Source organism: Callithrix jacchus, chromosome 5, assembly GCF_049354715.1.
Source record: "Callithrix jacchus isolate 240 chromosome 5, calJac240_pri, whole genome shotgun sequence".
In the NCBI taxonomy this organism is placed as follows: domain Eukaryota; kingdom Metazoa; phylum Chordata; class Mammalia; order Primates; family Cebidae; genus Callithrix; species Callithrix jacchus.
In genome coordinates, this window is record NC_133506.1 from 98,277,243 (window position 1) to 98,415,935 (window position 138,693).

At 44.7% G+C, this 138,693-nt stretch overlaps 7 protein-coding genes, 3 long non-coding RNA genes and 2 pseudogenes across 37 annotated transcripts; 10 read left to right on the forward strand and 2 right to left on the reverse strand.

The window, feature by feature from the left end:
• The first annotated feature begins 7,921 nt into the window (after positions 1-7,921).
• Positions 7,922-13,165, forward strand: LOC103793165 (C-C motif chemokine 15). The gene is made up of 5 exons (XM_035300791.3): positions 7,922-8,057; positions 11,562-11,621; positions 11,824-11,874; positions 12,348-12,459; positions 12,876-13,165. The coding sequence occupies exons 1-5, from the start codon at positions 7,982-7,984 to the stop codon at positions 12,988-12,990; spliced, it is 414 nt and encodes a 137-aa protein (XP_035156682.1). The 5' UTR covers positions 7,922-7,981; the 3' UTR covers positions 12,991-13,165.
• Positions 13,166-20,501: 7,336 nt separating this feature from the next.
• CCL14 (C-C motif chemokine ligand 14) lies at positions 20,502-23,539 on the forward strand. The gene is made up of 3 exons (XM_035300792.2): positions 20,502-20,661; positions 22,765-22,879; positions 23,325-23,539. The coding sequence occupies exons 1-3, from the start codon at positions 20,583-20,585 to the stop codon at positions 23,410-23,412; spliced, it is 282 nt and encodes a 93-aa protein (XP_035156683.1). The 5' UTR covers positions 20,502-20,582; the 3' UTR covers positions 23,413-23,539.
• On the reverse strand, positions 20,504-58,099 carry LOC144582638 (uncharacterized). Of its 5 annotated transcripts, none has more exons than XR_013535752.1 (6): positions 57,384-57,513; positions 49,201-49,331; positions 48,925-49,045; positions 38,056-38,193; positions 34,627-37,171; positions 20,504-30,266 (listed from the first exon to the last, which is right to left on the reverse strand). It is a non-coding gene; the product is annotated as an uncharacterized LOC144582638 (long non-coding RNA). The 5 variants fall into 5 exon arrangements; XR_013535749.1 differs by lacking the exon at positions 20,504-30,266 and adding an exon at positions 41,775-41,866 and having other exon boundaries at positions 34,470-37,171; XR_013535750.1 differs by lacking the exons at positions 20,504-30,266; positions 57,384-57,513 and adding an exon at positions 57,968-58,099 and having other exon boundaries at positions 34,470-37,171.
• Positions 25,654-29,341, forward strand: CCL16 (C-C motif chemokine ligand 16). The gene is given in 4 exon segments (XM_003732955.6): positions 25,654-25,808; positions 28,541-28,661; positions 29,042-29,160; positions 29,163-29,341. Coding segments are annotated over 4 exon segments (363 nt in total). The 5' UTR covers positions 25,654-25,732; the 3' UTR covers positions 29,210-29,341.
• On the forward strand, positions 39,927-49,603 carry LYZL6 (lysozyme like 6). Of its 3 annotated transcripts, XM_035300800.3 has the most exons (6): positions 39,927-40,216; positions 44,331-44,435; positions 45,221-45,447; positions 46,382-46,540; positions 47,438-47,516; positions 49,271-49,603. In XM_035300800.3, exons 3-6 carry the CDS (start codon positions 45,309-45,311, stop codon positions 49,338-49,340), a joined length of 447 nt encoding a protein of 148 aa, XP_035156691.3. In that variant the 5' UTR covers positions 39,927-40,216; positions 44,331-44,435; positions 45,221-45,308; the 3' UTR covers positions 49,341-49,603. The 3 variants fall into 3 exon arrangements, with proteins under 3 accessions (XP_035156691.3, XP_035156689.3, XP_035156690.3); XM_035300798.3 differs by lacking the exon at positions 44,331-44,435; XM_035300799.3 differs by lacking the exon at positions 44,331-44,435 and having other exon boundaries at positions 39,927-40,072.
• LOC144582639 (uncharacterized) lies at positions 51,744-55,726 on the forward strand. The gene is made up of 2 exons (XR_013535753.1): positions 51,744-51,996; positions 54,338-55,726. It is a non-coding gene; the product is annotated as an uncharacterized LOC144582639 (long non-coding RNA).
• On the forward strand, positions 57,333-98,034 carry RDM1 (RAD52 motif containing 1). Of its 22 annotated transcripts, none has more exons than XR_013535740.1 (11): positions 57,333-57,493; positions 58,139-58,318; positions 61,714-61,836; positions 62,241-62,409; positions 64,902-65,000; positions 66,978-67,063; positions 84,105-85,548; positions 85,953-90,382; positions 91,281-91,402; positions 92,369-92,539; positions 97,767-98,034. XR_013535740.1 is itself a non-coding variant. In XM_078373813.1 (8 exons), exons 1-7 carry the CDS (start codon positions 57,347-57,349, stop codon positions 68,882-68,884), a joined length of 885 nt encoding a protein of 294 aa, XP_078229939.1. In that variant the 5' UTR covers positions 57,333-57,346; the 3' UTR covers positions 68,885-68,927; positions 69,541-80,155. The 22 variants fall into 22 exon arrangements, 8 of the variants coding, with proteins under 8 accessions (XP_078229939.1, XP_078229937.1, XP_035156686.3 ...); XR_013535741.1 differs by having other exon boundaries at positions 97,778-98,034; XR_013535738.1 differs by having other exon boundaries at positions 85,953-86,060; positions 90,137-90,382; positions 92,369-98,034.
• On the forward strand, positions 71,825-80,155 carry LOC103793229 (leucine-rich repeat-containing protein 37A3-like; annotated as a pseudogene).
• A 2,551-nt stretch (positions 98,035-100,585) lies between the features above and the next one.
• Positions 100,586-102,366, forward strand: LOC103793168 (UPF0669 protein C6orf120 homolog; annotated as a pseudogene).
• A 1,055-nt stretch (positions 102,367-103,421) lies between these two features.
• LOC118153796 (uncharacterized) lies at positions 103,422-112,931 on the reverse strand. Its single transcript, XR_008481589.2, has 7 exons — positions 112,468-112,931; positions 108,473-108,592; positions 107,686-107,776; positions 104,626-104,704; positions 104,329-104,401; positions 103,838-103,909; positions 103,422-103,526 (listed from the first exon to the last, which is right to left on the reverse strand). It is a non-coding gene; the product is annotated as an uncharacterized LOC118153796 (long non-coding RNA).
• On the forward strand, positions 108,182-115,314 carry CCL5 (C-C motif chemokine ligand 5). Its single transcript, XM_002748336.6, has 3 exons — positions 108,182-108,315; positions 109,863-109,974; positions 114,544-115,314. The coding sequence occupies exons 1-3, from the start codon at positions 108,240-108,242 to the stop codon at positions 114,629-114,631; spliced, it is 276 nt and encodes a 91-aa protein (XP_002748382.1). The 5' UTR covers positions 108,182-108,239; the 3' UTR covers positions 114,632-115,314.
• A 2,950-nt stretch (positions 115,315-118,264) lies between these two features.
• On the forward strand, positions 118,265-133,358 carry HEATR9 (HEAT repeat containing 9). The gene is made up of 15 exons (XM_054256115.2): positions 118,265-118,862; positions 121,192-121,241; positions 122,555-122,736; positions 123,055-123,181; positions 123,385-123,441; positions 123,637-123,693; positions 124,376-124,433; positions 124,805-124,935; positions 128,202-128,384; positions 128,740-128,832; positions 128,938-129,057; positions 130,083-130,156; positions 131,230-131,281; positions 131,722-131,808; positions 132,056-133,358. Exons 1-15 carry the CDS (start codon positions 118,775-118,777, stop codon positions 132,407-132,409), a joined length of 1,713 nt encoding a protein of 570 aa, XP_054112090.1. The 5' UTR covers positions 118,265-118,774; the 3' UTR covers positions 132,410-133,358.
• Positions 133,359-138,693: the final 5,335 nt, after the last annotated feature.

Here is a 138,693-nt window from a genome sequence, read left to right on the forward strand (position 1 = left end):
ACCAGCACAAGACAAGGATGCACTCTCTCACCACTCCTATTCAACATAATATTAGAAGTTATGACCAGAGCAATCAGGCAAGAGAAAGAAAGCATATTCAATTAGGAAGAGAGGAAGTCAAATTGTCCCTGTTTGCAGATGACATGATTGCATATTTAGAAAACCCCATAGTCTCAACCCAAAAACTCAAGCTGATAAGCAACTTCAGCAAAGTCTCAGGATACAAAATCAATGTGCAAAAATCACAAGCATTCCTATACTCCAATAAATGGACAGAGAGGCAAATCATGAGTGAACTCCCACTTGCAATTGCTACAAAGACAATAAAATACCTAGGAATACAACTTACAGGGGATATGAAGGACCTCTTCAAGGAGAACTACAAACCCCTGCTCAAGGAAATAAGAGAGAACACAAACAAATGGAAAGACATTTCATGCTCATGGATAGAAAGAATAAATACCATGAAAATGGCCATACTGCCCAAAGTAATTTATAGATTCAATGCTATTCCCATCAAGCTACCATTGATTTTCTTTATAGAATTAGAAAAAACTAAATTTCTTATGGAACCAAAAGAGTCCATATAGCCAAGATAATCCTAAGCAAAAAGAACAAAACTGGAGGCATCACACTACCTGACTTCAAACTAAACTACAAGGCTACAGTAACCAAAATAGCATGGTACTGGTACCAAAACAGATATGTAGAATGGAACAAAACAGAAGCCTCAGAAATAACACCACACATCTACAATCGTGTGATCTTTGACAAATCTGACAAAAACAAGCAACGGGAAAAGAATTCCCTATTTAATAAATAGTGTTGGGAAAACTGACTACCCATATGCAGAAAACGGAAACTGGACCCCTTCCTTACTCCTTATACGAAAATAAACTCAAGATGGATTAAAGACTTAAATGTAAGAGCTAAAACCATAAAAACCCTAGGAGAAAACCTAGGCAATATCATTCAGGACATAGGCATAGGCAAAGGCTTCATGACAAAAACACCAAAAGCAATTGCAATAAAAGCCAAAATTGACAAATGAGATCTAGTTAAACTAAAGAGTTTCTGCAAAGCAAAAGAAACTATCATTAGAGTGAACAGGCTATCTACAGAATGGGAGAAAAATTTTGCAATCTACCCATCTGACAAAGTGCTAATATCCAGATTCTACAAAAAACTTAAACAAATTTTCAAGGAAAAAACAACCCCATCAAAAAGTGGGTGACAGATATGAACAGACACTTTTCAAAAGAAGACATTTATGTGGCCAATAAACATTTGAAAAAAAAGCTCATCATCACTATTCATTAGAGAAATGCAAATGAAAACCACAATGAGATACCATCTAGTTAGAATGGCGATCATTAAAAAGTCAGGAAACAATAGATACTGGAGAAATAGGAACGATTTTACACCGTTGGTGGGAGTGTAAATTAGCTAAACCATTCTGGAAGACAGTGTGGCAATTTCTCAAGGATCTAGAACCAGAAATACCATTTGACCCAGCAATCCAATTACTGGGTATATACCCAAAGGATTATAAATCATTCTATCATAAAGACACATGCACACGTATGTTTATTGCAACACTATTCATAATAGCAAAGACTTGGAACCAACCCAAATGTCCATTAATGATAGACTGAACAAAGAAAATGTGGCACATATACACCATGGAATACTATGCAGCCATAAAAAGAATGAGTTCATGTCCTTTGCAGGGACATGGAGAAACCATTATTCTCAGCAAACTAACACAAGAACAGAAAATCAAACACCACATATTCTCACTCACAAGTGGGAGTTGAACAATGAGAACATATGGGCACAGGGAGAGGAACATCACACACCAGGGCCTGTCAGGGGTTGGGGGGCAAGGGGAGGGATAGCATTAGGAGAAATACCTAATGTAGATGACAGGTTGATGGGTGCAGCAAACCACCATCGCATATGTATACCTATGTAACAAACCTACATGTTCTGCACATGTATCCCAGAACTTAAAGTGTAATAAAAAATCAAAATAAACAAAAATTTTAAAACTTAAAAAAAGATCACACACAAGGAAGAGGCACATGTGATTATTTCCAATCACAAGTATTTATGGTAAGGACGTATGGGAGGTGGTGTGACCCAGCGACTCTTTACCAGCCACTGACAGGGTTATGGTCAGGCCTGCCCTTAATATTTACAGGGTCCAGGTCAAGAATCCAAAAGGAGGTTCCCATGTCAGGTGTGTCAATATTTTAAACTTATAAATGAAGTTAACGAACAAATTTAAGAGTAAAATGAATTGCTCAATATTGCATCCTTGTGCAACTATTGCATATAGAATAGTCCCCCTTATTCACAGGCACCCTCCAGTGGATGCCTGCAGCTACAGATAATACTGAACCCCATTTGAGCACAAATTTCTTTTTCTTCCTTCACCATGTCATGGAATAAGATGCATTCTTTGCGTAGATCATACCAACCTCAGCATACAATTTTTAAATTTCCTTATTAAGTCAAGAACTTTTACCTTTTCACTTAAAGGAAGCACTTTCCATCTTCTCTTTGGCATATCCAAATTACCAACATCACTACTATTGCACTTTGGGGCTATTAAGAAAAATGAGAGTTACTTGAACATAAGCACTGCAATACCATGATAGTTGATTCAATAACCAAGATGGCTACTGAGTGATTAATGGGTCAGTAATGCATACAACATGGATATGCTCGATGAAGGGATGCTTCACATCCCAGGTGGGTCAGAATGGGATGGCTTGAGATTTTATCATGCTACTCTGATTAAATTGTGTGAAATTTAAAACATGAATTGTTTATTTCTGGAATTTTTCATTTATCATTTTTGGGCTGCAGTTGACCATGGCTAACCAAAATCATGGAAAGAGAAATTGCAGATAAAAGGGGAACTATTGTATTGCATCTGTGCTATCTGGGAGGAAAGATTTGAACAAGTTAATTGACTTACCTTCCCAAGCTTCTAAACACTTCTGCTACTCAGCTGCACCTCCCTGAAGCCCAGAGGAGTGTCGGTCTCCAGTGTAAAGTAAAGGGTGCCACTACCCATAAACCTTCACAGCATTTGGACTCAGATGTGTTTTATTTAAAATATATGGCAGGGGAGGTGGAGAAGCGTTTTTCCTTTAGTCACAAAGAGCATTCATCACAACGGTGGATTTTCATAGTTATGAGCCATGCTGGGCCAGCCTCAAACACCATATCCCAAGAGATACAGGTGCTTTATGCTGCCTAATAAATGTGTTTTGTGTGTGTTTGTGATATGAATAGTCCTCTAAGGCATGGGTCCTTGGACAGGATCACCTCTTGCCCGGGCCTTAAAATAGTTCCAGTCCCATGTGCTTTGCAAATTAGGATGCATCAAGAGACAACTGTTATCTACTAGTGAGAGCAGCAGTCCCAGGATGTTAACACACTGCATGGTCTGCAGGTGTCAGGGTCACCAAGAAAGACAGGACTTACACAGGCACTGGATGGAAGACAGGGCAGGAGCAGCTTGAATAGTGAGTTCCAGTACCCCAGAGCCAGCTAACCCCACGCCACAGCAATAGTTTGTATGCATCACTCTTGCGCTGCAGGTGAAGGATCCCATTCCCTCCCCAGTTGTAAGGGTTGTAGTAGTGGGGGTGGCCAGGTGCCATAGGACACATGTTTAAGCAGAACAAAGGAGCACACACTGAGTCGGGAACAGAGAAAACTATTCCCATACAAGGTGATAAGCCTAGCCTAGTCTCTGAGGGCACTTTATCTCTTGATAAGGAAGTATTCCAGCTCCAAAGCCACTCTCTCTCTCTCTCTTTTTTTTTTTTTTTTTTTTGAGACAGAGTCTCGCTCTGTCACCCAGGCTGGAGTGCAGTGGTGCAACCTCAGCTCACTGCAACTTATACCTCCTGGGTTCAAGTAATTCTCCTACTTCATCCTCCAGAGTAGCAGAGACTACAGGCACCCACCACCATGCCTGGCTAATTTTTTTGTATTTTTAGTAGAGATGGAGTTTTACCAGATTGGCCAGGCTTGTTTCAAACTCCTGAGCTCAGGTGAACTGTCTGCCTCGGCCTCCCAAAAGTGTTGGGATTACAGGCGTGAGGCACCATGCCTGGTTTTTCGGTTTCGTTTGTTTGTTTGTTGGGACAGAGTCTTGATCTCCCACCCAGGCTGGAGTGCAGTGGCACAATCACAGCTCACCGTAGCCTCAGCTCCCCAGCTGGAGTGATCTTCCTGCTTCAGCCCTCCTAGTAGCTGGGATAACAGGCACACACTACCATGTTATTGAGTGTTCATGTGCAATGAGTGGCTAATTTTTTTTTTTTTTTTTTTTTTTTGTGGAGACAGTGTCTTTCTATGCTGCCAAGGCTGGTCTCAAACTCCTGGCCTCATGCAATCCTCCTGCCTCAACCTCCCAAAGCACTGGGACTACAGACATGAGCCACCACACCCAGCTCACTCTTTTCGAATTGACATATAATAATTGTGGATATTTGTGGGGTGCATAATGATGTTTCAGTACATATAATGTATTGTGATCAGATCAGGGTAGTTGGCATATCCATTATATCCAACATTTACCATCTCTTTGTGTTAGGAACATTCATTGTCCTTCCAGCTATTTGAAAGCATGTATTGTGGTTAACTAGAGTCATTCTACAGTGGTAGAGAAAGCTAGAGCTTCCTCTTCCTATCTAGCTGTATGGTTATATGCTTTAACAAGGCCACTGTTATGCAGCTATGCAGGGGTGGAAAGACTGCATGCCTGTGACTGCCTTTTCCAACAGGATGTGCAGCTGTTTCTCCTACTTCATCCTCCAGAGTAGCAGAGACTACAGGCACCCACCACCATGCCTGGAAGAGAGAACCAGAACACTCACTTCCTTTTGCTTGGGACAACAATCTGAGCTCTTGGGACTTGCTTTGCTCACTGGGCACTTTTACCTCACAGCTAAAACCATTTTATTAGACTGCTTTACCACTATTTAACATGGCTAATGGTTAATGGGAAGAGTTCCTGGTGAGTCAACTCAGAGATAGCTGGCTTGGTTCATGCCCTGCCCCTCCCTACACAGGTAACTGGCTTCTATACAACTCTAGTCTATCAGTGAGGTCAGGTGCCTGGGGTGGTTTTACTTGGAAATCCAAGGAAAGCAACCTGCAAAGCGGAGAGACAACATCAGGCCCCTTTCCTCCGAAGGGAGCTGGACTTGGGACAGACATTCTAAGGTTTCATGACCAGTTAGAGACATGGACACACAATACATGAACCAATGAGAAAGGAGTGAGGGGTGACATTGAAAGTAACAGCAGAGGCCAGGTGCAGTGGCTCATGCCTATAATTCCAGCACGTTGGGAGGCCAAGGTGGGCGGATCATGAGGTCAAGAGATCGAGACCATCCTGGCCAACATGGTGAAACCCCAACTCTACTAAAAATACAGAAATTAGCTAGCTGTAGTCTCAGCTACTCGGGAGGCTGAGACAAGAGAATTGCTTGAACCTGGGAGGCGGAGGTTGCAATGAGCTGAGATTGCACCACTGCACTTCAGCCTGGTGTCAGAGCAAGACTCCATCTCAAAAAATAAAAATAAGAAATGTAACAGCAGAAAAATTCAATTGACTAACTGCAGGGCTGAGAAAGAAGACAGGCTGCTCCAATGACAGTATATTTTTGATCAAATGTACTGACCCTTGTCCTACATGGCCCTGTATTATTACAGAGTAGCTTAGCTTACACTAGACAAATGTGCTGTGCAAGCATATATCTTTGGCTGTCCATCATGGGATGTGGTAAGACCTATGTCTACAGGCAGAAGATATTTGGTGCTTCTGTAAGAGACTAAGTTGTGGGGTATGCTAGGCAATATTGTGAAACTATTTCAGCAAACACCTCATAGGTCAGTTGTGAGCTAATGCCAACAAGGCCCATAACACTGTTTCTGGAACATGAAATACTCAGTAAGCACTGACGGTTGTTTTTGTAGATTTCTAAGACCTCCGAGGCTGGAGCAGCCCTGTGGAGTAGTGCAGCCTGCTCCTTTGGAGATGCCAGGCTGATTAACACACAGAGATTATCTGATTATTAAATGTCACCAAGGATGCTTGGTGGTAGGAGGAAGTGGGGGTAATAAAAGACTCAGGAAACACACAAAAACCACTCATAAATGTGTTCTATATTGATGAGCTCAAGAAATGGCAATATGTTGAGTAATCAACATATTGATTGGTGAATATTGTGAAATCTATTCCTTATTTTCTTTCACTAAACAAATATGCATTTAATACTGTGTCAGACACTTCTGTACACCACTTCCATTCTATCAGCTTCATCTCTTACTCTAGCCACCACTACATCAACCGGTTGCACACAGGCTCTGCCCAGCTCAAGATGGTATAATCTGACAGCACCTCACCTTGTCCATCACGCACACCCCTCTTTCCCTGCACCAGGGATTCTCTGATGCTGAGGTGTAAGAAGAATGTAAGACTCTGCTCAGTACTCAGGCATGTGCAACCTGGAAGTCTGGACAAGCACTTCCAACCACACCCGAGTTTATGTGAATGAAGTGACTTTTGAAAAGCCTTAAGGATGAGAGCTGGTTGCCAGGAAAGCCAACCATCAGAGGATTGGAACCTCCAGCCTCTATCCCCAAACTCCAGGGAGGGGAGATAGGCTGAGAGGCTGGAGATTGATCTGATCACCAACGGTTAATTCTTTAATCAATCATGTTTATGTAATAAAGCCTCCATAAAAATCTAAAAGGATAGGGTTCCAAGAGTTTCCAGGTTGGTGAACTTGGAACAATGCTCAGTGGAGGTACTGAGAGGGTGGCACACCTGGAGAGGACACAGAAGCTCCAAACTTCCTTCCCATGCCTTGCCCTATGCAGTGACCTGGCTGTTCCTGAGTTGTATGCTTTATAATGTAACCTTGTAAGTAAACTGTTCTTCTGAGTTCTGAGAACTGTTTTAGCAATGATGGAATCTTAGAAGGGGATCATGGGAAATTCTGATGTGCAGCCAAGTCAAACAGAAGTTGTGGTAGCCTGGGGACCCACTATTTGAAATTGGCATCTGAAGTGTTGCCAGTCTCACAGGACTGAGCCCTTAACCTGTGTGGTCTGTGCCAACACCAGGTAGTCTGAGAAGTAAAGCATTGAGAATAGTAGTAGAGAACAAATGGGAGTTCTTTTTTCAAGGAATAATAAGATTTTGGCTATATTTTTGAAAGTAGGGCCAAAATTACTTATTATTGAGTTATATATGTGGTATGAGACAAACAGAGGAGTCAAAGATATCTCCAGACAATGGACAAGGAATATTCCTTTCCAGAGACTAAGTGCAGGGCTAAGAAAGAAGCCGAGGTAACCCCACAAGGGGACATTTAACTCCCATGTGCTCACTCTTGCTCTATACTCTCCCCATTATACTCCAGGGTAGCTCAGCTTATACTAGACAATTGTGCTGCACAAGCACACATCATGGGTTGCCCACCATGGGCTGTCCTGCTAGCTGTGTTTACCGGCAGATATCACAGCTCTACAAGTTGAAGTGGAACTCTGGTGGTCCCCATGTGTACAGGCTATTTGAGCATCTGAAGGTGCTTAGCTCCCGAAGAAAAGAAAAACTCCTGTTTGGAGAATGAATGACTCTCCCAGAGGGAAGGACCCATCAGAAGGTATTTGCTCTCTCTGCCTGTACTTAATGGGACAATTAGGGAAGTCCACAGGGACAGTCCAAGTCATCTTTGTCCTCTACTTCCTGTTGCATTCTCAGCATTGTTCCCTTTTTAGAAAGAGCCTGTTAACTATCATAAGTCAAAAAACAGCATTCTGACCTCTGCCCTGTAACTTCCTGATCCTCCTCTTCTTATAAATATGAGGCAGAGCTGGGGTCCCGGGAAGCCAGGAAGCAGTGAGCCCAGGAGTCCTTGGCCAGCTCTACCTGCCCACCAGAAGGATGAAAGTCTCCGTGGCTGCCCTCTCATGCCTCATGCTTGTTGCTGCCCTTGGATCCCAGGCCCGGGTCATAGATGGTGAGTCCAGTAACCCTTCTTCCAGGTGACCAAGTCCATGGTAAATCAGGATCTGGGGCAGAGACACATTGCCCTTCTGTGGCTACTCTCCATCCCAGACGTGGTTATGGTACTCATTTAAAAGCACCAGCAGAGTATAGACCTGGCTCTATCTGCAGGCTTTGGACGCTGAGATGGAAATATACACTATGGCTGGTCCACTGTGGGGCCAATTAATCTCCTTTCCACAGCAAAAATTATTTGATACTTTCCCTTAGCTGACATAGGACTATTAAGTGCTAGATTAAAAGAAGTGTATTAAAATTACAAATTTGTAGAAAGAAGCATAGAATTGTATGACGCTAAAACCGTTACATACCATTTATAATATCATTTTGGAGAATAAATGGAACCAGCCACACAAATGACTCAACCAAGGTCACCTAACCACCCTATATTTTTGTTTAACAAATGCACATCTAGTACTTTCTGTGTACAGGGCAGGCACTGTTCTAATTGTCTTATAGATATTAACACATCAATTCCACCTAACAACTCTGTGGGGTACATATTAGGTTAAAAAAAAAGCAAATTTGCTACTTTCATAGGGACAAAACAAAACATCAATTTTATATAGTTTTTTATATTATTATTGTTGACATTTTACAAATGAGAAAACTGAGGCACAGAACCTTAGATAACTTGGTAGATCATACAGCTAGCAAGTGGTGGAATTAAGATATGAGCTAATTAGGAAGTAGTTATGGAAAGACAAGGCCATTTAAGATCTTTTTTTACCTTACCCAAAACCTTTTACCTTACCCATATTAAAATATACCCACATGCCTCATTACATATAATTCATTTAATGTAGCCATATAAAAAATAAGTTGAAAACACTGGAAAGTAATTAGGGGACTAAGTTGGTAGCTGAATTGTTATTGTCAAGTCTTTATGTTTCAATATGTAAATTAAATATCAATTTTATTTTATTTATTTAATTTTTATAGAGATGGAGTTTCACCTTGTTGGTGAGGGTGGTTTTGAACTCCTGACCTCAGGTGATCCACCCACCTCAGCCTCCCAAAGTGCTGGGATTATAGGCATGAGCCACCATGCCTGGCATACATTTCAATTTTAAAGCTAGCTTTTAAATTGTTAAAAGTATAATTGATATAATTGTTAAAATATATTAAATGCATATTTAAGTAGTTAGTAAATTATATTTAAAGTATATTTAATATAATTATTAAAGTATATTTAATATAATTATTAAAGTATATTTAATGTATATTTTTAAAGTATATTAAAAGTGTATTTATATATTATATTAAAAGACACATGCACACATATGTTTATTGCAGCACTATTCACAATAGCAAAGACTTGGAACCAACTCAAATGCCCATCAATGATAGCCTGGATTAAAAAAATGTGGCACATTATACCATTGAATATTATGCAGCCATAAAAAGAATGAGTTCATGTCCTTTGCAGGGACATGGATAAAGCTGGAAACCATCATCTCCGCAAACTAACACAAGAACAGAAAACCAAACACTGCATGCTCTCACTCATAAGTGGGAGTTGAACACTGAGAATACATGGGCACAAGGAGGGGAACATCACACACTGGGGCCTGTCGACGGGTGGAGGGAAAGGGGAGGGAGAGCATTAGGACAAATACCTGGTGCATTCTGGGGTTAAAACCTAGACGATGGGTTGATAGATGCAGCAAATCACCATGGCACAAACCTGCACATTAAGCATATGTATCCCAGAACTTAAAGTAAAATAAAGTTAAAATTTTAAAGTATATTAAATACTTATTAAAGTATATTTAATATAGTTATTAAATTATATCAAATGTAAATATTTATTGTATTTTATTTTATTTTGGGATGGAGTCCCATTCTGTGGCCCAGGCTGAAGTACAGTGGCAAAATCTTGGCTCACTCCAACTTCCACCTCTCGGGTTCAAGCGATTCTTCCTCTCAGCTTCCCTAATAGCTGGGATTACATGTACATGCCACCACGCCCAGCTAATTTTTGTATGTTTCACCATGTTGGCGAGGCTGGTCTTGAACTCCTGACCTCAAGTGATCCGCGCACCTCAGCCTACCAAAGTGCTGGGATTATAGGCGTGAGCCACCGCACCCGGGCAAATTTTAAAGCTAGCTTTATTCTGTGATACAGTCAATTGCGGAAATAAACTAACTTTGAGGATTAAAATTAGAAAGAAAGGAAAAAAGTTAAAAGCTTAGTTTCATTTGCCTAATAAGCATAAGGCAGCTCCACAATCCCATTTCCAAAGCATCTGGTGCTAGATGAATTTTGGAATGCAGAATTTCTCAGGTTTTAAAAAGTTAATATGATATGATACAGCAATTCTATTTCTGGGCATATGCCCAAAAGAATTCAAAGCAGGTACATGAAGAGCTTTTTATATACCCATGTTCATAGCAGCATTATCAATGACAATAGCCAAAAAATGGACACAAACTTAGTGCCCATCAAAAGATTAGTAGATAAAAAGTATGGTTCATATATAAGATGAAATATATTCGGCCTCAGAAAGTAAGGAGATTCCCTTGAAGGTTGAAGTAAGAAAAAAATAAAAATTTTTAAAGTAAGGAGATTCTGACACATGCTACAGCATGGAAACATCAAGGACATTATGCTAAGTGAAATAAACCAGTCACAAAAGGACAAATAGTGTATGATTCCACTCACATGAGGTACTTAGAGTAGTCAGATTCTCAGAGACAGGATATAGACAGTGGTTGTCAGGGACTGAGGGGAAGAAGAATGGGGAGTTATTGTTTAATGAATACAGAGCTTCCGATTCACAAAATGAACAAGTTCTCTGAATGAATGGTCATGAAAATTGCATAGTTATTTGAATGTATTTGACGCTACTGAACTGTATACTTAAAATAGTTCCAATGGTAAATTTTATGTTACATATATTTTATCACAATTTTAATGTAAAAAACTTAAACATATATTGATGGTACTTATCCCTGATGAGGTCTGGGAACAATATTTTAATCAAACATAGCAATCTCCTGTAGCAAACACATGAATATTTCTACTAACTGGGATGAATAAAGACCATAAGAGCCTCACTTCACTTAAGGGGATACTGTGACACCATATGCATTGATGAAAATCTCTGTTTACAGAGCCCTGTGGATTCCAGGAATGTGTAGAAAGACTTGTAGACTGCGCCACATCATGCAGACATTCCATTAACTGAACCATGTTAGATTTTGCAGGTTGCTTTTGGAATTTCAGAGTCAACACAACGTTTTCATGTCCACGTTTTCAAAAGGTCCCTGAAAAAACTCAAGGCCCTAATGGAATAAATGGGCCGGGAGGCAAGACTAGAACCCAGACAGGTGGTAGCGGGTCCAGTGTCAGAGCCTCTGCCTCAGGAAGGGGATGAGCAATGGGGTGGGTGGAGATGCTGAAGCACTGCTATCACCCAGTGATTTCCTTCCTTGTCCTGTTTGTTTCTTCCAGTTGCAGAGACAGAGTCTGTGATGTCAAAGCTTCCATTGGAATATCCATTAGTTCAGAATGGTAAGTGACCAGATATAGCATACATTAGTTCAGAAGAGTAAGTGATCAGATATGGCATACATTTAAACAGTAAGTGAACAGATACGGTCCAGCGTCAGAGCCTCTCTGCCTCAGGAGGGGGATGAGTAATGGGGTGGGTGGAGATGATACAACACTACTGCCGCTCAGTGATTTTCTTCCCTGTCCTGTCTGTTTCTTCCAGATGCAGGGACAGAGTTCGTGATATCAGAGGTTTCATTGGAACAGCCAGCAGGTCAGAACAAGTATGGCATACATTCAAAAGCAGCGGGCAGGTGGAGGTCTCCACTATGAGATCCATTGTCCCTGTTTACAGAATGGAAGGAGAATGAGAGGGTCCTGAGGGTGGTGAACATCTACAAGGAAGATCAGGATGGGCCACAGAGACCTCCTTCATAGATGCCTTCTCTATTCCCCTCTGGCTATCCGAACAGTCTGCTCCTTTGGGGCAGAAGGTGCTTTCTGATGCCTGCAGTTGTCTGCAGATGCCTTCCCCTTCTGGGGGAAATGTTCCTGGTCCTGCTGTGGCCCACCCTGGGTGCCCTCAGATACATAGCTCAACTCTGGGCAGGGTCTGAAGCAGAGAGATGCCAGGAAGTGCTGGCTGAGGAGGAGGAAATATCTCTTCCAAGGCATGTGCCTTCTTACCCTCCACAGTGCTCTCCAGGAGAAAGACTGGCCCTCAGACAACACTTTTTCTTTCAACAGGTTTAACCCTTCCTGCTGACTGCTGCTTTTCCTTCACTCAACAACCCATCCGGTGTTCTCTCATGAATTATTATTTTGAAACGGGCAACAAGTGCCCCAAGCAAGGTGTCATGTAAGTGTTAAGCTCACTAACCATGTGTTGGGGAAGAAGAAGCCCACAGCGTCTTGCAGGGAGGACCTGATGGATGGGCATCCATCGGGTCCCACCCTCTGGAGCCTGCCAGGTCTGGGGCAGCTGTGTCCTTATGAGGATCCTGCAGGGCATCAGGGATGAGACACTCCCAGTGGAGAGGAGGTAGGGAAGGAAGAATAAAGCAGGCACAAGTTTGCCCAAGGACACTTCCATGGGTCATTAAGGAGCCCCACAGGCTGAGAGGGTCTCAAGAGGACACTGAGCTGCCATCAACAGAGAAAGGAAAAAATAGGCTGTGTTGAGTGGGAGATCTGAGAGGCAGGGAGGATGGGGCCCCCTGTCTCCACCTGCTAAACACACCTCACTTTGTAACCTTTCTCTTGGTTTTTCCCCAGCTTTCTATCCAAGAGGGGGCGACAGGTCTGTACCAAAGTCAATGATCCAGGAGTTCAGGATTGCATGAGAAGGCTGACGCCCTATCCAATATCCCAAATCCGGGAACCAAAATAAACAGACAAAAGAGGCCAGCCATCCACGTTCAACACCTCTTCTGTGTCTCTTGGCCTGAGTTTTTTTAAAAAAATTATTGTTGTGTCTGGTAATGCAAGCAATGCATCTAATAAAGAGTGTTCAATTTTTAACTTTGCTTGAGTTTTAAGAGGAAATAAACTGATATAAAACTGAAGGAACTGCTGAGCACCAATATGATTAAATACAAATTCACCTTATATCTCATCTTCTCCTCTCTACTGAAACAGTTCATCTTCAAAGGCGTGGCTACAATTTCAAGAAAGTTTTTTAAACTCCATCATTTGCCCAATTCACACCATTTTCTAGTTTACTTAACATTTGATCCATTATAATCCCATAACAATTTTTATTTTTCCCACAATTTCCTTTCGATATTTTGCTATTCACCAAAAGAGAAATACTATTTGTTTCCTTATCAGTCCATATTTGCACTTGCATATGTACACCATTTGTTTCATGATAACTACTTCATTCTTTGAGACAGTCTTCAAGGACCTTCTAACTTCCTATTCCAATTTGCAGAAATGCTTTCCGGACGTGCCAAAATAATAATGATAATAATAAGTTACACTGGGATTTCTTCTCATCACACACTTGAGTTCTGAAATCACCATGACAGGCAGCCCACAGCTTCATCTTCCTTTGGTTTATTTTTTAATTTGCTAGAAGATCCTTGAACTGCCTTGTGCTTTAAAGGATGACAAAGGCAAACACTCTCCTTTGCTCCATAGGTGCTGGGGCAGGCACAACTCACGCTTGGCCAATCTATGCTCCCTTCCAGAGATCTGAGCCTGAAACAAGTGTTGCAGAGAAGCAGAAAAAGAGAGGACTCCTTCCAGGTGATAGTGGTGGTGGCAACAGCTTCCAGGTTTTGGAGGCAGCAATGCCAGCACATGTGCCCCATGACCAGTGCTAGAGGTCAGCACCACTAGCTGCAGTGCCCAACAGCAGTGGTAGCATTCACACCAGTTGACTCTTGTAGCATGATTTTTGGATGTGGTTTTGGAGCTGGTCTCTCTAGGTTTCTACCTCCGCCTACCAGGTTCAAGCAATTCTTCTGCCTCAACCTCCCTAGTAGCTGGGATTACAGGCACCCACTACCACGCCTGGCTAATTTATGTATTTTCAGTAAAGACAGGGTTTTACCATGTTGGCCAGGCTGGTCTTGAACTCCTGACCTCAGATGATCCACCCACCTTGGCAGCCTTTTTGAGATGGAGTCACCCAGGCTGGAGTGCAGTGGTGTGATCTTGGTGCATTACAACGTCTGCCGCCTGGGTTCAAGCAATTCTCCTGCCTCAGCCACCCGAGTAGCTGGAATTACAGGTACCCACCACAACGCCCAGAAAATTTTTGTTTTTTTAGTAGAGACAAGTTTTCTCCATGTTGGCCAGGCTGGTCTTGAACTCCTGACCTCAAATGATCTGCTTGCCTCAGCCTCCCAAAGTACTGGGATTGTAAGCATAAATTACCCACCAGACCTGACCCAAGATTTTTCATTCTAACCAAGTATCTAGCCACTCACAGAAGGTCTTGGAGGGGACAAAAACATGTTATGTACAGGTTAATTGCATAATAAATACTCCGTTCTCACAGTTCCTCAGAAACAGCATGTTCTTTTTTGTTTCCTTGCTTTGTGTGGTGCCCTCTACCAGGCATGCCCTCCTCTCAACTCTGCCCAGCAAAACTCAACCCAACCTCAAGAGCTCAGAGTAGATGCTCCCATAAAACCTTTCCCCTTCATCCCAGCCAGAAGGGCCTACCTCCCTTTCTCTGGAATCTTGAAACATATATTTATTGTCACACAAAAAGATTATTATTGAGTGGCTACTTCAGGTTATGCCAGGCCTTAGGAAAACTATGAAAGCCAAACAAAGTAGAATATTGCCCTTCAAGAATATATCAGTCGAGGGCCAGGTGGGGTGGCTCACATCTGTAATCCTAGTACTTTGGGAGGTCGAGGTGAACAGATCACCTGAGGTCAGGAGTTCAAGATCAGCCTGCCAACATGGTGAAACCTTGTTTCTACTGAAAACACAAAAATTAGCCAGGCATGGAGATGGGCACCCTGAATCCCAGCTACTCAGGAGACTGAGGCAGGAGAATCGCTTGAACCCAGAAGGCAGAGGTTGAAGTGAACCAAGATCATGCCACTGCACTCCAACCTGGGTGACAGATCAAGACTCTGTCTCAAAAAAAAAAAAAAAAGAAGATGTCAGTTCATAGAGAAGACTGAAAATAAGAATAAGAATGATGCTTGGGCGCAAAAAAATCGTATCTAATTCATTGCTAAGTCCCCAAATTTTTATGCAACATTGGAGCAAAAACAGGAAGATATTTATTCTAGAGGCAACCAACCGAGGACTTAAATCTCCCCAGGCCCTAGTTGGACTGGCCAATGGCTGAAGAGACCACATGATATTGAAGCATTGCATTTAGAAAGCTGTGTGATAGATAGGGCTTTTGAAACTTCAGCATGCATAAGACTCACCAGAAAGGCTTGTGGAAACACAGATTGTGGGTTCCCACTCCCAGAAATCTGGTTCATTTCTAACGAGTTTCCAGGTAATGCTGATGCTGCAGAGTGCAGTGGAAATTTGAAGAGGAATTCACTCCTGACTTTGTAACTTCACCATTGTTTGCAGTATTCTAAACAGCACATATTTCTTTAGTAATCAAAAAATTAAAAAGTTGAAAAGTGCATATTCATTGTCTTTTCAAGGATGTGTAACAAAATGGGCCAACTTTTCACTTGTGTTGATATTAGATTTATTTTGTGATGAAACTCATCAAACCTGTTTAATTATAAAATAGACATAAAATTGGAAAAGTTTTAAACATGGCTAAAGAGTCTGACCATCAATTTGGAATATTTAAAAGTAAAAATCTTGAGCTGGGTGCAGTGGTTCATGCCTGTAATCCCAGCATTTTGGAAGGCCAAAGTGAGCGGATCCCTTAAGGTCAAGAGTTTGAGACCAACCTGGCAAAGATGATGAAAACCTCCTCTCTACTAAAAATATAAAAATAAGCCAGGTGTGGTGGTGTGCACGTGTAGTCTGAGTTACTTGGGAGGCTGAGATGGGAGGATCACTTGAGCCCAGAAGGTCAAGGCTGCAGTGAGCTGAGATCACATCACTGTACTCCAGCCTGGGTGACAAAGTGAGACCCTGTCTCAAAAAAAAGAAAAAAGAAAAAGAAAAAATATTGAAAATTAAACAAAATAGCTAGAAAAAAGATGCTTAAAAGTCATTTAAACAATCTAAAAAAATTAAATCTAAAAAAAATCTGGGTGTGGTGCCTCACACTTGTAATCCCAGCACTTTGGGAAGCCAGGAGTTCAAGACCAGCCTGGCCAACATGGTGAAACCCCACCCCTACTAAATACAAATTTTAGCTGGGTCTGATAGCAGGTGCCTGTAATCCCAGCTACTTGGGAGGCTGAGGCAGGAGAATTGGTTGAACCCAAAAGGCAGATGTTTCAGTGAGCTGAGATCATACCACTGCACTCCAGTCTGGGCAACAGAGAGAAATTCCATCTAAAACAAACAAACAAACAAACAAAAATCTAAATAGAGCTTCATGGAGATCATGAAACATCCATATTTTTAATCTTTTAATTTTAGAACCAGAGACAAAATTTAAAAGTAATATAACTCATCCCCTCAACTGAAGGCTCAACCAGGGCCAGGGCAGAGAAGATGATGCACATGTTTGAGGCCAGTGGGGCCAGAGTCCAGAATACAGTGAGACTGGTTACATACAGTGAACTCAGCAAGTAAGTACATACATTGAGGTTAATGGGAGCACAAGTCCCTATTGTTAGAGGAGGGAGGGAAACACATAGAAAGGGGAAAGACTGAAATAACTCTGTGGTACTGACTTGGAATTGGACATAGTGGTGTAAACTTTTGTTTTTTCATATAGCTAGAAAGAGGATATAGAAATTGCTAATAATAGGCTGGGCATGGTGGCTTACATCTGTAATCCCAGTACTCTGGGAGGCTGAGGCGAGTAAATCACCTGAGGTCAGGAGTTCGAGACCAGCTTGGTCAACATGCAAAAACCCATTTCTAAAAATACAAAAATTAGCCGGGCATGGTGACCTGTACCTGCATCTGCACTTCTGGGATTCAAGTAATTCTCCTGCCTCAACCTCCCAAATAGCCCTGCCTCAACCTCCCAAGTAGGAGGCTGAGGCAGGAGAATCACTTGAACCCGAGAGGCAGAGATTGCAGTGAGTTGAGATTGCACCACTTCATTCCTGGGCAACAGAGTGAGACTCCATGTCAAAAAAAAAAAAAAAAAAGAAAGAAAGAAAGAAAGAAAGAAATTGCTAATAGACATAAATTTAAATACATACTTATACACATATGCTTACATATATTTCCTAGTTCTATCCACTGAAAGCTCAGACCTAAAAGTGATGCCATTTCCATAGCAATGAACACACCCAGCACTCAGATTTTGGTTTCTCAAAATCATTTTTGAGTAAAAGAAACAGACTCATGGAAGAAATGGCTAATTCCAGAGCTGGGCCAAGGAAAGAACAAGATAGGTCTGGAACATCTATTTGTGCCAAAAAGTAAAAAAATAGATTAAAGAATAAACCCTAAAACTTTCTAGAGTGGGAAAACACCAGATCACCACAAATGAAAGTTTCAGAAGAAACCTATTATTTTTTTTTTTTTTTTTTTTTTTGAGACGGAGTTTCGCTCTTGTTACCCAGGCTGGAGTGCAATGGCGCGATCTCATTGGCTCACCGCAACCTCCGCCTCCTGGGTTCAGGCAATTCTCCTGCCTCAGCCTCCTGAGTAGCTGGGATTACAGGCACGCGCCACCGTGCCCAGCTAATTTTTGTATTTTTAGTCGAGACGGGGTTTCACCTCGTTGACCAGGATGGTCTCGATCTCTTGACCTTGTGATCCACCCGCGTCAGCCTCCCAAAGTGCTGGGATTACAGGCTTGAGCCACCGCGCCCAGCCCTAGAAGAAACCTATTCTTATATTCCATTGTAGAATTCTATATGGAACAAAAATATCAATCAAGTATGAGAGCTGAATAATGACTTCTTCAGACAAGCATGAACTCAGAAAGTTTATGTCCTACAAATCCTTCCTGCACTATTCAATTTTTTAAACCAATATATCTGTATTGCTTTGAAAAACATTTGAAATATTTTTTAAATAGGCTCTTCATACTCAACAGGGGGCAACGGGAGGACATTTAAGGTCTCTAATAATGTTGCTACCAAATCTCATTCATCCAGCTGTAATTGTAATTCTCCTTTACTGTTTTTAGTCTCTCTTTGAGTTCTGAGTCTTCTGGGATCAGGGACATCTTCGTTCCCTCCCTCCAAGCCTAGCCCAGGACTTAGCATATAATACTGTGTCAAAGAAGTGATGTGGTCACCAAACCTATTCCTTTTTGTTCCTGGGTATACAGATGAGGTATATTTTCCAACCCTTTGGCATTACGTTGGAGCCAGGTTACTTGCTGCTGGCCATGGAATGTGGGTGAAAGTAATTTGTACCATTTTCAGAATTGGTCCATAAAAAATCTCCCAATCCTCCTCTGCATCTCTTTGGTATCAAGCTTGGAAGCCTCGTGCCGAAAATGGTGGCATCCAAGATAGAAGAAGCCCCGGTTCCCAAATGAGTACATGGAGGATCCCAATACACACACCATCATCCCACTACTGACCCACACTGGACTGTGACATGAGCAAGAAATAAACTTTTATTAAATTAATCTTCTGGATTGTTTATTATAGCAGTTAGCATATTCAGACTAATGTAGGTAGGAACTCAGTACTTGCTGGAAACGTACAGGAATTTCCTGTAAGCCTCCTAGTAACAACTTGGCAGGTTGACTAGTCTCCACAAAAACAAAAAGCATTATTTCTTTCCAACTCACTCTTCCCATAAGCACCTTGTTTCCTGAGATTGTTCCTAATAACAGTTATCATTTAACTTGAAGCATTTACATAATGTTCTTATTGATGATAAGAAATACAGAAAATGTCTAATCAACAACTGTCTCCACACCTACCTATGAGATTTCAGCCATTTCCTGTAAGATGCACATATGTAGACCTGGCTCAATTTTTTTTCATCCTTCTTCTAAAATGTATATTCACAAATCACCTGGCATATATTAGGTTCTGTGTGAACAGGCGAAGATAAATAATAGATGTTCTCTTCCCTGATGATTCAGATGAGGAGAGGAAATTAAATAGCCATCTAACCACACCAGCAAGCAGAATGGGGATAGTGCTCAAACAAACAGAGCCCCCATGCTCTCAGGCACTAGGCTGAGAGTCTGCACAGGTGAGATCTGTCCTGCATCCAAATCACTTTGTCAACATGAGCAGGTCACTGGCCCTTTCTGATTCCCAGCTTCCATTCAGTAAATGAACAGTTTAGATGAATCAAATGGCAAATCTCCCCAGTGTGCCTAGGCATGGCCTCAGAATCATTTCTAACACAGAGCTCCAGTCCACCACTAATCTACAAAACCTACTAGCCATCCCTGAATTAGACATTTTCTAAGGTTCTCACCAAGCTTCTCCATAGCAAAAGTCAGAGAAACCAGAAGATCCCAGAGAGATATGCTGTCTGAGCTCAGAAAGGGCTAAGACTAAAGGCTTTATAGAGAACTCAAGCCAGCCCAGGACATTTTTACAGAGCTCCATGGGAGTCCCATGTTTCTTTATAGTTTAGTGGGTAAGAACACAGACCTGGAAGCCAGGCCACTTGAGTTTGAACCCTAGTTCCATTTACCAACTGTCAAAAGTTTAGGCTTTGTCTCTAAGCCTGTTTCCTCAACTGCTCTTCTAAAGATTAAATAGGCTAGTGTTCATAAAGCCTCTGGGACAGTGGCTTGTGTGTATAGCAACCATTATATAAATGAATTAACCACTGCGCATCACAGCACTTCTTCACCCCATGGTGTGGTGACCAGGGTGGAGATGAGACTGAGAACTGTAGGTTCTGCTTACCAGTTTAAGTTAGGATTTCCCAGCCTTGACCAATGAGACCTTACTTGGAGGACCCCAGACCTCATTCCACTACCTCAAACACCCAAAATGAGACCTGACTTTGGGGGCTCCAGGCCTCATTCCACTACCCCAAGTGCCCTCTAGTCTCCAGATGAACAGATCCTGAATCTCCAGGTCCCACATGGCCTGTTCTAAGGCCTGAGATGGAAGTGGACACAAGACACATCCAGGCTTGAGATCTTTTGCTAAATCTGACACCGTGCCCCAACCCTGTGCTCATGTTCATGCCTAGGGAAAGGCTTATATCAAAAGAGCTGAACTTCTTCCCACTGGGGATGGGAGACCATTTCCTCCCTTAAACCTAGGTTCTCCCTGCTTTGTTCATGCCATCGTCAACAAACATGCAGGATATGAAATTGCTGAGGCATCACTGCTTTTCTACTTCCCTTTCAAATCTGTTTCCTCAAGTTAAAAAATATTTGGCCTCAACGATCATTTCTCAACAATTCCCCACTGCAGGAGCCTCAGAAGCCTCTACCAGGCCAGCTCTCCTCCTGCAACAGCTCCCCACAGCATGAAGGTCTCCGTGGCTGGCATTACCTTCTTCCTCCTCATCACCATCACCCTAGGGACCAAGACTGAATTCTCCTCAGGTGAGTGCAATGCCTTGTCTTTCTTCCAATCTAGTCCCTGCAGGGAAATTAGCAGGAGTAAAGTTGCGGCTCATGGGGAGACCAGGAACGGGGACTCGAAAAGGAAGGCTGGCATCTTCTTGAAATTGTATGTATAGCAACCATTATATCTACTGAGCACCACAGCACTTCTTCACCCCATGGTGTGGTGAGCAGGATGGAGATGAGACTGAGGACCATAAGTTCTGCTTGAGAGTTTGTTAGGATTTCCCAGCCCTGACCAGTGAGACCTGACTTGGGGGACTCCAGGCTTCATTCCACTACTACAAATGCCCTCTAGTCTCCAGATAAACAGATCCTGAACCACCAGGCCTCACTCAAGTGGCCTTGGTCTCTTATCACTGCCCCCCAGGACCAGTCCCCCTTTCCCTGAAGGCCATGGAATGAGGCCAGCCTGCCCCTCTACTCCCTCAACTTCTCTCTCTTTGCCACCAAGCAAAAGAGTGGCCACCCCATTTGGGGGACATTTCCTCAGGGAGATTAGGAGCAGTGTCTTGAGCCTCTCAAGGGCGTTTTTCTATTAGCCTCCTAAGGTTTAGGCCCAGCCTGCTTCCAGCGTCACCTGTGCCCAGTGAGTGCAGCATTACTTGGGTATGGGCTGGGGGTAACACAACAGTGTGGGGTCCCTCCTAGGCCCACTTTTCTCAGCTGATTTCTTAGAATAAGCTGCCTTTAAAGACAACTAAAACTATTTCTCTCTCTTCCATTTTACCTAGTCTCCTTTTCAGAAACTGGGGGGAAACAGAAGGTTGTTAAAATATAGTGGTCTAAAGTCAGTGGGTATGTGCACGGTTTGACTTGCCTCTGCAATGTCATTTGGCAGCTCAGAGGAACAAGGGGGGAGAGTATAGGAGCTCTGATTGGGTCCCAGGAACCAGGGTACCCCTATGCCGCTCTTTGGATAGTGAGGATGCTGCCTGGAATGGAGCTGGCAAACAGGACCAAACTTTCCCCTTTCCACCCAGGCATCAGGCCACCCTCCGTGACCTCTAAGGCCATTGTGATGCACACCCACATTTCCATCCAGTATGGTCACATAACAGGCACACACCTGATTTCTCTACTCCATAACCACATGCGTCTGTTTATACAGGGCTCTTGGTCTGCAATGTCCTTCCTGCTACCTCTATAATTCAAGCTTGGGGTGACTGCTGTCACCTCCTTGCTTCTCCTTTAAGAACCATGAAACTTCTCAATCAGAAAATAGATGTAAAAACAAATCACCTAATCCGCTGATTTTTAAACTTTTTAGACCACAAAACTTTTCTTCAAGCAAGATCTTCCACGGAGGCCCAATAGTAAAACAGAAAAAAAAAAAAAGACTGAGTAGGGTACAAGACACCACTCTCAAATGCAGCAGAGCCTCCAAAACAGTCCCCAAGGCCCCCAGAGCTCCAGAGATCTCAGTGTGAAACCACTGATCCAGTCCAAGGGTCTCATTTACAGAGGAGGGAATGGGAGAAAGTTAAAAGGTCACAGTATAAAGGAAGCACAGGCAAGGTTGGATTAGGATTTGGGTGTCCTGACTCTGTGACCATTGTCCTTAGGGATGGGTGTGGGCATCAGGCAGACTGTCGGTTCGATGGCGACATGGGCAGGATGGAGCACTAGGAGGGGCTGGGTTTGTATTCCCAAATGGCATGTTTCCAAATCCCTGGGGGATTTCTTCTAAATACTCCTCCTATTTGGAGTACCTTTCCGAGTAAGGCACGAAGGCTGCATGATGTTGGCCAAGTCCCTAGCCTTCTCTGTTAGTCGGCCCCCAGAGATGGTGTGAGAACATCTGAGTGTGCTGCTCTTCAACCCTGGAGTTGAAAGACATCTGCCAGTTTTTCCAGGAGGAAGGGTGATTGCTGATGAGGGAGGAGGAGAAGAGGAGCTCGGTACTACTATGGAGAAGGTGAAGAGAAGATGAGGAAAGTCTACTCTCCCCTCCAAGTTCTGTGGGGCTGCCTCCTCCTTTCTTCCCTCCTCCATGCCCTCAGCTTGCAGAAGGAGCCAGTGGTATGGCCCTTAAGCAGCCAGTGGTATACCCTCCTCAGCATCCCAATGCTCTCTCCTCAGGGGGACCTTACCAACCCTCGGAGTGCTGTTTCGCCTACACTACTCACAGGATCCCCCGTCAGCGGATTGTGGCTTATTATGGGACCAACAGCCAGTGCTCCAAGCCTGGAATTGTGTAGGTTCACACACACACATTACACTGGGGAGAGAGGGAGCCAGAAGGGCCTCATTGGGGAGGCAGGGAGTGACCCGGAAATGGGGACACCAGCGTACCTCCCAAGTATGACTACACAGGGAGAGGCAGTTGAGTGGCAACCTGGGCACTTTCTGGCTGGAGCCTGCAGGAGCCATGGGGAAGCTGACTCCACAGATGGGGAAGTGACAGGAAGGGAGAAGAAGGCAACAGGGCACTTTCTCGGGGGGACACAGAGACTGATGGGTCTAGGGGTCCTAGGGGCTGAAGAGCATGTCTCAGAGAGGAGACTGGCTCTGAGCTGCTTCTATCAAAGAAAGGAGAAGCAGTCTAGGTTAGGTGGGGAATTTAGGAGGGAGGGAGGAAGGCTCTCTCTTCTGGCCACGGGGCCCCTTGCTTTGTGATCCTTCTCCCTCTTGCTCCACAGCTTCATCACCAAAAGGGGCAAATCCATCTGCACCAACCCCAGTGACAAGTGGGTCCAGGACTATATCAAGGACATGGAGGAGAACTGAGTGACCCAGAGTGGGTAGAGAAGGCAGAGCTAAAGAGAAGATGCCTCCTCCACCCATCCCTAACTCTCAGCCCCAGCCACCCTCTGGGAGCTTCCCTGCCTTGAATTAAAGACCACTCATGCCCTTCCCTGGCCTCATTCCTTTATACTGGATTTACTCATTGGCCGTGCACTGAGGACACCAGGGTGTCCAGCCTGGGTGTGACACCCTCAGCTTCAAGTCTTGCTCTGCAGAAGTTTCAATAGAGCCTGATACAAAAAAAAAAAAAGGTCAGGCCTGCAATGGGGGTAGTGAGAAAGAGAAAGTGGGAAAGAAAAGCAGTATGAAGACCATCTCCTCCTCAACAATAGCAGACCCTGTTTCCTTAGTGCTCTCTACACTCCAAGCACTCTGCTAGGCAGTCTGTGTGCATTATCTTACTTAAGCTTCATGACAAGTGTAAAAGATAAAAATCATTTGATTGTATAGGTAAAACTTCATAAAGACCTCTCTATAGCAGTCAAACTCCATAGTCCTTTTTCTGTGCTGTTTCCAAGGCCTTTCTTAGCTGCTGTCCAAGAAATGGACAGGAATGATTTATGAAGATGTTTTACCCAATCCCTCCCTTTTACTTACATACACCAGGTTATATTATATGACGACATTGTTTTACTAATTTCTTTTATCCACTACAAGGCTTAGCAGGTGTTCAGGAAATGGCTGGCTCGCTGGATAGATGAATGGATGGATAGATGGATGAAGGAAGGGAGGGATGGGTGATGGAAGGATGAAGGGAGGAAGGAATGAATGGAGGGATGGAGAGAGGGATGGACAGATGGATCGATGGATGGATTGATTAATGGATGGATGGAATAAGGCAGGAATCAAGAAAAGGCCTATGTTCCAAGAATAAGCTCTCAAACCTATCTTCAGGGCTCAAAGAGGAGCTCTGTGTACTTGGAATAAGAGCTTGCCTAGAGTAGGGATTATAACCACCCTTTCCTGGCCTCCAGCCTTCCACAGACAAGGGCTTGTGGGCCACAGTAAGGGCCATGTGGGGCCTGCATCCAAAGTTACAACCAGGCTTCTCAGACTTTGTCACCTCCATGAACAGAGATCAAGAGGATGCCCCACATATGTACCCTCGCTCCCCTCACAAAAAGCTGCAGCTTCACCACCAGGTGAAGCCTTGAACTCACCAGGACTAACTGCATCATATGGTTTACCTATCTATAAGCAGTCATGCCAAGCAGAAAGCATTTGCAGAGTTCCTTTTCTTCCCCTTTCTCCCACTGCCCTCACTTCCTAAAACACATCACCTATGCCTCTAAAGCCCACCATCCATCAACAGCAAAATCCCCTATATCTTTGATCTCTTCTCTAAATGCTACCTTCAAGGCGGAAAAGGGTCCTGAGGCACCCTGAATACAGATGAGTCTGTGGAGCAGGTACAGCCAGAGCCCAGGCCAGAGGCGCCGAAGCTGGAGTCCTGGAGCACACATGCAGATTGTCAGGTACACAGAGTTGGAGCGTCCCCTGCTGGTCATGGTTGGCCATGGGGACAGGGTTGGATAAACCTGTACTCTGGGCACCCAGGAGGGATCAGCAGGCTGGCTACACCTAAAAATTCGTCCAAAGTCCAAGGTCCAAAGAGATAAATAAAAACATTAACAAATCAGTCAAACGGTCCAGCAACAAATGGGGATCCAAAGACCAGGCACATTGGTTTTTTTGGAGCATTATTAGCATAAGCTGTGACATGAAAGAGTGTGAGTTCAATCATGTGGCCTTGGACTGAGGAAGGGGCATATCCTTTTCAGAGGCAACTAAGCCCTACCCTTGCCTCAGTCTGGGCTCTGTAATCCTGCTTTCTGCTCATTCTCCCCAAGACTGGCCAACTAGGGGAAGCTGGGGTGGTTCCCCAACATGGAGGTGGTGGCAGGTAACATGGTGAAATTAAACAGATCTGGTTTTTCATCCTGCCTATCCACCCAGGTGACCCTGGGCAATTTATTTAGCCTCTAAGCCTCAGTAGTCCCAGGGAAGTAATAATGACTACTTCACTATTTTAAGCATGATGTAAGATAGGGCATTTAAGATAGCTGACACACAATCGCCCATTCCTTCATATGAATTCAAATTCTACTGAATTCAGCTCTGCACCAGGCCCCATCCTCTGCTGCCCTCTGTTTCAGCAAACACTGGGATCTGTTGTTTCTCCCCATCTACCCGCTCTGATGCGGTCAAGGTCCAGAGAACTGAGTAGTTGGCAAGCGGACGACCAACAGCAGACAACACGTTCACTCGGCTCTCTCTGGAGCTGTACTGCCCCACTGAGAGGATGAAGGTCTCCAAGGCTGCCCTGTCTCTCCTCGTCCTCATCCTCATCATTACTTCTGCTTCTTGCAGCCAGCCAAGTGAGTTCACTTGTCTCTGAAGCGCAGGAACGAGAAAGGAGGATGGAGCAGCTGACAGGGAGGTGGTGCCTGGGGCACTGTTGAGTCTCTGGCCTCATAAGCCCCCGTGGGCTCTCCCCACCTTCATGCATAGCTCCTGACCTCCAATTCTACCCTTTGTAAGTAGATATGGGGTTCGTCTGGATCCTTTTGGGGTAAGCAATTCCAGGAAACTGGGTCACCTTTTCCTCAGGAGTCCCAAGCGTGGCGAGCGGGAATGATCATTCAAGGGGAGAGGCCAAGAAAGTCGCAGAAAATGCAACAAGAAGTGCATGCAATGAAAGGGAGGGGGAGGCACATGGATGAGAAAGAAAAGCAGCAGGTACCCTGGAAGAGAAAGGAAGGTTGAAAAAATCATGTGAGTCTAAGCCCAGGAACTGGGAGGCTGAACCGAGACACCCCTTCCTCAAAGTGGCTGGCACAGGTTCCTGGGACTATCACACAACCAAAATGAGTCCCAGTGGGATGGCCAAGTGTGCTGTTCGGGAATCTATGGTCCCCTTCTCCATCCCCCAGCCTATGATACATAAAATCTGCAGAAAAGAGGAAAGGGGTTGAAAGGTTTAGGAGCTGGGGGAGAGGGAGAACTGGGGACTATGGAGGATGGGGTATGTTTTGCCCAACCATATCTTCTCTCGCTATCATTGTTTATGAGGACCTGGTGACAGGGACAGACAAAGATGAGTGATGGGGATGGACAAAATGCCCCAGCCATTCTCTTCTCTCTTAATGTCACCCTGACACATAGTCTGGCCTGACTCTGACTAGGCAAACACAAAGGAGCAAGGGTCAAGTGCACCATGTTCTCTACCCACATACTCTGAGATGACCCTGGTCTTTGTAAACTTTGCTTTGAGAACCAGTGACATGAACATCACTTATGGAGGGACTGTGTGGGAGGAGAAACAGCGCTCTTTGGGAGAGTCAATCAGGCCAATGCAGTGAGTTCAGGCTTCAAGGAGGAGAAAATGGCCCACTCAAAGCATGAATCAGCAAGATGGCACTCTCAGGAGGTCCCAAGCTTTGCCACTCACTGGAGGCGAACAGGTCAAGCTACAAAAAGATTTGTGCTCTGCAGGTGTGGCGACTGTGGGAGATCTCTGGACTGACCTCTTGTGTAGTGTCCCCAATTGATGGGTAGTCAGGACAGCTCAAAGGAAATGCAGCCACAATAACCAATCAATTCCAGTATCCTACACACATCAAGGCAGGGGGTAGCCATTTCCAAGGCAAGAAGAGCAATCATTACTACCACTGGCTCTTAATTATCATAAGCACTGGTTGAGCCTTTCTGTGTGCCAGGCTCTGAGTTAAGGGCTTTCCAAGCATTTTCTCACTGAATTCTAACCATGATCCTAGGATATAAGTATCATTTACCCCCACTTAATGGATGAGGAAGCTGAAACCTAGAAGATTAGGAAATTTACCCATGATTCAAGTCAAATCAAGTTACAATTCCAACCTAAGCTGTCTGACCCCAAAGCCTAAATCATATACTTTTTCCTCCGGCCTAACTGCTGTCTCCAACAGCTCTACTCTGTCACCCTTCCCCACAACCTCAGCCTCTCCAGTGCCTCTAAGATAGAGTCCAAATTCCTCAGTAGCTCAGCAGGTGTATGACCAGACCCTCCTATCTCTTCAGTTTCATCTCTGCCCATTCCTTCCTTCTCACCTTGCATGCCAGCCATCCCAAACTGCCCAGCACTCCCAATCCACACTGAGCTTCCCCTACCTCAGGCTTTCCTGCATTTCCTTCTTCCAGATTTACAAGTCCTTCATGTTTCTAAATCCTTTTTTTTTCTTTTTCTTCTTTTTTTTTTTTTGAGACGGAGTTTCGCTCTTGTTACCCAGACTGGAGTGCAATGGCGCGATTTCAGCTCACCACAACCTCCGCCTCCTGGGTTCAGGCAACTCTCCTGCCTCAGCCTCCTGATGAGTAGCTGGGATTACAGGCACGTGCCACCCTGCCCAGCTAATTTTTCATATTTTTAGTAGAGACCGGGTTTCACCATGTTAGCCAGGCTGGTCTCGAACTTCTGACCTCAGGTGATTTGCCCACCTCAGCCTCCCAAAGTGCTGTGATTACAGGTGTAAGCCACCACACCCAGCCGTGTGTCTAAATTCTACTCAACCTTTACAAATCAATGCAGGCATCACTTGCTCTGGGACTTCCTCAACCACCAAGGCTGGGTTAGGGGCCCCTCATTCTGTTCCCACAGCACCTTATGCCAAAGTCTGTTCTATCCTGGACAACATTCTCTGGTAGTGTTTGTTTAACTTTTCACTTTCCCTTTTAACCCTGACTAGTTCTGTAAGTTACTTAAGGGTAGTGACTGTGTCTTCCTCATGTTTTTACCCCCATAGACCCCAGCATATAACACAAGCTCAACATACATTTGCCAGATCAAGTCACCAATAAACAAAAGAGTGAGGCAGCTTCCTCCCAGTTCCTTGGCAAGTGTGAATAACCAAGTCATTTGTAGTTGACACTCATCTCATAGGCTGAGGGTTCTAAATGTATGTCCCTGAGAGGGACTCATCTTTCTCCATTACCCGTCAAGCTATCATTGGTCTCCTCTAACAGACGGTTCTGCTATCAGAGGAGTGAAACACAAATGGTGGAATATACAGGCGGGCAGCTGTGGTCTCCCCTCCCTACTTCCCTGGCTCAGTTTGCAATGTGATTCCTTCAGAAGTTCCTGAGGGGGTGAACATCCCACCCACCTGCTGCCTGAAGTATAATGAGAAAGTGTTGCCAAGGAGACTGGTGATTGCTTACAGAAAAGCCCTCAACTGTTACCTGCCAGCAATCATGTAAGCACTTCCTTGTAGATATTTCTGTGGAGAGGGACAGAGAGCCAGGGGCAGAAATGGGATACATGGGAACAAGAGGTTTCCATGCTAGAAGCAGTGGGATAGTGGCTAAGGCCTCCATGCTAGAAGCAGTAGGATAGTGGCTAAGGCCTCCGTGCTAGAAGCAGTGGGATAATGGCTAAGGCCTCCATGCTAGAAGCAGTGGGATAGTGGCTAAGGTCTAGTGGGATAGAGGGAGGTTCCCCTCTCTGGCTGGAAGCTTTAAAGAAATAGGGAAGCTTTAAAGAACATAAGGTGAGCTCCATGTGAGCCAGAGGTGGGTGTGCACTGGACTGCTGCTTATGTCTACAGCCCATGACAGCCTAATTCTGTCTCTGCAGCTTCGTCACCAAAAAGAACCGAGAAGTCTGCAGCAACCCCAATGATGACTGGGTCCAAGAGTACATCAAGGATCCCAACCTGCCTTTGCTGCCCTCCAGGAACTTGGCCACGGCTAAAATAATACAGCAAAGAACAGCCAGCCCAAGCTCCTCAACTCCCAGGGATGAGCAGGCCTTAGTGGAAGCCCTTGTTTACGGAAGAGAGGGGTAAACCTATGAAAACAGGGGCAGCCTTATTAGGCTGAAACTAGCCAGTCACACTGAGAGAAACAGAATAATCATCAAAATAAAGAAGTATCTTGAATATTTTCTCAATCTCAGGAGGAAATACCAAAGTTAAGGGACGTGGGCAGAGGTTATGCTCATATATATATATATATATATATATACAGAGAGAGAGAGAGAGAGGTCTCACTCTGTCACCCAGGCTGGAGTGCAGTGATGTGATCTTGGCTCACTTGATCTTGGCTAACTGTCCTAGGCTCAAGTGATCCTCCCACTTCAGCCTCCTGAATAGCTGGGACTACAGGCTTGCAGCACCACACCTGGCTAATTTTTATAATTTTGGTAGAGATGGGATTCTACCATGGTGACCAGGCTGGTCTCAAAACTCCTGTGCTCAAGCAATCTACCTGCCTCGGCCTCCCAAAAGTGTTGGGATTATAGGCATGAGCCACCATGTCCAACCCGTACACTCTTAATACATAGGAAAATATCTTTCACATCTTTCTCCTGCTCTTCTTTCAATTCCTCACTTCACACCAGTACACCCAGCCATTCCAAATACGTAGCCAGTTTCCAACCTGCCAGGTGATCTCTGCCCTATGGGTCTTGACTCATGAAGAGCCCCACAGAACTCTTGATTTTTCCTTCCCATCTTTATGGACTTGTTTGGATCTACGTTTTCTTCAATTATTCTTTTATTTTATAATATAACTTTTCCATAGGAGGTTGAGATGGAAATATTCACATTAATCATCTTTGCAGAAGCTTTGCTAAATCCTCTCCTATTTTGTCTTCCTCAGGGTGGCATGGGTACAGAGAATGCCTGATTAAAAAAAGAAAAAGAGGCACAAATCTGTACCTCCCATGTTAAGCTTTGCAAGACAGGGAAAGAAAGGGGTAGACACAGCTAGGAGTAAACTCTCAGTCCAAAACCCAAGCATGCAATAAATAAAATTTTCTTAATTGACAACTTGATTCTTAACTTCCTGCTTCTTTTCTGCTAGGGTGAAAGAAGCTTAATATCAGTTTTTTTCAGGGGCTTCTACACTTTTCTTGAGACTTTTGCCAAGGTTGTGGGTCATTTATATTCAATCTCCTCCCCATCCCCCACCCCGCTACCGCAGCTTAACAGCAGATGGCCAACTCAGCTCCCTCGAATTAAACGTTCTCCCAAAATGCTGTTGTGAAGACAAAACAAAAGTCAGGTAATTAACATTGAATAGTTAAGAGAAACAAATAAATGCTGTGATCAAGGTGAAAACAGGCCAATCAATTGGACTCTGGTAAACTGACTTATAACTGCCCCCCAGTGGCCATGTTGTTAAAACCCAAGCTGCCTCCCACCCCAGCCCAAGCTCATCTACACAGCACGGTCATCTCATCTAGCTGGCCAATCAGACTCTTGTAGAGATTTGAAATTTGGACCCGAGAAACTCAGTCTGCTTGCTGCTAGAGCAGAAATGAGTTTCTGGCAGTGTCCCAAGGAAAGAGGTCTATGAACTTTTGTCCTGAGGTCCCTGGAACTGCCTCAATTCCTGCCCCAGCTCCAGCCTGGGGGCTTCAGCTGCTCTTTCCATGGGATGCCCCAGCATCCTTCCTTTAAAAAAGTTTTCTAGGCCAAGCGCAGTGGCTCACACCTGTAATCCCAGCACTTGGGAGGCCAATGCGGTTGGATCACTTGAGGCCAGGAGTTTGAGACCAGCCTGGCCAACATGGCCCATCTCTACTAAAAATGTAAATTTTAGCTAGGTATGGTGGTGCATGCCTGTAATCTCAACCACTCAGGTAGCTGAGGCACAAGAATCGCTTGAACCCAGGAGGCAGAGGTTGCAGTAAGCTGAGATCATGCCACTGCACTCTAGCCTGGGCAACAGATCAAGACTCCATCTCCAATTAAAAAAAAAAAAAAAATCCTAAAGGGCCATGGTGGCAATTTAGCACCTCAGGGATAACTTACTGGTTTAGATCAGTTATTGGTGGGGGGTGGGGATGTATGTGTGTTAAAATATACACAGCAGGGGCTGGGCAAGGTGGCTCAAGCCTGTAATCACAGCACTTCCAGAGTCTGAGGAGGAGGAGGAAAAGGAAAAAGAGAATAAAAAGGAGGAGAAGAAGAGGTGGGCAGATCACTTGAGGCCAGGAATTCGAGACCAGCCTAGGCAACATGGCAAAACCTGTTTTGTTCTACAAAAAATACAAAAAAAAAAAAAAAAAAAATTAGCCAGGCATGGTAGCCTGTGCCTATGGTCCCAGCTGCTCAGGAGGCTGTGGCAAGAGGATCACTTAGGCTGGGGAGGCAGAGATTACAGTGAGCTGAGATCATGCCACTGCACTCCAGCCTAGGTGACAAAGTGAGATCCTGTCTCAAAAAATGTGTGTGTGTGTGTGTGTGTGTACGTATACACACATAACAGGGCCAGGCACAGTGGCTCATGCCTATAAACTCAGCACTTTGGGAGGCTGAGGCAGGAGGATCACTTGAGTCCAGGAGTTTGAGATTAGCCTGGGCAATATGGTGATATCTTATGTGTTTATCTCTATAAAAAATGAAACAAAAAACGATTAGCCAGGCATGGTGGTGTCTGCCTGTGGTCCTAGGTACTCAGGAGTCTGAGGTGGGAGGGTTGCTTGAGCCCAGGAGGTTGAGGCTGCACTGCAGTGAGCTATAATATCACCACTGCACTCCAGGCTGGATGACTCTAAAAATATATATATATTTATGTATATATACAAAGCATATATATACATAAATATATATGTACAATTTACCATTTAAAGCATTTTAAGTGTACAATCCAGTACATTCATATTGTTATGCAAACACCACCACTAACCATCTACAGACTTTTTTCATCATCTCAACCTGAGACTTTGTACCCATTAGATGCTAACTCACCATTCTCTCCTCCCCCAGCCTCTGGTACCAAGTATTCTTCTTTCTGTCACTATGAATTTGACAGTTCTAAGAATTTCATGTAAGTGGAATCACATAGCATTTGTCCTTTTGTGACTGGCTTATTTCACTAGCATAGTGTCCATGCAAGTTGTAACCTGTTTCAGAAAGTCATTCCTATTAGTCATTAGGCTGACTAACATTCCATTGTCTGTATCTGCCATATTTTGTTTATCCAGCTGTCCACTGATGGACATGTGGGTATCTCCCTTTACTCGCTAGCCAGAGTTTGCAGATCTTGGCTTCTGTTACTCGCACCAAAAGCACCTGAACTTGGACAACAACCCATCAATCACCTGGGCAGGGACTCAGAGGAGCCCTATGTGCTTGCTGCCCTTGCTCCTCCACAGGGGCCAGTGGTAGCTGCTTTGGTCCCTCCCTAGACTGTGAGTCCCTGCTCCTTGATCCAGGAATTTCTCTGTACTCTCCTTGCTATCAGGAGTTACAACTAAATATGATCAAACTCCTTTCTCCAGGAGCTCCCAGCCTAGGGATGACAGAATCACTAGCATACAATGTAGTAAGGCCCAGGCCTTTGCTTGCAGAGGCCAAAGCTGACATGGGGAGGGGGTAGCAGGGCCTAGGTTGACAGAAGTCAGGACAACATCAGACATAGCAAAAAGTTTCAAAGTCCTTAGTTAGCACCAGGGTCAAAGCCAGGGAATCAGAGCTCAAAGGCCTAAAAAACAGGACCAGGCTGAAAACAGGAAGCTCAAGGCTGGGTTTTGGAACAAAATGTCATTGTCTTGTGTTTTGTTTTATTTTTAAATTCAGGAGGGCTGATATGCCAGTCTGAAACTTGACTAATTGAGATTCTACATACACAAAGTCAAATAAATCCCCATGCCAGCACATAATATAAAGCTTGCCAGAAACTCCTGATGGTTCGGAACTAAAAGAACTTTTCTCACATGCATTCATTCGTTTTTCTTTTTCTTTCTTTTTTTTTTTTTTTGAGATCGAGTCTCGCTCCATTGCCCAGGCTGGAGTGCAGTGGCGCGATCTCCGCTGACTGCAACCTGGGTTCAAGCAATTCTCCTGCCTCAGCCTCCTGAGTGGCTGGGACTGTGGGTGCCCACCACCACACCCAGCTAATTTTTTATATTTTTAGTAGAGTTGGGGTTTCACTGTGTTAGTCAGATGGTCTCGATCTCCTGACCATGTGATCTGCTGGCCTCAGCCTCCCAAAGTGCTGGGATTACAGATATAAGCCACTGTACCTGACCCAGTTGTTTTTCAAGAAGGGTATTCCTAGTCTTTTCAAGGTAGGTAGATAGATGGCTGACCTTAAACACACAAACGAGTACAGAAAGGACTTCAGTCATTCTGATATACAGAGTTTTCCAGCCCTGATCATCCTAAAGCAAATAAACCTATTATCTAACATCTTGTATGACTGACCATCTGCCTTGTAGAATGCAGGTGGCTGGGAACCGACTGGAACAAGAAGGGAAGAAAGTAAAGGAACAACTCTGGGTAGTACAAAGAGCATTTTACTGGGCGTCACAGAGGATGGATTGCATGTCCTCTTTCTACACAGCTGTCTTGGACACCATGAGGCCTTGAACCAGATGACTAGAGGTCCTGTAACTGGTTTCAGCAGGCCTGTTTGAAATATTATTAGGCCTTTGGGCCGTTCACTGTGGCTCACACCTGTGGTCCCAGCACTTTGGGAGACGGAGGCGGGTGGATCACGAGGTCAGGAGATGGAGACCAGCCTGGCCAACATGGCGAAACCTCATCTCTACTAAAATACAAAAAATTAGTCGGGTGTGGTGGCAAGTGCCTGTGGTCCCAGCTACTCGGGAGGCTGAGGAAGGGGAATCACTTGAACCCAGGTAAAGGAAGTTGCAGTGAGCCAAGATTGTACCAACTGCACTCCAGTTTAGCAACAGAGCAAGACTCTGTCTCAAAAAAAAAGAAATATTATTAAGCCTTCTCAGATGGGTTACATGAGCACATATTTTCTTCCCATGAAAGCATATATGTGCTTGCACATATGAGAGCAACTATTGAGGGTCATCAGCAGCCTGAGTTGGCACATGGGGACAGAGTTGATGCAATGGTTTAAAAGTACTGTCTCCATGCCAGGTGCAGTAGTGTTCTATAGTCCCAGTGACTCAGGAGGCTGAGGAAGGAGGATCACAAGCCCAGAAGTTCAAGGCTATAGTGTGCCATGATTGCACCTATGAATAGCCACTGCACTCCAGCCTCGGTGACAGAGCAAGACCCCCTATCTTTTATTTAAAAAAAAAAAAAAAAAAAAAAAGCTTTATCTCCAAACCTTGTGGCTTCTCAGTCAATCCACAAATCTGTATTTACCCTCCCTGGTGCAGTGCACCTGGCAGACGCATCTGAGGACTTCTGGGTAAAGATCCCCTCCTCCTGGAAGCCTCCTCTCACTCACCTGCAGTGCCCCTGTTCCTTGCTCCGCTGCCTTCAGCCTTAGCTCACTCTGGTCCTGGAAATGACCTATGCAGCCAGGCCTAAGAGGTAAAATGTTCACCTCTCTCCCTGTCATATGCCCTGGAGCCCCTTCCTGGAAGGCCTGGGGCTGCGTCCTCTCTGGGGCCCCAGCCTCTTGTAGCATGCAGAGGTGGGCAGTGTTTGAGTCCCAACTCTGTTACTCACTGTGAGGTCTTGGGTAACTACTAATCCTCCTAAGCCTTGGTTTCCTCATCTGTAAAATAGATCAATAATAATGCCTACCCTCCAGTGTTGAGAGGATAAAGAGGCAATGTGAGAGAGTGCTTAGCAGATAAGGCTAATAAGAATAAGGCTCAATAGGCCTTATTGTTCCAGTATCTGACTTTTCTTTAGGGCCACAGAACCTAAGACAGGAAGGAGCTTCCTGTCATTGTGAAGATAAGGGAATTCAAGCCCAGAGATGGAAAGCCTTAGCGAAGGTCATGCTACAAACCACCAGCAGATCTGCCACTAGAACTGGAGGCTGTACTTTAAACAGAAGAAACCTCCAATCTATACAAGCTAAGGCTGGTATGAATATGCGAAAGATTGAGGTCATCTGACTAAAGAAGCAATAGTTCAAAGCCTGAGGCCTGCTTTTTGCATGACCTGGTCTCCCTGGAGAACCTGGCCTCCATTCAGGTATCTTCCGATTCCTACCAAGAGAGAGTTTGAAGGATTGGGCAAATGCAGAAAGGGACGTCAAATCTCTCCAGAGTCTGGTATTTATTAGCAATAGCCTTAACATTTCTGAGCCCAGTTTCTTCTTCTGTAAAATGGAGCTGATACCTTACAGGGCTGCTGTGACAACCACCAGCTTCAGGTACAGGAACAAACATCATAATAAAATGGAAAACAGCATTAATCTCTTAGCAGCCAAAGCAGGAATTCCTATCATAGTGGAAATAACCTTTGTTAAGAAAATGCATGAGTAACCCTGGTTAAGGAAGGACATTCCCCCAGGACATGGGGCTAACACTTCAGAGGAAGGGCTGAAGTTGTTTCAAGTAAACCAGGAGGAACCGGAGCCTTGCCCCTGAGAGCCAGAGGGGAGGGAGACAGAGTTGCTGGAGAAGGGAATAGAAGCTGTGCAATGAGCAGCAGAACTGCCTTCCTCCCTGGAGTCCTTAAAAGTGCCATCAATTATTTTGCTTCTTAGCTGGGCATGGTGGCTCACGCTTATAATCCCAGCATTTTGGGAGGCTGTGGCGGGAGGATCACCTGAAGTCAGGAGTTTAAGACCAGCCTGGCCAACATGGTGAAACCCCGTCTCTACTAAAAATATAAAAATTAGCTGGGCATGGTGGCGCATGCCTATAATCCCAGCTACTCGGGAGGCTGAGGCAGGAGAATCGCTTGAACCCAAGAGATGGAGGTTGCAGCAAGCTGAGATCATGCCACTGCACTCCAGCTTGGGCGACAGAGTAAAACTCTGTCTCAGAGAAAAAAAAAATGGAGCTGGCAACACCAGCAACTACAGGTTACTAGGAGAATTACACTGGTTAGTATACGTAAAGTACCTATATTAGGCCTGCCTCACAGCAGAGATTTAGTACTTAAGAGTTCCCTTCCCAGAGAAACACTGCTTGTGTCCTGCAAGTTCTTGCTGGAAGAAGCAAGACACAGTCAAGTGACGCTTCTCGGCTCCCACAACTACAACACAAAAGAAGCTGGTGGAAAAGGAATCATGTCATGAGCAGAAGAATCAAGAAATCATTTGAATCAAGAAACAGTTATTTCCACCCTTAGCACACACTCAGAACTTCCCCCTGCATTCTGACTAAAAAAGGAGTGTTCTTGTACAGACCATATGCATGAGGTTTCTCAGCCGAGCCACAGAGCACAGACGCCCAACCTGTGACTGCTTTCTCAATTCTCCTATGGATGATACACAACCGGCACCTCTCTGGATGCATAGGAGGGAGGTTAATCCATTACATCTACTGCTTATCTTAAGCCAGTTCAAAACACCTGTCCCAGAGGGCAGAGGCCACTTCTAATTTACCCTGCTCCCATCCAGGGCCCTTTGCACCTTAGTTGGGGGCTCACTAAATGTCTAATCATTAATTTCACACAAAGGCATGGGGGTGGGGGTTGAAGTCAGTGTGATGGGGCGCGCTAGCTGTGAGTGAGGGGATCAGTGCAGGGATGTGTCGCCTCTGAGATGACAGTTTAAGCTGGGTCCTGGAGTATGGATTTAGGTCCTGGAGTTCTGGATTGAGCTGCTGAAAAGCAAATGTTGCCTGACTTGATTTTAGGAAAATTAGTGAGCAGCGCCACCCAGTGGTTAAAAGTAACAATGACTAATCTCTCTGTGTGCTCACAGGGCTGGCTCGAGGTTGATCAGAAAAGCTCCTCATGCTGCCCACACCTTCCACCTTCCCACTTCACCTTGTTATTTCCCCTTTCAAAGAGAGGTGAGGCATTCAGTACACACTGAGAGCACAACAGTTAAACATCCTTCCTTCAAAGAGCTTTTCTTCCCCCTAAAAGTGAGAAGAGAGACCATACACAAACATACACATCATCGGATTCTATAATGAAGAATAAAGCAAAGTCAGAGTGATGGCAAGGAGTACACAAAACACCTTGGTACTGTTTGATAGGACCTACCAAGGAGAACAATTTTCTTTGGGAGGCAGAGATGGATGGATCACCTGAGGTCGAGTTCGAGACCAACCTGACCAACATGGTGAAACCCTATCTCTACTAAAAATACAAAAATCAGCTGGATGTGGTCGTGGACACCTGTAATCCCAGCTACTTGGGAGGCTGAGGCAGGAGAATCACTTGAACCCAGGAGGCAGAGGTTGCAGTGAACCAAGATGGTGCCACTGCACTCCAGCCTGGGCAACAGAACGAGACTGTCTCAAAAAAAGCACAATTTTAATAAGAATCTGACTAAAGTTCATATTAAATTTGTCACCTAGTCTGTGCTTCCGGCATGGGGAACTAAGCGCCTCACACACCTAACAAATTGACCATTCTGCAAGTCAAAGCCATCAACTCAGGACAAAAATTTAAAATATAACTGAGAACATGGGCGACTACACAAAAGTAGACAGATGTCGGAATAAACACTGAAAACTGGAACCAGCAACAGGCATTCAGGGAGTCTATTTTTTTGTGGCTTTGGCCTAAGGAAATGGCAGTTGCTGTGGTGGATGCCATAGGATTAACTAAAACTAAGAGAAAGTTTGTGGGCTGGATACGGTGGCTCACACCTGAAATACCAGCACTTTGGAAGACCGAGGCAGGCGGATCACCTGAGGTCAGGGGTTTGTGACCAGCCTGGGCAAATGGTAAAACCCCATCTAATACTACAAAAATTAGCCAGGTGTGGTGTCTCTACTAAAAATACAGAAATTACCTGGGCATAGTGGTGCATGCCTATAATCCCAGCTACCCAGGAGGCTGAGGCACGAGAATCATTTGAACCTGGGAGGCAGAGGTTGCAGTGAGCTGAGATCGCACCATTATACTCCAGCCTGGGTGATGGAGGGAAACTCTGTTTCAAAAAAAAAAAAAATAGAAAAGAAAGAAAGAAATTACCATTACCCGACTTTTCTCCACCTACAAGAGTTAGTCCTGTGTAAGCAAATAGTTGTAGTTTGCATTTTTATCTAGAAATAACTTACATTTTCCAGAATTCTCAATGAAAATTATTTGACTAGATTACATAAGAATTCATTTGAATGCCTACTATCCCTCCAGGATTTGTAAGTCAGTTAGTTAATCATATTTATGAGTTTTTAGTCATATCGGTAAAATGAATCAGGGGTTCAAATTAGATAATCTCTAAGATTTCTTCCAGCATTAAATTCTGCAATTCTGTAAGTTTGTATAGGGTCCCTGCCCATCTCTAGCATTAACTACCTCCTATGCATTTTCAATTATTAAATTATATAGACAAAATACAGACAGAAAACAATTTCAATGGTAATATGATCTGAGCAGTGATTGACACCTATATGAACCTTGTTTTATAAGCGTTCACATACCATCTTCTTATATTCAGTCCACAACCAGTAGATCAAATCTAATCTGTGGCCTATTTTTAAATAGCCCATTAAGTTAAGAATGGCATTTACATTTTTGAAGGACTGTGATGGAAAAATAAAAGAAACAAAGAGAAATATTCAACAGAGACCATATGTGGCCTACAAAGCCTAAAATATTTACTATCTGACCTTCCCTAAAAAAGATTTGAAAAGGTTGATGGGAACTCCTTGGCTTCAGAGTAGCCTGTCTTTGCAAGGAAATGTTGAAGAATTTAGTCCAACACTAATGCTACAGAAAAGGACCCAAGGTCCATAGTAAGTGGAATGTAATACACAAGTTCTCCAGTCATTTCCCAACTCTGTTTTTAACATCTCATCCAACAGTTTCCTCTGAATCCAATTAAATGTGTGTGTCATGCTTTTATTCTTATGCTTTACTTTTTCTTGTTTTCCTTGGACATGTTTTTCTTCTACTTCTTATAACTTCTTGAGTTGAATGCTGAGTTCATTTATTTTGTTTTGTTTATTGGTAGAAGTTTCTCCCAGACTTCCTTGGTGACTAATGATGCTGGGATATTGTGGCGTTCACAGACAGGGGACAGGTTCCGTTTCACAGGTGGTTGACTCGATGCTGACTATAACTGGCTCCTTTGGCTGCAAGTGACAGAAACCCAACTCAAACTTGTTTTGTGAGTACGGACATTTATCAAACCTCAGAATTGAAGGAAGGGGAAGGGTGGGTTTGGGTCCCAGAAAGGGTGGACCCTGGGACTGGAATCCTGTCCAGACTCCACTCTCTCCCTCTTCACAGAGGCTTAGCACCTCAGATGGGGCTGTGTCCTCTGGCCCTGCACACAAGGGCTTCCTGTGATAAGCTGAGCCCCTCCACTAGCTTCCACTTAGAAATACAATGCCTGGCCCACAAGCATTCCTATGCTTATGGGGGGTGATGGGGGCAGGGCCTAAGACTGGCAGTCCCCACTAAAACCCCATGAGGGAAGGAGTTCCCCCAAAGGTGGTGCTGTTCCCAGAAAGGAAGGGAACAGCCAGCACTCTCCACCCTGTCCCACCCAGACATTTTTCTCACAGATGTCACCTGTCATCCCAGTCCCAGCTGCTATTTCTGCCTGACTCTTGGCCAATTTGCAAAGGTTAAAGCCCGTGTATTTCCAAGAGATGGATGATGTCACAGAACTGAGGTTCCAGAAGGCTGTGGTGGCCCAGCACTCCTTCCTTCTTTAGAACATGAAAAGCTGTTAGTTGGGTAGGGCTGAAGCGTAGGTGGTGAGGAAGAGGAGGTTCCTACTGCAGACAGTCTTGTTCTACCATCCTCCCAGAAATCCCCGGGCCAGCCAGAACCCAGGGTCAGAGAGGGATGGGAGAAGGGTAAGCTGTGGAAGGGGTAGGAACATACCTTCTGGAACCACTGTCCTCCTTACTGAAAGGGGGTTAATGGGCAGGGATGGAGCTTCCTGCTTCCTGAAGCTCAGTGACATCTATCTCTGAGGGACCCTCTGGAGTCAGTGTGGGGTAGGTTGTTGTTTGTCTGAAATTCTAATCTAACAGGGCATCTTGTAAATTTTGCTTGCTTAATCTGTCAGCTCTGAGGGTAGGAGGATGGGAGAAGCAAAAGAATGGCTCCAAGCTCAGGCTGGTGTGGAATGAGTCTTGGATAGAACAAGAGACTGAAGCAGCCTCGTTGTCTAGGGTAAATACCAAGGTTCGTGGTCTCATGTTAAGGAGATAGAGGTCGCAGACACAGACACACACAGAGTGAGTTTGGAGCAGGTATTTAATAGGCAAAAGGAAAGAACAGCTGTCTATCATAGACAGGGGCCCCGAGTGGGTTCCCGGGTGGTAGTAAAAAATGTCAGGGTTTTGCTGGGTGCAGTGGCTCACGCCTGTCATCCCAGCACTTTGAGAGGCTGAGGCAGGTGGATCACAAGGTCAGGAGTTTGAGACCAGCCTGGCCAGCATGGTGAAACCCCGTCTCTACTAAAAATACAAAAATTAGCGGAGCATGGCGATGCATGCCTGTAATCCCAGCTACACCAGAGGCCGCGGTAGGAGAATTGCTTGACCTCAGGAAGCAGTTTGCAGTGAGCCAAGATCTTGCCACTGCACTCCAGCCTGGGCAACAGAGCGAGACTCCATCTCAAAAAAAAAAAAAAAAGTCAGGGTTTTATAAATGGGCTAGTGAGGGGGTAGCTCTTGAGGAACTAATGTCTTATCCTCTTAGGCCCCGACGGTTCATTTGGGACCCAGGAGTGCTATCTGTATAGAGCAGAGTTTTTAATAGGCTCTCACCCCATTCCTAGACCACACAGGCCAACTTTTAGTCTGTGTTTCTTTGTCTTGCTTATCTGGGAGGGAGAGTTTCTGTGTCTGTTCACCTACATCTTCTTGCAGCTGCAGGCACACCTCTCGAGTCTGCTTTTAGCTGCCCTATCTTAGTGTGCCTAAAGAAAAATGAATGTGGGGCTAGGCACAGTGGCTCACGCCTTTAATTCCAGCACTTTGGGAGGCTGAGGCAGGATCACCTGAGGTTGGGAGTTCGGGACCAGCCTGACCAATATGGTGAAACCCCATCTCTACTAAAAATGCAAAATTAGCTGGGCATGGTGTTGGGCACCTGTAATCCCAGCTACTTGGGAGGCTGAGACAGGAGAATCGCTTGAACCCGGCAGGTGGAGATTACAGTGAGCCAAGTTCGTGCCATTGCACTCCAGCCTGGGTGACAGATTCAAAAAAAAGAAAGAAAGAAAGGAAAAGGAATGTGCTTATTAAGGCCTACTGTTTTACCAGGCCCATTGTGTAAGTGTAAAGTTTGGTTATTATGCAGGAGACTTCCCCCACATCCTTCTGTGCCTGAGTTGTCTTATCTATTTTACTGTCTGCTCTTTCAGGCTGCTTGTTTTTAGAAGAAAAGTGATTTCCTTGAAGTGCATGAGGTTAGAAAGGGAGCTATCTTTGAGCTGGTTTTTGTTATAAGGAAAGTTTTCTGCTGGGGACTCACTTTACCCTAACTGTATACCTAAGTAATTTATTTCTGCCTCCTATATCAAGACCAGAGAAGAAACAAGCCCACCAGGGTAGTCATCTTGCCCAAGCAGAAGCCGCCGGCCACTTGAAGGTGGTGGATGGAAGAATTAGGGCCTCTGACCCGTCAGCAACATACACCTAGTTTAAGGGGAAAAACACACCTTCCCTCAGTGACAGAAACAGTCCCAGATTTTCAGATTTATTGAAAGGTTTTTTTTTTTTTTTTTTTGAGATCAAGTCTCATACTGTCACCTGGATTGCAATGGCGCAATTTCGGCTCACTGCAACCTCTGCCTCCCAGGTTCAGGCAATTCTCATGCATGAGCCTCCTGAGTAGCTGGGATTACAGGCGCCCACCACCATGCCCAGCTAATTTTTGTATTTTTAGTAGAGATGAGGTTTTGCCATGCTGGCCAGGCTGGTCTCAAACTCCTGACCTCAAGTGATCTGCCCACGTCAGCCTCCCAAAGTGCTGGGATTACAGGTGTGAGCCACCATACCCAGCAATTTTTTTGTATTTTTAGTAGAGACGGTGTCTCACCATGTTGGCCAGGCTGGTCTCGAACTCCTGACCTCGTGATTTGCCCACCTCTGCCTCCCAAAGTCCTGGATTACAGGCATGAGCCACCATGCCTGGCCAGTCTTTCAGTTTTCATGGCATTGGTCATTTTAAAGAATACAGGCCAGTTATCTTACAGATTTTCAGTGAGTTTGACTTTGATATTTCCTCAGGATTAGACACAGGCTCTGCATCCTTGGACAGAATACTACATAAGCGATGTGTCCTCCTTGGGAATCACATCTGGAGGCACATAATGTCCCTCTGTCCCTCATCGCAGATGTTAATTTGATTGCAAGGTCAAAATACTGTCTGGTTATTCACTGTATACTGTTTTGTTTTTTCTTTCTGTGCAACTAACAAGCAATCTGTGGGGAGACCCTATAAGATCATGGACGTATCCAGTTCTTCAGCAGGCTTCCCACCTCCTCAGATTAAGCATGCAATAGTGATTATTTCTCAAACTAAGCTATGATGGTAGCAAAATGGTGATTAATTTTCAACTCCGTGACTTCCTCCACATTTATCAGTTAGCCTTTTATTGTCAGGAAGAGGTCTCTGCTTCAGCTCCACAGTATGCATCTTTTTGTCAATGTATTATTATTATGGGCTCATGGATTCCTATTGCATTTAATATATAATCTGTTACTGTCATTTATTTTGATGGTCTAATTGTCCCAGATTACCTTGGAAACTATTATGCAATGGCTTCTTAGATATGACACCAAAGTACACACAACAGAAGGAAAAATAAATTGCACATCATCAAAATTTAAAACTTCGGGGCTTCAAAGAATACCATCAAGAAAGTGAAAGGCAACCCACAGAATGGGAAGAAATATCTGCCATATATCTGATGCTGGTCTAGAATCCAGAATAGATAAAGAACTCTTCCCACTCAGTAATAAAAAGACAACTCAATTTGAAATTTGGCAAAGGTTCTGAATAGACATTTTCCCAAAGATATACAACTGCCAATAAGCACATAAAAAGATGATCAACATCCATAGCCATCTGGAAAACGCAAATCAAAACCACAGGGCGATACCAGTTCATACCCATTACAATACCTTTTGTCAAGAAGACAGATAATAACAAGTGTTGGTGAGGATATAGAGAAATTGGAACCTTCACACACTGCTGATGGGAATGCAAAATGATGCAGCCACTTTAGAAATCTTGTAGGCCAAAAAAAAAAGAAATCTTGTAGGCCTCAAAAGTTTAAGCCTAGGTTACCCCATGACCCAGCAATTCTTCTTCAAAGAAATAAAAACATATGTCCACACAAAAACTAGTATGTGAATGTTCATAGCAGCATTATTCATGATAGCCAAAAATAGAAACAACCCAAATGTCCATCAACTGATGAATGAACTATGGTCTATTCAGACAATGGAAAATTATTCAACCATAGAAAGGAATGAAGTATCATTATGTGCTCCAACCTGAATGAACCTTGAAAACATTATGCTAAGTGAAAGAATCCAGATACAAAATACCGTATTTTATGTAACTCCATGTATATGAAATGTCCAGAATAGGCAAATCCCTAGAGACAGAAAATAGATTAGTGGTTGCCAGGGGTTGGGAGGAGGGGGGTGGGCAGTGATTGCTAAATGGGTGCAAATCCCTAGAGACAGAAAATAGATTAGTGGTTGCCAGGGGTTGGGAGGAGGGGGATGGGCAGTCATTGCTAAATGGGTGCAGGGTTTTGTTTTGGATTGATGAAAATATTCTAAAATCAAGTGAGCTAGTAGTTGCTCAACTCTGCAAATATACTGAAAACCATTGAATTGTACATTTTAACTGAATTAATTATATGATACATGAATGATATATCAATAAAGCTTTTATCAAAAAATATTGTTCCAGATCTGGCCATTTGGTGCCCCTTTGAGCTAGCTCTTGGGTGCATTTGACATGCCTCAATCTATATTTTGAGCAACACTTTTTACACTTCATCTTAGCCAAAAGGCCGAGGAGTGAGCATTTTTTAAATTTCTGGTACCACAAGATAATTCAGACATCTCTTTCCTGCTCCAGCCTGGGAATCAGCCATATTTCCTAGAGTCCCAGTTCCCCTTCTGTGTGGAATGTGAACCAAGATCTGGGCATTAGTTCATTTAATCATCACAACAACCCTATTAGGTAGGTATTAGCCTATCTTCATTTTACAAATGAGGCCCAGAAAGGTTGAGTATGTTGCCAAGGTCACATAGCAGCACAGGATTTGAAAGCCCTTGCTGGGGCCCTTGCTGTTCAACACACAAACACGCACACACACAATGTGAAAGTGAAGGTATGTCTACAGCCAGCCCACCAAGAATTGTACCAGGCAGGGTATGCCCTTGGGAAAAATCATGTCATGTGTCTGGGAGAATGGGGTTGTGGGGAGATTAATACCCAGTGTCCTGGCTCTCCTTCTAAAAGTACATGCTCAGATACACACACACACACACACACACACACACATGCTGTGAAGATGGTCTTCAGTAATCTCTTTTGCCAGCCTCAGTCCCCATCCTTATACTCAAATACTACCCATAGCTGAGCGCCCATATAAGAGGACCTACAGATGAAATAAGATTGGCCAGGTGTGGTGGTTCATGCCTGTAATCCCAGCAATTTGGGAGGCTGAGACGGGAAGACCACTTGAGGCCAGGAGTTCAAGACCAGCCTGGTCAACATAGTCAGACTCCCCATCTCTAAAAAAAAAAAAAAAAATGAACAACAACAAAGAAAGATTGGCCTTGGTTTCTAAATGTTGAAGCTCAGAAGTGAGTATATGGAGGTTCATGATACTATTCTCTCTCCTTTTGTAAATGTTTAATTTTCCATGATAAAAAAAAATCTATAAAATAACAAACAAGAGAAAAGAGATTGGAAACACCAGGTTGGAGCAATGAGTAAGGAAATCTGGCTGCCGTCTCCAGATTCCCCAGGCTCTCAGAGAAGATCAACAGAAAGTCTGCGAGGCCCTAAGAACCGTCAGCCTTCAGCTGCATCTCCTCCCCTCTGAGGATGACAAAGGTGTTACTCATCTACTTGGTCAGCAGCTTCCTTGCCCTAAATCAGGCCAGCCTCATCAGTCGCTGTGACTTGGCCCAGGTGCTTCAGCAGGAGGACCTGGATGGGTTTGAGGGCTACTCTCTGAGTCACTGTGAGTACCATCAGCCCCTCCCCTGCCATTTCTCCTCCTCTCCTAATCATGTCCTACATGGCCAGCTTCTTTCTCTCCTGTTCATCTTTCAAAGCCAAGTTCAAAAAGCAGCTCCCTTCAAGAAGCCTTTCCCAACACGCCATAATCATTCAACAGTTATTATCTGAGCACTTACTATGTACCAAGAACTGTTTTAGATGCAGGATATGTAGAGATAAACAAATTCTCTTCCCTCATAGGGTTCACATCCTAAGGGAATAGAGCAGCAACAAACACACTCATAAAGAAAGTACTGCCTGGTGATGATTAATGTTATGAAAAAGAATAAAGCAGGGGGAGCGATGGAGACACTGTTTAGATGAGGAAGTCAGGAAAGGCCTCTCTGAGGAAGTGACATTGGGCAGCACCTAATGAAATGAAGGACCTGGTCACTCAAATGTCTGTGGGAAAAACATTCCAGGCAGAGGGGACAACCAGTGCAAAGCCTTTATCCTCCTGCATGGAAGGGATAGCTCCCTTTTGCCCAGGATTTGTGTGCACCTGTCTTGCAACACTTTTGACCTTTTATCTTGCTTTGCGGGTTTTTTAGGTACATATTTTTATTCTTGTAATATAGGCCCCTTGAAGGCAGCATCTGTGTTTGACCCAACTGAAATGTCCCTCATTCGGCTTTGCACAGTTCCTGGCACACAGTAGGTGCTCAGTAAGTGCAAGAAGCATGAATAGATAGACAGATGAGTGGTTGTACCAATGAGTGGATAGATGGACCAAAGGATGAGAAGGAAAGTCAATGGAAGTTTCCAGACCTCTAGACCTATGTTGCCCCCCAGGCCTTGTTCCTTTTGTCTAATTCCTTGCCTCCCTTTCTCCTCCATCTCCCTTCTCACTCAGCTTGGTCTCCTCTAAATCCTGACTGTCTTCTCCCTACTCTAAGGGCTGTGCCTGGCTTTTGTGGAAAGCAAGTTCAACATATCAAAGATAAATGAAAATGCAGATGGCAGCTTTGACTATGGCCTCTTCCAGATCAACAGCCACTACTGGTGCAATGATCACAAGAGTCACTCAGAAAACCTTTGCCATGTGGAGTGTCAAGGTCTGGCCAGGGCCCCAGGGTGGGAGAGGTGAGAGGGGAGACCAGGCTCTGCTCACAGAACTTCTCTTCCCACCCATAGCCTGGGAATGGCCCCAGAGATATAGTTCAAAAAAATCAGGGAATCCCTTTACTGAGCAGAGGGTTGGACTAGTCTCCCTAATGCCCATCCAGTTAGATTCCATAGAGTCCTTGAGGAGGATCCAGTAAGGCTCTGTACACAGCTGCGGCAGTCATTGTTTATTGAGAGCATATTATACACTAAGCACTTTACACACTTCACTCATTTCATCCAACTTTCTTGCAGTAGAAACCATTTATGATCCCCGCTATACAAAACAGCAAACTAAGGCTCAAAAAAGAGAACCTGAATGCCAGACTAGAAGCCTCACAGGCTCCTAACCATTCCAGAGCACCATCTTCAGCTAATGGTCTGACCAAAGGCCACGTGCAAACTCCCTACCTCAGAGCTGATCCAGGAGGCTTGCCAGGCCCCATGACTCTGCCTCTCACCTCCACCTTCACACACTGACTAATGTCCCTGGCTCCTCACCTGAAGACCCTCACTCACTAGGCAGGACATACTCTATGGTATTTTGGCATTTCCTCTCCCTGGAAGCCTCCCACAAACTTTGGGTGAACCACCATCTACTCTGGTTAGGAAGAATAAAGGTGAACAGGCCCAAATCTCAGGCCTCTTGCTCCTTCTGCCCACACCCCCTTTCACCTCCAGCCTCTAGCAGCCATTGTAGGGATGTCTAAATGGGCCCCTGGGAGAGAGGCTTTGCCTCAACTGGAAGCCCCTGGTTGGCATAGGCCTGTGAAGGGAGGGACAGTGTCTGGCTCTATCTTTGAGACTGTCTTCTGTACCCTAACAGGTTTTCTCTTCCTCCCTTTCAGATCTGCTGAATCCCAACCTTCTCGCAGGCATCCATTGTGCAAAAAGGATTGTATCTGGAGCAGGGGGGATGAACAACTGGTGAGGAGGACACAGTGGGACTCAGTTCACGGGCAGAGTCCCACAAAGGAGGGCATGACAGAGAGAAGGGCAGTAGGCAAGGACTTACAGGAATGCCCTTGCAGTGTCTAGAAAGATGAGGGATAGTAGACAGGCTTGGAACTCTGAGTTAGAAGATGTGGGATCTGGTTCTTCTCTGATACTCTATTAAACAAAACTCTTCTGGTTGCAGTAACAGAAAACAACTTAAGCTAGCTGTGGGAAATTTATTCTGAGGACCAGGTGTCTCACTGAGCCCACTCAAGGGCTGCAGCTGGGCCTCAGGAAGAGCATGGAACCAGGGCTGGGTCAGCAAGTTTTTGTGGCAGGTTTCAGCTTCTCTTGGTGCATTTGCTTCACTACTCTCTCTGCAGACTTCTCTGCTCCACCATCTAAAGGGCTCTGCAAAGGTAATGGACTAAAGTTCTCAGCAACCACAGAGACTGGCTAGGCTCAGTCTCAGTCCAAGTTTCTGGAATAGAGAATCTGATTGGTTCCACTTGGACCACATGTTACCCCTTGGTCCAATCAACTGTAAGGATGCGAGGAGTTAAGCCATATAATTATGGCTGCCACAGGGGCCCTGTGACCATAATTGAGAACATTTTTTTATTTAAAATTCTGTGGCATGGTGCGGTGGCTTACACCTGTAATCCCAGCACTTTGGGAGGTCAAGGTGGGTGGATGACAAGGTCAGGAGTTCGAGACAAGCCTGGCCAATATGGTGAAACCCTGTCTCTACTAATAATACAAAAATTAGCTGGAAGTGATGGCAGGTGCCAGTAGTCCCAGCTACTTGGGAGGCTGGGGCAGGAGAATTGCTTGAACCCGGGAGGTGGAGGTTGCAGTAAGCTGAGATTGCTTTCCACCCAGGGCAACAGTGCGAGACTTCATCTTAAAAAAAAAAAAGTGGCGCTCATCAGCTGAGTAGACACCCACAAAGCTGTAATGGACATTGAGATAGTCACCTTTTTTTTTGAGCTTCAAAGTAGATATATAAGTAACACAAACAGCTGCCCCTGCAGGCGACTGTGAGGCAGTCCCTAGTAGGAGTCAAATGCCTTGCATACTAAAAACACGGCAGAAAAGAATGGGCAGTGATGATTATGCTAATCCTTTCTGGAGGGAGAATCAGTGGTTGCATCTGGGACTTTTTTTTTTAACAAGTAACTCTCAGCCCTGTAAAACAGTGCTCACCCCTTCAAGAAGAAATGAGGATTTAAAAATGTGGAAACAGCTGGGCGTGGTAGCCTACGCCTCTAGTCCCAGCACTTTGGTAGGCCAAGGTGGGCGGATCTCGAGGTCAAAATATAGAGACCATCCTGGCCAACATAGTGTAACTGCGTCTCTACTAAAAATACAAAAATTAGCTGGGCGTGGTGGTGCACACCTGTAGTCTCAGCTACTCTGGAGGCTGAAGCAGGAGAATCTCTTGAACCCGGGAGACGGAGGTTGCAGTGAGCTGAGATCCCCCCATTGCACTCCAGCCTGGTGATAGAGTGAGATTCCACCTAAAAAAAAAAAAAAGTCGAAATGTTGATCCAGGGAAGCAGGCAAACACCAGAGATGAGAGTTTAACAGGATTCATCAGAGGGGCCAGTGGAGGACAGACCAGAGAGCTAGCAATGAAGGGGATTCTGGGCATTGCTCTACATGGGAGACTTACCAAGAACTGGGTCATGTGGGTGAAGGAGTTACTGAGTGTGAGGCAAGAACCATGTCTTTTATCTCCACAGGGCAAAATGGAGGTTGTACTGTTCAGGCCGGCCCCTCTCCTACTGGATGACAGGATGCCACCTGGGATGAAACAGCGTGGGGGTGCACCATGGAGTCATTCCAAGACTTCTGTCCTCACTCAGGGATTCTTCATTTCTTCTTCCTATTGCCTCAACTTCATGTTATTTTATTCCCTTCCCATTTACAAGTAAAACTGACCAGAGCCCCAAGAATAAATGGTTTTGTTGGCTTCCTCCTTGCTCCCATCTGGACCCAGTCCCCTGGTACCTGTCTGTCATTTGCAAACTAAGAACCACAATAAAGAAATTTCTCTATTTTTTGAAATATTAAAGCACTCACTCTGCAAAGAATGTGTCAATTTTTCATTATTATACGAATATTTGAGTACCTAAGACTGTGGGAGTGTACTAGGTACTAGAAGGAAGATAAAACACAACTATTGTTCTTTAGGTGTTCATAATCTAGGTGGAGAAGCATGACATCCACAAACATTACAATAGATAATTAAATTTATAATAAAATCCATAATTATTGCTTTGAAACAATATCTGAATCCAAGTAATTTCTCCAAAGGACAATTATTTTGGAAGTAAAAGACAAAGCTCAGAAGCAGGCAATGGGTGGGGCTAAGAGTCTGGTATTGAGGTGGAGAAAGTAGCAACGAAATGGAGAAATAGAGGCAAATGCCAGTAACTTTGTGGTGCTTTGGGAGAATAGGATCTAGATGATTAAAAAAGGCTTCTCTGGACAGGATCTGGTTTGCCTGCAAGGTGCTGATGTGGAGTTGAACATGCTTAAAGAAAAGGCACAGTTGAAGGAATGTCCTGCACATAGCCACCATCAGTAGTGTCTGAACAAACTGGGGTTTTATTTTGGACCACTCATTTCTCTACCTCTGAGCCTTAACTGTTTCTATTATGAGAGGAGAGATTTGACTATTCAGTGGTTCCCAGTCTTTGTATTTCACAAGTCATAAAATGTAAAAAAATAAGTAAACCTGAGATTTCTAATTTTTATTTTTTGAAACAGAGTCTCACTGCATAGCCCAGGCTGGAATGCAATGGCACGATCTTGGCTCACTACAACCTCCAACTCCCAGGCTCAAGCAATTCTCCTGCCTCAGCCTCCCAAGTAGCTGAGACTACAAGTGTGTACTACCACACCCAGCTAATATTTTCTATTTTTAGTAGAGATGAAGTTTCACCATGTTGGCCAGGCTGGTTTCAAACTCCTGACCTCAAGCGATCCACCAGCTTCAGCCTCCCAAAGCGCTGGGATTACAAGTGTGAGCCACCAGGCCCGGGCAAGATTTCTAATTTTTAATTTTAATGTCCATGTAAGAGCATTGAAGCAACAGTCCTCTATTTATCAGCATCTTTTCATAAAACAATTTTTAGTATCAACATTATAGCGAGATCATACTTGTAGAAGAATGGAGTAGAATCTACTTTATTTTATGAAATTATAAAAAACCTGATTACATTTTCCATATTGTCCTCATTTTTTAGAATAGGGGCAAAAACTTTATCACAGTATGTGTCTGAGGATCATTATTCAGAAACCACAAGAGACTTGTCCTGAAGGGTCTCTTCTGGCTCTGACACTCTAGGATTAAAATAAACAGCAGTAGGATCTGAAACTTCCTTTATAAAAATTACAACATATCTGACCTAACTGACTCCATCTTGCTTCTAACCTCCAAGCTGCGCTTGCTCATTCCTGGGCACAGGCCAACCTAACTATAAGAAGAATTTTTACTGTTTAACTTTGAAACAAAGATAATAGTCCCTTCCTGAAATAAACTACCTCCTTGCTTGGGAGTCAGATCTTTGTAAAACTAATGAATTAACCACAAGATTAGAAATTATGGCTCAGGAATTCTGTAGCCAGAGGCCACAAGATTCCTAACCTCCCCAGTTGCTGCCATACTAACATTGCCATAGTCTCAGCAGTGCACCAAGATATAAGTCTCCAGTTGTCTGAGATAACTCACAGAATTCTTCGTCCTACCTCCAAGACGATCAAGGAGTGTGGACACAAAGGTGAGGTTAGAGCTTAAGTTTCATAAGCGAAAGAAGAAAGCTCTCTGCAAGCAGAGAGTGGGGGCCAGAATGGGTGCCCCCTATGAGGCTGGGTCCAGGGTTTTTACGGACTAGAAAAGGGGAGCAATGACTTAGTCCACCAGCTGTCTTGGAGAACTCAACTTGGCCAGGAGCCTTGGCCCAAGACCAGTCAGTGTTTGGAAAACTCTGCCCCTACCGCAAAATCTCTCTCTCTTTCCCTCCCCCACAAAGAGGCTCCCTTATCTCTCACTTTACATACCGGCCCTAGCCCTCCCGCCGCCCAGCTTCCCGCCGCCCAGCTTCCCGCCCAGCAGTTCAAACTGACCAACAGTTGCCCACCACCTCGGCTTTTGGCTTCCCCACCCCCCAGCCCTTCAGCCCCCTATAAAACAACCCTGCCCCTCTGAGCGGCGCGGCCATTTTTCCTTTTCGTCCCGGCTGGCCTGCCCGGAGGCTCTTTCCTCTCAATAAAGCCTGAACTTAAGGAATTTCCTCTAGCCTGCGGTCCGGTTTTTTCCGAACGAGCTCAGTCTTCCCGCAGAGGGTAGGTCGGACAAATGGTGCCGGAAACCCGGGACGGGAGCTGGGGCCGTTGGCCCGGCCACGGCCCCCCTCCCCGACCTACCCAACACTGGCCCTGCCACCTCCACTTTCCGATTAAGGTAAGCCAAGTTTTTCTTGCTTTGCCTTCCCCCGCTTCCCGTCTCCTCTTCCTACGGCATGGTGCAGTTGCTCCCTCCGGCGTTCCGCACGGACTCCTTGCCTAGTCTCGGCCGAGCCAAGGTAGTCTTCCGTTCCGGCTCCAGGAGCCTTCCGAGGGACAGCCGCCAGACGGGGGACGCCCCTCTGACCGCTTCCCTTTCCCGTACTTAATTGTACTCTGGGGAATTTGCAACGAACGGGGACGCCTTTTCGTTGCATCTGCCCATCCGCGCCGGAGAGTCTGTAGCTGCGCCTGCCATGGGAAATTCGGAGTCCAAAATACCTCTGAGCACCCCCCTTGGGTGCTTGCTGCGAATTTTACCAAATTGGGATATTCCCAAACCCTCAGAAAGAAAAAGCTTATTTTCCTGTCCCAGGTGGCTTGGCCCCAATACAAACTCAGTAACCAGTCACATTGGCCCCCGACTGGCACTTTTGATTTCAACACCCTCCGAGATCTCGACGATTTTTGTCGCCGCGCGGGCAAGGACAATGAAATTCCTTACGTCCAGGCTTTTTGGGACCTCCGTACCCACCCCAACCTATGTTCTTCCTGCTCCACCTACCAAATCCTCTTATCTCGAACCCCCCATAAATCTTCCTCCACTACCTCTCCCCCTCCCTACTCCTCACCGGAGGATCTGCCTGAACATCTGTCCTCTCCTGCCAATCTCAGCAACCACTCGCCATCAACGGCACGCCCTTCCCCCACTCCCTCTGCACCTCCTACCTCAGAGGCCATGCCTCGCTCTTCCTCTACTCCCTCCGAGCCCCCTCCCTCAGAGGCCTCACTTCCTCTTGCCTCTCTGGTGGCGGCCCACACCCGCTCTCACCAGCCAGCTATCCTGGCCCCACTCCGAGAAGTAGCAGGCGCAGAAGGTTTAATCAGGGTCCATGTTCCTTTCTCACTCCAAGACCTGTCCCAAATTGAGAAACGTTTAGGATCCTTCTCAGCCAACCCATCCACCTATATTAAAGAATTCCAATACCTCACTCAAGTATAAGAAGCCCTAGTCCGGTACACTCAACTAGATCCAGCCTCCCAAAACGGGGCCACTGTATTAGCCTCCCATTTTATCTCCCAATCAGCACCCGACATAAGAAAGAAACTAAAGAAAGCAGAAGAGGGGCCAGAGACTCCCATCCAAGACCTGGTAAAAATGGCCTTTAAAGTATTCAATGCCAGGGAAGATGCGGCTGAGGCTGCCCGCCAAACTCGCATGAAGCAGAAGGCTGCCCTCCAGACCCAAGCCCTAGTGGCGGCTCTAAGGCCGGCAGGGAACCAGAAGCCCAAGGCCGAAACCCATGCCCCTCCAGGGGCATGTTTCAAATGTAGAAAGGAAGGACACTGGTCCCGAGCCTGTCCACAACCACGGCCACCAACTAAGCCTTGCCCTATCTGTCGGCTCCCGGGACACTGTAAGTCAGACTGCCCCAGCTTCCCCAGCGTGCCGGTTCCTCAAAACAGACACACTGGCGTTACGCAGCCGGCGGTCACCCTCAGTAGGGAGGAGCCTGCTTGCCAGGAGCCGACCTCCGAGGGAGCTCCGTTCCCCAGTCTACTAGGGCTGCTAGATGACTAGCGGGGCCCTGGCTTTCCGACTCCGGTTACCCTCGCCGAGCCTAGGGTCACAAGACATGGGGGCTACCTACTCCGCACTTCCTTCTTATTCTGGCCATCTCACCCCTTCCCAGGTCTTAGTCATGGGAATCGATGGGACCCCGAGTATCCCCTATCAAACCCCACCACTCATGTGCTCATATAACTCCACTCCCTTCACCCACTCCTTTTTAGTAATCCCCACCTGCCCAGTTCCCCTTCTGGGGTGAGACATCCTTTCAAAGCTGAAGGCCGTCATAACCTTCCCCACCGCCAGCCCACACAGCCTTTTTCTCCTAGCCCTCAATACTCTGCCTCAGAACTCCAGACCCTCCAGTCTACCCCCGGGGTACAGTTCAAGGATGACTGGGCCTTCAAGCATAACCTCCTCATCCTCCCTGAAAAGCAAAGGTACCAGATAATCCAAGACATCCATAATTCACTCCACATTGGGCCTAAAGCCTTATACCAGTTCCTCAACCCACCTTTTCACCCCCACAGCTTCCTCAGTACCATATAGGAAGATCAGTCCTCATGTACTGTCTGCGTGAAAACTAATTCCCAGGGTTCCTGTCATCCCCGGCGCCAGCTTCATCAGCTACGCAGGTTCCTACCTGGCCAAGACTGGCAAATTGATTTCACCCATATGCCAAAGCACAAACAGTACCGGTATCTGCTAACCATTGTTGACACCTTTTCAGGCTGGATTGAAGCCTCTGAGTCTGCCGGGACAGTAGCCACTCATCTCATTCAAGACATCATCCCACGCTTTGGACTCCCAGCTACCATACAGTCAGACAACGGCCTAGCCTTTATCTCCAAAGTCACTAATGCCGTTTCTACCTCTCTAGGAATTCAGTAGAAGCTACATGCCGCCTACCATCCCCAGTCCTCTGGTAAGGTAGAACGGGCCAATGGCCTAATAAAGGAGCATCTGACCAAGCTCATGCTTGAGCTCCGCCAATCCTGGGTAACCTTACTTCCTATCGCCCTCACCAGAGTAAGAGCAAGCCCCCGGGGCCCATCACAGCTTAGCCCATTTGAGCTGCTGTATGGTTGCCCCTTCCTGCTTTCAACTCCCCCACCGCCAGAGACTACTCCTCTAGACGGCTACCTCCCCTACTTTACTCAGGATTAGGAGGAGGGGCACTAGTCCACTCTCACCTGGCCATAGCCCGACTGACCTCACAACTCCAAGCGGCTATTGATGACTCTACTGAGTCTTTAGCATCACTCCAACGACAGATCACCTCAGTTGCCCAAGTTGCCTTGCAGAACCGAAGAGCCCTGGACCTGCTCACTGCTGAACGAGGAGGGACCTGTATCTTCCTACAGGAAGAGTGCTGTTACTACATCAATGAATCCGGCCTAGTAGAAACCCGAATCGAGAGCCTCCAGAAACTCAAAACTAACCTGCAGAGTCAGAAGTTCTCGGCTGAAGCCACGGCGTGGTGGTCTTCCTCTATGTATACCCTCTTGTCCCCATTGCTTGGGCCCCTAGTAGCTGTTTGCCTAATCTTACTTATTGCTCCTTGCTTTCTACAGTTCCTATAGCGGCGCTTTCAAGAACTGACTCGAGTCACCATCCACCAGATGCTGCTCCAACCCTACCCTGAACGAGTGCAAGGAACAGACCTCTCCCCGAACATCCAGGCTCGTTAAGAAAAGAGACCTCTTCAGAACCCCCATCGACCCTTGTCAGCAGGAAGTAGCTAGAGAGACAACCGACGCCCCTGACCCCCTCTTTTTCTTTTCTTTAAGGAGTCGGGAATGTTTGGAAAACTCTGCCCCTACCGCAAAATCTCTCTCTCTTTCCCTCCCCCACAAAGAGGCTCCCTTATCTCTCACTTTACATACCGGCCCTAGCCCTCCCGCCGCCCAGCTTCCCGCCGCCCAGCTTCCCGCCCAGCAGTTCAAACTGACCAACAGTTGCCCACCACCTCGGCTTTTGGCTTCCCCACCCCCCAGCCCTTCAGCCCCCTATAAAACAACCCTGCCCCTCTGAGCGGCGCGGCCATTTTTCCTTTTCGTCCCGGCTGGCCTGCCCGGAGGCTCTTTCCTCTCAATAAAGCCTGAACTTAAGGAATTTCCTCTAGCCTGCGGTCCGGTTTTTTCCGAACGAGCTCAGTCTTCCCGCAGAGGGTAGGTCGGACAGTCAGGAGCTGAAAATTCTTAGATGCTGTTTAGCTTGGCCCAGGACCTATCAGCAGAGGCTGAAATGATGATTCTAGAGGCTGGACTTACAACCCCAAAAGGAGAGTTGCCCCAGAACCCACCAGAGTCCACTGTGCCCATGCCCACAAAAGGAGAAGCAACTTTGTCCTGGGAGCCTGCTAACTATACAAAGGACAAAGGGGCCTTATACCTTTATCTGAGTAAGCTGGAGGTTTGCGCAAGTTTTTATCCAAATGGGCCAGAGGTTTTTCCATCTGTGCAGCTGTGGGCATGTCTCCAGGCACAACACCCTATGCTAGTTCCCTTATGAGTGCCTGTAGCTTAAATTTTTTCCCAGGCTGCTTTTTATGTTATGTGTGGATGAGACACTGACCCTGTAGGCAGGGATCTCTCTGGGGACTCATCCATTGATTTGTACCCATGCTCCTTAAGGCAAGCTCACTAACTCCTTACAACATTACTATTTGTAAAGCCTAATACTGGTATTATAGGTATTTTTCAGACCCTTTATTCTGATGGACCAGTTGGCACCACTCAGATTGGCAAACTGGCTCCTCTGGTCTTGTGGGCCCCACCCAAGAATTCACTCAGCACAAGAACACAAGCTCTGACTCACTATGATTTCATCCTTGACCCAACCAATCAGCATTTCCTATTCCCTAACCCCTTGACTGCCAAACTATCCTTAAAAAAACACCAGCTTCCAAATTTTCAGGGAGGCTAAGTTGAGTAATTATAAAACTCCAGCCTTCTATTTAGCTGATTAGATGCTTATGAAACACTACTTCAATAACACTGTCTCAGTAAATCAGCTTTTCTGGGCAGTGGGTACGATGAACCCACCAGGTGATTATACTGCTCCACCACATAGCTGATTATGACACCTACTCCTTCTCAGACACCATCAGATCCAATGTTGGTGCCCTATTTGGACCTATTCTTTGATTTTTTTTTTCATTAATCTCTCCTCCTAACTCATACCTCCAAACTCGCACATCATCTAACCCCCACAAGTACACATACACAATTCACCAGAATCACGTAGGACAAATAGGTAATTCTTTTTAGGGATTTCATGCTAGACTGTTAATGGCTTAGTTAGTTATACCTTTTTTTTTTTTTTTTTTTTTAGACAGAGTTTCACTTTTATTGCCCAGGCTGAAGTGCAACGGCGCGATATCAGCTCACCGCAACCTCTGCCTCCCGGGTTCAAGCATTCTGCCTCAGCCCCCTGAGTAGCTGGGATTACAGGCGTGAGCCACCACGCCCGGCTAACTTTTGTATTTTTAGTAGAAACAGGGTTTCTTCATATTGGTCAGGCTGGTCTTGAACTCCCAACCTCAGGTGATCTGCCTGCCTCGGCTTCCCAAGGTGCTAGGATTACAGAAGTGAGCTACCACGCCAGGCCGAGTTATATTTTATTTGTGTATTTTAAACTCTTAAAATTCTTAAGTCGAAATATTGCATCTTTTGTGGTTATTTCCCACAAGCTCAGTAGGTGGTGCTAATACTTAGTGACCTAATCTCCTTCTGGAATGAAGATAAAACTGGCTGCTATAAACTTGTCCCTACCTTTCCATCCAGTCAGCTCATTTTGGGACTCTACCGTAAACATGCACTTGAATGGAAGCCCATTTCAGGGATCGTGGGCGTGCGGCCGGAGGAGCGGAACAGCCTCGGAGGTCGGTCCTAGGTAGTAAGCTGGAGGGAGCGATCCGACCGCCGGCCCCGCCCCTCGCACGCGCCATTTTTTTTTTTTTTTTTTTTTTAAGGAACGCGCGGGCGTGCCTTGCGCAGGCGCAGTGCTTGGAGCGAGCGTTAGCGGAGTTGGTTAGCGGATGGCCGTTAGCGGATGGCGGAGTTGGTACCTTTTGCGGTTCCCACCGAGAGTGACAAAACGTTGCTAGTGTGGGAGCTGAGCTCCGGACCCACGGCCGAAGCTTTGCATGTGAGCCGGGGCCAGGGAGGAGGGAGGGCTAGAGAAAGCCGCCCACCCGCGGACTGGGAGTTCCAGAGTCCTGTCTCAGCACCTCTCCTACCTCAGCCTCCGCTGAAGGATTCTTAATTCTAGAGGGAGACCCCAGCGGACAACTAACTACCCCCAACAGATTTTTAGAGTACCAGAGAGGTACCGCTCCACCGTCAGCACGTTTTACCTGCTAGTGCTTCTTAGAGTTTAGGATTTCGAGAGGAAAACCTGTGAAGTGGGAAGTGTTTTGAATCGCATGCTTCGCAAAGAGGGGTTTGGGAAATATGAGGGCATGCGTGGTTTTGTTTTCCGGGCGGGAGATTTCATGCGCTTTCTTGGCGTGGGACCACCCCCACAGCATTCTCTGTTCACAGCATTTTCCCAGTTTGGCCTTTTGTATTCCGTCCGGGTCTTCCCAAACGCTGCAGTGGCTCAACCTGGTTTCTATGCCGTCATTAAGTTTTATTCAGCAAGGGCTGCCCACAGAGCCCAAAAGGCATGCGACGGGAAGCAGCTTTTTCAGACATCTCCTGTCAAGGTGGGTCCAAATATGGAATTCCTAGCTCCGCTGGAATGAAGTGCTGAATTCAATAATAGGTTAGCATTTGTCCAGCACTCTGGTTTATAGAATATTTTCAGCTGCATTGCCACACTGATCTTCCAGTTCTCTGGTTTTTTTTAGATGAAGAAACTCAAATTCAAGATGATTGAGTGACTTAAGGTTCCTGACAAGAGGCCGGACATGGTGGTTCAGCCCAGTAATCCCAGCACTTTGGGAGGCCAAGGTGCGCCAATCACGAGGTCAGGAGTTCGAGACCAGCCTGGTCAACATGGTGAAACCTCGTCTCTACTAAAAATACAAAAAAGTAGCCTGACGTGGTGGCGCACGCCTGTAATTCCAACTACTCGGGAGGTTGAGGCAGGAGAATTGCTTGAACCCAGGAGGCAGAGGTGCAGTCCAGCCTGGGCGACATGTCGAGTGAGGCCCTGTCTCAAAAAAAAAAGTTCCTGACAAGAATTTTGGAAGCTTGAGGTTTAACTCCAACCTACTGATGCGAAACCCCGTGTCTTTTATGCTGTCCCTTTTTAAGAAATCTTAGCTTAGGCAACATAGTGAGACCCTATCTCTAAAAAATTTAAAGATCAGGCTGGGCATAGTGGCTCATGCCTATGTTTTCGGAGGCCAAGGCAGGTGGATCACTTGAGGCCAGGAGTTCGAGACCAGCCTGGGCAACATGGCAAAACTCCACCTGTACTAAAAATACGAAAACTAGCCGGGCATGGTGGCACGCACCTGTAGTCCCAGCTACTCAGGAGGCTGAAGCATGAGAATCACTTGAAGCCAGGAGGTGGAGGCTGCAAGGAGCTGAGATTGTGCCACTGCACTCCAGCCTGGGTGACAGAGTGAGACTCCATCTCAAAAAAAAAAAAAAGGAAAGAAAAATTTCAGCCAGGTGTGATGGCATGTACCTATAGTATCATCTACTTGGGAGACTGAGGTGGGAGGATCACTTGAGCCCAGGAGTTTGAAGGTACAGGGAGCTATGATTACATCACTGCACTCCAGCCTGGGCAACAGAGTGAAACCCTGTCTCTAAAAAATGAGTGAATGAATGAAATCTTTGCCAGAAGAGTTCTGCTTATATTTACTTTTAAATTTTTTTAGAGACAGAGTATCCCTGTGTTGCCCATGCTGGTCTCTAAATCCTGGCCTCAACCAGTCCTCCTGCCTCAGCTTCTTAAGTAGCTAGGTACAAGCCACCGTGCCCAGCTATTTTTACTTTTTTTTTTTTTTTTTTGAGATGGAGTTTCACTTTGTCACCCAGGCTAGAGCGCAGTGGCACGATCTTGGTTCACTGCACCCTCTTCCTTTCAGGTTCAAGCGATTCTGCCTCAACCTCCTGAGTAGCAGGGATTACAGGCACCTGCCACCACTCCTAGCTAATTTTTGTATTTTAGTAGACATGGCTTTTTACCATGTTGGCCAGGCTGGTCTCAAATCCCTGACCTCAATCATCTGTGTGCCTCAGCCTCAGGTGTGAGCCACCACACCCGGCCATATATATTTTACTTTTATGTGAATTTAAAACGTGTAAGCATAACCACATCTTCTGCCACCTGTTACATAAAGGAGACTTTATCATCATCATCACCATCATGGTCACGATGACTCACAAACTGCCTATTTGGAACTCCCTTCAGTTCTCAGAGAATGAGAACATTCTTTAAACGCATTGTAGAAACCCTATTCCATATTAACATGCCAACCAATTTTACTTTCTCAGATCCACAGAATGGTATCTCATTGTATGCTTCAATTCAATCACCTTTTCCTTTTCAAGGACCATTTCCATTCCTGATTGGCTACTTGATCTGACTGCTTCCTGCTAATCTTGCTGCCGTTTCTTGTCTATATTCCATTCCTCATTGAATTAATCTTGATCATATCTGAGAACTCTACTAACTAATGACTCCAGGTATACTACCCCCACTTCTGTAGCCTATTTAACACCTTAGCTTGTTCAGCACCCTCTTCAATCCTGGTTCCACTTCCTGTGACTGAAGTGATTACCTGTGAGATATTATTTAACTTTTGGACAATGATCTGTTTCTAACCTGTGACCATTTCATATAGCCACTCGAATATTTCAAAGGTATGGTAAAGAGTATGAAACATTTACTTGGTATCATTTTGTAAGTAATGAGTTTTAAGTGCTCTTTGGACATTGAGACCATTCCATAAGCTTTAGGTTTTGGGAATTTCACAGCATAAAGCCCATCACTTGATACAGTAATGGAGGAAATATTCTACAACTCAATAGATAGGTGAGAGGAGAGGGCATTCATACTAGATTTATTTGTTTACTGAATTCAGAACCTTGAGTTCCTAATCGCCCCCGACTGTTAACTAGTTTAGGTGTTCTTTTCTACTTTTGCACATATACCTACATCCTGTCTTTTTTGTCCTTTTTAAATACAGAAAAGACAATAGTGTTTTAAAATAAAATCAAAGAAAGGCCTAATGTACCTGAGAGGGTTTTGTTTTTGTTTTTTGGGGTTTTGTTTGAGACTGAGTCTTGCTCTGTTGCTCAGGCTAGAGTGCAGTGGCATGATCTCAGCTCTCTGCAGCCTCTGCCTCCTGGATATAAGTGATTCTCCTGCCTTAGCCTCCCAAGTAGCTGGGATTACAAGCACACACCACCATGCCCAGCTACTTTTTGTATTTTTGGTAGAGACGAGGGTTTCTCCATGTTGGCCAGGCTGGTCTCAAACTCCTGACCTCAAGTGTCTGTTCATATCCTTTGCCCACTTTTGAATGGGCTTGTTTGTTTTGTTCTTGTAAATCTGTTTTAGTTCTTTGTAAATTCTGGGTATCAGCCCTTTGTCAGATGTGTAAACTGCAAAAAGTTTTTCCCATTCTGTTGGTTGCCGATTCACTCTAATGACTGTTTCTTTTGCCATTCAGAAGCTGTGGAGTTTGATTAGGTCCCATTTGTCTATTGTTGCCAATGCTTTTGGTGTTTTGGTCATGAAGTCCTTGCCTACTCCTATGTCCTGAATGGTTTTGCCTAGATTTTCTTCTAGGGTTTTTATGGTGTTATGTTTAAGTCTTTAATCCATCTGGAGTTAATTTTAGTGTAAGGTGTTAGGAAGGGGTCCAGTTTCTGCTTTTTACACATAGCTAGCCAGTTTTCCCAACACCATTTATTAAACAAGGAATTCTTTCCCCATTGCTTGTTTTTGTCAGGTTTGTCAGAGATCAGATGGTTGTAGATATGTTGTGTTGCCTCCGATGCCTCTGTTCTGTTCCATTGGTCTAACAATTTATTTTCTTTGCACACTTGGTATTGATAAATCCCGGTGTGTCCAAAGTAAAATCTCTAATGGGTTATGATATTTATGAGTCTATCTCTTGATCTCTTGTGACTTTAGGTTCTTCTTGGCACCAGACATAAGGCAGTTCAACATCAGGCCCTTCCCCTGAACAGCTCCCAATGCCAAGAACTGGCGAATTACTACTTTGGTTTCAATGGATGGTCAAAAAGGATCATCAAGGTGAACCTTGTAAATTTTCTTTCACTAAGCACACTCTCCTTTCAATACTGAAATCCTAGACTTTAAACAGAAGTATGGAACTGGATTGTAGGGAGGAGATATGAGAGGCCTCTTACCATTGAGGATAAATGGACATGTCTGAGTTGGCCTGTTGCCTAGAATTAATAATCTCAGTCACTTGAATGGTGGTATCCATAATTTTCTCCACTATTTGTGTGGTCTATAATAAAAAATGGGTGTCTCTATCTAGCAGTTCATTTGCAAACCTAACTTGATTTTGAAGCCATAAGACACCTCAACTGTTAGCTTGAATGGCTGGAGTTTAGTTTTTATTTCTAATAACAAAATATTTTGAAGCCTACATTAAGATCCTAGGAAGGATCTTAAATTAAATATCCTTACAGCTGCAGGAGCTTTCTGACCTTGAAGAAAGGGCGAATGGAGATACTGTGGTGCCACTTCTGAAGCAAAGCCTGAAGTTCTTCTGTGCTTTAGAGTTGGTGTTGCCATCCTATGATTGCAGGAGTCCTGGCATTGGCTTGGTGGAGGAGCCTGTGAATAAGATGGAGGAAGGTTTGTTTTCATTAGGGGTGGAGTTGGGTAGGGATTTGGAGTAGAAGGAATCTCTCTTTTTTCTAACTTTGCAAAACGTATCTTTTCAGATACATATCAAACCCTTCTCTCTCTGAGCTACTGAAGTCCTGAACAGAGTTTTTCTGTTTTACAATATAGATTTTTACTGTAGCGATGCCTGATTGAACCTTTAAATTTAAAATCGTACACCTGACTTCCTGCCAAGAGGTTTAGGAGGAAAAAGGGAGTAATGGTTTTTTTCAGCTTTTGATTAAGAACTCGCTTTGTGCTAAAATAGTCTTTCATTTCTTGTTTGTTTTTTTTTTTTTTTTTTTTTTTTTTTGAGACGGAGTCTCACTCTGTTGCCTAGGCTGGAGTGCAGTGGCACAATCTCTGCTCACTGCAACTTCTGCCTCCCGGGTTCTTGTGATTCTCCTGCCTCAGCCTCCCAAGTAACTGGGACTACAGGCGCACACCACCACACCTGGCTAATTTTTTGTATTTTAGTCGTGACAGGGTTTTACCGTATTGCCCAGGCTGGTCCCAAACTCCTGAGCTCAGGCAATCTGCCCACCTTGGCTTGAGCCACCATACCCAGCCAAATATGTGTCTCTTGTAGCCTTCAGTTATCTTGGCAAAACCATCTAAAGATTTATTTATTTATTATTATTGTTAGAAACAGGCTAGAGTGCAATAGCATGATCATAGATCACTGTAACCTCAAACTCCTGGGCTCAGGGGATCCTCCTGCCTCAGCCTTCTGAGTAGCCAGGACTACAGGTGCACACCACCACACCTGGCTAAATTTATTTTTTTTAGAGCTAGGGTCTTGCTGTGTTGTCCCGCCTGAGCTTCAGCTCCTGGCCTCAAGTGATTCTCTTGCCTGAGGATCCCAAATTGTTGGGGTTATAGGCATGAGCCATCATGCCAGGTCATCATCTAAAGATTTATATAAACTTTTGTGTTAACATTCAGTTTTTTTTTACTGAATGTTAAAAATTCTCAAGCCTGTAATCCCAGCACTTTGGGAGGCCGAGGCAGGTGGATCACAAGGTCAAGAGATCAAGACCATCCTGGTCAACATGGTGAAACCCCATCTCTACTAAAAATACAAAAAATTAGCTGGGCATGGTGGCGTGTGCCTGCAATCCCAGCTATTCAGGAGGCTGAGGCAGGAGAATTGCCTGAATCCAGGAGGCGGAGGTTGCGGTGAGCCAAGATCGCGCCATTGCACTCCAGCCTGAGTAACGAGCGAAACTCCATCTCAAAAAAAAAAAAAAAAATTCATTCAGTTTAGTAGGGTTTCAGCAGAAATAGTCTAATATAGATACCTAGAAAGGGTACTCAATTGATATTAATGTTGAGGTTTTTTTCTAGTATTTATGGCCCTCAGGCTTAGGGTTTGAAGTCAGAAGCAGGGCTATAGGCTAATGGAGTGGAGTAGGCTCCCGTGGGTGATGCCCATGGAGGAGTCAGATTTATCTGTACCAAAGTTGGTTTTTTGTTGTTTTTTTTTTGAGATGGAGTCTCACTCAGTCATCCAGGCTGTAGTGCACTGGCATGATCTTGGCTCACTGCAACCTCCACCTCCCAGGTTCAAGCAATTCTCCTGCCTCAGCCTCCCAAGTAGCTGGGATTACAGTGCATACCACCACACCTGGCTATTTTGTTGTTGTGTTTTCAGTAGAGACAGGATTTCACCATGTTGTCCAGGCTGCTCTCAAACTTTTGACCTCAAATGATCTGCCCACCTCAGCCTCCTAAAGTGCTAGGATTACATGTGAGGCACCTGGCCGGGCCTCCTTTTTTTTGTTGTTGTTTTTTTGTTTTTTGAGACAGCCTCACTCTCTCACCCAGGCTGGAGTGCAGTGGCATGATATCGGTTCACTGCAACCTCTGCCTCCTGGTTCAAGCTATTCTTGTACCTCAGACTCCCAAGTAGCTAGGATTACAGGTATGTGCCACCACACTTGGCTAATTTTTGTAGCGATGAGGTTTCATCATGTTGGCCAGGCTGTTCTTGAACTCCTGGCCTCAAGTTTCACCACGTTGGTCAGACTATTCTTGAACTCCTGGCCTCTACCTGCATAAGGCCTCCCAAAGTGCTGGCATTACAGGCGTGGGCCACCATGTCCAGCCAACCAAACCTTTTTCAATGAGTGGTTCCAGCCCTTGATGCATAGGAGGGTGGGGTCTGTAGGAGTGTAGCCTTGACCAGTTTGAAATCTCTGGGTATTGTGAGACATGTGCCAGGTTCTTAGCTCCCATCTCCCTTCTAGTACTTTAGGAACTTCCCAGCTAGATGGAAGCAGTAAAAATGGGCCCTGCCAGGATATACCTATAACATAGCCATGCAACCATACCCTTGGGCTGTTTGCCCGTAATCACGAAGATTATGAGCTAAGAATTGTGGATGCATTTTTATTTTTTAAACATATAGCAATTATTACTCAGATAAGCATTTTAAATTCATTTGTTTTGATTGGATTTAGGACCACTATCATTCCTTATGAAAAGGAAGACAGCCCAGAAGCTTGCTATTCAGAAGGCTTTGTCAAACGCATTTCAGAAACTGTTGATTGTGGTTCTAGGTAAGACTCTCTTGTTCATCCTTGAAGTACTTCAGTTTCAGTGAGCAAAGAAACTCATTTTGAAAAGTTAATTGGATAAAAATATTGATAACTACAGCGCTCCATAGTATGCTTTTATTTGCTAAATTCTTCCACAGCAACAGGCTCAAATTTGTTCTTTGTGACATTTGTGAAAAAAAAAAAACACAGCAGATATTGTTTCTAGTTTACAGATGTGAAAGGACTTGCCTCAGTTCCCACAGAAAATGTTTAAACTAGGTCTTCTTTGATTGCTTGCCTATCATATACAATAATTATTATAAGCTTTGGATACATAGATTTGAGTCCTAACTCTGTCTCTTAGATTTTTAATGCAATTTTAGGTGTTCTAGCCAGAGAGATTTGAAGATACTTAATATCTCTAAGCTTCAGTCTCTTCATCTACAAACCAGAGTTAGTAATTCAGTTAACCTTATGGGGGATATTGTAAGAGTAAATGAGATGATGAATGTAAAAACTAAGAACTACACTTACAGGGTAAGCAGACATATTAACTATTATTGTCATTGTTGATTTATTTCTGAATAAACAAACTCTCTGCTGAAGAGTTTATTAGGTGATGTTTCCTGAATCAAGAATTCAGTTTCAGCTTTCATTTCTGGCACTGACACATTAGGCAAGTATGATTCTTACACAATAATCAGCTGCTTTGCTGTGAGCCTTGGAAGTGGTCATGCTATTGAATGGCATTGATTCTATTCCCTATTGAGTTCTACAGTGGCAAGAACGTTACAGGCTGTGCCCAAAGGAAACCTGATGATTAGCAAAGAGTCCCTGAACAGAGTTGCTCTTCTGCTTCACAGCCCTGAAGGCTTAGAGACTGAGAGATCCTAATTAAGTTACCACAGAGCTTTATTTGCTTCTAAGAGGTGCCCCTGATTGCTCTCAGCTTTCCAACTTAAGCAACAGCCCTTCTAGTGAAATTCTTACTTCCTTGGTCATCAACTGTCAAGTCTGAGTAACAACCTTTAAGAACCAAACTAGATATGTGGGTTGTTTACCTCTCCCTAGTATATGAAGGTGTCCCTTGCACGCACTCAAACTTCTTATGGCTCTCATTTTCCTTGAAGAAAGTTCTGTTGTCTATAAGAGTATGTAGGCCACATTCTGCCAATAAAATATTCAAATGTTCTCTCTCTCAGAAGCTTTGTTCATTGTATCTGGTGAAATCTTGGTTCTTAGGTAGTAGACACCTGGCCCTTGCTTCTAATGCGAAGTGTCTACTAGCACAGTGGTCTCTATTCCAGATTTGAACTTACTTTAACCCCCACCTGTTACCTTACCATTTAATCATATTATGATTGAACATTTTTGTTTCCACATTTTTTTCCCAACTATGTTTTTCCATGAAGGCCTGTTTGTTTCCACATTTTAAACTTTTTATGTCATTATTCCTTAGTTCCTATCTGTAAGATCATAAAGTTCTTTGAACCAAACACAGTTATTTCATACATATGTTAAAAACTGAGGTGTGAGGCCAGATGTGGTGACTCACACCTGTTACCTCAGCACGTTGGGAGGCCAAGGAAGATCACTTAAAGTCAGGAGTTCAAGACCAGCCTGGGCAACAAAGCAAGACCATGTCTGTCTCTAAAAAAAACAAATTATCCAGGCACAATGGTGTGTGTACCTGTAGTCCCTGCTACTTTGGAGGCTGAGGCAGGAGGATCACTTAAGTCCAGGAATTCCTGCAGTGAGCTATGACAATGCCACTGTACACCAACCTGGGTGACAGAGTGAGACCCTGCCTCCAAAAAAAAAGGAAAGAAAGAAAAAACTGAAGTGTGAGATGAGGAGATAAAAAAACTTCCAGGAAAATGCCCTTGTTTTCTGCTTTTAGAAACCAAAAGAATGTCTCATCATGGGGTGCTACCATTATTTGCAGGAAGTTTTAAAATGAAAAAGATTCTGAATTGATCCTTGCTAACTTTATTTCAGAAAGTGGTAAAATAGCTGTGGAGTACAGACCCAGTGAAGAGATCGTAGATGTCAGATGGGAAGAGGAGCTACATGGTTTAATTCAAGTATGTGGGATAAAAATTCAGGGGTAACATAGCCATTGTAACCATAATTCAAAACAACCAGCAGAATTTGAAGGATAATTTGTTTTATTCTTAGGAAAATGTGATACTGCTTTTGAGTGCAGTGTATTTCTGGGGCTTTTCTTGAAGTTCTGACCCTTGGCTCTGACTCCTTATTTGAAGTTTGGAGAGCAGAACTGAGGACTATTAGAATATTACTACAGTTGTGGACACAGGAGAGGGGTTAGTCTCCCCCAGGAGTTAGGATGCTGGGCTACTTGAACACGGACCTTTTTAGAACTCCCTTCAAACAGGATCCCAGAGATATGGGGAGGTTACTGGCCTTAAGAATGATTGTACTACAGCTTTTGAAAACTATAATGACTTTCAAATATGGCTTATCACCTGGATATCAATACCTCCCATATATCTTGGGTAGACTATTTTGATGAAGATTTTCTGTAAATCAGTTAGAATCATTTGCTGCAAAATGATGTTTTGGTCAACAACAGACCACATATATGATGGTGGTTCCCTAAGAGTATAATGGAGCTATCCCTATACAGCTATACCATTTTTTATCTTTTATGGTATTTTTACTATATCTTTTCCATGTTTACCTCACAAATACCTGCCATTGTGTTACAATTGCCTTTGATATTCAGTACAGTAACATATGGTACAGGTTTATAGCCTAGGAGCCATAGGCTATACCATATAGCCTAGGTGTGCTGTAGGCTATACCACCTAGGTTTGTGGAATTATATACTATGATGTTAGCACAGTGGTGAAATCACCTAATGACACATTTCTCAAGCTCCTCCTCACATGGCAAGCAATGCATGAATGTATATGAAAGCTCTTAAATAGGGATTAAGATTCTAAATTAATTTCTGAAAGAAAACAATGATTATTTACTACATATGGAATGTTTTATTTCAGTGGGAACTTAATTTAGAGCTAGAGTGTTTTATTTAACTTTCACTCCAAAGTTGCAAAGTGTTTTGAAGTTTTTCCCTGCAAAATATTATTTTAATTCAATTTAAATAAAACCCATCAAGAAAGCTTCGAGCTTTAAGAAGTCTAGCTCTGTGAAATGTGAAAGGAAGTCAGCACTGATTTCAGAAATCTGGTTATAACAATAGATCCACCCCTAAATGAGGTGAGTCTTGGAATTCCTTCCATTGTAAAACCATTACTCTGCACCACATGCCTGTGCTAGGCACTGGAATAAGATGAAGCACCTTCTTGGAGTTCACTTGCTGGGGATTGTGCCAGGCAATGAGTAATAAGATAGGTAACAATGGGTGTGGGGGAAGTCAGCTGGGTTCTAGTTATAGTCACATTTCAGGAAATAAATTATTTAACATGCTGATTTTAACAACCTAAGCTGCTTCTCCACATGTGCATACAGGGTAGACCTCTGAAGAGTGACACTGTAATTTCTAGGGTAATGGCTGTGTTAAGTCAAGGCAGGCTGAGAGTTCAGCCTCCTCCCAGGCTAGTGCAAAGGGCTATTCAATCGGTTTAGCCTTCTCTACCAGACTGAATTGCCCACCCCCCAAAGCCCCTCCTGCAGAAAATTTGGAGTTCTCCCTTATTCCCTGGCAGCCCCTACCTAATAGGGTGGTGAATTATCAAACATGCAACAAAGGATATGGAAGGTTTAGCAAAAATGGCAACATTTAGGAATGAATGACTAATGTATGGACTTCCTGCCACCTTAACTGGCATATTTTGCAGGTCAATTGCTCTCCCTGGAAGCAGTATGGCCTAGAGGAGAATGAGTATCTCTCAGATTTCAGCTTGGAGGAGGAAGTTTAGGCAGCCAGAACTTGGCTAGCACGTCTGAATATCTCGAGGCAAGGTCCCGTAACTTCCTTGGGAAGCTCTGTCATGCCCCTACCCCACCCCAACACAACAGGCTGCTGGAGTCCTGGGACCACCTGGGTCTTCTGTCCAAATCATTCCTGATGAACAGGAGGGAGGGGTGTTCTGGTGGGGCAGGAGCGGGGGGTGTTCTGGTGGGGCAGGAGGGGAGGCTTGGGTGGGATTGTGGGATAAGAGTGCTCTGGTGACTGAGAGGATCTAGACCAGAGCCTAATAATAGTTGCCTAAATAAAGATGTGGTAAATAATGGGTGAGGTGGAGCACATGGTTTCTAGGGGTGCCAGCTTCTAGGGGCTGCCATGATGACTGCCACTCAGTGCAGGGAGCTAACATATGTCATGTCCCATCTGCCTCTCAGGGCCCCATGGCCCCTCCTCACATGACAACTATTGTAGCTCCTAGCCCAGGAGACTCAGCCTCTGAAGTGGGTCCAGGGCCCACTCCAGCTGACCTCCAACCCCCTGAGGCCTACTGAGCCCTGGTCTTCACGCTCCATTGATCTCCCACCAGAATCTCCCCAGCACTTATCTAGCCCTGCCCCCAACAGACTCAGGGGCTTTGATAATATGGGGTCCTCTACTTCCTCCCAGATGTCAGCTTCACCTCAGGAACCTGACTGAGACTTTGGTTCCATTCCTGGACATGGATTCAGCTGGGGAGCTGCCCTTGGGGCCAGAGAAGTTCACAGCTGCACAGCAAGATCTGAATGACAAGCTGACTCAGCAAGAAAGGCTCCCAGAGTTGGCTCCAGTGGAACTTGGATCAGAACCAGACGCTAGCATGGCCTCTTTGCCTCAAAAGTAAGGTTCAAACTGTAGGTCTAGATCAGGCTTCAGATCATAAGGCATAGGAAATATTTGTTCCACCTCTAGATAATCAGAATTCAAAAGCAATGAAGACTAGTGTTTCGCCCAAGAGCCTGAAGAAAGATCTGGCTCAGCATAGGAGGCTTGCTAAGGTTGTTGTTGGAACTCCACACCGATTTGTATTAAAACCTGAGCATCAGAAACAAACTTTGCAGGGCAAGTATTTAGATTCAATTATGGATATACTGTATCCCGAAAGCCTACCTCCAGAACTCCAGGTGAACTCAGATGAGCCTCCAGGGCCCCCTGAGCAAGCTGGACTACTCAATTCCATCTAGAGCCTGAAACTCAAAATCCAGAGACCCTTGAACAGATCATTCCTCTTCACTCAAGCAAAAAGCCCCAGTGCAATTTCCCTGAACCTTCTTCAATCCAGCAGGAGGCCCCAGCTCTACCTTCATTCATAGTCCCTTGAGGGAATCCACCTTCAACAGAGCAGGAGGCCCCAGCACAGCAGCTACCTGCCTCTGAAGAGATTGTAGCTCAGCCATAAGTACATCACCAGGTAAATATTCCATCAAAAAGTTGTCAGCACTCACATTTGCCCAATGTCACAGTCAAACCTGTGGATATAGAGCTTACAGTAACTCCAGAGCCAGGTAAGGGACTTATATCAAGCCAGGAAGAGGCCACAGCTCAGCCTCCAGAACACCCCGAGGAGGTGAACTCCTCCTAAACCCAATTAGAGGGCCCAACACGAACACCAGAGCACCCTGAGGAGATGAGAGCTTATGCAACCCCGCAAAGGACCTCAGCTGAGCCTCCAATTCCTCCTGTGGAGGCTGAACCTTCTCAAAGTGAGCAGGAAGAGCCAGTTTAGCCTTCTGTCTGAGTTTCATGGTTAGGTTGAACCTTCTCAGACCCAGCAGGAGGCCATAGCTGATCCTCCAAAGTCGTCTATGGAGAGTGCAGATCAAACTCCACTGAATCATGAGGCGACAGTTCAAACTCAGGATGAGGATCAAGCTCATTATAACTTGCCCAAAATTAGAGTTAAACCTGTGCATGTAGAGATTAGCATAACTTTCGAGCCTACCAAGGACACTGAATCTTCTCCAGCCCAGCAGGAGGCTCCAGCCCAGCCTCCAGAAGAGGTAAAACCTTCTGCAACCCAAGAGGAAGCCACAGCTGAGTCTCCAGGTCCTCCTGTGAAGGCTGAACCTTTTTCCAGGGAGCAGGAGCAGCCAGGTCTACCTTCCGAGTCTTCTGGGGAAGTTGAATCCTCTCTAGCCCACAGGAGATCCCAGCTTAGCCTCTAGAACATCAAGTAACAGTTTCACCTCCAGGTCACATTCAAGCTCACCATTCAAATTTGCCTAATGTCACTGTTAATCCTCCAGACGTGCAGCTCACCACAGCAACGGAGCCTACTGCGGAGGTGGGAACTTCTCCAGTCCACCAGGAGGCTACAGCTCAGCTATCGGGGCCAGAAAATATGAAACCTTCCACCACTCAGCAGGGGGGCCCACCTCTGCCTCTATAGTCATCAGAAGATGACTTTACCAGTTCAACAGGAGACTTCAGTTCAATCTCCAGAACCTACTAAAGATGAGAACCCCTCTGCAACCCAGCAGGAGACTGCAGCTGAGTATCCACAGATGCCTGAGGAAGTTCAGTCTTCTCCAACCCAGCAATAGGCCCCAGCTCAGCCTTCAGAGATCCCTAATGAAGTCGTAACTCAACCTCTAGCATATCATGAGGTAACACTTTCTCTACGTCATGATCAAGTTCAGCCTTCAACATGGCACCACGTCACTGTTAAGCCTGTGAATCACATGGTAACCATGATTCCAGAGTTCACCTAACAGGTTGAAACTTTAACCCAACAGGGGGCCCCAGATAAGTTTGTAATGTCCCTTGAGCAGTTTAAACATTTGAAAGACCAGCAAGAGATTTTCATGCAGCAGCTAAATACCCATGAAAATGAACTTCCTCCAGTCCATCAATAGCCCACAACTCAGCCTCCAGCTCAGCTCTCCGCAGACTTTTAAGGTCATTGAATGATGAGATGGTATTTTCACCTCTAAATCTGTCTTCAATGTTTGAAAGTAATTCAACTTTACCTAATAGCACAGTTAAAAATAAGGATATGGACCTCATCATAGCTACTGAAGTCATTATGGAGGTTGAACCTTCCCCAGTCCACCTGGACAACCCTCCTATCCCCACTGAGTAGGCTGATCTTTCTCTAACCCAGCCTGATTCCTTTTTGTTTTTTTTTTCTTTTTTTTTTTTTTTAAGAAAGAAAGAGAAAAGAGGGAGAGAGAACAGGAGTCTTGATCTATTGCCCAGGCTGGAATGCAATCTAGAAATAGGTATTAAAAACCTCTTTTATGCTGATGATTGTGCTTAACAGCAGAGACAGGAAGGAATAAGGAAAGAAAATAACAAACAGCCAACCAATATTTTGTTTAAATCTGTGAAATGCTGTGCAAGTGCTGAAGAGTGATTTGCTTCCATTTGTGTGGTCACTTTCAAAATAGGTGTAATGTGTTACTAAAAAAAATGTATATTCTGTGGACCTGGGGTGTAGAATTCTATAAATATTCACTGAGTTTACTTGTTCCAGGTCTGAATTTAAATCATAAATGTCTCTGTTAATTTTCTATCTCATTGATCCGTTGAATATTAACAATGTGGTGTCAAAGTCTCCCGCTATTAGTGTGGGAGTCCAAGTCTCTTTATTTTATGATCATTGACTCCTATTGTTGCATTGATCTCTTTATCATTATGTAATGTCCTTCTTTGTTTCTTTTAGTCTTGGTTACTATTGTTGTCTATTTTGTCAGAGATGAAAGTTACGCCTCCTGTTTTGTTTGTTTGTTTGTTTGTTTTGTCTTTCCTCTCCATTTGATTGGTGAGTCTTCCTCCAACCTTTTGTTTTGAGTCTTTGTTGTCCTTGCTTATGAGATGGATCTGGATACAGAGTGCTGATGTGTTTTGACTTTTTAATTCAGTTTGTGTGTCTGTGTCTTTGATTGGGGCATTTAATCCATTTAAATTCAGGATTAATATTGATATTTGTGAGTTTAATAGTCATTTAATGCTGGATGGCTATTTTGCCCATTAGTTGATATAAATACTTTATTATGGAGATACTCTTTATCTTTTGGTAAGTTTTTGGGTTGTTCCTTTCTGTGTGTAATGCTTCTTTCAGAAGCTCTTGTAAAGCAGGCCTGGTGGTGATGAAATCTCTGAGTGCTTGCTTGTTCATGAAAAATTTTATTTTTCCTTCATTTATAAAGCTTCGTTTGGCTGCATATGAGATTCTGGGTTGAAAATTCTTTTCTTTGAGGATATTGAATATTAACCCCCACTCTCTTCTAGCTTGTAGGGTTTCTGCTGAGAGATCTGCTGTAAGTCTTATAGGCTTCCCTTTATGGGTAACCTGACCTTTCTCTCTAGCTGCCCTTAGAATTTTCTCTTTTATTTCAACCCTGGTGAATCTAACAATTATGTGTCTTGGGGTTGCTCTACTTGAGGAATATCTTTGTGGTGGTCTCTGTATTACCTGGAGATGAGTATTGTCCCACCTTACTAGGTTAGGGAAGTTTTCCTGAATAATATCCTGAAGAATACTTTCCAGCTTGGATTCATTCTCTTCATGACATTCAGGTACACCTATCAAATGTAAATTAGGTCTTTTCACATAGTCCCATATTTCTTGGAGACCTTGTTCATTCCTGTTTACTTTTTCTTCTCTAATCTTGTCTTCTTGTTTCATTTTATTAAGTTGGTCTTCAACCTCTGATATCCTTTCTTCTGCTTGATCAATTCGAGTGTTAAAACCTGTGCATACTTCTTGGAGTTCTCGTATAGTATTCTTCAGTTCCATTAATTCACTTATATTCCTCTCTAAATTGTCTAGTCTCATTAGGATTTCGTCAAATCTTTTTTCAAAGTTCTTAGTTTCTTTACATTGGGCTAGAACATGTTCTTTTAACTCACAGAAGTTTCTTATTATCCATCTTCTGAGGCCTAATTCTGTTATTGGAATGCACTCATTTTCCATTAGGCCTTGTTCCCCTGTTGATGAGGAACTGTGATCCTCTGTAGAGGGAGAGGCATTCTGATTTTGAGTATTCTCAGCCTTTTTACCCTGGTTTCTTCCCATCGTTGTAAATTTATCCACCTGTCGTCTTTGTAATTACCAACTTTCAAATTAGCTCTTTTAGTGGACGTCCAACTTGTTAGTTCCCAGGGCTGAAATGTGAGCAACCCACTGCGCTGGCTAAAAGAGCTGCATCAAGATTCTTGGTGCTTTTCTGCCCAGGAGTCTCCCGTCTGGCTTCCCTTCTGAATCCCTTCTTCAATCAGCTCCAAACGTCAGCGAAAAGGGGAACCAGTCCCGTTTACTCTGCACCAAGAACCACCGCGTTGGGGCACCGGCAAAACCGCAGAGCCGGCTGCAAGAGTCACACTGGCGACCTGTGGGGCTCCTCCGCTGGGAATCTCCTGGTCCTTGTGCAAGAAAGATTTGTCTGAAAGTGTGGCATCCTCTCGTTCTCTGTGCTTTCACTGGGAGCTACAAGCCTGAGCTGCTAGTGGTCAGCCATCTTGGATCTCTCTCCAACCCATCCTGATTCCTTTCCCCACCTCTGGATTCTCCTGAAAAGACTGAGTCTCCATCACAGCAAGAGGCCGCAGCTTAGATCCCAGGTCCTGCTAAAAAGATGGAATTTTCTCCAGCAAGAATCCCCAGCTGAGGCACTGGAGCTCCTTAAGGAGGTTAAACCATCTGCAACACAGGAGAAAGCCTCAGGGCATCCTCCAAAGCCCACTGCAGAGGTCAGTCCGCCACCACAGCTGGAGATACCAGCTCAGCCATCAGCCAACTGAGAAGGTCAAACCATCTCCACTCCTACAGCAGGCCCCAATTCAGCTTTTAGTACCACCTAAACAGATAGAATCCTCTCCAGTCCAGCAAGCAGGGACTGCTCAGTCTTCAGAGCCCCGTATGGTGGTAGAACCCTCTTTGACACAGCAGACGTCCCCATCTTTGCCTCCAAATCTCCCTCAGGAGGTAGAACTATCTCTAATTCAGCAGAAGATTCCAACTCAAACTCCAGAGCACCCTATGGAGGCAGAACATTCTCCAGTCCAGCAGGAGGCCAGAGTTCAGGCTCCAGAGCCTCCTAAGGAGGCAGAACCTTCAAGTCAGCAGATGATCCCAGCTCAGCTTCCAGAGTCCCCTAAGGGGGTTGCAGCTCAACCTCCAATACATTATGAGATGACAATTTCAACAGCAGGCCAGGACCAAGCTCAGTATCCAGTGTCACCCAGTGTCACATTTCAGCCTTTACACTTGGGGCTTACCATAACTCCAGAATCCACTATGGAGGCTGTGCATTCTACAACCCTGAGGAAGATGACAGCTCCTCCAGAACATGCTGAGGTGACACTTCCTTTAGATCTCAAATGTAACTGAGGTCACAGTTTAACCTTTAGATCTCAAACTTACTACAACTCCACAACCTACTACAGAGGGTATATTTACTCCAACCATGGAGAACTAAACTCACCTTCCAGGGCCACCTATCGAGGTTGCAGCTCAACCTCCAGTTTATTATGAGATAACAGTTCCAGTTCTGGTCAGGATCAAGCTCAGCATTCAACATTGCTCAGTCTCATGATTTAACCTTACAATCTGGGGCTTACAATCACTCCAGAATCCATTACAGAGGTTGAACATTCTCCAGCCATGCAGGAGAACCCCACTCAGCTTCCTAAGAAAGTTGTACCTTAATCTCCAGTATATCAAGAGGTAACTGTTCCAACACCAGGTCAGGATCAAGCTCAGCATCCATTGTCACCCATAGTTATAGTTCAACCTTTGGACCTGGACATACAATAACTCCAGAACTCACCACAGACCTTGAATATTCTACACTTCTGAAGAAGACTGTAGTTCCTCCAAAGCACCTTGAGGTGACATTTTCAAATCCTGTTCAGGTTCCGACTCAGCATTCAAACCTGACTCAAGTCACAGTTCAACTTTGGATCTGAGACTTACCTTAACTCCAGAATCCACGATGGAAGTTGAATCTTCTCCAACCATACATAAGACCCCAACTAAGCCACCAGAGCTACTACATAAGGAGGTTGTAGTTCACCTTTCTTGGTATTACTATGAGATGTCTGTTGCAACACAAGGCCGGGATCAATCTCAGCATCCAACATAACCTAGTGTCAGTTCAACCTTTGCATCTGGGACATAACATCACTCCAGAATCCACTACAAATGTTGGGCCTTCTACAGCCATCGTGACTACAGATCCTCCTCCAAAGCACCCTGAGGTGACATTTTCACCATGAGACAAGAGTCAGGCTCAGCATTGAAACCTGACCGAAATCATACTTGAACTTTTGGACTTGGAACTTACCATAAATGCAGAACCTACTACAGGGGAGACCTCAACTCAGTCTCCAGACGTGAGGCTTTCCATAACTCTAGATGCTACACAGACATTGAACATTCTACAGCCCTGGACAAGACTACAGCTCCATGTCCCGACCAGTTTCAGAATCAGCATCAAAACCTGACTGAAGTCACAGGTTCACCTTTGAACTAGAACCTACTCAGGATTCATTGGTTCAGTCTGAAAGTTATACCTAAAATAAAGCTTTAACTGCACAAGAGGAACAGAAGGCCTCCACATGCACTAACATATGTGAGCTTTATACCTGCAGAAATGAGACACTGTCATGTATTGACCTCAGCCCAAAGCAGAGGCTCCACCAAGGGCCTGTGCCAGAGCCCAGCACCTACAATGGCACCTTCACCATCTTGTAAGAATCACCTTTCCTCAGTTGTTCTCTGTGTCCTGCCTGACATGGCAGCCTTTTCCTGGTGGCCTTCTGTATCTCCCCAAACCACACTGACAACTGACTTTCTGCTTTCACCTTTGCTGTCAACTCTTCCTTCTCCTCATTCTCCTTTACTGTTGGGTCCCTTCTCCAGTCTTTTACTTGTGATTGCTCTTAATCCTTTTCTTATCCATTTTCCTTTAGCCCCATTACATCATTGCTTAAATGTTTCTATCTTCCTATTTGCACTTCACCCTCTTTACATCAGTCTGTCTCCCCATCTCAGTAATAGTGTTCTAAGTGGCTAAGAGTTAATTCTGAAGCCAGGTTATTTATTAGCTTGGTTACCCTGAGCAAGTTATTCTGCTCTATGACTCAATTTCCTCATCTTTAAACTGGGGATTATGTTAGTTACATTTCATAGGTTTGTTGTGAGATTTAGATGGGTGAATACCTGTAATACTTAACATCAGTGCCTAGCATCTGTAATAGTGTTGGCTTTTAACATGATTACTCAGTTGTTTAGTTATATCCGGAACTCATCTTTTTCCCTGGCAAGACTTCGTCTAAAAAAAAAAGAGTAGATGTGTATGCCCAAACTTTTGGCTGGGAGTCTGACGGTCAGAAATGACTGTTATTTGCAGCCGTGATTGGTCTCCTTATTCCCAGGCAGGGCACCCAAGAAGCCGTTATCCACAGAAAACACCAATGTTATTTTTTAAAAATGTGATTACAATTTAAAGCCTTTTAAGGATCCATAGCATAATTCATGAGAATAAAATTTGGTGGCTTGTCAATACCAAGAACTCATATTCACATTGGTGTCTACCACAAACCCCACTGTGCCTGTGGGGTTGGGTCAAGAAATCCGGTTTCAACATCCTACCCATCCTGAAAATCTTTTTAGGAAAACCAAAGGCTGAGCCATCTATACCTTCATGCCAAGCTCAAATATCAGAAATCATACAGTTGGTCAGCTGGACTTATATATAGCAGTCAAAATCCATAGCATAGGCACAGATGGAGGCTAAATAACCTTGTGATGCTTTTGCACAGAGTGTCTCTTATAAGGCAACGTGGCATAGTGCAGTGATCATAGATTTTGCCATTATATGTCAGTTCAAATCCCAGCTCTGTGACTGTATCAGTTAGTTATTGCTGTATAACAATCACAGCCGAGTGTGATGGCTCATGCCTGTAATCCCAACACTTTGGGAATCCAAGGTGGGTGGATTACCTGAGGTCAGGAGTTCAAGACCAGTCTGGGCAACATGGTGAAACCCCATCTCTACTTTAAAAAAAAACAAAAAACAAAAATTAGTCCAGCATGGTGGCACATACTTGTAATCCCCACTACTCAGGAGGCCGAGGCACAAGAATCACTTGAACCTGGGAGGTACAGGTTGCAATGAGCCGAGATGGCACCATTTCACTCTAGCCTGGGCAACAGAGTGAGACTCCATCTCAAAAAAAAAAAACCCCACAAGGGAAACAACAGAGGTACAATGACTCCAGGTGACTCCAAAAAAAAGCCAGTAGGGATTTTTTTTATTAGGCAAATCTCAGGAATTGACATCAGGGGTAAGGTACACAGGCTGGGCTGGGCAAGGCACATGATGGGTGAAATATGCAGGTCAGTATATCTGGTCGTGATGGTTATTGTGAATAATGATCCACCTGGTGGTCTGGCCAGCAGCAACAAGGCTGTAGGTCAGTTGTTTACCATTCCTTACCAAGGTAGGACACTCCAAACCTTGGTGTAATAGATTTCCTATGGCCAGTTCCTGGGATTCTTTAAGTAAAAGGTATGGTTAAACATGAAGGAAGAGCCACATCCCTATTTTATCTCAACAGGAAAAGCTCTGAAAAAGACGTTATCATTTCATAAGAGAAATGTACTTAATACAAAGCAAATTTCCAGTTGCAAGGGTTTGTCTCTCTCTCTCTCTCTCCTGTACCAGGAAGAGAAGAATGACTCTAAATCACTAGAAACTTACCAGTGAAGAAGGAATTATTTTACAATATTTTTCCTGGCCATCTCATAATTGGCCCTTCCTCACATCCCTCTTTGTTTCTGTAGAAGATGATTAAATGACATAAATTTACTCTTGAGAATTACTCATCCCTTGGGTATCTCCCATATATATATTAGATATGCATTTTATTAAACTTCAGTTTTTCTCTTGTTAACCCATCTTTTCTTACAAGAGTATATCCAACTAAGAACTTAGAAAAAGTAGAGGAAAAGTTATTTTTTCCTCTCCTGCAATATAAACAAAATATGACACTGAGGCAAGAGGATTCCTTGAGCCCAGGAGTTCGAACGGAGTGAAGAATTAGAACAATACATTTTAACACAAAATGTGGCACTGGGCAATTTCATTACATTCTTAGCTTCCTTTTCCTCTATCTGTAATGTAGTCCCTACATTGTAGTTGTTGAGAAATTATATGTATATATGAGGTTCAGGGCACACCATCACAAAATATGAGTAGGAAACCAGAATATCACACCCCAAATATGCCTCTCTTTGGCATAAGGATTATTTTGGGAAAATGTAGACGTGGCCTCATTTCGAAGCTAAAGTGAGCTGTGGTTGAAACCACCTTTGCAAAACTTTTATCAGTGAGGAAATTATGACAATGAAAGAGATCTGATCTAGCCCACTCCCAAGCTTTAAAGCTGGCTTAATCATTCCTGGGCTTTGGATCTCTAGCTAACTTTGGAAGACATTTAGGTTATAATTTAAATGATAATAGCCCTTCCCCAAAACTCAAATGCCTTTATAAAGCTAATGTAGGCGGGCATGGTGGCGCATGCCTGTAGTCCCAGCTACTCAGGAGGCTGAGGTGGGCAGATTGATTGAGCCCAGGAGTTCTGGGCTGTAGTGCACTATGCCAATCGGGTGGGTGTCTGCACTAAGTTCTGCATCAATATGGTGACCTCCTGAAAGCAGGGGACCACCAGGTTGCCTAAGGAGGTGTGAAGTGGCCCAGGACAGAAACTGAGCAGGTCAAAATTCCCAAGCTGATCAGTAATGGGATCACACTTGTGAATAGCCACTGCACTCCAGCCTGGGCAACATAGCAAGACCCTGTCTCAAAGATGCAAATGTAAAGGCCATCAGGCCTGGGGAACAGAGGAAGCTCAATTCTGCTAAGATGTAGACATGGAGTGCCAGCCATTCCTGCAGATAACACCACTATTGTAGATTAGCCTTTTGAGATAGCTTTTCAGGCTTTTTGCATGTCTGACACTCATGGCTCCACCTGGACCTGCTGACCCCCAGGGACGAGTCCTGTGGCCCCACTGAGAAGTGATTCAGACACAGGAGGACAGCTTAGACCTCTTATGATTTCATCTCTGCCCCAACAAAGTCAGTAGAAAGCCTACGCACTCCCACCCCTTCCCCTAAACTGCCTTTGAAAAACCTCTAACCCACAAGCCTTGGATGAGATTGATTTGAGTACTAATTCCATCTCCCATGTGGTGTAGCCAGACTTGTGTCTATTAAACGCTTTCTTTGCTGCAATGCTATGGTCTTTATTTGTGCCGCAATCAGGAAGAACCCATTAGGTGGTTATTGATCACACTACTGTACTCCAGCCTGGGCAACAGAGCAAGAAGACCCTATCACAAAAGGAAGAAAAAAGAAGAAAGGGAGGGAAGGAAGGAAGGAAGGAGGGAAGGAAGGAAGGAAGGAGGGAAGGAGGGAGGGAGGGAAGGAGGGAGGGAGGGAACGAGTTATCTTCTTCAATACAGTAATCCTTAATTCCCCATTTTCAGTGCCTTTTTTCCTGCCCTAAACACCCTACATATATGAATCCTGGAAAGAGGTATAGTATGAATGAGAAAACCAAGGCTCAAAGAGGTAGAATGACTTGCCCAGGGTCACATACCTCATAAGAGGGAAAACCTACAGCCGTACATGGTGTCTCATGCCTGTAATCCCAACACTGGGAGACTGAGATGGGTGGATCTCTTGAGCTCAAGAGTTTAAGACCAGCCTGGGCAACCAAGTGAGACCCTGTCTCTACAAAACACAAAAGTTAGCCAGGCAGAGTGGCATGTACCTGTGGCCCCAGCTACTCAGGAGGCCAAAGTAGTAGGATGGCTTGAGCCTGGGAGGCAGAGACTGCAGTGAGCTGAGATCGCACCACTGCACTCTAGCCTGGGTAATAGAGACCAATCCCATCTAAACAATAAATAACTGATGAGAGATGAGGTACAGGAAACACTATCCTAAAATATGGTACCTTGGCATATTGAGTATTTTAAGCTGAAGGAAAATGAGAAAAACCACAGAAGGAGGAATATATCTCTGACCTTCTCTGTCTCTGATCATCTTATTTCTCTCCTAAAGCATGGTCATGAAAGAACTCTGTAAACTACCTTCCCTGAAAGTAGGTCATCAGAGAGGTCCTGCTCCCTACCTAGGCCTCATTCAAGAGGGGTCCTACCCTATATCCAGGGGCCAAGAAGAATCTGAACAAATGGACCTTGCTAAGTGCCCCCCACCAGTTTATTACCATTAGATAATACCTATTTTTCGTGCAATTATACTTCTACGTGACAACTCTGTAAACCAAAAATTATCTGAGAGAAGTCTCAAATCAATTTAGCAGTTTATTTTGCTAAAGTTAATGACACAGCCTTGGAAGGTCCTTGGGAAGTCTTGACAACACATGCCCAAGGGAGTCAGGCTACAACTCGGTATTAGACATTTTGGGGAGACATGTCAATCAATACATGTGAGATGTACATTGGTTCAGTCCAGAGAGTAGGACAATTGGAAGCAAGGGCAGATAGGTGGATTCAAAGATTATCTGATTGGCAATTGGTTGAGTTATCTAAAAATCTGAAATCATTAGAAAGGAATGTCTGTATTATAATAAGGGTTGCGGGAAAACAAGATTTTATCATGCAGATGAAGCCTCCCGGCAATAGGCCTCAGAGACAATAGATTGTAAATTTTTCTTATCAGATTTAAAGAGTCTGTTCTATCAGTCTTAAGATCTTTTTGATGTTAATGGTAATGAGGCATGTCTGACTCTCCCTTCCCATCATGACCTGAACTCGATTTTCAGGTTAACTTTGGAATGCCCTTGGCCAAAAGGAGGGGTCCATTCAGATGGTCAAGTGGTTCAAATATTATTTTTGGTTTACAGCCCATTCTTCATCTAAGAAACCTAAGCATAAAACAACAGCAGTTTGTGTCATTTATGAAGGTTCCAATGTCATGCAAGACTTTGATTTCAAAAATGAAATAGATTTGTTACACTTTATTCTTGTTAACTTGTCTTTTGTTATAAGGGTGTCATCCATGAAACAATGGGTGAGGAAAAGATACTACTTTCTCTCCTCTACAATACCACACTCTCTTCAAAGCTCATGCTTTTTTTCTCACCTCCATTGTTTCACAATGAATTCACAGGCTGCAATGGCTGGGGGTTGGGTTGAAAAGTAGTGGGGAGACAAATTGTCAAGACTTTTGAATGCCATACAAAGGAGTCTATATTTTATTTTTTATGAAATAAAGAGTTATTGGCCAGGCATGGCCTGTAACTCACACCTGTAATCCCAGTACTTTGGAAAGCTGAGATGAGGAGATAGTTTGAGCCCAGGAGTTTGAGACCAGTCTGGGCAATATGATGAAACCCTGTCTCTATAAAAAATACAAAAATTAGCCCAGTATGGTGTCACATGCCTGTAGTCCCAACTACTCAGGAAGTTGAGGTGGGAGGACCACTCAGGTCCAGGAGGTTGAGGCTACAGTGAGCTATGATTGTGCCACTGTACTCCAGCCTGGGCTACAAAGCGAGGCCCAGCCATGAAACATAAAAATAATAAATACGGAGTTATTGAAGGAGATCTCTGCAGTCAGAAAAATCTGGGCACAAATCGTTGGGGAGAAAAAGTAGTATCTTTTTTTCACCCATCACAAGTTTCATGTCTGAGGCCCCTATAACAAAAAACAAATTAACAAGAGAAAGCATACTTATTATTTATGGTAAGTTTTACATAAAACAGGGAACCTCAGAAATGAAAACCCAAATACTCAAGCAAAGCTACTTTGATGTACAGTCATGCAGAAGTATGATTAGAGGACAAAAGGGTATAAACTGAGGGAGGGGAAGACTTACCAAGGTCTGCTCAGATTCTTCTTGGCCTCCAGGGTTGGGGAGGACCCCTCTGGAATGAGGATCTTATGACCTACTTTCAGAGGAAGTAGGTCAGAATTCTATTTTTTTTTTTTTTGAGACAGAGTTTCACTCTTGTTGCCCAGGCTGGAGTGCAATGGCAAGATCCTGGCTCACTGCAACCTCCACCTCCTGAGTTCAAGCAATTTTCCCGCCTCAGCCTCCCAAGTAGCTGAGACTACAGGTGCCCATCACCATGCCTGGCTAATTTTAGTAGAGACGGGGTTTCTCCATGTTGGTCAGGCTGGTTTTGAACTCCCGACCTCCCGATCCACCTGTCTTGGCCTCCCAAAGTGCTGGGATTACAGGCGTGAGCCACCACGCCCAGGGTCAGAATTATTTTATGGCCTGCTTCAAGGGAAAAAAGCAGGATGAGGTCAGAGAGTTTTCTGTAGTCTTATCCATTTCTTTCAGCTTAAAATACTCGGTATCCCAAGGTGCTCTATAACCCACCAAAATCATGTTCCAGTAATCAACTTCTATATAGAAAATCACCCAAGAGGCTAGACATGGTGGCTTATGCCTGTAATCCCAACACTTTGGGAGGCTGACACAAGTAGATCACAAGGTTAGAAGTTCAAGACCAGCTTGGCCAAGATAATGAAACCCTGTCTCTACTAAAAATACAAAAATTAGCTGGGCATGGTGGCAGGCACCTGTAATCCCAGCTACTCAGGAGGCTGAGGCAGGAGAATTGCTTGAACCCAGGCAGCAGAGTTTGCAGTGAGCCAAGATCGTGCCACTGCACTCCAGCCTGGGCAATAGAGTGAGACTCCATCTCAAAAACAAACAAACAAAAAATCACCCCAGAACTATATAGCTTAAAACAATAACCATTTCTTATCTCTCATAATTTTTTGTGGCTTAGGAATTCAGGAAAGGGTTAGCTGGGAGGTTCTGGTGTGGGGTCTCTCAGGTAGTTACAGCCAGATATTAATTCTCTCTCTGTCTTTCTCTCTCCACATGGCAGTCTCAGGGTAGCTACACTTCAAAGGCTTCCAGAGTGAGTATTTCAAAAAGAATAGTAAGCATCTGTGCAACCTTTTCTATCTAGCTTTGAGAGTCATTCTGATCTCTCTATTGAGAATGTTGCAAAGACCCAAGAACAGAGGGCATACTTTCCACCACTTGATGGGAAAGACATCATAGAATCATGGCCATGTTTTAAAACCACCACTTAACTCATCTATATAATATAAAGAATAATAACAATAATTATCTTGAGAGAGTCAATGTGAGGCTAAAATAAGAGTATAACTCATTTCTCCATTTCCCTTCTAGATCTTCCTGAGATCACCTCTCAGTAAACTACTTGCACTCAGCCAGGCACAGTGGCTCAAGCCTGTAATCCCAGCACTTTGGGAGGCCAAGGTGGGTGGATCACCTGAGGCCAGTAGTTCGAGACCAGCCTGGCCAACATAGTGAAACCCCATCTCCACTAAAAATTCAAAAATTAGCTGGGCATGGTGGCAGATGCCTATAATCCCAGCTACTCAGAAGGCTGAGGCATGAGAATCACTTGAACCCAGGAGATGGAGGTTATAGTGAGCTGAGATCACACCACTGTATTCCAGCCTGGGTAAATAGAGTGAGACTCTGTCTCAAAAAAAAAAAAAACTTGCACTCAAATCCTTATCTCAGGTTCGGCTTATGGAGGAGCCCAACCTAAGAAAGGCATGAAAGAAAAAAAGTCAACTCCTAGGTTGTTGGCCTGACCAGTTGAGCTTCATCATCATTTTAGCTTAAACAGCCACATTTATGGAGTATATGCCAAGTACCATGTTACATATTTTATGCCAATTCCTAATCATAGCCACATTGTGTAGTATATCGCATCATCCTCATATCTCCAATAAGAAAACAGGCTTGGAAAAGTCAACCAGCTGCCCAGACAACTAGTAAGTGGTGGAGCTGCTTTGTAAAGAACTGGAAATGAGGGAGGTAGAAAGTAAACTGCTTTGGTATGGCTGCCCAAATGTGGGGTTATGACAACTCCTATTTCCATTATTTCCATGTGCCAGACCTCCCTCCCAACTGGAAATTTCCTATTTCCTCACAGTGAAAGTTCCTATTTCCTCGAGTTCCTATTTATTTATTTATTTATTTTTTTTTTGAGGGGGAATCTTGCTCTGTCTCCCAGGCTGGAGTACAGTGGCGTGATCTTGGCTCAGTGCAACCTCCACCTCCCAGGTTCAAGCAATTCTTCTGCCTCAGCCTCCCAAGTAGATGGGATTACGGGTGCTGGCCACCACACCCAGCTAACTCTTGTATTTTTAGTAGAGACAGGATTTCACCATGTTGGCCAGGCTGGTCTCGAACTCCTGACCTCAAGTGATCCACCCACCTCGGCCTCCCAAAGTGCTGAGATTATAGGTGTGAGCTACCACACCCAGCCACAGTGAGGATTCTTAATGCTACTATCATTCACCTTGTCACTGATGGAGAAATTGGAAGAGATGGAGAATGAAAAAGAGAGCAAAAGTATAGAGGATGAGAGAAAAAGTTTACAATGTGCCATTTACTGTTCAATTCTTCATGTCATTTCATTTAATCTTCCCAACAAGGCTCGAGGGATACATTAGCTAATACTATCTTTCATTTCACAGAAGGGGGAAAGGCTGAGTTCTATGAGACAGTAAAGAGAAAATCCAGCCAACCTGACACCCAGGCTGTCTGGGTCCCGCCCCGCCTCACTGTGACTCAGAAGTTGTCTGAGTAGTTGTCTGTACGTTTTCTATTTCTTTTCTTTCTTTTTTCTTTTTCTTTCTTTTTTTTTTTTTAACAAAACAATTTCATATCCTAGTTTCTAAGTATATCCCGGCTGGTCCCTGAGGAGAAATTAAGCCTGCTTAAGGGGTTGGAGCAATCAAAAAGCAGCTGCAGGACATAAAAGTGAGAAGTTCAGCAGCACTAATAGGTGTCTGAAGAGAGAAACAGGTGGTTATAGAGCCTGCAGCGATGGGGCTAGAAAGCAGCCTGTGTGTCTGCAACATGAGAGGGAGGTTTTATGGCTGGAGGACTGTGTGTATATGTGATCTTGGGGGTAATTCTTCATCTTTCATCATGTAGCAGTGTCAAAAATGTACATGTTACAACTTGGACTTACAGAAAAAAGTTGCTATTTTTCAGTAATTGGGCTGACATTGGAGCACCCATTCTCACCAATGGTGGAAGAAACACTTAAACAGGGTAATTAAGAAAAATGGGCTCCTCTGAAATGAAGCAGCTTCACTTCAGGTAAATATTCATAGCCAGTGGGAAGTTCAAACTCCTGGTCAGGACTGTTTCTTACCTCCCAAGGTGGCTTCAGGATGCAGGGCCTCATGGCCCTGGTTGGGGGTAGGGTGTAGTTCTCATTCTGTTGACTCCGGCTGACCTGTTGACATATGGCTCATCTCACCTTGCCCTGGGACCTTCCTGATGCTACAGTGCTACAGCTGGCGGACCTTGTGGTCAGTTCTCTTGGTGAGGCCAGAACCCACTTGCTGCCTGGGCCCAACCAGTTCTCACTGCTCTGAGTCTCAGCATGTCCTCCATCTTTTTTAAAGTACCCATTTGGCAGCCTCTGCTATATGGGCATCCAGAACCTTATCAGAATGTCCAAAAAGTCATTCCCATTCTCCATCTCAGATACTCCCAGCTGCCATGGAATTCTCCATTTCTTCACATGCTGCTTCCCCCCACCAGGGTCAGGGGCCTCATTTCTTCATTCTCCCAAAACAACCATGATGTAAGGCTATTGGATGCAACAGATGTTTACTGGAGATTTGCACATAAGATAGGTATTGAATGTAGCACAGAATAATTCAGATGATAACTCAAAATTGGATACCAGCCATAAAAATCCCTGCCTTAGGCCAGACACAGTAGCTCATGCCTATAATCCTAGCACTTTGGGAGGCCGAGGTGGACAGATCACTCGAGGTCAGGAGTTCGAGACCAACTTGGCCAACATGGTGAAACCCCATCTCTATTAAAAATACAAAAATTAGCTGGGCGTGGTGGTGGGTGCCTATAGTCCTAGCTACTTGGGAGGCTGAGGTATGAGAATCACTTGAACCCGGGAGGCTGAGGTTGTGGTGAGCCAAGAATGCACCACTGCACTCCAGCCTGGGTGACAGAGCGAGACTCTATCTCAAAGAAAAAAAATGCCTGCCTTAAAAAACCACTGACCATTCCCTAACAGAAAAATTAATCTCTCCCTGGCCTGATATTATTCCCAGGATCTGGCCACTGTGTTCTAGAGCCCCGCACATGCCCCTCTTCTCCCTCACCACCCCATGTTCTTGCCCCATCTCTCAGCCTGACCATGAATGACTTCCAATCCTGTTTCTTACGCAGAAAGATTTAGCCCTCTCTAGGCAATATGAGGTAAGGGAGGGGTGTGATGGAAGGGTTTTCCTTTTTATAATCAAACATGCCCATTAAGGCATTTTTTTCCCTAATATACTATGAGTAATTCCCTCCCTAGGAAGAATTTTTTTGCCCTCATTTTAAATCTGCCAGCTCAATGTTAGGCAGCTTTACTAAAACACTTTTGTAATGCCTCCAAACATTTTGTAATGGGGTATTTTTTTGAATCCTCACACAAAGAAATAGGTAATACTATTACATCCATTTTACAAAGAAACCAAGGCTTAGCAAAGTTAGGGAATATAGCCACTGAGTGAATCAACAGCCAAGTAAGAACTCAGACCCAGGTCTGCCTTACTCTAAATGCCCGTGCTCTCTGCTACTGCCCATCGGGGAGAAAGAGATATGTGTCTGCAGCTGAGAGGCAAACCCCATATTCAGAACCAATTCCGCCGGGTGCAGTGGCTCATGCCTATAATCCCAGCACTTTAGGAGGCCGAGGCAGGTGGATCACAAGGTCAAGAGATTGAGACCATCCTGGTCAACATGGTGAAACCCCGTCTCTACTAAAAATACAAAAATTAGCTGGGCATGGTGGTGCGTGCCTGTAGTCCCAGATACTTGGGAGGCTGAGGCAGGAGAATTGCTTGAACCCAGGAGGCGGAGGTTGCAGTGAGCCGAGATCGCGCCATTGCACTCCAGCCTGGGTAACAAGAGCGAAACTCTGTCTCAAAAAAAAAAAAAAAAAAGAACCAATTCCCATGTAGCAGGAATTGCTTCTGCACTGCAGGGGCCTCTGTGGAGGGGACAGGCCAGGACACAGGAGCCCTTGACACCGGGGAAGCTTGTTCCCAAGGTCCCTACTGGTCCAGCACACCATCCTCATGGAGAAACCTCCAGGATTCTCACTCCCTCCCAGCTCAGCCTGTTCCCTGACTGTTGAGTCTGCCCTGGAAACAGTCCCCTTGCGGCTGACCACACTGTTTCTAGACCTCAGAGCTACAGAGAGGAAGCTGCAAACTTGAGGCTCTCCCAGACCCTTCTGATCAATGTGCCTCCCTGGCAGGGAGGTATCATGCCTTTTTTTTTTTTTTTTTTTTTGAGACGGAGTTTCGCTCTTGTTACCCAGGCTGGAGTGCAATGGCGCAATCTCGGCTCACCGCAACTTCCGCCTCCTGGGTTCAGGCAATTCTCCTGCCTCAGCTTCCTGAGTAGCTGGGATTACAGGCACGCGCCACCGTGCCCAGCTAATTTTTTGTATTTTTAGTAGAGACGGGGTTTCACCATGTTGACCAGGATGGTCTCGATCTCTTGACCTCGTGATCCACCCGCCTCGGCCTCCCAAAGTGCTGGGATTACAGGCTTGAGCCACCGTGCCCAGCCGGCATCATGCCTTTTTATATCTACTGGGCAAGGGGCCAAGCCCCCAGAGGGCCACCAGTGTTTGCTGAACTGAGTCCAATTCCAGCTACTACTGTTTCCTCCTTCCTTTGCGTAAAGGGCTCCAGTAGGCTCAGCTGATCTCAGTGACTGTGAGCACAGCTGCTTCCATTTACTCAGCACCTACTATGTGCCAAGCATCCTATGCAATGACCTTATTTGGTCTTTCCCAGTCACGTGGGTTCAGTAGAAAGTCAGCCCATTTTATAGATGAAGGAAACAGTCCAGCAAGAGCACAACAGTTTCTTGAGCTTTTACAGCATAAGCAGCAGAGGCTGGAATTTGAACCAAAGTTTGTACAACTCCAAGGGCTATGCTGTTTCCACTATGAAACACCCTCTGTCAGAGGAGATAATGTCTATCACTCCTTCCCTGGAGATGAAATACCACTTCTTTTTTGGGGGGAAAGCATGTATGGTTGTTTTTGGTGTCAAAATATGATTCTGAAAGTCTACTTCCCTGATTCGGTAAAGGGTGGGGTGAGGGGTTAGGTGAGGGGCCTGGGGCAGGAATGAGCCACTGGGTGAGTCATGCACCTCAACCTCTGCTGAGAAGACCTGAATCTTTCACTGGCCTGAGGGGTAAAAGAAGCTCTAAAACTGGGGCTGAAGCTCCATGGGAATTCTCCCTCCAGTACTTCTTAGAAATAGATCAAATATGCACATGATACAAAATTCTAAAGATACAAAGTGGTATACAAGAAAAGGAGGTCTCTCTCCTAGCTCTCTTCCAGGCCTCCCTCCAGTTACCCTTCCTAACAAGAAGGGAATTGTTGCCAGTTTCTTATGCAGCCTCCAAAAGCATTTACACAGATGAGTCTCTCTCTTCTTTTTAAACACACACACACACTGTAGCATATTATATAAGCCATTCTGTCCTCCTTGTTTCTTTCACTTAGTGTGTCTTAGCGATCATTCAATTTCTGCAAGTATGGAGATTTTCTCTCTATTTTTTAGACGGAGTCTCACTCTGTCACCCAGGCTGCAGTGCAGTGGCATGATCTTGGCTCACTGCAACCTCCACCTCCCAGGTTCAAGTGATTCTCCTGCCTCAACTTCCTAAATAGCTGCTACTACAGGCATGCACCACCAGGCCGGGCTAATTTTTTAATTTTTAGTAGAGACAGAGTTTCGCCATGTTGTCCAGGCTGCTCTTGAACTCCTGACCTCAAGTGATCCACCCAACTCAGCTCCCCAAAGTCTGTGCCCAGGCAGAGATTACCTCATTTTTTTTTTTAGTAGCAGCCTGACATTCCATTATATGGAAGTGCCAGAATTATTTCATGAGTCCTTTATTGATGAACTTCAATCTTCAGGATTACAAACCATGAATATCTTGTATAGATCAAGTTGTACATATGTGAGTACATCTGTAAGATAAACTACTAGAAGTAGGATTACTAGTGCTTATTAAATACAGTATGCACTTTAAAAAGTTTTCAAACTTTATAGAGAATGTAGCAATGTATACCCCATCAACAATAAAAGGTACCATGCCCAGCTAATTTTTTGTGTTTTTAGTAGAGATGGGGTTTTGCCATGTTGGCGAAGTTGGTCTGGAACTCCTGGCCTCAAGTGATCCACCCACCTTGGCCTCCCAAAGTGCTGGGATTATGGGCATGAGCCACTACACCCAGCTGGGAGGGTTTTTTATATGAGAAAAAAACTGGAAGAGACTGGCTGAGAAGTAGACAGGCAGGCCTATGCCTGGCCCAGAAATTTATCCTAGGACAAGTAAAGAAGTCACCAACAGGCTGTTCCCTACAGGTAAGCTACCCATTTCACAGATGAGAAAACTGAGACTCAGAGAGCTGACTTGCGTCACTCAGGGTTGTACCTGGAATGCTATAGATCCAGGGCTAATTCCTCCAGACAATATATGCCTCACCTTCTACCTCAAGCTGTGGTCTCCTGTGTTGGGTTGGCTACAAGTCGGAGAACCCAGCTCCTTTCTATCGTGAGCGGAAAGTAGTTGGGGCCACCACATGATTCAGAGCTTCCCATGGTTAGTTCATTCCCACATATAAGAAACCACCATCAGTCCCACACATTCACAGTCACACAGCTACTATTTTCAGCCTCCTTGGGGCCCATAGGACCTTCAGCATACACTTCTCTGAGGTGGGTAGCAGTGATGACCCAGGACATTCATCGACCAGCCTAAGGAAGTGAAACTCTCAACAGATCCTCTGCACAGCTACCACCGGATAGTGGGCAGTAAGGCTGTGAAAGAAGTCAAAGTAGCACAGGAGCCACAGTGTTATCAGCCACTCAGGAAACAGAAGTAACCAGGGTGAACTAATCATCTTTCTCTATATTGGAAAATGCCTTCTCATCCATTAACTCACTTCACCTCCACATCAGTTCTCGGAATTAGACAAAACAGGAATTCTTATATTCATTCTTATTCTTGAACAGATAAGGAAAAAGAAGTATGTCTTTTCTAGAGAAGCAGAGACCAAAGGAAGACCCAGGTTTTCTGGTGCTTAATCCTGGCCCCATGTTCTTCTGCCTCATGTTTAGCAATATCCTGGCAGAATAAGATGTTCACAAAAACCAGCTCTTATCTGCCCACATCCAGAATGAGTCACCATGTCACTAGCAATGTTGTTTTGAACCCTCCAGTACATGGACATGTATGCATTCCTTTCTCTGTATCTTTCAGCTTCATAGATGCGTCCTCTGTGAGGATACTCTTGGGATGTTTCTGAAGGACTCTTGTGGTGTCTGTCTACTGTATCTAAGTGCCTGGCATGGCCTCTGGAACATGATGGGTACTCAACAAAGGTGTGTTGCCTGATTGGCTAAGAGAATGGATGATATATGTATGAGAGGATGAATCAACAGGTGAACAGATAAATGGATGGATGAATGGGTGGGTGGGTGACTGGTGGGTTGAGTATTGGTTCACTTGTTTTTTTTTTTTGTTTGTTTTTCTAATAGCATCCATGCACCCTTCAAAATATCATCTTGACATCATTTTATGTAATTACTTCTTCCTTCCAGGGTATACAGTCTCAGTGGTATAACATATCAGGGACTTTATTCTCCCAGCCAGGAAGTATGCAAATGACACAAGCTTGGCTGGTCATACTCCCTCTCCTAGGACTGTGAATCCTTAGTAGAGTGCGATGAGGATAGGAAAATTAGCTGGAGTACATTTATATCAACAGTGGCACCCTGAAGGCACTGCCAAGTAGTTCCTGCTGCCCACACACCCAGAGTGTTTCTGGTTTCTCACTTGTCATTTTCCCAAGCCAAGTTCTCCAATGTCCTACCCATTCTATGAGCTACTCAACATTATCCCCAATACATTACTTTCCTGATTAAGTTAGTATGGTATAATTATGTGCGTGTGTGTGTGTGTGTGTGTGTGTGTGTAAAATTAATGTACATAGGTTTTCATCCACAGTTCCTGGCTTATAACTCATTGCCCTTACAGTCTTCTGTTACAATGTTGGGGCACTTTAGGCCTTAGAAGCAGGCTTTAGGAAGCAGAATTTCTCTCTCTTTGATCTCTCCTGCCTTCCTTTTGCCTGCCCAAGGCAGGAATCTAATCTGATTGTGGGTCATAAGACCCTCATTCCAGAGAGGGCCCTGCCCCATATCCTGGAGGAAGGAATGCCGAAAAAAATCCGAGCAGACAGGCCCTGCTGGGTTCTTGCCTCGCTCTATTAGCGTTAAATCATATCCTTTTTGCCCAATTACATTTCAACATGGTTGTCCATGCTTATCCAATGAACTTTATAAAAGGCTCAAGAAAACAAGGTTCAGAGAGCTTCCAGAGAGCAGAACACATCAAGGCTGACAGGAAGGTGAAGGAGAACTCATCCACGTGCTGGGCGAATGGTGCACCCCAACTCCAGAGGAACAGAAGCTCTTCCAGATCTTGCCTTGTGTATCTTTTCATCTGGCTGTTTAAATGTAAGTGTTTCCCTGAGTTCTGAGAGCTCCTCCAGCAAGTTAATCAAACCCAAAGAGGGTGGATCATGGTAACCCCAACTTGAAGCTGCTTGGTCAGACATTCTGGAAGCCCAGACTCATGACTGGTAAGAAGGAGAGAGCAGTTCTGTGGAACTGATTCCTCAACCTGTGGTTTCTGAGGCTATTTCCAAGTAGACCAGTATCTAATTGAATTAACTGGCAGACACCCGGCTGGTGTCCATTGCAGAACTGATTGCTTACCTGTGTGGGAAGAAACCCCTAGATATTTGGTCACAGAAATCTTGTGTGTTGTTATGGTGTAAGAGAACAGGAAAAATGCATGCTGAATGTTTTTTTCCACACTCCCAGTCCACAAAAGTTTTCTCCACTTATGAACAAAGAATTTTTTTTTTTTCCTGAGACAGGGTCTTGCTCTATCATCCAGACTAGAGTACGATGGTGTGATCGTGGCTCATTCATGGGGAGTTTCAACCTCACGGGTCCAAGTGATCCTTCTACTTTAGCCTCCTGAGTAGCTGGGACCACAGGTGCATGCCACCATGCCCAGCTGATTTTTAAATTTTTTGTAGAGACAGAGTCTCCCTATGTTGCCTAGGCTGGTTTTGACCTTCTGGGCTGAAGCAATCCTCCCACCTCAGCCTCCCAAAGTGCTGAGATTACAGGTATGAGTCACTGTGCCTGACCATGAACAAAGGATTTTAACAGACATAAGATGCAGATGTGAAGGAATAGCTGAGAGGTCTCTTTTTGTTGTTGTTTGTTTTTTCTTAAAGACAGGGTTTCACCATGTTGGCCAGACTGGTCTCGATCTCTTGACCTTAGGCAACCCATCCACCTTGGCCTCCCAAAGTGCTTTGATTACAAGGATGAGCCACCGCGCTCAGCCTGTGAAGGAATAGATGAATAGACGTGTGCTGGACAGGAAGGAGTGAAGGAATGAGAGGGCAAATAGAGGAATGCAGTGGTGCCCATAGAGGACAATTTCATGAACTAAGTGGTAAAGTGAGTCCCGGGCCTTTGATGGATAAGAGAGAAAGAAGGGATCATAATCTCTCAGCCTTACCCATAGGAGGAGTAATGTGAACTAATTTTAGGGGTAAACAGGACACTTACCCCCAAGTCTCACTCTAGTATACTAGAAATTCTTTACTTTTCTCTCTCTCTTTTTTTCTTTGGGTTTTTTTTTTTTTTTTTTTTTGAGACAGAGTTTCACTCTTGTCACCCAGGCTGGAGTGCCATGGTGTGATCTCCAGTCACTGCAACCTCTGCCTCCTGGCTTCAAGCGATACTCCTGCCCCAGCCTCATGAGTAGCTGGGATTATAGGCACCTGCCACCATGCCTGGCTAATTTTTTGTATTTTTAGTATAGACAGGGTTTCACCACATTGGCCAGGCTGGCATCGAACTCCTGACCTCAAGTGATCCACCCACCTCACTCTCCCAAAGTGCTGGAATTACAGGTGTGAGTCACTGCACCCTGCCTATACTTTTCTATCTTTTAACTGAGAAGGAAATAAATAACATTGTCAGACCTTCATTTCACAGATGAGGAAACTTGGATCTACAAAGGGCAAGTGGTTCACCAAAATCTAACAAATGGGTTTGGAGCTGCAATAGCACTAGAGCTTAGGTCTCTCAATTCCCAGTTCCTTGCTCTTTTCACTACCCAAAGCTGACACTAAAAGGAATGACTGTGGTGCAGAATTTCCAAACCCTAATTGGAGGAAATTCCCCAAGGGGACTTTTTCATGCAAGTTGGAGAGCCTCAAAACTGCAATGAATTCTTGGAAGGTTCTAAGGACCCTAATAGTCTAAACTGAACATTAGAAAGAAGGGGAAGCAGCATAGTGGGGAAGCAGGGAACTGGGACGCCCCTCCCTGAGAATGGAAGTAATAGGCAAGAAGCCAAGGGGCTTCCCAGGATGAGCTCAAAAAAGGGCAGCATCCAGACTACAACCACATCATCCTGTAAGATTCTGAAGCTTTGTCACTTCCTTTCTAAGCCTGTCTGTGAAACTCTTTGAAAAGGGGTATGTGTGCTGACAAGACAGCCAGGAAGGGAGAAGGAAGGACCACATCCCGCTCCTTGGCCAGGCTCTGAGAGACAGAAATCCAGTGAAGGACAAAGCATGGGGCTGAGTGCCTGAAGCCCACTGCATTGAGGGCAGGAGAGCTCAGGGCAGGTCTGAGTCATTAATATTTTCTGTGTTTCTTCCTAATAAGTGAAATAATGTGCATTGTGTCTAGCACAGTGCCTGACAGCTCACAGAAAATCACCCACTTCCCCTCTCCCACCGCCATGCCTCCTAACTCTCAGATGCGAGGAACACCTCTACTGGGAGGGGGAAGCCATTGCGGGAAGAATTGCTGGCACCTTGACATTTGGGGAAAGAAAGGAAAGGAATTGTTTTCCAAGTATCTACTTTGTGCCACAAATGGTATTGGGCAATTTACTGATTGCCTCATTTAATCTTTTGAAGTATCCTTGGAGTTAGGTATTCTCAGCCCCGTTTCCAGAAAGGAAACCAAGGTGAAAAATAGTTAATAATTTGTTCAAAAGCATACAGAAAAGTGCCAGTTGCGGTGGCTCACACCTGTAATCCTAGCACTTTGGGAGGCCAAGGGAGGTGGATCATTTGAGATCAGGGGTTCAAGACCAGCCTGACCAACAAGGTGAAATGCCATCTCCACTAAAAATACAAAAATTAGCCAGAAATCACTTGAATCTGGGAGGCAGAGGTTGCAGTGAGCCAGGATTGTGCCACTGCTCTCCAGTCTGGGCAACAGAGTGAGACTCCATCTCAAAAAGAAAAAGACATACAGAAAGGGTTGGGTGATGTAGCTCACACCTGCAATCCCAGCACTTTGGGAAGCCAAGGCGAGAGGACCACTTAAGGCTAGAAGTTTGAGACCAGCCTATGCAACACAGTGAGATCCCTTCTTTAGGAAAAAAAAAAAAATCTGCCACAAAGGCCACATTCAATAGAAAACATGTTTTAAAAAATAGCCAGGCATGATGGCATGCACCTATAGTCCCAGTTACTCAGGAGGCTGAGTCAAGGAGATTGCTTGAGCACAAGAGTTTGAGGTTACAATAAGCAATGATCAGCTACTGCATTCCAGCCTGGGCAACAGAGTGAGACCCTGTCAAACAAACAAAAAACGACATACAGAAAGTATGTGCTGTCTGATTTCAACCCCAAGTTTGTCCTGCTTTACCAGGCTTTCTCCTGGGGGCTGGAGGTACTGGGGCCAAGGGCAGGGGTGGGGTGTGCAGGGGATAGCAGTGCTCCAGCAGTAAGAGTTCCTGAAGAGTACTTCATGAGGGGGTATATACCAGTAGAGGGGAAGCCACCAGCCATCAGCAAATATGCAGAGGAAAACAACAACAAAAACAGACCCCAAGATACCAATAGGAGGAGGACAGTCTGAAGTCATCTGGCACCCAGCCATTTTGGAAGAACTGATGCTTCTCCGTGGGCCTTGCTCCCATGGCTACCCCACCCCCAAGACATCTTGTAACAGGCTCTTCCAGTAACCAGAGGCAGGTGAGCGATGCTCTGATCAACAAATACACTGCATGTGGTCTCCATCTGCAATAAACAAGTGGCTGTGCCCAGCCAATGTCCTGTGTGGTGAAGGTGAGAAGAGTGAGGGAGAACCAAGCTGCAACCCTTGATCTGAATGTGGTTGAAAGTATGAGAGCCGTTGTCAAAGTTAGTACACTGACACAGTGCAATGTGCATTAAAGTGAGATATAAGGTGACAGGAGAGGGGAAGGGAGCGGAGGGGAGGGGAGAGGAGGAGAGGGGAGAGCAGGAGCAGAACAGAATAACACTGAAAGAACAAACTAGAGCTGAACCAAAAATCAAGGGCAGGATGTTGTAGAGTCTTGGATGGGGTTCAAATTCTGTCTTCTCCTGGGAAGTCTCCTGAGCCTGCTACGAGGTCTCAGCTTGCACCCTGTTGCCTCTGGCACCAATGGAGCACCTACCCCATGCAGGGTCCTTCAAAAACAAAGAAGGAGATAATTTCCAGTCTCAGGTGGGAAATATGCAGACTTGCAAACAGGGGCAGAGAAGGACAGGAACAACCAGTAAATCTCCAATTTGCAGACTGGGAAAATTAAGGTCCATGAGGAAATGACTTTGCCTTAGGCTTCTGTCGGGAGCCCAGATTTCTAGAGGATGGGGGGAATTTCACTGCTTTAGGCATGTTTTTAAGAGCAGCTGAACACTCAGAACTGCCCCCAACAGTCTGAGGTCATGAGGGGAACTCCATGCCTGATGACAGCTTTGGAATCCAGATAGAATTAGGTTTCATTTTCTCTACCAGCATTTGGTTTCCTAATGTCACATTATGAAACTTGGCTAGCAGCCAGCTTAGCTTTGGAAAGAGTGAATGATGGGGGGAAAAAAAGAAGACTACGCCAGGGAGGGAGGGTAGGAGAGGGGCTACACTAGGCTTGAGGGGATATAGGCCTGGCTTTAGTGAGGATTATGCTGGGAAAAGGGGTGCCAGAGGCATGAAAGCTGATAGGAACCAGCCCTGTGGATCAAGAGGTCCATCAGTGAGCCTGCAGGATCTATGAGCCCCTTATATGCAAAATTACATGTGTCTGTCTGGGTATGTCTCTGCAGATTGGTGGAATTATTTACAGCTTTCATGAGATTCTTTTTTTTTTTTTCTTTAAGAAAGGCAGACTGCCACATGCAACACCTCATTTGGATGTGTCTGGAGTCTTGGAAGCTTGACTACATTTGCCTACAAATGGACCTTGAGAGCTTGTTTGGAGGTTCTAGCAGGGGAGCGCAGCTACTTGTATACCCTTGACCAAAGAACAGTCCTCCTATCTTGGGGAAGGTTGTCCTCTTCTGAAACTGCCTTTGCAAATGTTATAGCAGTGAGAAAATTATGACAGTGAAAGAAATCTGATCTGACCGATTCCATCTTGCTTCTAACCTCCCAGCTGCCTTTGTTCATTCCTGGGCATAGGGAGCACTCAATTTGGGAGAAATTTAGTTTATAGTTTAACTTTGAAACAAAGATGATAACAGCCCCTCCCTTACACAAACCCACTAGATTGGCCACAAGATTAGAAATTACGGCTCAGCAGTCGTGCAGCCAGAGGCTTTGAGACCACTAACCTCTCCAATTGCTCCTGTAGATAATATTACTATTGTAAAACCTAAAATTGGTGTTTGAGGTATTTTTCAGACCCTGCATTCTGATGGATCAGCTGGCACCACCCATACCGGCAAACTGGCTCATCTGGTCTTCTGGCCCCCACCCAGGAACCAACTCAGTGCAAGAGGACAGCTTCAACTCCCTATGATTTCATCCCCGACCCAACCAATCAGCATTCCCGCTTCCCTAGCTCCCTGTCCTCCAAACTACCTTTCAAAAGCCCTAGCTTCCAAATTTTCAGGGAGGCTGACTTGAGTAATAAAACCCCTGTCTCCTGTTTAGCTGGCTCTATTTGTATCAAACTCTTTCTTTATTGCAATTCCTATGTCTTGATAAACTTGTTCTATCTGGGCAGTGGGAAAGAAGAATGCGTTGTGTGGTTAAACCAAGCATACAGCTTCAGGAGGGACGCACAAGGAACAGTAAAGGGAGAAGTGTACACAGGCCTAGCCAGCTAGATCAGCCAAATTGAGACAGACGAGGAGTGGGGCTTGGCGGCAGCTCACCCGCACTAGAGCTTTCTTTCACGCTTTCCCACTGATCACAAACCCCACACCACTACCTCACTGATACCATGTTTAAGCATGCCTTTTACTTAACAAATTCCAGGAACTGGCCTTAGGAAATCCAAGTATCAAGCCAAGGTTGTGGGGTATTCCACCTCAGGAAGGAATGCTGAACAACTGATTTACAGACTTGTTGCCACAGCCAGACTACCAGGTAGTCCATTACTCAAGATAGCCATTATGACCAGATAATGCTAACCTGCATACCCTACCCTTCACATGCTTTGCCCAGCCCAGCCTGCATACCCTACCCCTGATGTCAATTCTCATGCTTTGCATAATAAAAAAAAAAGCCCTACCAGCTCTGCACTGAGTCAGTCAGAGAATTCTCCTTGTGCTGCCTCCCTTATGTCCAGGTAAAAGCTCCAATAAAGTCTTGTCTCAGAAAACTCTTTCGACCTCATGTCAATTTCTATTGCATTGAAAACCCAAGAAACTATGATTGGTAACAGACAACCCTGGTGATCAATGGGGTGACAGATATTTCAGACAGATCACTCTCATATCCTCATCTGATTCTTTTTTTTTTTTTTAAGATCAAGTCTTGCTGTGTGGCTTAGGCTTAGGCTGGAGTACAATGGTACAATCTTTGCTCACTACAACCTCTGCCTCCTGAGTTCAAGTGATTCTCCTGCCTTAGCTTCCCAAGGAACTGAAACTACAGGCATGCACCACCATGGCCAGCTAATTTTTTTTTTTTTTTTTGTATTTTTAGTAGAGATGGAGTTTCACCATGTTGGGCAGGCTGGTCTCGAACTCTGACCTCAAGTGATCCTCCTGCCTCGGCCTCCCAAAGTGCTAGAATTATAGGTGTGAGCCATGGCACCCAGCACCCCCCCCCCACTTTTTTTTATTCGAGACAGGTTCTCACTCTGTCACCCAGGCTGAAGTGTAATGTGGCTCAGTCTTGGCTCACTACCACCTTTGCCTCCTGGGTTCAAGCAATCCACCTGTCTCCCCACCAAGTAGCTGGGACTACAGGTGCACCACCATGCCCACTAATTTTTGTATTTTTAGTAGAGATGGGGTCCACCACGTTGCCCAGGCTGGTCTCGAACTCCTGAGCTCAAGAGATCACCCGCCTCAATCTCCCAAAGTGCTGGGGTTACAGGCGTGAGCCACCACACCCAGCCCTCATCAGACTCTTAAATGGCTCCATTGCCCCAAAGAGGTTAGGTCCAATATCATACTTTGCAGATGAAGAAATTTAGGCCCAGAGAAGTAGGCAACTTGTTCAAAGTCATCGTTAATAATAGCAAGGAAAATACTACATGATCTCACTTACATGTGGATTGTGGAATCTAAGAAGGTCAAATGCACGGAAGCAAAGAGTAGAACTTTGGCTACCGGTGGTGGGGCTATAAAAGAAATTGGGAGATTCTAGTCGAAGGACACCAAGTTGCAATTATGTAGAATCTAATGTATAGCATGAGGACTACGGCAGGTCCCCTTTATCTGAGGGGGATATGTTCCAAGACGCCCAATGGATGCTTGAAACCGTGGATAGTACCTGTTATATACTATTAGATTATGTGTTTTTTCCTATACTACCTATGATTAACTTTATAAATTAAGCACTGTAAGAGAATAACAACAATAACAAAATAGAACAATTATAACAACATACTGTAATAAAATTATAAATGTTAATTTTTGGAATTTTCCATTTAATATTTTCTGACCATGTTGACAAAGAGCAACTGAAACCACAGTAAGCAAAACCACAGATAAGGGAGGACTACTGTATAGTTAATAATATTGTACTGAATACTGGAAATTTTCTAAGAGAAGAGATTTCAGGTGTTCTCACCACACATACAAAACAGCAGTAACTGTGTGAGGGGACAGATATATTAATGTGTTTAACTGCAATAATCATTTCACTCTGTGTATCAAAACATGTTGTAAATGTGATTATTAAAAATTTCGAGACCATCCTGGTCAACATGGTGAAACCCCGTCTCTACTAAAAATACGAAAAATTAGCCGGGCATGGTGGCACACGCCTGTAATCCCAGCTACTCGGGAGGCTGAAGCAGGAGAATTGCCTGAACCCAGGAGGCGGAGGTTGCGATGAGCCGAGATCATGCCATTGCACTCCAGCCTGGGTAACAAGAGCGAAACTCCGTCTCAAAAAAAAATACACAATTTTTATTAAAAATTAATAAATCATAGAGCTGGATTTTGAACCTAGAAGTCTGACTCTAGAAAGACCATTTAATCAAGATGCTATAAGAAGTTAATAGGACTGAGCTTAACTTCCGCCTCCTCCGGCGAGGCTCCGGCCTCAGGTCCGGATGGTCGCGGTGCGGCGCCCTGCCGGGAGTGGTGGTGAGTCCGAGGGCGCCACAGCAGCCCTGCTCCTGCCCCTGGTGGATGCCGTGCTGCGAGGGAGCGGTTAGCCCCTCCTCTTCTCCCCGGGGTCTCAAACGGGTGGGAAGGGACAGTCCCAGTGGCAGACCGGGCGCCTTAACGCGCCGTGGCCTCGCAGGCGCACGGCAGGGACGGACTCCGGTGTTGAGCGCCTCCCGTGTCCCCACCAGCGCTGGCCCACGCTCAGGCCCCAGAGCTGAGCCGCCAGCCATGGCCGCTCCCCGCGGGAGGGCCGCGCCCTGGACGACGGCCCTGCTGCTGCCCCTGACCTCACAGGTCCTATACTCGGGGAGCTGCGCGGACGAGGAGGAGGTCCCAGAGGAGTGGGTGCTCCTGCACGTCGTCCAGAGCCAGATAGGCGCCGGGAACTACAGCTATCTGCGGCTGAACCAAGAGGGCAAGATCGTCCTCAGGATGCGCAGCCTCAAGGGCAACGCGGACCTCTACGTCTCCGCCAGCAGCCTGCACCCCCAGCTTCGACGACTACGTGCTGCAGTCGGCCACCTGCGGCCCGGACGCCGCGTCAATCCCCGCGCACTTCCGGCGCCCAGTGGACAACGGCGTCTACGGACACCCGTCCCACCTGGAGAGGGAGTTCCAGATGAAGGTGTACTACTACGACGGCATGGTCGAGCAGCACCCGTTCGACGAGGCCGCCTACCCCGCAGACGGCGCAGATGCTGGCCAGAAGCACGCTCCTGCGCCAGAAGACGCCTCGCAAGAGAAGGAATCTGTTCTCTGGACGATATTAATTAGCATTTTGAAACTAGTACTTGAAATTCTGTTTTGAGTTCTTAACAACGCCCTGGAGTATAAAACCCTCCATCTGTGAAGCTGATTGCAGTTTGCTGTGGACCTTGCTACTTGTACTTGGTTGAAGCTGTAGTTACCTTTTTCTAGTCAAGGGATGGAAAAATAAAGCCATATGCATTTTGATACCTCAGTTACCTCCAAAATAGGAAAAGTAGCAAGCATAGTATTTGTTTTCTTTTAAAGATCAAAATTCCTATATTAATAAAAGGACCGTGTACCATAAAATGTTTAGACTCTATTTTCATTAGGTTGACTAAAAATGAGGATTGCAGTCACTTAGGTTTATATAAATCGAAATAGAGCAACCTTTCATGCTGTGACACAGATGAGATTAAAAGGTTGGTAACTTTATAATTTCACTCTGGAGATTGTAAGCGAAGTTCAAGGTGTTAGAGTTACTAAAATCAAGTTGGAAATGATTTATATACACTTCCCTGAGCCTGGACTAAAGCCCCCATGCCTGAACCCCAAGTACAGATGGGACTTTTCTATACTAGAAAGGGATTTCCTGGCTGGCAGGTATTTACAAACTTTGTTCCTGTACCAGTCCAGTAATGACAACTCTAAATCAAGCTGCACCAGATCTTATTAGGCCATTTATCAATTTTGGCCTATGAATGAAAATTCTTTAGTTATTAAATAACTTTTTTAATGCTACCTATGGTAGGCCAGAAACAATGTAGATTAGGAAGTTTCATAAAAATAACTTTTTGGACTATGGAGAAATAGTTAAGTAACTTAAGTTCCTAAATATTTCCACTGAATTTTTGGAGTGAGCCAGTGTTAATATAAAATACTTTAGAAGATGAACTCTCTACCTGGAATCAGTTTCAAGGGTAAGAGTAGCTTTTAACAAAAATAAATCAAATGCAGATTTTAAGCTATAGTTAATTTAAAAAAAATCTTTTACTAGCATAAAAATGAAAATGTTGTAAATAAATTGGCACCAAATATTCCACTTAAATGCATATACAATATTAGGGTCAAAAACTATTTTATCCCTCTTTGCTGTTTTTTCCCCCTTCTGCCCACTTTCTTGGGTGTTGGGGGAGCCTGCTGACAACAGTCACAAATCCAGCGACCTAGGAAAAAAATTGTTAGTTAATACAGAATAAAAAGTAATTTTTATGGGACTGATTTTTAAGCCTATTTAAACTCTTATTCCTTAGCTAACTCTAATGATATTCCTCTGTGGATTTTGTGGTGAGAAGGACACTGAGCTCCTTAATATGAGGAGATAAATGTAAACTTAATCAATGTAATCAATGCTGTGCAAAATTCATTCCCAGTCAAGGGGAATGGGAGAGATGCGATGCCATACATATGGACCTTTAAAAAATAATAATCTTTCCTGAAATTTAAACAGTATCATACTTCAGAAGTTCAATACAAACAATACAAAACCCATTCCAGAATTTGGCTTTTTAAAGCCTTTTTCACTCCTGTTTACTGGCAGCTGTGTGTCTTAACAGCATTCTTTCAAGTCCTGGTGTACTATGCTGACAGCACTTTAAAACTTCAAGTTTCTAACAGCACAGTTATAAATTGTACTATATATTTGATCTGAATTACTACAGAACTTTAAGTAAATACGTTGCTTGCTTAATGATTCCCAGGAAACTTCATTGTAGGCATATATTTTATAGAGAATTATACAGTGTTAACACTATGCAAGTAAGTTCTAAAATTACACAATTATCCGTGTAATATTTTAGTCCAATTACTGTGATTTATTCAATTCTCTTTGTTGTAAAGTTATCTGGAACTGTCATGCTGCCCCAATTTATATAAATCTATAATAGACTTTCTATAGAAATGTGTAAAGATGTAGCAGTCATTTTGTTAAGTTTCTAAATAGATAACATAAAAATAAAGGCTTTGAAACAAAAAAAAAAAGAAGTTAATAGGACTTAATCAGCATTGATTTAGCAGCATGTCTAAGACATTTATTGCAAAGCAGGTGGAGAACACAAATAAACAAATAGAAAACACATAGGACACTGTCACTGTGCTCATGGAGTTAAGACCTGTGGAAAGACGATTGGGAATAAAAGAGTGTAAATTTACTTGTTTGTTGTTTATCTCCCTTCTCCCTGACCCTCTACTCCATACTCAAACAAGCTCTAGATGGCAGGTCTTTGCCTGTTTTACTAGCCATGGTGTCTGCAGTGCCTAGAACGGTGCCCAGCTCACAGCAATTCTCAGTAAAATCTGTAGAGTGGGTGAGGAATGACTGAGTGGCATGGACCATGCACATTAAATGGGATGGGGAGAGCAGAGATGGCTCCATGATGGTTGTGCCCACCTTACATCTCCTAAGTACATCCATGAGCATTACCTCCCCTGATCCCCTCCACCACTTCAGTGGATCAGACAGGAAGGAGTTTCAGGTTTTCAGGAACATAAAGAGCTGGGTGAATAATAATGATAGTTATCATTCATTGAACACCCACCCTGTACTAGGCACCATACTGTTTACATGAGCTCTCTAATTTGCTTATGGTATCAGTACATTAGAACCAGAGAAAAACTTGAAGATAGCCCATCAAGCCCAAACCTTGATTTTGCACAAGAGAAAATGAATGTCATAAATGAAGTAAAAATTTGATTCTCCTCCCTCCTATGCTCCTCACAATTCACTGGAATCTCTGAAAGGGAAGAAAAATACTCCCATGCTCGGTGCAGTGGTTCATGCCTACAATCCCAGCACTTTGGGAGGCCAAGGGGGAGGCTCGCTTGAAGCCAGGAGTTTGAGACCAGCCTGGGCAACATAGCAAGATCCTATCTATAGGAAAAAATTAAAAATTAGTCCAGCATGGTGGTGCACACCTGTAGTCCTAGCTGCTCAAGAGTCTGCAGGTGATCAGCAACTGCATTCCAGCCTGGGCAACAGAGTGAGATCCTGTCTCAAAAGACAACAAAAAGAAAAATACTCCTGATATTCCCTCTGCCTATTCCCGCTCAGCAATCCCACCATCCTACCACCAACCCTCTGTCCCATCACCACTTATACACAGATATACGTACACACACACACACACACACACACACACACACACACAGTGGAAAGGTTTGCTGGGATTCAAAGATGAGGAGCATGTTGGGGTTCTCTGCAGATTTCCTCACCTCTTTCTTTAGCTCATGTCCCAACTCAGCATATCTGGTATCTAGGAAAATACTTTCCTTTCTTCCTTAAAAAGGGAAACTGAAATCAAGAAAAAAAAAAAAAAAAAAAAAAAAAACAGAAATCAAGCTCACAGGAGAAAATTGAGCTTTGGCAATCAATCAGTTATGATTTTCTCTAAAACAATGAAGTGTGGTAGAAAGTCTATGAACCCAGATACTGGTTCAATATTGAACTCCACTACTATAGGCTGTGACCATAAGCTAACCACTTAACCTCTCTAAGCCTCAACTACCCATCTTTATTTTGTTTTGTTTTTTGTTTTTTGAGATGGAGTTTCGCCCTTGCTGCCCAGGCTGGAGTACAATAGCACGATCTAGGCTCATGACAACCTCTGCCTCCTGGGTTAAAGCTATTTTCCTGCCTCAGCCTCCCAAGTAGCTGGGATTACAGGCATGTGCCACAATGCCCAGCTAATTTTGTATTTTTAGTAGAGATGGGTTTTCTTCATGTTGGTCAGGCTGGTCTCAAACTCCCTACCTCAGGTCATCCACCCACTTTGGCCTCCAAAAGTGCTGGGATTACAGGTGTGAGCCACCACGGCTGGCCTCCATCTGTTTTAAAAAATACTTTCCGTAAAAAAATAAAGATTTTTCTTGTTTATTTTTTTTGTTTATTATTCTTGGAACAAATTCCAAGAATACATGTGAACTAGGGGTCTAGTTTAGATTGCTGAAAAGCATAAATTACAGAATATCCTAAAAGGCATTGAAATCTTCTTACTCTTAATTATAACATGATAATATAACAAAATAATAATATTTTGCTGTTGTTGTTGAGATGGAGTCTTGCTCTGTCACCCAGGCTAGATTGCAGTGGCACAATCTCGTCTCACTGCAACCTCCACTTCCCAGGTTCAAGAGATTCTCCTGTCTCAGCCTCCCGAGCAGCTGGGATTACAGGCAACTGCCACCATGCCTAGCTAATTTTTGTATTTTTAGTACAGGCAGGGTTTTACCATGTTGGCCAGGCTGTTCTTGAACTCCTGACCTCGTGATGCACCCACCTTGGCCTCCCAAAGTGCTGGGATTACAGGTGTGAACCACCGCACTCAGCAATAGCCAATATTATTAAGTAGTTTAACATGTGTCAGGAGTTGCACTGAGAGCTTTGCAAGCATAAGGACATTTATAGGGACTTAATTATCTGGACAGCTGTGTGAGGGACTATTATTATTATCACTGATTTATAGGTAAGAAAACTGAGACCAGAGAGATTATTAATAACTTGCCTGAGGCCACCTGGCCAATAAACAGGAGAAACTGCCAAATCCCTGCTCTTAACCCACTGCCTTTTCCAGAGCCTCTCACATGTTTGGTAACTTACCTTAGACCTAAAGAGGCTTTGTGAAGGAAACAATTGGTAAAATACTTTTATGTGGATGGATGAACATTTCTAAAGTGCTTGCAATTTGTTTCTTTAAATGAGATGTTTATGTTTCCATTTTATATTTCCAAAATTATGTTTCCATTTTTAATTGAGCTGTAAGGAGGGCATGAGAGGATTGTTGTAAAGAGCTTGGAACAAGGCTAGGCAAGGTGGCTATAATCCCATCACTTTGGGAGGCCGAGGCAGGCAAATCACCTGAGGTTAGGAGCTTGAGACCAGTCTGGCCAGCACGGTGAAACCCTGTCTCTACTAAAAATACAAAAATTAGCCAGGCATGGTGGTGGACACCTGTAATGTCAGCTACTTGGGAGACAGGAGACTTGCTTGAACCTGGGAGGGGGAGGTTGCAGTGAGCCAAGATCTCAACACTGCACTTCAGCCTGAACAACAGAGCAAGACTCTGTCTCAAAAAAAAAAAAGAGCTTGGAACAGCACCTGTAACCCAGAAAGGCCTCAATGACTGTTAACTGCCTTATTGATGTGATTCACTGGACAGAGCTTGAGCGCGGTCATCAGAAACACCTGCCTTCAAATCCCACTTATCAGCTGCATGACCTTGAAGATGTTAATTATCTGTTCTGAGGCTTAGTTTCCTCATGCGTCAAATGATAATAACAGACATTGCCTCAAAGTCATCGTGAGGAAGAAATGTGACAGTCTTCCCATTCTGGGTGGTTCAGTCACTCCCAACCACCATGTTACAAGTGTGAGAGTAGCTAACAGAAAATGATCTCAGCAGAGGGTTACATTTTCTTTATTTTGCTTTTGTCACTGTCAATAAACATTTTTCTCTTAAAAAATTCTAAAGCCAATTTCAGCTAGCCCAGGCAAAATTGTCGCTAATTCTGAACTATTGAAATAGGAATTGATGAATATTTACTGTATCCAATTCTTTGGAATGGAGTAAGGACCCCAGCTCTAATCCAGACATTCCGGATGGGTTCAGTTTCCAGGATACTCCCAACCACTCCCAACCTTTAATGTTGGGCAGTACTTAATGGACAGGGCACTGAAGTGGGAGCCAGGGCAACTTGGTTCTGATCTCAACTCTGTCATTAATTTGCTGTGTGTTCTTAGCAAGTTACTCCTGTTCACTGGGCCTTGGTTTCCTCTTGTGTAACTGACGAACATGGAAAAAAATGATCCTTAAAGTCCTTTGAAACTTTCATATTCTGTAAATTTTGTGCCCAAGAAGGCCTTACAGTGAGATGGGATCCCAGTATTTATTGAGTTTCCTCATTCATAAAATGAGGATAATAATATAAATGAGTTGACACACACTAAGCCGGTAGAATAGTGGCTGCCACAGATAGGCCCTCAGTAAATGCTAGCCAATAATGGTACAGTATGCTGGAAGAGATCTTTCTCTCTCTCTCAGCTTCTCAACAAGCCTATAATCAGTTATTCCACTTTATAAACAAGGAAATAGAACTCAAAGACATTAAGCAATTTTCCCAAAGATTCCTTAGCAAATAAATGAGAGACCCTATGGCCAGGATGAAAACAAGAAACTCCCACAAGAGGACTCCAACTCACATCTAGTGAACAGGTCCCCCAACGCCCAGCTCAGGTCAACTGCCATGCCACAATTTATAGTGTTTGAGTGTGCTCACCTCCTTTGGGGACTGTATGTCCAGAGGACTCTCCTCAATAAAATACCTTATAAATAACATCCTTCCATGGATGAGGGAAAGGAGATAAGATCTGTAATGAATAAACAAGAACGCTGAAGGCAATCAAATAAAGACTCAGTGACTTATGATCCTGTCCTAATTGCCCCTCCTTCTTGTCCCCAAGGAAGCAGCTTCCTGCTCTCTGAGGAGGACCCCTTCCTTAGAATGTAAAACTGAGGATGTCAGCAGAGAAACCATTTTCCACTACTGGTGCTTGGCCAAAGCGGTAACTGATAAGTTCACTCTAGATGGAAGGGCAGTGATGGGGAGACAGAGACTCAAATTTCCGGAGGCTATTTCAGTTTTCTTTTCCGTTTTGTGCAATTTCACTTATGATACCAGCCAATGCTTGGTTGCTATTTTGGAAACTCCCCTTAGGGGGTGCCCTTCAACTAGCCCCAACTCCTATAAAGGGCCAGCCTGAGCTTCAGAGGATCCCTGTAGAGGATCCTGAGACAGCACGTGGACCTCCCACAGCCTCTCCCACAGGTACCATGAAGGTCTCCGTGGCTGCCCTCGCTGTCATCCTGGTTGCTACCACCCTCTGCGCTCCTGTATCTGCCACCCCATGTAAGTTCTGGTCTTGACCACCACAGCCCCTGGAGTCAGACCCTCTGCCTAGAATGCCCACCCCACCCCAATGACTGTTCCGGACCTTGTCCTCTTTTCAACTGTAATATGAATACTGTCTGAACCCCATTATTTACATTCTTCTGGATTGTCTTACCCAGATGTCCTGTTGTCCTTAAGAGATCTCTAAACTGCTTCATGGCAGGGATCGCCTGATCAACTCTCCGGTCATCAAGGTCTGCTTCCCCAAGGCCCACAGGTGTTCACTGAGTGTGGACTGATGTTGGGAAGATTAGTAGTCATGAGTGGCTCACAATGATCTTGAAACAAGACTGACTCATGCCTGTCAGCAGCAGGGTTTCTAAGAAATGTAACTAAACTATAATTTCCTGAGACCCTGAGACAGTCATATTCTCTCTTATTTCATAAAGGTAAAAAAAAAAGTGGGTTTATGAGAGGATACATGGCTTTATTAGTAGTGAATACTTTTTTTTTGAGACAGAGTTTCACTCTTGTTGCCCAGGCTACAGTGCAATGGTGCAATCTCGGTTCACTGCAACCTCCGCCTCCCGGGTTCAAGAGATTCTTCTGCCTCAGCCTCCCAAGTAGCTGGGATTACAGGCATGCGCCACCATGCTCAGCTAATTTTTGTATTTTTAGTAGAAATGGGGTTTCTCTATGTTGGTCAGGCTGGTCTCAAACTCCCGACCTCAGGTGATCCATCTGCCTCGGCCTCCCAAAGTGCTGGGATTACAGGTGTGAGCCACTATGCCTGGCCAACATTTTAAAAATAAATAAAAACAAAACGAGGTTAATAAAAGATAATTAAATGGCTACTATGGATCAGGCAATGTGCTGATATTTGTACATCTTATGTAATACTCACAACTATTCTTTGAGTAGCTGTCCTTGAATTACAGAAGTGAAAACAGAGAGGTTAAGTAACATATCCAGGGGCACACAGCCAGGATTTGGGGAAACTGGTATTCAAACCTGGTTCCATCTGGCTGGGAAGATAAAAACTACTCCTCTGCTGGGAAGTGGTAACTGATGCTTCCCAGCATCATCTTGAATTAACTGACCAACAAGAAATTCTCTGTTGAGAGCTCTTCTCACTACAGTTCAATATACACCTCGCGGCCCCTCTTAGGATCCTGGTTGAGTCATGGAGCCTGGGCTTTGGAAGCCTCCCCACAACCCACCTAGGTCTCAAAGAAACAAAGCTCTGAATCCACTGAGGATCCTGGAATGGCAAGAATGAGACCAGAGGACCCAGGACAAACCGGGCAGAGGGCCTGAGAGCCAAGGGCAGAGGGTTATGATGTAGAGGGATGGATATAAGCTGGGCTCAAAGATTAGATGAGGGATTAGAATCCCCACTCTGCCACTGTGTATCCATGGCCAAGTGACTTTACCTCTCTGAGCCTCAGTTTCTGTCACAGAAGATAACAGTTCTTTCTAAATAAATCATACAAGGCGTCCAGCACAATGTCCAGTGTGCAGAAGCAATGAATAAAAAGGTTTCCCTCCTTCCTTTCCTCTCCCAGATGCCTCAGACACCACACCCTGCTGCTTTGCCTACATTGTCCGCCTGTTGCCCCGTGCCCACATCAAGGAGTATTTCTACACCAGTGGCAAGTGCTCCATCCCAGCAGTCGTGTGAGTCTCAGCCCCATGAAGCCCTCCCAGAGCCAGTTCCCTCAGGAGTCCTCTGAGAGGATGCCCTACCCACTCCCACCCATCCTCCAGCTGCAAGCAGCCACAGCTCCTCTATCTCTAGCCTCAGAGTCTCCTGCTATAATGTAAAAAGACTAGACAAGCTGTCCTTGTAGAATACTGCCCACTCTGATGGACTACATTCCTAGGACTCCAGTCTTTATTAGTGTGGCCTTTACTTGAACGTGGTCTGGAAATCCTACATGGAAAAGATCAAGTCAGTCATCTCCTTCAGTGAAGAACCTTACAGTCCTCTATATTTCACACCCAATCAAATCCACCTAAACCTCAGAGGAACTAGGGAGGAGAGGTCTGAGGTTAGAGATCTATAATTGCGGTCAAATAAAAAAACAAAAAAAATCCATTAGAGAAGAAATAAGGAAATGAGATTCACCTTTAAATATCTGAGCTAGTACATTTGGAAAAATACAATAAACCCTACTATATAGGAGGCGCCTACTGTGTGTCAAATGTCTATGTGCATGATCTCTAAATTACAATTAGTTCTAACAAGTATGCATAATTCTATGTTTCAGGTAATGAAACTAAGATTCAGAGAGGTTTATTGACTTAGCCAAGGCTGCACAGTAAATGAGGGATGAATCTCTAGAGCCTCCTCTTTCTACTATAGCAAAGCCATTAGTGACAATTGCTTAAGAAATTTATAGTAGAGACTTAAAAATGAAAATAGTGAAACCTGAAATTTCCTATATAAGAGTGAAGCTTTTTGTTGATTTGTTTTTGTTTTTGTTTTAAGACACAGTCTTACTCTGTTGTCCAGGCTAGAGTGCAGTGGCACGATCTCAGCTCACTGCAACCTCTGCCTCCCAGGTTCAAGTGATTCTTCTGCCTCAGCCTCCTGAGTAGTGGGGACTACAGGTGTATGCCACCATGCCCAGCTAATTTTTGTATTCTTAGTAGAGACAGGGTTTCACCATGTTGGCCAGGATGGTCCTAATCTCGACCTCGTGATTCGCCCGCCTCAGCCTCACAAAGTGTTGGGATTACAGGCATGAGCCACCATGCCTAGCCAATTTTTGTATTCTTTGTGGAGATGGGATTTCATCATGTTGGCCAGGTGATCTTGAACTCCTGAGCTCAAGTGATCAGTCCAGCTCGGCCTCCCAAAGTGCTGGGATTACAGATATGAGCTACTGCATCCAGCCAGGGTGAAGTTTTTTAATCCAAAAATTTGTATGACACTGCCAAAGTTAGAGGTATTCAAAGACAGACTTTGGGTCTGATGAATCTTTTGAAGTATAGTGGTAATGTTTAATAACTATTAATTTTATTTCTGAAAATATTTTTCAAAAGAAGAAAATCCTTCCCTTACCACATATTATGAACAGACAGAGATTACTAAAGCCACCATCCCAGTACAATCTTATGGGGCTTATGGTCTAATAAGAGGGCCAAGACAGACACAGCAATGACTACAGTACCCAGCAAAAAAAAAAACAAACATGACAAGGGAAAAAGAAACACATTCACCTTCAGGGATTTACAGGTTTGCTGCAAATTGTGCTTTCTGAGGAGAGATTTGGTCCAGCAGAGAAAAGCCTGGGGGATGGGATATATCAGGAAGAGGGACTGTCCCCTAGAATTCTACTTTAGTTTATGTAGAGTCTCCATGTAGGAAAGCACAGAGGGCTTTGAGTGTCAGGAAAATGCAGCAAAAGTGCTAGAGCTGTCAAGTGTAAAATGAGCTAGAACAGGGAAAGCTGAGAAAACAGGAGTCCAGTTTAGAGTCTCCTGTCATTACCCATGTGAGTAGTATCAGAGGCTGAACAGTGCCTGAAGGAAAGGAGAGACCGTTACAAAGACAGACACCTTTGCAACCTTCAAAGGTGGAATTTGCAAGCCGTAGTAGGTGATTTGAGTTCAAGAGCAAGGGAGAGAGATGGGGGTTGAGGATGACACTGAGGTTTCAACCTCTGGCTGGAGAAGTGTAGAACCACCTTAAGCCTGCAAAAGAGCTGTTTAAAGAGGAAAGAGCTAAGGTGCCAGCAAGGTAACGCTATGGGTATGTCTAGTGGTAACGGTGAAATGAACGGTTGGTAGCTGAGGAAAGGGTTAGGGCTAAAAATATGACATTCATTTGTAGGAAAAAGGCATATCACAATTTTAAAAAGGCAATCCAGCCTGCCTTCGTGAGTACTGGCTAGTTTGCTTTGTTAGGACTCCAGCTATGACACTTGGTGAGTGTAGGCCCTTCTGTTAACCCCTCAGCACCCCAATTTCCTCATCTACAAATAGGGTAATAAAAGTATCCCCCACTGGATCACAGTAAGAAAAAAACACTTAGAATATGCCCTGGCACATAGTAGGTGCATAAGTGTCAACTTATTATTGTCATCATTATCTAAATGCATTATTGCATACACAAAAGTAACAGTTGAAATTTAACATATGAATGCAATTCATTCATTTACTTACTTATTCGATAAACATCCATTAAGCATCAACTGTGTGCCAGGCCCAGGGCCAGAGACCTAGGAAAAAACACAAAGAAGAGAAAAGGGCAGCAACTTTGAGAACATCCTCTCTTAAGGGACAGGCAGAAGGAGGAAGTCAGGCAAGCAGAGGGTGCCAAAAATGGGGGCAAGGAGGGAAGACTTGGCAAGGAGGGCTGTTCTTTTTTTTTTTTTTGAGACGGAGTTTCGCTCTTGTTACCCAGGCTGGAGTGCAATGGCGCGATCTCGGCACACCACAACCTCCGCCCCCTGGGTTCAGGCAATTCTCCTGCCTCAGCCTCCTGAGTAGCTGGGATTACAGGCACGCGCCACCGTGCCCAGCTAATTTTTTGTAATTTTTAGTAGAGATGGGGTTTCACCATGTTGACCAGGATGGTCTCCATCTATTGACCTTGTGATCCACCCGCCTCGGCCTCCCAAAGTGCTGGGATTCCAGGCTTGAGCCACCGTGCTCTGGCCGGGGGATGTTCTTTGACATCACAATCTGCGGGGGTGGGGCTGGGGGCAGGAAATGGAGGCCTGGGCTACCTTCACCTCAGGTATTGGTTTTCTGGCCTTTTGACTTCCAAGCCACAGGTCAAGGATGCCAAAGACAGAGGATAGCAAGTCTGGCAGGATTTCCTGTATGACTCCTGGCTGAACAAGGCAGGGCCTGTGTCTGAAACTCTCACACCACCGTAAATAAGAACGCAAACACTAGGAAGCATGAGAGCCCAGAATACCTCTTCCTTTTCCTTTCTCATCTCTGCACATGAGAGAGAAAGAGATGGTCAAGGGGCTCTGAGTGAAGCTCAGAAAAGGGAAATCCAAAGAGAAACAAGAAATCCTCATTCTCATCAGACAATCAAAGCCTTCACTTTGTCTGAAAACATTTAGGCTCAAGAATGTGCAGGATACATCCAAAAGTGGTTAAGATGGTAAATTTTATGTTATGAATATTTTACCGTGATAAAAAAAATTTAATGCTGTTAAGCACAGAATCAAAGTCTCATATTGCTCTCATCCACCCTAGAGCAGAAGTTTTAGAGCATTCTAGTAACAACACATGAATGGTATTTTTCAAACTGTATTCATACATATTATCCTTTGAGCTTCACAGTAATTGTGCAAAGAATTATTTCTATCTACATTTCAGAGCTTAGTAAATGGACTCAAAAGGTGTTACTTGATTTGCCCAAAATGATCAAAGTAATAAATGGTGAAATCAAGACTCAATCAAGGTCATGCCCTTTTTTCATTCACCTACCCGTGCATAGATATATTCATGTATTTGTTTGTTCAGTGTGCCAGGTGTGTTGTCTAAAGCTGAATCAGATGTTCTTTTTTTTTTGGAGATGGAGTTTTGCTCTTGTTGCCCAGACTGGAGTGTAGTGGCATGATCTCAGTTAACTGCATCCTCCGCCTCCCAGGTTCAAGCGATTCTCCTGTCTCAGCTTCCCAAGTAGCTGGGAGTACAGGCACCTGCCACCATGCCCAGCTAATTTTTGTCTTTTTAGTAAAGATAGGGTTTCACCATGTTGGCCAGGCTGGTCTGGAACTCCTGACATGATCTGCTCACCTCGGCCTCCCAAAGTGCTAGGATTACAAGCATCAGCCACCGCACCCAGCCCAGATATTCTTTAATCAACTTATCTCCCACTTATTCAGCCATGATTCAGTTCTTGAGGGACACCTTATTCTCTCTGCATCTTAAGCATCCAGCATAGGGCCTGGAACAGAGGAAGTGCGGAGGAAAGGCAGGTTGGCAGGCTCAACCTGGGTTTCAAGACTTCATATCCTCTTAGCTTTTCACGCTGCATGTATTTGTATAAAGGTGGGTAAAATGCACACAAATTTGTTTCTGGCTTGGAGTCCTTTGATCCAGCAGAAGAGAAAATGTCCTCTCCTTAAAAGCCACAAATAAAATCTTATGGAGCTCCAAATATGCCCTACCCCAGTACCATTGTCCTCTCCCTTTATACCTCAATCCACTTCATCCCCCAAACTGGCTGCCCCAGTACTGGCAAGATCTCATCCTCCCTCTTCTCCTCTCCCACAGCTTTGTCACCCGAAAGAACCGCCAGGTGTGTGCCAACCCAGAGAAGAAGTGGGTTCGGGAATACATCAACTCTTTGGAGATGAGCTAGGATGGAGAGCCCTTGAATCTGAACTGCTTGCTGCTTGCTCTTGTCCTAGCTTGGGAGGCTTCCCCTTGCTACTCTACCCTACACCCTCCTTGGAGTGCCCAGATTCTGTCACACAGCAGCAGTTATAAAAGCCTTCCCCAGGCTGGGCACAGTGGCTCATGCCTGTAATCCCAACACTTTGGGAGGCTAAGGTGGGCGGATCACTTGAGGTCAGGAGTTTGAGACCAGCCTGGCTAACATGGTGAAACGCCATCTCTATTAAAAATACAAAAATTAGCTGGGCGTGGTAGTGTGTGCCTGTAATCTCAGCTACTTGAGAGGCTGAGGCAGGAGAATCGTTTGAACCCAGGAGATTGAGGCTGCAGTGAGCTGAGATTGCACCACTGCACTTTAGCCCGGTGACAGTGCAAAACTCTGTCACACACACAAAAAAAGTCTCCCCCATCTAAAGCCTTGAAGAGCTTCTGAGGCGCTGCTTTGTTGAAAGGAAGTCTCTAGATTCTGAGCTCTGAAGACCCTTAGCTTCGCCATGGCTCTGTGACTAAAAAGGAAGTCAGCGTGCTTCTAGAGGCAAGGAGGGAAAGAAGACTGCGCTCCTAAGCTTCCATCTCCACTCCTCACAGGAGCTTACTGGCAAACATGAAAAATCAGCTTTCCATTAAACTTATCAATGCAACTACAAAGCTGGCTCTTGGTTTGATTTCCTCCTTGGGAACTCTCCTTCCCATGAGCATTAAGCACACAGGGGTTTAAGGCTTACACACCTGATGTCCATCCTAGATTTGGATGACACGGCTGAAAACAAAAGCTCTCTCAGAAAGGGGCATGGGTGGGTAGAGCAATTAAACTAACCAGTGACTTATCCACTCTGGAGGGGGAGAGGGGACAATAGTCACTACATCCCCTCTCCTGAGTCCCCCAGAGTTTATCTTACTGGCTGCCACAGTGCCTCCCTGTTTCCTCAGACCTTGGTTGGCCCTTCCTCCCTAGCCTACCCTCTACCTTATCCCAAGTGGATTTCTTTAACGCCACCCTTGCTCCTGGAATGGGATTTAATGGCAATTCCAAATGCCGCAAGTTTTTCAAATAAGGAGAATGAGGTATATGTGGTTTTTCCACAAGTACACCAGCTCCTTTAAGGTGGAATATTCCAACTCTCCCATGCATGTCCATTTATGTAAGCATATATGATAATATATATGGTCATAATAATAGTTAACATAACTGCACACTCCCTATGTGCCAGACAATGGCTCAGCCCCTTACATTCATCATTCTTTTTCATCCTTATAACCCTGTGGGGTTAGGTACAATTACTAACCCATTTATAGTCAGGAAAACCCTTGGCAAGAGAGAGAAATGATTTGCCCAAAGCCCCACAGCTCAAAGAAAAAGCAGGTGACAAAAATTTACAATTAAGTTTAAACCCATCATGTCTAATGCCAAAATCCATGCTTTTCTTTCCCACTCTTAATTTGCCAAATTCCAACCCTGTGGAAATTTGCAAGAATACACCACATACCCTTCATCGAGATTCAAATATTAACATTTTGCCACATTTGCTTTATGTGTGTGTGGGGGCAGGGTGTGGTCAGTATATACATTTTTTTCTGAACCACTTGAAAGTAAGTTGCAAATGTGATATCATGTCACCCTTAAAAGTGTCAGTATGTATCTACTAACAAGGACATTATATATAACCAAAAAATGCATACCATACTAAGGAAACTTAACAGTGACACAAAATACAGTCCATAATCAAATTCCACTGGTTGTCCCAATAATGTCCTTTATAGCTATTTTTTAAAATCCAGGATCCAATTAAGTACCCACATTGAATTTAGTTATCATGTCTTTTTTTTAGACAAGATCTCACTCTGTCATCCAGGCTAGAGTGCAGTGGTGTGATCACTTCAACATCCTGGACTCAAACAATCCTCCTGAGTAGCTGGAAGCACAGGTGCATATCATCATGTTTAGTTAATTTTTAAAAATATTTTGAGAGACAAGGGTTTCACCATGTTGCCCAGGCTGATTTTGAATTCCTGGGCTCAAGCCATCCTCCCGCCTTGGCCTCCCAAAATGCTGAGATTACAGGCATGAGCCTCTGTGCCCAGCCAGTCATGCTGCTGCTGCTTCTGCTGCTTCTTCTTCTTCTTCTTCTTCTTCTTCTTCTTCTTCTTCTTCTTCTTCTTCTTCTTCTTCTTTTTATTTTTTTTTTGAGAGGGAGTCTTGCTCTATCACCAGGCTGGAGTGCTGTGACCCACTGCAACCTCCAGCTCTCTGGTTCAAGCAATTCTCTTGCCTCAGCCTCCTGAGTAGCTGGGATTACAGGCACATGCTGCCACACCCAGCTAATTTTTGTATTTTTAGTAGAGACAGGGTTTCACCATGTTGGCCAGGATGGTCTCGATCTCCTACCCTTGTGATCCACCTGCCTCAGCCTCCCAAAGTGCTGGGATTACAGGCATGAGCCACCAGTCATGCTTCTTTAGTGTCCTTTAATATGTACTTTCTTGTCTTTAAGGACATTGATACTATTTAGGAGTTCTGATCAGATTTTTATAGACTGTTTTCTCTAAATTTTCTTAATTTGCCTGATTTTTAATTAGATTTGGGTTAAACATTTTTGGTAGGAAATACCACATAGATGATGTCTTTCTTGGTGCAGCTCATCTGAGTGCATGTTGTCAGTGTACCAGTGATGTTAAGCCTGATGACTTGGTGGCCCATGTTTTCTTGCTGCCCATGGTGTGCCAGGCACTATCATAGGCACTGGGGTGGGGAAAGAGAGGACTGAGGAGTGGGGAGTAAAATTAGAGGGGTGAATAGGCCACAAACCACAATCTTTCCTTTAGGCAGCTCATAGTCCAATAAGGAAGACAGACCTGTGAACAGATTATACATATGAAAAACACTTAAAGCAAGATGTACAAAAAGCTGTGGTCATGCTGTGGGGTGAGGAAATTGCATCACTGAGTGGGGTGGGGCAGGAACCCTGGGTAAGAAAAAGACTTCAGAGATGAGACAACATTTGTGTGGACTTTTTGAAAGATCTGTGTGACAGTTTAACAGGGTTAAAAGGAAAAAGACTGACAGGTAGAGGTAACAGCATATGCAAAAGTAAGAGGTATGAAAGGCAGCTCCTTCATCAAGTCAAATAGCTAATGCATGCTGGGTTTAATACTTGGGTACAGCAAACTACCATGGCACACATTTACCATTTATCTATGCAATAAACCTGCACATTCTGCACATGTATCCTGGAACTTAAAGTAAAATAAAATAAAGTTTTAAAAAATAAAGCAGCTCCTTACCACACAGATAAGAGTTTGGTCTTTTGCTGCCAAAGATGGCGAGGGGATGTATATAAAAGGGACTTTCTGGGGCCGGGTGCAGTGGCTCATGCCTATAATGCCAGCATGTTGGGAGGCCAAGGCAGGCAGATCACCTGAGATCAGAAGTTTGAGACCAGCCTGGCACACATGGTGAAACCCTGTCAACTAAAAATACAAAAATTAGCCCAGCATGATGGCATGCACCTGTTGTCCCAGCTACTTGGGAGGCCGAAGCGGGAGAATTGCTCGAACCTGGGAGGCAGAGAGTGCAGTGAGCCAAGATCTCGCCACTGCGCTTTAGTCTGGGAGACAGAACAAGACTCTCTCTCAAAAAAACAAAACAAAAAATTTTGTTTTTTTAAAAAAGGACTTTGCCATCCCTGACATTTTCCTGATGACTAATCCTAAAAACAATCCCTGATCCTAACATGGGCTTATTTGAGCTTGACAGTTCACTAAATGGTTTGACTTTCTTCTCCAGTTTATGCCTCACCACAGGCCCCCTAGTTAAGCCAGACAGGCATGACTTTCCTACTTTTCCAGCGAGGAAACTGAAACTCAGAAAGTAATGTGACTAGCTCAAGTCCACAGGCCAGTATATGCCAAAGCTGGGGCTCAGAAATAGAGTGTTCTATTTACCAAAGTAACCTGGTTGCTTAGCACTTGGGAGCTTCTACCTCCAGAAGTCCAGACACCTCACCTGTACTTCTTGCACCAGAGGACAGGTCTCCTCCAGCTGTGCCCCTACTCCCCTGAAAGCCTTGTATTCCCTGCTGCAGATTCCCTCTGGCCCCACCAGGAGAAGATGGCCTGTGCAAAATTAACTGATATCTTTGATGTCTCCAGGTCAATGTTCCTGTACCCATGGCTGGACTATCCAGACAGGACCAAAGGTGAGGCTGGGAAGGACAGAAATGAAGCCAGGAGCAGGAGCCTGAAAAAGAAATGCTACCTGGCTCCTACTCCCAGGCAAAATTCTAGGTGATTTCAGCAAACCCAAGGGAAATATCAGGGCAGGCCCTTAGACACTTTAATGGCTCTGCACAGTCCTCAAGGTAAGTCTCAGGCTCCTCAGCAGGGCCTACAGGGCCCTCTAAGATGGGACACTTGTGTATCTCCCTAGCTTTTGCTTCTACACTTGCACCCTGCTCTTTACCCTCAACTCTCATGCCTCCAAATCTTTGCATAGAGTGTTCCCTGTGTCTAATGCTCTTCCCTCTTATCTATCTGGCTAGCTGCTGTTTGTATTGAAGACTCAGCTTGTGCAGTTTCCTCTAGAAAACTTTACCTGATCCTCCCAGCCAGGTTAGGTACCTCTCATGTGTACCACCTGTGTCTACATCTATCTTCACATTTGTTTCCCTCTGTTAATCACTAAGAAACACTTCTGTCTCTCCAGCTAGAACAGTGGTCCTGAAAAAGTGATCCCATGACCAGCAGCATCAGCATCCTGTTAGAAATGCAAATTCTCAGCCAGGCGCATGGTGGCTCACGCCTGTAATCCCAGCACTTTGGGAGGCCAAGAGTTTCCAGTGAAACTCTTGGTCTCAAGTGATCAAGCAGGGGCAGATCACTTGAGACCAAGAGACTGAGACTAGCCTGGCCAACATGGTGAAAGGCCATCTCTACTAAAATTACAAAAATTAGCTGGGTGTGGTGGCACACACCTGTAATCCTAGCTACTTGGGAGGCTGAAGTATGAGAAACACTTGAACCTTGGAGGCAGAGGTTGCACTGAGCCCAGATCATGCCACTGCACTTCAGCAGCCCAGGTGAGAGAGCAAGAATCTGTCTCAAAAAAAATGGAAATGCAAATTCTCAGACCTCACCCTTAATCTAGTGAATCTGATTCTGTGGGTATGAGTCTTGGAAATCTGTGTTTTAACAAACTCTCCAAGTGATTTTTTTCCCCCAAGTTATTTATTTTTTATTTTTTTGAGACGGAGTTTCGCTCTTGTTACCCAGGCTGGAGTGCAATGGCGCGATCTCGGCTCACCGCAACCTCCGCCTCCTGGGTTCAGGCAATTCTCCTGCCTCAGCCTCCTGAGTAGCTGGGATTACAGGCACAAGCCACCATGCCCAGCTAATTTTTTGTATTTTTAGTAGAGACGGGGTTTCACCATGTTGACCAGGATGGTCTCGATCTCTTGACCTCGTGATCCACCCGCCTCAGCCTCCCAAAGTGCTGGGATTACAGGCTTGAGCCACTGCGCGGGGCCCAAGTTATTTTTTTAATTGAGGGTTGGGGGCGGTTGTTGCCTCCTGGGCTCAAGCAATCTGCCTGCTTTGGCCTCCCAAAGGGCTGGGAATACAGATGTGAACCACCATGCCCGGCCTCTCCAGGTGATTCTAATGCACACTCAAGTTTGAGAAACTGAATGACACCAGTGGTTTTCACCCTCAGCTGCACATGAGAATCTTCTGGGGAGCTTTCCAAAATGCCTAGGCCCCACTCCCACAGAATTTGATTTGTTTAGTCAAGGTTCCCACAGATAATTCTAATATTCAGTCAAAGTTGAGAACACCCTGCTAGACCAGTTTCTCAAACATCAAAGTACAAAGGAATCACCTAGGGATAGTGTTAAAATTAAGATCCTAATTTAGTAGGCCTGAGGTGAAGCCTGAGATTCTACATTTCTGAAAAGCTCCCAGGCTACAGCAATGCTGCTGTTCCACAAATAATACATTGAGTGAGGAAGGTAGTAGAAGGCTATGAGCCTCTCAAAGGTGGGAATTATGCCTTACTTACCTCCCCAGTGCCTGGTGAAATACCTGGTATTCGCAGTCACTAAATGCTGAATAGATGAATGCCTGAATGAATAATTCTTTAACCCACCTTTGCAACTGCTATCTCTCTCTCTCTCTTTTTTTTTTTTTTTTTTTTTTTTTTTGAATCTTGCTCTTTTGCCCAGGCTGGAGTACACTGGAGCAATCTTGACTCCTGCAACCTCCACCTCCCAGATTCAAGAGATTCTCCTGCCTCAGTCTCCCAAGTAGCTGGGTCTACAGATGTGCGCCACCACCCCTGGCTAATTTTTTTCAAATATTTTTAGTAGAGATGGGGTTTCACCATGTGAGTTAGGCTGGTCTTGAACTCCTGACCTCAGTTATCTGCCCGCCTTGGCTTCCCAAAGTGCTGGGATTACAGGCAGGAGCCACCATGCCCGGCCTGCAACTGCTATCTCATTTGAACCATACACATACTCTTATTCCTCTTGCCAGAACTCAGAAAAACCATGGCTCCTGTTCACCTGCCCTTGTCCTGCTACCAGGTAAGACCGCTTACTTTTGCAACCCTGGAAGCTATATCAAGTAGGAGGAGCAGCAAACTATCCCTTCCCATTCAAGCCAGCTCACAGAAGCCTGGCATTCACCCCTGGGGCTGCCATTAACTCTGTGATCTTGGACAAGTCACTTCCCCCTCAGAGCCTCAGGAGCTTCATGTGTCACAGACCAACCCCTGTCCACCTCCCTTTGTAGAGTTGCTATGAGATAACGTCTAGGAAGCCATGGCTATGCAGAAAGTGCTTACTAATGGAAGTCATTTTTATTAGTTAACACAGGAACAGTTAACAACTCTCACAGTTCAGGTTACCAGATGAAACATGGAATGCTCAATTATATTTGAATTTTGGATAAACAACAAATGGTGTTTTAGGACAAACATGTCCTGAATATTTCATTCATTACCTAAAATCCAAATTGAACTTGACATCCTAGTATTTTTTTGTTTGGCAAGGGGGAAACTTTTTTTCCCCTAAGTCTTCAACCCTACGCACTGTGAGTCAATGCTCCAATTTTTGAAATTATGCCAATTACTTGAGAACCCTTATTATGATCTTCTCAGTATAAAGTTGGGAACCACAAGCTGAAGCCCCTTTTCCATGTTTCCCAGATCTGTTGCAAAGAGTGAAGGAAAGGCTTAAGGAGAAACAGGGATAAATCCTAGCCAAATCTTCAGAGATAGTCCCTAACCCACTCAAAATCCTCCATTACATTGCAAGTTGTAGTTTCACAATTGTTTAAGAGATAGATTATGTTAAGTCTGTTTCCCAGATAAACTGTTCAGTTCCATGAGGGCAGGGATAACTGCAACCCTAGTACCCAGCACAGTACTTAGCACATAGTTGGTACTCAAATATCTGAATGAGCAATAGTCTGTCTTTTCCCCACTTTTACCCCACATCCTCCCCACACCTTGCCTTTCATCTCCCTACCCAAATGTCATTTTCAAAGTGATCTGAGATCCTCAACTAACCAAACTATGCACTTAGATCAATTTACAGATCACCAGTGGCTTCACAATCTGGATCTCTTTTGATCTTCACAGCAACCTTGGTAGGGACACGAAACAAGGATTATTAGCTCCATTTTACAGATAAGAAGACTGAGACCTTGGTAGGATGAAATAACTTGCCCAAGTTATGCAATGGGTTAGGTGGTAACTGTGACTCCAGCCCAGATGGCAGGCTAAAGGGCATCTGTCTCACCCTTCCCTTCCCTCCCTTTACCCCCTCCTCCCCATACCCCCACAAGTAAGGGCCTAGAGGACCCCTCTGACTGCTCTGCCACTTACAACCCCCAGGCGCCAAAGGAAGAGTTTCCCCCAAGTCCAGAGTGCTGGAGGCAGCATCCAAGCAAGCCAAACTCGGTCCCGTACTGCTACTTCAAGAAACCCGAGCTCTACACACACTGGCATGACCTGTATGACCAGCGAGAGGAACGGAAGGCTGAGAAGATGTTGAGGAAAATAAGAGATCACGATAGGTGTGTTTTGCTGGCCTCCATAGTCTCTTCACCCTCCACATCTTCTAGGAATGTGAGGAAGGGCAAGGAAGGGGTGGGCCAGAGAGTGAGACAAGTCAGCCTATAGGTCTCAGAGAGGAATTGGGGTCATAGGGCGGCTTGGCTTGGCTCAGCTCCACCTGGCTCAGCCAGCTTGGCTTGGCTCTGGTGGATATCACTGAGTCCTCATCTGTCTTCCCATGTCTGAGGTGGGCTGCAGCCCCGTGGCACAGGCAGGGTCGCAACCTGAGGAGGGAAGGTACAAGAGGACCAAAGCTGCCTATGCAATTTCTCACACAGGTTCATCCAAGAGGGTACCCACATCCAAACATTCCATCTCCCCATGAGCAAGCTGACTATAAAATCTGAGATGCGATCCAGGCCCTCAGACCCCACTTGTGACTCCCTGAAGTGGCAAAGATTAAGGGTCAGGACCATATGGGAAAGGGCATGGGGGACTCCCTCCCTGTGGGTGCCCTTACCTCGGGCTCACACCATCCTTCAGCCCTCAGTCCTTGCCTGAAAAACAGAGGGAGGATAGGAAAAGGGATTGGATTGGATGAGCTCCTTTTAGTTTGAAATTCTGCTTTTTCTCTGTCTTCCTTTGCACTGGCTGCCTTGGATGGGCAGGAACTCACAGAAAGCCTGGAATCTCCCAGAGAGGAGGAGCAGTTCTATGCAGCACAGGTGAGAAGAGGCAAGGATAGAGGAGGGTAGTTACAGCTAAGAGTTGGCCAAGCTGGAAAGTAAAAAGCTGCTTGACATGGTGGTGGGTGTGGGGGTGGTATTCCAAGCACAAATTCCACCTGTGTCCAGAGAACCGTAACTCCTGGGGACAGTGTCCAAAGTCCCTTTCTCTTTCCTCCATCCCTCTTCCTGCAGGCTCTGGGATGCTTACGCATCAGTGACAAGTTTGTCATGGAGGCACTACAGCGGGTGGTGAGTCTGAGAACTGCTGGAGTTTAGGAAAGAAGGAAACAGGGTCTGAGATGTGTGGCATATGGGCACAGAAAAGCCTCCCTGGGGTGCTAGGATGACAGGCCACATCCAGTAAAGGCAGAGCCACCACCATGCAGCATGCCCCCATCACATGTCCTTTGCCTCTTAAAAGAGCAGCTGGATCTAAAAATAGGGAAGGAAGAATCTGAAGATCCCCCTGGTCTAACAGAAAAGACACTGGACTGACAAGCCAGGAAAGTCTGAAAGCCAGAACAGAGTACATTCTCTGCCTTAACTGAAAACACCACATGTGTACACATCAGCTTACCACTGGGAACATGCATTCTTTATATCCATAATTTCATTTAACTCTTACAACACTGCCAGGAATTAGTATCTGTATTTTTCTAATGAGAAAATGAAAGCTCTGAGAGATCAAGAGACTTGCCCAAAGCCAAGTGGCTACTAGATACCAGATAGAGATTTGAACAAACATCTAGCTCCCAACTGCATTGTTCCTTCCATTGAACGTTTTTGCTTGTATTCTGTACCTGAGGATAGGTCACTTTCTGGGCTTCAGTTTCCTCTTTTGTAACATGGAAAAGTTAAGATGAGACAATCCCTAAAGCTCTGACATTCCATCACCTTATTATATGTTTCTACCACCCCCCTCTTAAATTAGGCCCAAACTGGTCCAGAGAAAGTGAAGTACGAGGCCTACCGAACCCTGGCCATCCTGGGTGAGTATGTCCTCTCCCTTGGAGGGGAGTTCAGAAAGTGAACCAATTTCTCCTTTGAGTAAAGACAAAAGGGTGAGGAGCATACACCTACTCAAACCTAGCATTTGGCAAGGTCTGAGAACTATCCCAGGTATGTTGAAGAGAGAGGAAGGTGGGGTGAAAAGGGAAAAGAGATTAGAGAGAGGGAGAGGGAGGGCTCTTGGAACTCTGCTCATGCTCAGCCAGCTGCCCTGGTATCCTAGGAAGATGGGCAACACCTTGGTACCTACAAATTGGAGCTTAGATCTTGACGGCACAGTGAAATTCAATGGGTTCTTGCAGAGGGGTGGTACCTGAGGCTCTGCCCTGACTTGAGGACCCTCCCCGTCCAGGTTGCTTGAATAAGCATGTGATCCGGGCTCTCATCAAACAGCTGAAGGAGAAAAATGAGGGTCAAAGGATGGAGACTCTGACGGGGCTACGAATGGCTCTTAACTCCTGGGCCGCTGTCTCTAAAGACAAGGTGATTGGGAGGACAGTCTATAATTGGGGGCAAAGCTGGACAAGGTAAGTGATAGGTTTAGCTGGAGGTTGGGTGAGGAAGAGGGTAACCTAGCTGTCAGCTTTGATAGAGGGAGACACTGTCCTTGAGGAGTTCCTTCAGGAGTTGAATAGAAGCTTATGGCTTGGCCAATTACTAGTCCTCATTTCTGAAAAGCCAAATTTCAGAGCTGCAGTTTGTATTTAAAATGGAGAATGGAGACAATACAGATAGTTCCTGATTTAGATGTTTGACTTATGATTTTTCAACTTTACAATGGTGCAAAAACAACATACATTCAGTACACTCCTTGACTTATTATGGGCATGGCATTATATCGTGATAAACCCATCCATGGGATGTCATTGTAAACAGAGGATCATCTGTAACTGTCTGAAAGTACTGTTAGAGGACTAAATGAGATAATGTATGTAAAACACCTAGCACACCTAGTACAATGCCTATGCTCTTTAAATGGTAATCATCCTTATTATCATCTCTAAAATAACCTATTAAGGTAAAACCTGTCAAGAAGGGACAGGGCCCAAGAGAGTGCTCAGACCCTGAGAGTTTCAGACACAGACCCTGCCTTGTTCAGCCGAGTCATACAGGAAATCCTGCCAGACTTGCTATCCTTTCTCTTTGGCATCCTTCTTCTTTGGCATCCTTCATCTGTGGCTAGGAAGTCAAAAGGTCAGGAAACCAGTATCCTCAGATGTTAGATTTCATCTCAGTGTTAAATCTTCACTGATAGATGTACTTATGTAAATAATGAAAATTTAACTTATAACTATAAAAGTGAATTGTAAATGTAAAATGGTTATCCTATTTGGATAACGGCACTAAGCAGCATTTGTATAATAACTAATGGCAAAAATTCATGGCTACAGATGTATAAATTAAAATATTCTTTGCATTAAAATATTCCCTTTATTAATGTTATAGAAGGGGGGATACAACAAGGAACTAATAATTTGTATGACAGTGTCAAATATTATTTTGATTTTAGTATTTCCTGTTTTGGTTTATTTGCATCTTAGAAGAGCATAATGACATTGATGAAGCCTAATTATGCTGGACTGTTTTGACCTGGTTTAACCCTTCTGATAGGTATTTGTGGATGTCGGAGATGAGAACTGAATAATCTTTGCCTGGAGTGACACTACACTCTATAATTTCCACTTTGGAGAATACTCGGTTCTAACTTGTGATTCCTGGTAGAACAAACTTTATTTTTCTAGCCTAGCAATGATCTAGAAGCAGAGGAATCCCAGTGCCTTTTAAAAGTTATTATGTGGTTTTCCTTTAAAAAGCTCCTGGTTTTTTTTTGTTGTCCAATTGAAGAATCCATTTGTCAAAAAAACAAAAAACAAAAACAAACAAACAAAAAAGAACTCCTGTTTTTGGAAAGTGGAGTTTATGGGTACAATATCTGTTCATTATTTGCACATAAAATAAAACCATTTAAAAAGTTAAAAAAAAAAAAAAAAGCAAGAGGGCCAATGTGGTTAATGTGAAGAATAGAGCAATAGGAAATGAGGTCAAGTTAAAAGTTAGTAAGAGAAGTTAATAAGTCAAATGTGGCCTTCTGGGCTGTTTTAAGTACTTGGGGTTTTACTCTGATTTGAAATAGGGAGCCATTAGAGATTTTTGAGCAGAGGAATAACATGATGTAACTTACATCTCAAAAGGTTCACTCTGACTGTTGTGCTGTAAAAAGAGTGGGGGCTGGGGGCCAAAAGTATAAGCAGGGAGACCAATTAGAAGCTACTGAAATAATCCTGATGAGATGTGATAATGGCTTGGACCATGGGGATCCCAGTGGAGTTGGTAAGAAGTGACTGAATTCTGCAGATATATATATATATATATATACACATTGAGATCGCGCCATTGCACTCCAGCCTGGGTAACAAGAGTGAAACTCTGCCTCAAAAAAAAAAAAAGAGCCAAATTTTTGGTGGAGTAGTGGAGGTGATTTGAGTGGGTTTAAGAGAGACTGGGAAGAAAGAAATTAGAGACAGCGAGTATGGACAACTTTCCAAGTTTTGCTGGAAAGGTAGAGTCAAGAAAAGAAAAATAACAGCCTGTTTCCATACTGAGGGGTGATGATCCAGTTGTTAGAAAAATAAGGACTTTGAAAAGAGTGTGAAAAATAGCAATGTTCTTAAATGATATCCTTAAATAAGTGAGAAGAGATGAGGTCTAAGACACAAGTGGAGACTGGCCTTAGATAGATCGTTACAGTCCATATTAACAAGTAGAAAGGAAGGGCACATGGGTGCAGGTGTTGGATGCTGGATAGAAGTGGTTGTAGGAGTTTATGGAACTTCCTTTCTAGTTGCTTTTATTTTCTCAGTGAAGTAGAAAGCAAGGTCATTAGCCGATAGTGAGAATAGAGCAAGAAGTGTTAGAGGTTCCAGAAAGGGTGCGAATTAGGAGTGAGAAAGAGAACAGCCCAGGGAAAAACAGTATGATTACCAGGCAGCATTAACGGTCTACATGAGGTTTGTGTTCATGTTTTAACATCAGTCACTGTGTTTTTCTCCAGGAAGTGCTGGCACAAAGTGGAGAGTTGGATTTGGCCAGGATTGTAGTTCTGTCCAGGGAGTAGAATGAAGCAAGAGTGGGTAAAGGAGCTGAGGGGTGAGGAAGGGGAGTGATTACAGCAGGACCATGGACTTTAAGCTGGGTCAAGAGGGAAGGAGGTGTGAAGGAGTGCAAAGGTAGCAGGCTCAATGGATTATTAGTCCCTTGTGGAATCAAATAATCGTTGGTCTTGGGAGTTGGAAAAATAGGTGATATTCAGAGAGTGGGATCCATGAAATGGAGATTATGGAGAAGCTGCATTTGTGGGTAATGATCAGGTCTCTCTGTGGGACAGGTGGCTGAGGTAGAAAAGAGGACAAGAATATTGGAAGAGAGGTATGGGATCACTCATATGTACATATTTTTAAATGACAGGAATTAACACAGCAGAAGTGTTGAAGAAAGTAACAGTGATCCATCAATGAGATAGTTCTAGAGAAATGAGATCTGACCTAGGAGCAAGTAGGTGACAGCAAGAATAAGTAACTGGGTGAAATAACCTGAGGCACAAGATTCATTTTACGGAGGAAGATGAATACAATGTGGAAGCATAAAGCACGAAGCCTGGCTAAAGACAGCCTCTCCCCCTACCAAGTTCAGGCACCAGCTTGCCCTCATCCCCCTACCCATGAGTCCTCTGTGTCCCGTCTCCCTCACAGAGGACTCAAGTCGGGGATGAGAGCAAGCTGGTGCCTGTACTGCAGACACTGATCAAGGAGTCGTCCAGTGAAGCATCTCTGGAGGCAGCCCTGTGCCTGGGTTTCCTGAGGCCCTGCAGCAACATGGTCCAAGAGTTCTTGTTGCAGTGCCTATGCCAAGGACTGAAAACCCAGAGGATGAAGGTGTGAGGGGCAGGAGGCTGGGATCCCTCGGGAAACAGAAGCCACTGCTGAATTGGGTGTGGTCTGGATCTTGCCATCCTGGTGGTAGAGCACTGCGGGATCTTCTGTGTGCTTATGACTATGTCCATGTCTGAGTATGGGGTCATATGGACATGTAAGTATACATGTGTCTGTATACATCTGATAGGTATGAGTGTTCATTTATGTATATGCACACATGAACTTCTCAAGAGGCCAAGAGGCACGAAAAGGACCTTAGCTATTCCTCACCAGTTCTAGCCTCAGGCCTCAAGTCCACCTGGCCACACAGATGTCTCTAGGCCCTGTACACCCTGCCCCACCCTGCCCCTCATAGGCCCTTAGGATGCTGGTCAAGGTGATGCATGTGCACTCAGCCCCAGTCATCAGGGCCATCCTAGACCAGCTGTGTTCTTCCAGTGTCCTTGAGGTAAGCTCTGGGTTGCCTGTACCTTCCTTTCCCAACACTAAGACAGGGTTAGGGGATGAAGAAGGGAATCCATCTTTCACAACTCCCCTCTAACCCTCATCTCAGGACCGCTTTGAAGCCACTCAAATGCTCAAGACCATTGGGCTGGAACAGATCCAGGCACAGGGGCTAGAAGAACTCACATTTGACCTGCTCAGGAGGAAGACACATAATGAACCCTTCCTCGTAAGTGAAACCAAAGCTCCCAAGCTCAGAGACAGCCCAAACCTTTCTCTTTTCCCTTCTCTGGAGACCTCCCCTGGCCTCCTCTAAAGTATCACATTCATCCTGACCTTCTCCTGATCAACTAATCCAGCCCATGTTATCATGTCACCTTGCCTTTGCTCAGGCAGTTCTCTCAGGTTAAAATGTCTGAGTCAGTCTTCCTTCTGTAAGGCAAAAAACTGTACTATTCACTTGCATTGGTAAGTAAACCCTCTCTCCTTCGACCTATTAAAAATACTGGTCCTTCAAGACCAGTTCAAACGATACCTCCTATGGGAAGCTTTCCCAAATCACCAATCAGCATTAAACCTACCTTCCTCTATGTTCCCTTGCTTTACTATATTTTGTTATTAAACTAGCTGTTACATTTCTAAAGACATTTTTTAAAAATGTAAATCAGATTGTGGCTTACCTGTGCATAAAACTTTCTATTGGCTACCAATGCCCTGTGGATAGTTTATGTTGCCTCCACAGCCCAAGCCCTGCTTGCCTCTCTAGCTTCATCTCTCACCACTCTCCGCGCCAGAACCATACACCAAATATGCTTAGGACAACCATGTCCTGATTTATACCTGTCGTCACAGGGTAATTAGAGCACTCAGAGTGCTTAGAAGAGTCCTTTTGGTCACCTCCCTGAGCTGAACTATTTTCAGCTCCCCATCCTCCCTGCACCTTCTCCTGACTCCAGGTTTCTGAAATATGCTCTCCCCTCTGCTCCTAAAATCTGACCACCCCTAACCCTCTGCCTGGTTAACTCCCATTCACCTTCCAAGTTTCAGCTCAGGCATCACCTCTTCCAAGTCTTCCTGGCACCCAAGACTGACTTAGGAGGCCCTCCTATATGCACCCTACACAATACTGCAATTGCCTATTTCCTCGTCTGCTTCTTCCACCAGACTATGAGCGGCTCAAGGCAGGGACCCGATGTAGCACACAGGAAATGTTCAGTGAGGATCTGAGAGGCACTCATTTTGATCCCTCTGCAGGCTGTGAGGCAGGCTGTCGCTAAAACTGTGGAAGAGCTCAAGATGAGGCCCATGATGATGAACCTCGTGGAGGAGTGAGTGACCTGGGCTGGGAGCTGCCAGGGCTGAATCCTAGGCTGTGGGAAGGGGGCAGAGGGTCAGGGAGAGCTGAGGACCTGCAGTACAGCATGTCCTCAGCTCTCCCTTGCCTGTGCCCCTGACCAAGCAACTCTTTGTCCCTTGGGCTTTTGTTCATCTGTAAAAAGAGAGTAATAATACATATAGGTTGCTATAAAGCTCAAAATATGACATGAGAAGAACTTTTAAAAGGTAAAGTTGGCCAGGAACGGTGGCTCACGCCCAGAATCCCAGCACTTTGGGAGGCCAAGGTGGGCAGATCATCTGAGGTCAGGAGTTTGAGACCAGCCTGACCAACATGGAGAAACCATTTCTACTAAAAATACAAAATTAGCTGGGCGTGATGGTGTGTGCCTATAATCCCAGGTGCTTGGGAGGCTGAGGCAGGAAAATCTCTTGAACCTGGGAGGCAGAGGTTGTGGTGAGCCGAGATCGCGGCATTGCACTCCAGCCTGCACAGCAAGAACAAATCTCCATCTTAAAAAAAAAAAAGAAAAAAGGGTAAAGTTCTGGACAGTCCTGATCATCATTCAGTGCCTCCTGGCAAACTGTGGTGCCTCTTTTTCCCCTCCTAGCCCCTTTTCTGATCCAAGAAAGGAGAGAGGGAAATGAATGAAGTTAGCATCATTTTGCCTAATTCACTCTCGACCTCAAAAGCAACCAGCCAGGCTGGGCGTGGTGGCTCACGCCTGTAATCCCAGCACTTTGGGAGGCCGAGGCAGGTGGATCACGAGGTCAAGAGATCGAGACCATCCTGGTCAACATGGTGAAACCCCGTCTCTACTAAAAATACAAAAAATTAGCTGGGCATGGTGGCACATGCCTGTAATCCCAGCTACTCGGGAGGCTGAGGCAGGAGAATTGCCCGAACTCAGGAGGCGGAGGTTGCGGTGAGCCGAGATCGTGCCATTGCACTCCAGCCTGGGCAACAAGAGCAAAACTCTGTCTCAAAAAAAAAATGCAACCAGCCTCTCTCCCACTTCCCTTACTCCTTAATTCAACCATAACATACTCAATCCCTTCTAAACAGACAACTGATGAACCCAGATGCCACTGCACGCCAGGAAGCAGTCATCTCTTTGGTAAGGCAAGGCAGGCTCTACTTCTCTGACCCAATTCCTAAGATGTGTTGATGGCAGCGGGAGTAGGTGACTGAACAGAGTCACTGAGGGGAAGAAAGGCCTGTAAATTTTGGGGAAGTTGTTTACTTTAGAATTCCAGCCCTACAGAGAGTTAAGGCAACCTTTTCTTCAGGGTTGGGGGTGGGTGGGCTAAGGGACCAAAGATCAATGTGAGGAGTGTGGCTCAGATACTGCAGTAATTGTCTTGACTCTTCCTGGAAAATAATGGGCATTAAAGTCCCATGCAGTGGTCCCAAATGACAAGGAAAGGAGTATCTCAGCTGGGAAACCCTATTTCCCCCTCTCTATGCTGCCATTTCACAAAGGGGCTAGAATGGGAAGGAGTACAAGGTATTTTCCTGGGGCTGGCTACATAGGCACTCTCACTCTGACTCTGCCAGGGTGTCCTGGGGATCCGCAGCCTACAAGTGTTCCACTTGCTCCTGGACTTGCTAGATGCAGAAAAACACCAGGCCGTGAAGAGCAGTGTAAGGCATTCCTGCCCACCTCTTCCTCTTCACTATCCCTTTCCAAGCTTCTCCCACCTATCTCACCACCATTTGCTCCTTGTCAGGAGGAGAGGGTCATGAGCCCTCAGACACTGTCCCTTGACCTGGTTCCTTGGGGCCACAGTTCCCGGTGGCTAGAACTCCCCCCTCCTTTGGGTGCCCCTCTCTGGAGCCTCCCAGCCTGAACTCAAAGTGAGCCAGCACTAGGACCTTTGTTTCAATGCAGCTACAAGAAACATTAATCCTTTGTGCCTCAATTGATCCCTGGATCCAAAACAAGGTGAAAAACAAGGTTCTCTTTGTATATGAGGCACCTAAGACCAACGTGAACACAGAGCCCACTAGGTTCCGGAAAGAGCCTGAGAACCCAGAAGAGTTAACTATTCAAGACTTTCGACTTGCAAAGCTGAACCCCACCTTGTTTATTACAAAGTCCATCGCCAAAATAGACCAAAAGAAAAAGTTGCCTGCTTTCCCAACATGCTGCTCGAAACCACAAAAACCCAGGCCACAGGCCACAGGGCCCTGGCACCCAAGGATCAGGAAACAGCTCTGGGTCCTTGCTGAAACTGCCAAATAAGTCAGTTCTTTGGGCCTACTCCCCGACTCCCTCCCTGAAGATGCTTCTCAGGCTCCCCTGAGAAAACAATCTATACTTATCTTTCATGAATAAACAAGTGTCACTCTACCTACCACATTTCTCTGAATCACTACTTCCACTTCTGTTCATCAGAAGCTCCACTGGAACACAGGTCTCCTCATTCCTGCCTGGGTATACTTTCTACTCAGCCACATGCCCTTTTACCAGAGGAAAAAGGGAAGTACAGAGCCAAAGTTTCTCTGGATGGCCAGCCTGCCTCCCTAAATCAAGGGCTCATCTGTGTCCAGAATTTGACAGCAAAGCTAGAGAGGAGTCTCTGCCTAGAGAGAAAAATAGGAGAAAATACTGGGAAGCTCAGATCATTTCCCTCTTACTAATTTGCTCTCACCCCCCACCTCCCTATCAGTGGTAAGGAGATTATTAAGCTTTAATCGGAACCAACCATCCTCTCTGCTGCCTCTTCTAACTAGGTACCTGCTTTCTATCTACCTCAGGGTCATTCCCTTGAAAGACCCTATTTACTCCCTAAAATTGCCTTAATTTCTTGCCTATTTCTACTGAAGCTTTAGTTTCCCTTTGCGACAGGACCTACCATACCAATCCTAACAAGCTATAACCCTTATCAAGAAAGAAAGGCCCAGACTTCAGAGTCAGACAAAGCTGATATCTAATCCTAAGACTCATCACTTTGACTTTGAACAAGTTATTATTATTAAAGGTTAATACTGAATACTTAACCTTTGTGATTCTGTTTCCTTATCTGTAAAATGAAAAAGAATAATGCCTATTACCTCAGAAAGCTCCTGAGGATTACTATAAAGCTTAACAGTACCTGTCATCACATAGTAAACAATCAAATATGAACTTTTCTCTCCTTTCCTTTTTTTTTGAGACTGAGTTTCACTCTTGTTGCTCAGGCTGGAGTGCAAATGGCGCGATCTTGGCTCACCGCAACCTCCGCCTCCTGGGTTCAGACAATTCTCCTGCCTCAGCCTCCTGAGTAGCTGGGATTACAGGCACGCGCCACCATGCCCAGCTAATTTTTTGTATTTTTAGTAGAGACGGGGTTTCACCATGTTGGCCAGGATGGTCTCAATCTCTTGACCTCGTGATCCACCCGCCTCGGCCTCCCAAAGCGCTGGGATTTACAGGCGTGAGCCACCGCGCCCAGCTTACCTTTCCTCTTTTTAATGTTGTCATGTAAGCCTGTGTTCATCAGAGGTTAAAAACAACTGTCTCCTGCCACCCCCTCTTCTTCCCCCAATCCTACTGATTTACTGGGAGGTCAAGTTCTTCCCCTCAAGCATAGAAAGGTTGAAGTAAAACAGACGCTCCTTTCTACTTCCCTGCACCCCAGGCTCTACAGTAGTCCCAACGGTTATTCTAAATTCAGTGCAGGCTGAGTGTTCCTAATCTGAAAATCCAAAATCTAAAATGTTCCAGCTAGGAAGTTTTTGAGCACAAACATGACACTCAAATAAAATGCTCATTACAGCATTTTGGATTTTGGGATTAGGGATACTCAACCTGTAAGTATAATACAAATATTCCGAACTCTGAAAAAAATCAGAAATCCAAAACATTTTTGGTTCTAAGCATTTTGGATAAGGGATCCTAAACCTGCAGTCATTCAGAATTATCTCCCAACCTGCCCCATCACTTCTAGATTCATTTTTTTGCCTGAGATTGAGCTGCAAGAGTGTTTTCAATATTCTGAGTGTATACAGCACTGCCTGGGGACTCCTTTAATATTGTGGCCCCAAAGTCCAATGATAGGAAAGATGTTCCTCTTTTGCCCACTCTGCTGCTTTCAGTCCATGAGCAACATAACCCAAATTTTCCTGTGCCTCAAAAGCCTGTGGGTACAAAACATGGTCTTACTAAGTAATTCAAACTCAACTTCTGCAAAATCCTGCCCACAGATCCCTAATCCTTCCTTCATATTTTTAGATGTCTCCAGAGGATGTCTTATTACTCAGCCAGATACAAGTATCTGCCTAGTAGCACCTCAATCCTAATTTCACCAGTCACCACCAGAAGACTTAAGATGGCAGTGAGAAGCATAAAGGTCTTCACAGAGCACTCACCATCTGGTACACCACCAATGTACCAGGGCCCTCCTACTACCAAAGCTACCTAGAAAAAACACTCTTAGAAGCCTACTTTATCCAAGCAGTAGCTGGCTTCTCTCATAGTCCAAAGATATCCACTGGTCTCAGATATTGGGATGGATCCTTAGATACTATTAAAAATGTAAGCCCTCCTCTTTTCTCTCCTCTGCCCCAAACCTTTCTAATGGTATCTCTGGATGCTTCTTCTGATGGCAAACAAAAACACTCTCTCTCAAACAATCCCATCTATCTTTCAGGCTGTAACTGAAACCTGGCTACTGATTGGGCTTCTTTCTGAAATCGCTCAGGTGTTGCTGATTCTCTTAAATCCCTCCCGATGTCACCACTGTTTTGCACCTTTATATAAAAGTCAGTGTTTCAGCTAGGCGCAGTGGCTCACACCTATAATCCTAGCACTCTGGGAGACCGAGGCATAAGGATCACTTGAGGTCTGGAGTTCAACACTAGCCTGGTCAACATGATGAAACACATTTGTAATCCCAGGCTGAGGCAAGAGGATCACTTGAACCCAGCAGGGAGAGGCTGCAGTGAGCCAAGATTGTGCCACTGCACTTCAGCCTGAACTACAGAGTGAGACTGTCTCAAAAATAAAAAATAAAGAAAAAAAATCTGTTGGGCACAGTGGCGCATGCCTGTAATCCCAGCATTTTGGGATACCAAGGTGAGTGGATCACCCGAGATCAGGAGTTTGGGACCAGCCTGGCCAACATGGCAAAACCCCATCATTACTAAAAATAAAAAAATTAGCTGGGCACAGTGGTGGGCACCTGTAATCCCAGCTACTGGGAAAGCTGAAGCAGGAGAATCGCTTGAACACAGGAGGGCAGAGGTTCAAAGAGAAAGAAAGAGAATGAGAAAAGAAAGAAGAAATAAAGAAAAAGAAAGGGAAAGATCGATCGATCAATCAATCCTGGCCAACATGGTGAAACCCCATCTCTACTAAAAATTACAAAAATTAGCTGGAGGTGGTGGCGTGTGCCTGTAGTCCCAGCTACTAGGGAGGCTGAAGCAGGAGAATTGCTCGAATCCAGGAGGCGAAGATTGCAGTGAGTCAAGATTGCACCACTGTACACCTGGTGCCTGGTGACAGAGCAAGACTCTGTCTCAAGAAAGAAGAGAGAAGGGAGAAGAAAGGGAAGAGAGGGAAGAGGAGAGGAGAGGGGAGGGGAGGAGAGGAGAGGGGAGGGGAGGAGAGGAGAGGGGAAGGAAGGGGAGGGAAGAAAAGAAGAGAAAGGAAGGAAGAAAGGAGGAGAGGAGGGGAGGGGAGAGGGGAGGGGAGGGGAGGGGAAGAAAGGAAAAAGAAAAATCAGTGTTGGGCCGGGCATGGTGGCTCACGAGGTCAAGAGATCGAGACCATCCTGGTCAACATGGTGAAACCCCATCTCTACAAAAAAAATTAGCTGGGCATGGTGGCACGTGCCTGTAATCCCAGCTACTCGGGAGGCTGAGGCAGGAGAACTGCCTGAACCCAGGAGGCGGAGGTTGCCGTGAGCCAAGATCGCGTCATTGCACTCCAGCCTGGGTAACAAGAGTGAAACTCCGTCTCAAAAAAAAAAAAAAAAAAGAAAGAAAAAGAAAAACCAGTGTTTCTCTGAGGATCCTGCTCTCAAGGAACAATTACCCACTGGTCCATTTCTCCATTTCCTCTCATTCATTGCCTGAATCTTAGTCTTGTCACCTCCCTGATGGCATCCCATTGGACAACCATTCAATACTCCAGCCCCTCAGTCCTTCATCTCAATTACAAAGACATTTCCCTTCCATTCACTTTAGCTACCCACTTCCAAGGTCACACCTAACCTTTGTCAACCCCAGGAATTGCTCTGTCTCCAAAATCTTCACATCTCACTTTCTGACCCAACCTTCAATCTGTGCTGCTCTTATTATCCACACGAGTTCTTTGAATCTCATCAACACTAAGCTCCTGACTTCCTTCCATCTCCCCATTATTCCCTTTTGTTTTCTCACTCAACCTGTATCCCATACATTAATCACTACCCTCACTATTCTCCTACCTCCACTATCATCTCTGATCAGTAAAACCCCTACTCAAAATCACACTTCCTCTGCTCCTATAACCATGTAGCTATCAAAGCTGTGGAAAAATCATATATCCATACAGACTGGAAACCCAATACTTACCTCCTACTTTAACTGAGCCCTTATTGTTGCCTGGCAGATTTATGGACTTTTAGGCACACACTTCACTGATCCCCACAGTGATTATATGTCAAGCCTTCTCTTCTATCCTCACATATCCTACAATCTCTTAAAACTTCCCCAAATTCTGCAGACTATTGTAACTTCTCATTAGGAAAACAAAAAGACCTAAGATGGAATTATCTCAACTTCCTCATGCCATCTCAGCTATAGGCATCCTTGTTTATAATGTAGTACAAGAGTAGATAAGAGCCCAGGCTCTAAGGCAGATGCCTGGGTTAGAATCCTAGAGATTTGATTTGAGCAAGTTGCTCAATCTCTCAATGCCTCTGTTCCTTCCTGTACCCCCTAGAAAGTCCCTTCCCAATGGCATTCAAAATCATTTACACCATATACCTCATAGAGTGTCAAGTATTTCCGATACCTCCTAGCTTTAAAGGTTTGTTAAGTGAGTTAATACACATAGACTGCTTATAACAGTGACTGGCATGCAACAGCTGGGGCTGCAAAAAAAAAAAAAAAGAAACAGTGATTGGCACACAGTAAGCTCCCAATTAATGTTTGTCATTTTTTTTTTTGCTACTGTCAGCATCCGCACTTATTCTTACCTCCAATTACAATGTAAGAGACATTCTCTTCTTCTAAGGCAAATCCTTCACTAATGTTCTAGATGCCATCCCTTCAGGGGACTTGAACATCAATTATTCAAATTCCTTCCATGTAGTGTATAAACATGTTCAATTATTACCCATCTTAAAAATAACCATCCACAAGCCAGTATCCCCACTAGCTGTCTCCTCCTCTCATATCACCCCTCCTCTAACTACCCTTCATAATCAAAATTCTTTGTCCACACCCCCTGTATCCATTTCTCAAATTATTATTATTCACTTAGTACATTTCTATTATCTCACTGCAGTTTGAGTTCAGAATTCAATTCTCCAACCAAACTGCTTTTGCTAAGGTAGTGGTTCTCAACAGGGAGCAATTTTGCCCCCCAGTGGCTATCTGAAGCCATTTTTTGGTTGTCACAACTTGGAGAGGTAAGGGCTGCTACTGACATCCGGTAGAGGCCAGGGATGCTATTAAACATCCTACAATGCACAGGGCGGCATCCCACAAGGGCATTATCCAACCCAAAATATCAATAGCATCAAGGTTGAGATGTATAATGCCTATATTGCTCAATATAATGAATGCCTTCTACCCTTTACAGGACATAGCCTGGCTTAAATACTTGATACTATTAGCTTTTCCTAACATTCATTCTTCCTTTGGGTTCCACTGACCACGCCTCACTGAGCATTCCCAGTCGGTTTTAGGATCCTCTTCTGCTCATCTACTAAATGTCAGTATTGCTCAGTTTCCTCCTAGGTTCTTCTCTTTCCATATATTGTCCCTAAAAAGTAGAATCACCTGGGGCTCTTTTAAAATATGCCCAGGCCTCACTCACAAATTTGTTTTGGAGGGCTTAGTAACACCAGGAAGAAACATTTGGAAGGGAAGCTCAATAGTACTGAAGTTCTATTCAGTACTCATTTCTTTAAACACAATTATTTTACATCCAAATGCAAAGGTCAAGTACGCAACTGGGAGAGGGGAAAAGGTCAGGACTGGAGACATAAATTTGGTAGTCATCACCATATTAGATGGCATTTAAAGACATATCCTGAATTAACTTGCTCAGGATAAAAGTGATTAAGAGAAAGGGATTTAGAAAAAGCCCTGAGAAACTTCTAACATGTAGAGGTCAAATTGAGGAGAAGGTAGACATATAATTCAGTAAGGCAGATATCAGGGGAACGGGGTATTAAATGCTACATTCTGAGTTGCAGAACTATAGGATGTCTCTATATCTAGAAGTTTCGAGTACTCCAAATTCAACATATTCAGAACAGAATTCCCATCTTGCCAGCAAAGCTGTTCCTTTCCCAATGTCCTTTCCTAATGAACAGCATATCCGCTCAATCA

What these genes read in the sequence shown, in the direction of transcription:
- LOC103793165 (XM_035300791.3), top strand. Translation starts at nt 7,982, where the DNA reads ATGAAAGTCTCCGTGGCTGCCCTCTCATGCCTCATGCTTGTTGCTGCC. An exon ending in CCAGGCCCGGGTCATAGATG is followed by an intron (nt 8,058 to 11,561) that starts GTGAGTCCAGTA and finishes TGTTTCTTCCAG; the next exon opens with TTGCAGAGACAGAGTCTGTG. An exon ending in TGCCCCAAGCAAGGTGTCAT is followed by an intron (nt 12,460 to 12,875) that starts GTAAGTGTTAAG and finishes GTTTTTCCCCAG; the next exon opens with CTTTCTATCCAAGAGGGGGC.
- CCL14 (XM_035300792.2), top strand. Translation starts at nt 20,583, where the DNA reads ATGAAGGTCTCCGTGGCTGGCATTACCTTCTTCCTCCTCATCACCATC. An exon ending in CAAGACTGAATTCTCCTCAG is followed by an intron (nt 20,662 to 22,764) that starts GTGAGTGCAATG and finishes CTCTCTCCTCAG; the next exon opens with GGGGACCTTACCAACCCTCG. An exon ending in TGCTCCAAGCCTGGAATTGT is followed by an intron (nt 22,880 to 23,324) that starts GTAGGTTCACAC and finishes CTTGCTCCACAG; the next exon opens with CTTCATCACCAAAAGGGGCA.
- LYZL6 (XM_035300800.3), top strand. Translation starts at nt 45,309, where the DNA reads ATGACAAAGGTGTTACTCATCTACTTGGTCAGCAGCTTCCTTGCCCTA. An exon ending in GGGCTACTCTCTGAGTCACT is followed by an intron (nt 45,448 to 46,381) that starts GTGAGTACCATC and finishes CCCTACTCTAAG; the next exon opens with GGCTGTGCCTGGCTTTTGTG. An exon ending in TTGCCATGTGGAGTGTCAAG is followed by an intron (nt 46,541 to 47,437) that starts GTCTGGCCAGGG and finishes CCTCCCTTTCAG; the next exon opens with ATCTGCTGAATCCCAACCTT.
- RDM1 (XM_035300795.3), top strand. Translation starts at nt 57,347, where the DNA reads ATGAAGATAAAACTGGCTGCTATAAACTTGTCCCTACCTTTCCATCCA. An exon ending in GGTCAAAAAGGATCATCAAG is followed by an intron (nt 61,837 to 62,240) that starts GTGAACCTTGTA and finishes ATATCCTTACAG; the next exon opens with CTGCAGGAGCTTTCTGACCT. An exon ending in AGCTACATGGTTTAATTCAA is followed by an intron (nt 67,064 to 68,803) that starts GTATGTGGGATA and finishes CATATTTTGCAG; the next exon opens with GTCAATTGCTCTCCCTGGAA.
- CCL5 (XM_002748336.6), top strand. Translation starts at nt 108,240, where the DNA reads ATGAAGGTCTCCGTGGCTGCCCTCGCTGTCATCCTGGTTGCTACCACC. An exon ending in TCCTGTATCTGCCACCCCAT is followed by an intron (nt 108,316 to 109,862) that starts GTAAGTTCTGGT and finishes TTCCTCTCCCAG; the next exon opens with ATGCCTCAGACACCACACCC. An exon ending in TGCTCCATCCCAGCAGTCGT is followed by an intron (nt 109,975 to 114,543) that starts GTGAGTCTCAGC and finishes CCTCTCCCACAG; the next exon opens with CTTTGTCACCCGAAAGAACC.
- HEATR9 (XM_054256115.2), top strand. Translation starts at nt 118,775, where the DNA reads ATGGCCTGTGCAAAATTAACTGATATCTTTGATGTCTCCAGGTCAATG. An exon ending in TGAAAACCCAGAGGATGAAG is followed by an intron (nt 128,385 to 128,739) that starts GTGTGAGGGGCA and finishes TGCCCCTCATAG; the next exon opens with GCCCTTAGGATGCTGGTCAA. An exon ending in ACCAGGCCGTGAAGAGCAGT is followed by an intron (nt 131,809 to 132,055) that starts GTAAGGCATTCC and finishes GTTTCAATGCAG; the next exon opens with CTACAAGAAACATTAATCCT.